Source organism: Chroicocephalus ridibundus, chromosome 4, assembly GCF_963924245.1.
Source record: "Chroicocephalus ridibundus chromosome 4, bChrRid1.1, whole genome shotgun sequence".
NCBI classification, from domain to species: Eukaryota; Metazoa; Chordata; class Aves; order Charadriiformes; family Laridae; genus Chroicocephalus; species Chroicocephalus ridibundus.
Window position 1 is genome coordinate 22,402,436 of NC_086287.1, and position 106,282 is coordinate 22,508,717.

General features: G+C 42.0%; 1 protein-coding gene across 2 annotated transcripts; it reads right to left on the bottom strand.

The window, feature by feature from the left end:
- Positions 1-18,959: 18,959 nt before the first annotated feature.
- KCNK13 (potassium two pore domain channel subfamily K member 13) lies at positions 18,960-103,420 on the bottom strand. Of its 2 annotated transcripts, XM_063332263.1 has the most exons (4): positions 102,790-103,420; positions 35,900-36,788; positions 19,378-19,451; positions 18,960-18,976 (listed from the first exon to the last, which is right to left on the bottom strand). In XM_063332263.1, exons 1-4 carry the CDS (start codon positions 103,127-103,129, stop codon positions 18,966-18,968), a joined length of 1,314 nt encoding a protein of 437 aa, XP_063188333.1. In that variant the 5' UTR covers positions 103,130-103,420; the 3' UTR covers positions 18,960-18,965. The 2 variants fall into 2 exon arrangements, with proteins under 2 accessions (XP_063188333.1, XP_063188334.1); XM_063332264.1 differs by lacking the exons at positions 18,960-18,976; positions 19,378-19,451 and having other exon boundaries at positions 33,637-36,788.
- Positions 103,421-106,282: the final 2,862 nt, after the last annotated feature.

A 106,282-nucleotide genomic window follows, 5' to 3' on the forward strand; every position in this document is an offset into this window, starting at 1 on the left:
TTGCAGTCTGCAGGCTCGGCAGCTGGAATGGAGAGCTGCATGGCTGCGTGTTCATACCCCAGCATACTCCCTGGTAATCCGCCTGCTCTGCACCGGCTGAGCTGTGAAGGAACAACTGTGACGCTCATGTCATGGGAGCAAACCTGGGAACAGACAACCAGATCTACCAAACCCTGCAACTCTCTCCTTTGGACCAAAGAAGACAGACATAAAAAGTTTTCTTCTGAGAGGATGACAAAAATGTTTTTTGCTTTGTTTGTGGGTTGTTTTTTTTCTGCCTGTAATACAAAGTTCTAACTTTTTTTCTCAGGGAAATCCTCATTCAACCTTGCCAGGAGGTTCTGTGTCAGTATAGCATTATGAAATCAGCTTGTATTTGATAAGTTGTCTCCAGTTCTTCAGACCATGGGTAAATGTCCTATCAAGAATGGAAACTGTACTTTTTTTCCCCTTCACTCATTTGTTAGTGGTATGACTTACTGTGGGTATAAAAGAAGACGACCCACTGGCACGAAGACTTATTTAAACACTTAATCTGTATCAAGATACGGGTCAGTCAGTGATTTCATCCCTGTGAATCTCAGCTTGACCTTTCTTGTGAAATTCTGTCAGCTCCAAGGATCACTGTGTGCTTTGTCTGGGAGCTTGTTGCTCCCATGTGGTGTACTTGTGCCTTGAAGATTACAGTCAGGTGCAGAAAATGCTTATTTAACATACTGTGTCCTGAGCCAGATCCTGCAAGTACACCACATGCCCCCACAGCTTGCTGAGATTCTCGTTTTGTAAATCTCTCAATGGAATCATACGACAGCTGCAAATTTAGGAAAAAAAAAGTCTGGTTATTTGTAGTCCACTGTGAGCCTTTTGCAGGTCTTGGCTTCATTGGTCTGACTTACCTCCCCTCATTTAACGAATCAGAGCATCCACTTCATAGAGGAGTCCTGGCACAGTGCCACCAAAGCTGTGAGATGTACTTGGGAATAACCGGTTGGGAGCAAAGTGCTCTGACTTCTGTTTGGTTACGGTCGACAGGTCAGTGTGCTGCTCCTGCCATTCTGAACAGCTCCAGAATGGAGGGCTTTTACTTTTGTTCAGAGACTTTCAAAACTAAACTGTTGCTAAAGTAACAGCTACTATGAGAAGAGTTTGCGCCCCCGATGCTTCAACAACTAAGCACACTGATTCCTGAGTGAAATGCACTCTCTGCTGTTGAATCACGTAGGCTGTATTACCAGGGTTTCTCCTGGATGAGGCTGCATTTCCTACTCTCTTCAGCTTTTACATTTATTAGTCTTAAGAGTCTCAAAGTCTTCAAATCATTGGACAGCACAAGAACCCACTGGAACGGAGTAGAAGTTAATATACTGTCTCAATAATTATACTTATTTGGGAAGACAATTTTTAGTTACTTTCAGGTCCATAAAGATAAATCAAAAGTACTTAATGCACAACTGCAGTGCATAAATGCTGGTTATTACCAGTGCTTTTCTTCCGTACGTCTCAGCGCATCCTACAAAAGTAAGCTACTGTAATCCATTCTACAGGTGAGGAAACTGAATTATAGAGAGCTTAAGCTACCTTTCCAAACTACTGCTCTGAACCAACATCATCCAGACAAAGGCCAGGCTTTATAATTCCATAGCTGATACACCACAGTGCATGAAGTACTAATCACATATAGAAAAGCAATAAAGTTGTGCTGCAAGCCACAGATTTCACATCTCAGTTTGGAGCCCAGCCTACCCATTTCCCAAGCCTCAGGTGCACTGGTGTGTTTGTGCGTGCAGGTATGCTGGAATTTCCCAACCAAAGGCCCCGAAATGCAAAATTCAGTGCAGCTGGGGTGCCAAGGTCTGAATTTTTCCAAGGTCCAAAGGAAAATGAGAGTGAAACGGGTAGTCTGATTTGGGTCTCCACATCTAGAAATGATCGATTAAAGCATCTAAAGACTCGAGATTCATCTGGACTGAAAGTGTGCTGGCATCAGAAGATACATCTAAGGGTGTGGTTTTGCACCTTCTCTGGCACCCACAGGGCCTTTTGGTGAGGGTCAGCTGGGATTTCTGCTGCTCTGTTGAACAGATCTTTCTCCAGTGCTTGGAGTGTGGCCAGGAGCCCTCCCTTCCTCTGGCAGCAAGCTGCTGTTCTGGTCTGAGTGGTCTTGTCAAGCTTTGTCCTGAGACAGCTTGCACTTTGACTGACGATGGTTTGAGGATCTCTAGAGCTGGCTATATTGTCTCATAATGCAGAATCAAGCATGAAGTAAATCACCAATCTGGTAAGAATTTACTCAAGTAGCTGAAGTTCCTTCAAAGTATTTTCATAAATAAATTTGCACTGGCAGGCTTGCCAACCTTGTATTTTCATCTCTGTGAAGTCATGAAGCTGGTGTAAACTCCGTATTCTGTGCTCTGGCTGATTTCATAAAAATGCAGTTGCATGTATTGTTGGTCAGTCCAGGGCTGAAGTATTATTGTGTGATATATGGTTCTGCTGTTAATGATCACAGACCATGATAGTGGGTATGATTACAAGAATGCTTCCTACAGTCTCTTACAGCTGCAAGGGTATTCAACAGCTAACCTGTTAAAATAGGAGAGCTATTACAAACTCAGATAACCACAAAAACATAACATATTGCTGCATCCTCACTGAAGAAAGAAGTCAAATAACTCACAAAAGAGAACCATGAAAAAGCCACACAGCCAAAACATGTACACTGACTTATTCATTGTACACTGGGAAGATAAACACTCATCTGCTTTTACACCTCAAGTACAACAAGCCTCATTAGAAGTCTATACACAGTTTATAGCAAGCTGTAGACTCAAAAAGAGTCAGTGTACATCAAGGGAGGTGTAAAGGCCATTGTCAGTCAGCAAAGCTATAATTAATCATGATCATATTCTCTGATGACTAATTGGGAATTAACTTATGATTTTATTATTGTTTTTCCAACAAAACGTATCACCTTTAAGTTGCTGAAGGGAAATATTAGCTGTGATCTTAAGTTATTGAAATGCTGCGATATATTCTGGTATTTGGTGCTATTATTTCTGTATTTGTTTGAAATCATTTACGGCATATGGCTCATTCCTCAACAGATGGCAGGAATTTTTGTTTCTGAATGTTGCTCTGATGGTGGAGGGTCAGGAATCCCTCAGTTACAGCAAACCATTGCAAAGGGCAACAGTGATTGGAAAGCAACTATGGTTGTTTTCCTTCCCTGCGGAGGCAACCAACCAACCAACCAACCAGCCACTCTCTGCATGAGCCAGTGATTATGGCGAGACAGCCACCCACTGCCACTGGCCATGCACCTCTCTGCTTCCCCCTGTGGTACTTGCGGGAGATGGAGGTACAGTTAACGGGATAAATATGTTTTGGCTACACAAGTAAGATGTCAATTCCAAGGTTATTGGCTTGATTAGAAACATCTTGTTGGGCAACACTTGTTTTTACAATTGAAGATTAACTGTGTCAGTCACAATAAAATCTTGACCCAGTCACAAATATGCCCAAATATAGACCCTGAGAAGAGGATTCTAAGGCTTATAAAATGGGACCCAACAGGTGACTCATTTGTGTATTTGTTAGAAAAAATCGAACATTTCTGTTTAAAGAACATCCAGTATTCTTGGTATTGTAGGAAATAATTGCCCAGACAGGCCCAGTGGTTTGGATCAATGCAACAGCCAGTATATCACTGGGTACATTCTGTAATTATTCTATATTTAAACAGTGGCTAGAGTCTCATCCCCCCCACCCCATCATCCTGATCAAAGCTACCTACATATAATGAGATCTCTCAAAGTCTCTCTTCTCCTACCATACACGCTGCCAGCAAACCCTGTTGTCCCTTTTTTCATAAGCCCAAGTATGCTTGCTTTTTGTATCAAGTTAAGGTTTCTGCCCAAACAGAACACAGCTGCTGCACTGTGGCCTCTCGCCTGAAACCGCATGAGATGCTGCTCTCACACTCCACCAGTGCTGCACCATCCCACCTGCGCAATTCAGCTCCTGCTCCTGCTGCCTCCCTCCCTGCACTGCACAAAATCTGCCCCCGTGTCGCAGACTGCCTCCGTTCCCCAGCTCGCACAGCACAGGTGTTCGTGTACTTTTTAGACCATCAGCCTTGCTTTTGTTCTCATGGTACATTTTAGGAGAGAGGTCTTCCTCAGCTAAGAGTCAAAAGGGACTGTGGGACTTGCTCATGATGCAGAGCCTGCGGCACACATAGGCTGCTTTGAGGAACTGGTTGTGCCAGGAGTAACCCGTAAAAGTGATACATTTTTCCCTCCCCACAATATGCCTTTCAGTGCAGGTCACCCTGCTCGTGTCTCACCACAAAGACTCACAGCAGAAGAGGCCACCATGCTGCTGCTGCTGCCGTCACTCACTCACCTCTCAGGACAGTGAGGGAAGAAAGTAAGAGGCAAAGCAAAGCCAGCTTTTGCTGTGTCCCAGTGAGGAAGCTGTGCCTTGCAGGGCACTGCCAGAGCAGCAGAAAGGCTACTGCAGGGAAGGGCCTGAGCGGGGAAGCGGAGGTGCACCTACAGCAAAGTCAGGGACCTGCAGCTGTTAGAGGTACTGGTCAAAGCACCTCACTGAAGGGAATGGGATCAATGCTGTCACCAGTGTAGGGCATTTCGGTGTATTTGTATAAGGACAAGACTTCCCCTTTTTCAAATTGCCATAGAACAAATTGCCCACACTAAACAAGGGGGTTTGGAGGCTTTACTCGGAAAAGGAAGACTTGCTTCTTGTCAAGCACACGTAGCTTTTACCTGCATCGCCTAATTAGTTTCCTACAATCCAGTCTGTGTTGTTTCAGAACCTGATATATCCCATATCCGACAAAGTCATTCCTGTTTCTATGTCATGCTTCAATTGCTCCAGTTTGCAGGAAGTATTTGGATGTTAAATTTGATTTAAGCCATTATGTTTCATTTTTATTGAGAATCTTTGACTCACCATTTATTTAGCTGCTTTAGTTGCTTGTATGGCAGGTTGCCCATTGCCACGGCATCTGAGCACTGCATCCCCAGTTTAAAAATCAGCAGACTGACAAGCCCCAAATCCTGAGAGATTGGGCCAGATTTTGCAGGGCGTGATTCATCTTTCAGTTGACAACTTCCAGCTGCTGATATCGGGAGGTTTAGTCTTCTATATTGACAGCACAAATGTCTCAGCCAGTCTTAGCCACTTTATGCGATATGAAGAGATATTGTCTAAACTAGCTGATCCCTGATGCGAAAGGGCCTGCCAGTGTTTATTGGTAATATCACGAAGGCTGTGTACTCTCTCTTAGCACCACTGATAGCCCTTGATGTCAGTGACACGGAGCAGAGGCAGAGGTGTCTGTGTGTGTCCTTTTCTTCATCCGTGGTATCAAGATTATGAATCAAAACTGAGCGTGAGGCGTCTTGTAATGAGGCAGCATGGCTGGGAGCCGCAAGGAGGAGCATGCATGGTGCTTTCCTTGCAGCCTCAGAGACCCCAAAATGAGCGAGTAGGTTGTGGGAGATCCTGGGATTGATTTCTAATGATCCTGATGGCAGCCTACTCTCCAAACAGTGTTGTTGAGAGGCAGAATCATTTCACCAGACTGCAAAATGCATGAACAGCAGACAAGATTTATGACACATTGTGTGTGAGCAATGAAGTTGTTTTAGTAGATACAAACATTGTCAGATACAATGAGTAACTAAGATTTTCCAAAATTTAGGGTATTTTTTAAAGTTATCCTTAGAAAGCCTCAGAACCATTAAAAAGAACTGCAAAAACAAATGAGGGACTTGAGTGTAGACTCACAAAGCATAGTTAATATTAGTTTTAGACAACTATATAAAAAATTTAGATTCTCAAAGTGAATGTTCTGTTACTAACCAGCCTTTGAGGACATATAAAACAGATCCAGTAAACACACAGCCTATGGCCACATGGACAACAACCATGGTCTGAGTGGCACCCAGCCTCTTCAAGCCTATGAACTGGTGGTACGCTGAGCACTCTCTGACTCACACCGCTTGCAGAACCTTCATCCAACAAGCTAGGAGCATTACAATGTCAAAACACCACACAAATGGGAAAAAATAGTGCCATCCTTTTTGGGCAATGCTTAGGGCAGTCTCCATAAAGATTTGCTACATCCTTTGAGAGTGTACTTACACAAGGTATAAAGCACATGGGAACATCTGCACCAAAACTGCCAAGCACTCCCAAGACATTGCCTGGTGTTTCTGGTGATTCCTGTGCTCCTCACCAGCTGCTGTGATGGCTACCCCAGAGTGTCAGCCCTGCATGGGGCCATGATCTGAACTTGGGGCTGCTCCTGTGCAGCATCCTGTCCCCACCAAATCTAACTTTTAAGACAAGGCTGACAAACAGGCATTAGGGTTGTGGATGCTGAGGGGAATTTGCAAGCTGCTATTTGCATCTGTGCCTGCCCAAATACCTTCGAGAATCGAAGTGTGAGGCTGTCCCCTGCTCACAGGGCAAGATACACCATTTCAGCCTCAAGAATCAATGTCGCAGAAGACAAAAAATCAATAGGATGACCGAATAGCAGGCTCTGGGTCCTAAGAGTTGCACAAATTTTATAGCACAAGTGACTACCGATGTAAACAGCTGCTGAGTTGTATAAATCCCTGCAAAAATGTTTTAAAGGATTGGGCCCCCAATTGCCTGCTTAGCGCCAAAAAGCTTGCTTGTCACACACTCAGACTTCTTTCCTGCACATTTTGTTAAATTTCATCACTGTATGTAAAATAAATAGGCAGAAGATGCTTTAAAACTGTTTACATTACTATTTGAAGCATAACTAATATTAAATTTGTGCAGGATGATGAAATAGAGCAGAATGTAACCCTGATTTTGGATAAATTAATTTCCTAGCACCTTCAGTTAGGGAGGGAAAAGCCAGTTTTTTTCTGTTCTACAACCTTTTATAGTGTTTTATTAAAAATCCAATTTAATCACAGCTACATCCAGGCACATAGTCTCCATAGAAGCCTGACTATTGCTAGCAAAAAGTGAAAATCCGTTTTCTGGCCCCCTCTCAGGAAGGGCTGGTATAATCAGGCTGCAGGGGAAGGGTGTGCTCTTTCTTAAATTTAGTTCTTTCACTAGTTATTCTTAGGATAGCAGTGTATTTTTTTTTAAAGTTCTAGTTCAAGGATATTAAAGTTACCACAGGGGAAAATAATTTTTATTGGGTAACTATCCAGCAAACAACTAAAGTGATTTTCTGCCTCTGGACCTGCCTACTTGCCTTCCTTAAATTAACAGCTTCTCAACTCGAATCAAAATACTTCCTAGTGTAAAAAACCACTCATCCTGTTTATTCACACCCAGCAGGGTGAATAGTTCACTTAAGTAGGCTCAAAAGGAAATAGTTGGAAGCATCATCTGCAGCTGGAGCAAGGTTGCCCCAGGGCTCTCTAAAAGTCTTTCCCGTCTATGTCTTTCTGAGTCACAATGTGCCCAACACAGCCAGAAGGTTTCTGGCAGTGGCAGAGCAGACAGGGCAGCAGTCCACGAGCCAGGAGAGCCAGGTGCTGCTTGCCGCAATTCACCTGTTGTGTGGCCCTGGCCAAGACACTTCTTGCCCTACCTCCTCCATGGGTTGTCTGCTGCTGGGACAGGGTGTGTGTGCAGCAGGGGCTGGATGCAGCCGAATGAGCAAGCCATGGAGCAGAGGAAGAGGTTTACCTTATCTGTCAGAGCTGGAGGAGGCCTTTCCACCTCTTGGAGGTGTTTACAAACCAAACAGTAGCTCATGAAGTGAGACTAGGGACAGCTTTCAATATCCCCTAAAGGCTGGGATGTTCGTCTGAGCAATTCAGAACTTCCCATCCTACAGGACACAGACGGGCAGCACTCAGTGTAACATTGTTCTCCGCAGTTTGTATGTGTTAGCAGGATTTGGCTAAATTTCGTATGGTTGGTGGTTGCCCAGCTCATGTTATAAAACACACCTGCTTTGGTATGTACAAGTGAACAGTCCCATTTTGGATTAATTTGTTAATGCTTTTACTAATGTAATCATCATCTCGCCTAGGCTGTCTGATTTACTTGTAAATAGGAAAGTCTGGGCTAATACTCTGTTCAGAGAAAATAACACAAGTGTAACTTGCAACTATTTTTATTAGGCAACCCGTGAATCATAGAATCACAGAATCATTTGGTTGGAAGAGACCTTTAAGATCATCAAGTCCAACCATTAATCTAGCACTGCCAACTCCACCACTAAACCATTTCCCTGAGCACCACATCTACACGTCTTTTAAATACCTCCAGGGATGGTGACTCCACCACTTCCCTGGGCAGCACTGGGGAAAAGAGACTGACCCCCACCTCACCACAATCTCCTTTCAGGTAGTTGTAGTGAGCAATAAGGTCTCCCCTCAGCCTCCTCTTCTCCAGGCTAAATAACTCCATTTCCTTCAGCTTCTCCTCATAAGACTTGTGCTCTAGACCCCTCACCAGCTTTGTTGCAGTTCTCTGAACATGCTCCGGCACCTCAATGTCTTTTTTTGTAGCGAGAAGCCCAAAACTGAACACAGTATTTAAGGTGCCGCCTCACCAGTGCTAAGTACAAGGGGACAATCACTTCCCTAGCCCTGCTGGCTATTCTTGATACAGGCTAAGATGCCGTGTGCCTTCTTGGCCACCTGGGCACGCTGCTGGCTCATATTCAGCCGACTGTCAACCAACACCCCCAGGTCCTTTTCCGCTGGGCACCTTTCCAGTCACTCTTCCCCAAGCCTGTAGCGCTGCATGGGGTCGTTTTGACCCAAGTGCAGGACCCGGCACTTGGCCTTGTTGAACCTCATACAATTGGCTTTGGCCCATCAATCTAGCCTGTCCAGATCCCTCTGCAAAGCCTTCCTACCCTCAAGCAGATCAACACTCCTGCCCAGCTTGGTGTCATCTGCAAACTTACTGAGGGCGCGCTCAATCCCCTCGTCTAGGTCATTGATAAAGATACTAAAGAGAACAGGCCCCAATAATGAGCCTGGGAAACACCCAGTGAAGAACTTGGAGAAGAGAACATACCTTTGTCCTAATATTCTTCTAATTTTCTTGAGACAAATTACAAAAAATCACAGAAAGGGCATTCAGATTGTAAGGGCAATCACACTGTAAATTCTAAGAAAATTTTCCCGTTTTTTGTGCCTTGGAGTATCTTTTAAAGCAGAATGTCTAATGCAAGTTCCATTTAAAAATACCTAACTGAATACCTACTGAACCTGCTAAGGCAAGCATAGAACTGTCAGAAATTCTAGGCTATCTGATCATGATTTTGTCTCCTCATTCAGGTGGATTAGGCTACAATTTTTGATTTTATATGAGTTTTGGAAGAGTTCAATAGAGCCAGTCAGAGCCCAATAAAGTCCTACCTCTGCAAATAAACATCCAAACTGTCTATAAGTACTTATAAAAACAAGCAAAGAGCAAGCCAGTCCCAGTCTCCAAGAAGATGAAGCATACCTACATGGGTATGCCAACAACTAATTAGGGCAAACCAGTGCAATTCCTTTCTACAAGAGGGGACCTTCTAGCTAAGGGAGAAGGGGTAGAGACCATACATCTTTGCAAAGCTCTGATGCCATCTTTACACAATATTTTCATAAGCAATCTAGGGAAATGTGGCCCAAATGAGACTGCTTAAAGATGAATCAGAACTGACTGAAAATTGTGTCAGAGACATGGTTCACCATCAAAATGCAGGAAAAGGGGCTTGGTATAATTCCACGTTGCCCCCAGTGAAGAGATCAGAGTTATTACTCCCTTTTCTGAGATGAGCACTACAGATGTCATGGGATGTTTCTGAATGGCAGAAGCATGGCAGAAGCAACCAGGAGCTGAGGGCAGAGGCATTGAGAGGGGTCAAACTGTGGCTCCCTCAGCCTAAATTCTCTGGAAACGGCATCATGAGGCTTTCTGTCTTATGGAGAGCAAAGGTAGCTGTTGCCCAACCAGGACAAATCTGGATTGCAGAAATAATTCTAAGACCATTATTTTATACTTTCCTTTGAATACAGGAAAAAGTACGCATCAGATGTCAGGAGTGATTACGTTAATTAGATGAATGATTAGGTCAGATCAATGATTGCAAACCCTCACAGCAGCTAACTGATTAAATGGAATAAATTTTGAACCTAATTTTCCTCCATCCGTCTTCAAAAACATAGCTAATATTCTATGTAACTGTATTCCTTAAACTTCGGGGTTTGGGACCTAGCCAAATATCTTTAAATTAGATTATATTAACTAACAGTATCCTAGTACAGTTTTGGAGTGCCAGGTTTATACTGCACAAGGAGCTGTGCAAGTAACATTAATAGTATGCAGAACATTTCACGGTGGTACATAACTTGCCCTACACTGCAGAGCTCCTGTTTGTGATGGTACATAGCTAAGACAGTTTGGGAACCCCTGGTGTAAAATTAAGGAGTTAAAGTCCAGAGTAACAGTCTGTAACACTAATGATGCTCATTAACACTTCTCACTCATCATTTTGCCTACAGTAAACTATGACATACTGCAAACATGGGATTAAATTTTAATGAACAAGTGCCAAAAACTCCCCCTTCCCACATGTTAAAACTGGAAAGCTGAAGTGGTAAGCACTGACTATATAATTGCTGGAGCTCAGGGGAAATATGCCTTTCCCAGACACTGTCACATGAGCTTAAATTCTTCTTATTCGACTTAGCATTAGTCATCTGCCAATTTCGTTACCCTTGAGGAAAACTTGGAATTGTGTGTGTAGTTAGGGCATTAATATAAGGAGACTTTATAGCATCGAACAAACAATGCAGTATTAAACTACAAGTATTTTTACCAAGAACCTTTTAGAACAAGAGCCAAAGCTGAGAAAACTTGCTTGAAACCAAGTAGTGATGGCAGACTGACCGGGGCACACCAACATTGCGAGTGTCTGTGCCAAAGCAATCTTGTGCTTCCTTGAAGTGTCTCATACTACAGCATCAGCCCTTCAGCCCCTAAATTACCCATATAGTGTGTATGTGTGTTCACATTTCTGTACTTCTTGACAGTGCTCAGAAATTACCTCTTTGGGTTTTTTACGACACCAGGGTAACACTGGGGAGGACAAAAATACAGCTTTTGTTCTGTGGCAGGTTACATATGGGTTCCTCCAGGAGCAACGGACACCTTCACATCCTGCTGAATGGGCCACCTGCACCCTTTTTGTATATGTGGAGCAGTGTCCTACTGCTACGCAATGTATGGCTTTGCTATACAGCTCTGTAATGCAAAGAACAGTTTTTAAGATGAACATTTTGCAGGTTCAAGAACTGATAGCCTCAGATCGCATGGGACCCTGGGCAGCTCATCAGTGCACTGAAGGTCCTGTTCACGGCCATAGAAGATGATGCTTCTTTCCCCTCTCAAATGCTGTGATGGCAACTGTTACCAAGAAACCAAACCGGGGGAAAGCGCATAAACATAAAAATCAGTTCCAGCTTTTCCTAGCCACTTAAAAGATTACATAAATCAGTATATTGCTGCTTCCCCTTATACTTGAATCTAATGGTTTCATGCCCACCGTACTATCAATTTTAGGCCCGCTAGCACCCCTTAATGAGCTGAGCTGTGGCAGAATGGGAACATGCAGAAGTCACTGTTTCAAAGCAATAAAACTATCCTTTGGATGAAGGACGTGCGTCTATTATACTATGAGAAATCAGAAAGCAATAACTGAAATCCACTGTACTGTCAGACACCTTAAAATGAAATGATTAATAATTTAGTCAGAGTTCATAAAATTTAGTTTTTCATATGAAGGATGTTTTATCAGAAGACAATGAAATATCTTTGTTCTTTTTACTACTGCTGCTATCACCTTATTGAAGTAGTATCATATGTCATCTTGCCTTATAAGAAAAATGAGTACTTTGCCACCAGCTTTGCAAAGTGTGTAGCTGAAAGGGATACAGGTGTTTTTGTAGGTGTAATAGAAAATGATTTATTAGAAATGAAAAATGTGTTCTACCTGGAAATTTGGATGATGGGGAAACAAGTAAATCAGTGAGACTTTTTTGGGCCAGCTACAATATCGGATAATAAGAGTGAAGATGGTTCAGTGCTTAAGGTCTTGGAGAGTTCTGATCAGGAAGTTTTTCCACAGAAACATCCCAGTTTAAGTAGCACTGGCCTTATCCTCCACTGCTTTTCTCTTATGCACTTTGTGTAGATGTTTAAAATGGTGCACTCAACCCATAGAACTCCAGCGCATGGTTTCTTTTACACGGAACAAAATAAGATAGTAACATCCATCTGAACGGGAACATTCAATATTAGACATGACAATTTGCTAAGCAATATAAACTGTACTGTTTCTGGACATAAAGCTACATTCTAAGTGAAAGGCATTAAAGACAAGTTTCCCAGATAAGCAGATTATTTCATAGTTATCCATTAATAGAATTCAGACAGTCTTCTCTAAGGCATCTTGCACTGGTTGCTGCCAGGCATAGATCTGAATACACCATTCATGTGATCCAGTATTATATTCTTCTCTCCCCATAAAGATAAATGAAAGTCCGAGATGTTTATTCTGGGATTCTTATGACGTGTGCATGTAATGAGACAAGGAGTTGGAGGATTTATGGTTTCGAAGTTTTTGCCTCAGGCTGCTCCCTACTATCTCTTAACTTCAAATGCATGACATTTATAATAGAAATAGTTTAACTGCACTTCAGGGGAAAAACAAAAGAAAATTATTACCAAATCCAAAGTATTTCAACTGTTAAAGTCATTGGAATTTGGAATTTAGGTACAGCAAAAGAAAAGAAAATTATTACATTGCAATAACATTTTACCTATGCAAGTCTTGACATTCTTTACAATATTGATTCTGAAAGGCATTATTTTAAAAGAGAGACTGACATGACAACAGATTTTGGAGCCAGACACACATATGTTGGAGTTGGATAGGATCATCATACCCAGGATGCCTTTATACAGCTTAATTGAGTAACAACAGAAGCGAAGCTATGACAGGCACCAGCAATAACTGCACAAGCCTGCCAGAAAACTTTGATATTAACTCTTGCATCTCAGGCATGCTACAATGTTTATACTGAAATTGTTTTTCAAACTCACTGGACTGAGGGGAAAAGGCGTCACTACAGTGGCTGCAATGACAGAATTGGTAGCAGACCTCAGAATCAGTGAACTACAGCCCTTTAAGCATGATCTCATCATGTCCAGCAGTGAATGAGAGAAAAAACAAAGCACAGACAAAATGTAAATCAGCCTTTTTCACCGTTCAATAACTAGCTGAAGAACAATTCAGAAAGAAGTGATGGTTCTGAAGAATCAGAGGCCTGAGATATCCCATCTGTTGGAGCGTAATCTAATTACCAGATGACAGGCTACTCTAGGGTAGGTCTTTTTCTCTCTCTCTTTTATTGCAGCTGTATTACATATTATATATATTAATATTTGTATAGAATATTTGAACAGTCACAGTGCAATAACTTGACCTTTTAGGTAACCTAGCAGATATTCAGACCCAGTTCCTGTGGAAATAAGTGTCTATATATGAAAACTGTACTGTCACAAGATACTCCTTGGGAGAAACCAGCTTGAACACTCGGGTACAGGCGCAACTTTTCTCGTCAATGTGCTGTTCTCTTAATCTCCCGTTTAATTCTCAGGTAATTAAGGAAAAAAGTGAAGTACTAAGCAATAGATCACTATGATACCAGGAGTTGGCTCTGAGCAGAGGAAGGCCTAGGAAGAGCATTCTCACCCAGTTGGAGCTGTACAGTGAGAGCACAAACACAGCTGCAGGGGTGCCCAAATGGGCAGCCAAGCTGGTAGGGTTGAAAGCTGCACATGACAAATGAGGGCAATGTAATACACTTTACTGCTGTGAACATGACATTTAAGTCTGGCTTAGCAACATCCTAGTCCAAACAAGGAGGGACAGAGAAAGGATTGGAAGTTACATGGTGAGAACAGAGCTGGACTAAAGGGCTAGTCTAGATATAGTTGTCAGGACCAGGGAAGGTTTGTTTAGTTCTGCATAATCCCTAGCTCAAAAATGTCTCACTAAGCCCAAATGTTGCAGAAGTGTTTCCACATCCATTATGAAATGTTGGCACAAGTGTAGAGCACTTGAAGGAGAGAAGGAGATGGCACATCTGTCCATTGGAGCAAAATGGAACTGAAGCAGACAGTGGCTGCTGTTTCACCACAGTTAGCAGAAAAGAGTGTCTCCAAGTGACGTCAGAGAAGAAATGTTGTTGTTCAGTAAAACAGATTTTCAAACTCACAGTTCCAAGTAGCCTGTGTTAACCATAGGCAATGTAGCACTTGCCGCTATACTTCAGCTGCCTCTATACAAATACACATTTGAAGACTCCAGTTAGTTAATGGGACATCCATAAGCAAGAGGAAGAGGGAAGCAACAGTTTCCTTCTGAAGAGTTTATCTGAGGAGCAGAGAACACAAATGAGTGATTTAGTAAGAGATGGAATTGCCTCCCTCCCCTTATGCGCCCCATTTTGTAATTGTCAGAGCCAGGCTGCTCTCTGAAGGCCTGAAGTACCATCGTGTCTTTTCCTCTAGTCTCAGATAATTTTTGCCAAGAAAATATTCCGTTGAGCCACTTGAGATTGATGAGATTTCAGAGTCGTGTCAGGAAGAGATGTAGCTTCTATAGTTGGTGAACTGAAATTGCAGGGTCTTACTTTGATAAGCAAAGACAGTCCCGGCTGCTGGGGAAAAAAATAATTTCTACAGCTCATTGTCTTCAAAATGCTTCATTAATAAATACAGTTTTGAATTTCACTTGTTTCACTTGTTTCACATTCAGAAGAGATGGCCTGGCAAAGCCTAAGGATGTCTAACCAGTCTCTGTCTTTACCACAATAAATCATTACTAGTGTAATGATTAGCACAGAGCCACTTGGCTGTTTCGAGTTCTGATCCTTGCAGACATGACCTTTACTTTTAATGTCTTAGAAGGATCTTCCTCTTCCCTCCCCACAACTCAACACCCAGAACCTTGTCTAGCATCCCTACCCATAGCCCAGTATATCTGCTAGAACTGGAGTTTGATTTAATTTCTCTTAGATGTGTCATTTTGTTGGTTTGAATGATTCCTTACCAAGTATGAACACAGGAAACTCCAGAGAAACACCAATAAGTATGATGTAAATACAGAATACTTAATATACTTTATCCAAGTATGGATGCAACCCATTATTGCACATGCTTAAATTTAATTCTCCTCCCTGAAAAGAGTGAGGTAGAGTGGCCTGAAAGGCAATGTTCTCAGAATAGATTCATCAAGATAATTGCTAGTGACAACAAAAGAGAAATGTCTTAAATACACGAGGGAACCACCCGCACTGTGGTGCGTTATTAAAGCAAGCGCTAGTAAGGTGTCTAAAACAACTTGTCAAGAAGCAGAATATCTAAAAATTACCTTGCAGCTTTGTGGCATATTCTCAGAATATCAGAGCTGTTATACATCAAAGCTATTTTAATAAAATGTGTGCTTAAAGTAGTGCTGCTTTGGGGATAATTGTGCAAGTACAATAAGTGTCTGATTATACACTTAATGGCCAGATATAGGTATTCTTTTAATATTGGAAAGTGTATTTGGCTTGCTTTTACATTTTTGCTGCAACTGGAATTGCTCGACTTTGTGCTATATTGCTAAAGCCGGAGCAAAGTTACCTGTTGTTGTGCTACATTGCTAAAGCTGCAGCAAAGTTTACTCCCATTGCTTGAATGAAAGGTAAGTGCTTTAGAAGCAGGAGGATCAGATTTTTTTCCACTGTCACTGAGAAATTTCAGATAACCATGACATGGTGCATGGTGATAACCACAAAGTGCTAGGTAGACACAGGTTTCTTGAAAGGCTTACAGTTAAATGAAATTGTCATCCTTTTTTCTACTACAGATACATCTGTTACTTCTGTCTCCAGGACATGAAACGGTAGAGTAAATAATTTTACATATTTTTACCATAAAATTTGTCTGCAGCCAAGTCATTGAGAGGCAAACAATTCTGAAAGTTTGGAGGAGAGCTACACAGAAGTAAAAACAGTGAATGCATGGAAAAGGATTATGCATGGTGAACATCTTAAGATTTGTTTAGAGCTAACATAAGGCACACGCATACATGCAAGAGATAAATCATGCAGTTTTCAAAGGAAGTTTAGCTGAATATGTCTCTGAAACGTATCATCTCAGTCCTTCTTGCACAGTCTGGGCTATGAGCTTAAACTGGGGATTTCAGTTCAGCCTCATTTCCTAGACTGCTACAGATACAATATGAAAAAAGCATTGTCTTACATAGTGCTGCCATTCAATCTATTTAGTATTAGCATTCTCTTAACTTTTGGCTACCATCCCAGGAAAAGCACACAGATAAGGGAAACATTTGCAAAATAAAAGAAGAAGAGAAGCCTTGGAGGAGTTAATTCAAATAAGCTAAACTGGATTCTTTTCTGCAGGAATCTTAGAAGATCCACTTGCATAAATTCAAGCAACTCTAACATCTAGGAATAAGCTGATGTTTTTACTGTAGGTATGACAGTACCATGTGCAAATAAACCCACTGCTAGTTTTTAAATTATCTATCTTTACAACAACGGCAACGAAAACACAACCCTTTAGCAGATTGCATGTACATACAGCAATTGCATGGGCAGAACCCCTAGGCACTTTGTGCTCTGGTTCTCGGCTCACAACAAAACCCTGCAGTCATGCCTGAAACTTCGTATCTGAACATACTGCAGATATCCTCAATGTTGTTACTTTTACAGTTACTTCTTCTTGGAGGGCAAGAAAAAATATCCATGGTGTCTGAGGCTAAAGACTTGAGGTAAAAATCACATGACTCAATATAACTTTTTCCTGTAGCTGTTCCCAGAGAAGACAGAATGAAGTATTCTGTATTTTCTACAAATAAAGAATGGAAAGGAGAAAAATGTTTCCTTGTTCTTTTTGAGGTCACGTATCCCATCACAAATTCCATTTAAACAGGCTACAATAACCCCAGTGTAATAATCAGGGACAAATGGAACCTTCAATCATCTCCTTTTCAATCAAACATTTTAATTTAGAAGCAGAAGACTTCAGTACAGAAAGATATGGAAACTCATTCTGCTCCTGTATATCAGATAATTAATTCATAAGGGTGCTACATCTGCTATATGCAGCGGGAAGAGGGAGTGCCATAAATGCAGAGGAAACTGCCAGTGTACTAAGTAGCAAATTTCCATGAGTGTCCACAGATTTCTATCAATCTGCATATGCAGATTTTCTCTGAGCACAGCTTCTGACATTCAGATCAAAAAATAATGGTCAAGAAAGGTAAATGAGACCACTTACATCTATTTTCATCAGCAACAAGTGGTTTTAAATTATCACGGTGGCACTGGCATGCTATGAAAAATCTCTGAGTCAATCAGGAAGTAACAGAAAGTAACCAGTAAATTGTGGGAGTCTTAAAAGTAAAAGAGAGGACAAGTTTAGCAGGAAGGTCCATGAAACTTGACATGAAGGACAATTCTCCTCCCAGCTGCTCTCAGCGTTGGTAAAAACAAATCCATTGTCAAAAGTTAGTTTAATCTATTTGACTACCCCTTAAAGTAAGAATAAGGCTTTCAGACGTGATTAGAGTAACCAGGCAACGTAGAAAACGTACAAACTGAAAAAAACAACATCCAAAATCTGCCTCACTGCTTCATTAAGACTATGCTAATAAGCACTAAGAGAAACCAGTCACCCAATAAATGTCAGAAGTAACACTTTTAGTTGGAAAAAAATGACAGAACTTGTGGTTATTTCATCTGAAGACTGAGATTCTTAGAACCCAAAAGACTGGGGGGGAAAAAACAACAACAAAAAAGGTTATTCACTAAAGGAAGCCAAGTTAGAATGCAAACAAATGAAGAGTACAAAAGCCATTGCATAGCCTCTTATATTATCTTCCATTATCATGCTAGTGCACTGGCCTTCGCTGAAGATCTAATATTTTGGATAGGGTTACAATTCCAACTCTAAAGTTCGCTGGAATTTATGAAGATTCAGTGTCTGTGAGGCAGGATCCTAAATTTAGTATTTGACCATACCAAAAAGAGTAAAGGGGCAGAGCATGAATCATCAATATCTAGAGCTTCCCAGAAGCTCCTCTAGTCTTATTAGCATTGATATGAGGGAAGGGTAACATCAGGTAATGACAAGCTAGTGTCATGTACTCAAAGCTATTACCATCATACAAGCCTGCTGCTCAATGTAAAGCACAACACATTCTTCAGACTACTTTTTGGTTGGTATCGATTGCACTGGAAATGAGGAACAGGGAAAGGAAGTGAAAATAATATTAAGTTCAAAGGTACTGAAAGCCAACGAATAACGAAAAACCGGATTCACACCAACATTTACAAGCATTTGTCCTGTCTCAGCACAGTAAGTATTTATCTGCTCCATCATCAGTCCATTGTGCCATAGACAATACACTACAGTCAAGATGAAAATGGTGGGGGGTTTTTTTATCATCTAGCACAGCAGAGTCTTTTGCCACTCCAGCTATTCACTAAAATAGATCACGTAGAATTTTATGCCTTAGAACAAACCATCTCTTGGTTAAAAAAAAAAAAAAAAAAAAAAAAAAAAGATAAGAAAAAGGCAGTGGAATAATGTCTCAGCTGTGACATTGCCTTTCCTCTGTATAATTGTGCTGGAAAGATAAAGAAATTGAAGGTGTGAAATATGCTAAGCAGGGGCTACAGGACAGAGCTCTTCCATGACCTATGCTATAGCTCTGGTCCCCCAGCTTTCTTTGGCCATGCATGAGTGGCACACCCAGAGACTGGGCTTGAGACCTACAGTTACCTCCAAGTTTTCTTCAATAGGAAGTGGTGGCATAAGTGAAGGGAGTGATCTGAGCTGCTCTCCAACAAGCCTCAAGGAAAGCCTGGTGTGGAGGGAAGGGCAACCTGAACTGTGGGGCATACTAGGGAGAGCTCTTGTCCCACCATGTAGACTCAGCCTCAACAATGATCACAGCAGTATCACAGAGGTTAGTTTTCAGATAAATAAGTACCTGGAAGCACCCTTAACAGACCTTTTCCCACCAGTTTGCCTAATTCTCCTTTGAAACAGTTTGAATTTTTTTGTCACTTACTAATTGGAGAACTTTTCAGGCCTGTAGTAACATTTTTCTAAGACAGATATAACCCAAAGAAAGCAGTCCATGACCCTATGACTGAGACACTAACTTGGGATACAGGAGTCTGCTCTTTAGAAGAGCAAAACTCAGGTCTTATCATTTGTTTCCAACAGGTATTTCAATCTGAATATTTGTTCTCCACTTACACGAAGCCAATGCATTTTCCTGCAGCATTTGTTGTCTTACACCAAGCAAAGCAGGAGGAGAGGCCTTCAGGAATCTGTAAAACATAAGCCTTTGGTTATGCTCTGAAAGCAACGTAGATCATTTACTTCTCATGTGGGAACTGCGTTCTCCCCTGACTCACCACTGATACTGTATTTGTCAGGAGCACAAACTAAGCCACAAGAATAACTTTTAAGAAGTAATACTGAAGAAATAAAAATTGTCTTAATTATAGCAAGTGAGTTTCAATGAACAGAAACATCTGCCTTTTGGCAAACAGCATGCACAGGAGCTGTATGTGTGGATTTGCTACATCGCATAAGAAGGGACAAGTATTTCATTTAGCTGTTTGCAGAGACCATGACAGCATTTTGACAAGCTGCGCTAACACGCTAACAGACAGGGTTAGGGACACTGTTGCACAAAACAGCCCGGGTCCGTGACAGGCAAATTAGATTAGAGTGCATTTAATTGACAGGCTCTCGTTTTGGCAGTGAGCACTGACTGTCCCTCCTGTCACAGGACATGGTGGGGCCTCACAGCGCTGCGAGGGAGCAGCCATGTCGTGCTGTGCCATGCTGAGCAAATGGCTGTCAGGGTATGGGGGGGAATCACTGGTGGGGCTTCTTCGGGGAACTGTAGCTGAGATGAAGCAAACCACGAACCTCATCATGCTCTCACTGCACCTCGAGAAGCTCCTGCCTAAAATGGTTGTTCCTCAGCTGTACTACCTGAGGGTCCCACGCCTAGGGGCAGCCCTGGCCATCTGAGCCCAAGCTCTTGCCCTTGCCAGGGCAAACCCCACACAAGTCAGGGCTCTGAGGGCCTCAGTGGCCCTGAGGGGCCTCCCCCATTCTGCCTGCGGCCCAGAACCCCATGTCAGGCCCCCACGGCCACCAGCCCCTGCCCCAGTGACACCACAGCAGGGCTGGTCTCCAGATCCCCACAGCCCTGCCCAACCATGGGCCTACATCCTGGCCCAGCTTTGGCCCAGTCCCAGCCCCACGGCCCTGCCTGGCCATTCCAGGCCTGTATCTGACCCCGGTTCCCCTCAGCAGGGGCTGATCCAGACTCACCCTCAGCAAGATGTCGGGCAGGGGTCTGTCATAGTGCCTCACAAGCCAGGTTTTCTCCCCAGCCCTCCCCGCTAAGCACAGCCCTGCAGGGCACAAACCAAAGCACACTGCTGCCCCAAGGGACCAGCTCACCGCTGGCTTTCATCCTGAGCATCACAGGGATCACCTGGTGCCTTCCCAAAATGGCTGGCAGCTGTGAGGGGGAAGAACAGGCCTGCATGTGGGGCTGAGAGCAGACCTCTCCGTGGGGGGCTGCTAGGGGGCCAGGCTGTGTCCCGTCATATGACAGGAGCAACAAAAAGCCCTCTCGCTTGAAAGGCTTGGAATCTCTGCTTATACAGCAGCCTTTTGACCTCTGCAAACGCTTCTCTTTCGTGTTGCAAAGTGCCAAATCCCAGCATCACCCCAAACCACCAGCTGTAAGTCTCTGTGCCTTGTAGCAGTGCCGCTAATCCTGTCCTCACACCCTCTGAAAAGGTGTTTAGGAAAAAACCAACATGTTTCCTAATGTCTCCTGGTTTGTAATATTAAGCAAGTAGTCATTTTGGTCAGTGTTACCTGAAAAAAATTAATCCATGCACGTACAATAACATTGCGATCTTTTATTGAATAGAAAAATACCAGTATCTTAATTTTTAAATAACTTACAAACCATTTCTGGTCACGAAAATAAATGGATTGCATGCTGTTAATACTCTGATAGCTTCTCGTTTGTGGGAGCCAAACTTCGTGACGATAGTGCTTTTACAGGGTCAGATTTTATACCTCCTTATTGCTTTCAGCATGCTGCAGCAATCTTTCTGGTCAATAACTGAATACCTCTCAATGAGAAAGTGTCATCAAATGAATAGGTAATTCAAGAAATAATAGGAAAACCACTTCAAAAGGCTTGAATTTCATAAAATGTGAGTTTTGAATGATATATTATCACAGTTGCCGATCTTCATTGAACATGAACTTAATCCCTGATGCTAAGCTTATGTACCAATTCCCAACCTCTGCAAAAAGCAAATAGATGTTAAAGTAGACTATGATAAAATAGAATATGGAATATGGCACTTAAAATGCCATCTAAAAGATGTATACAGCTACATATATAAGCCACACTAGTATTCATTTCCTTACAGGTCTTTTAACATAAATATACTTCTACACTGTACCCCTATTGTTTATTCTAATATCTAACTGCTGCAAGAATCAGAAATGTGGGCACTCCAGAAGGCTTTAGAGAGAGCAGTACATTATTTTAATGGGAAAGAACTGCCCTAATATTTAGGCACCACAGTGCTAAGGGGCAAGTCTCTCTTTGGTGTAAATCTGTTAGTTTACCCCAATCTGAAAAATCTGTTCATATAACTGCTTTGCCATTAAAGAGTTCACAGCATTTAACAAAGCTGAAAAGGAACTTGGTAGCTTGCATCCATCTGTAACAAACCTGTTGCTTTCCTGAGCATTCATCGGTGGAGAAGAAAATCTTTGTATGTATGATATGGTTGCAGTATATAAACATACATTTTGCTTTTTCAATAGATGTTCTGTTACGGGATCTCTATTGCTTTTAGCACAGATATATTTCTAAAGTAAATTTGCTTTGCTCATGTACTTCCTGAGTAGTAACATGGGAAACTGTTCAGAAGAACTGGAGAGGTTTATTGGTCTGATTACAAGTCCTTAATGCCACCTGCTAAAGAGAAAAGTGTAAAACCTTCACATGCAGTTTTTATAAAAATTTATGTTTTGCAGGAGAGGGCAATTTTTTCTTAACATTATCTGCCTGGAAGAAAAATGATTCAGAAACAATATTTTGTATCAGATAGCACAATTACTATTTAGGTAAACATCCATTTTTTAAATTCTGCTGCATTATTTACATGATTATTGTTCTGCATTAACCAAACACAATCCTGAAAGACAAAAATCTTTTTATTTGCCCTTTTTTTTTTTTTTTTTTTGGATTTTAGTCCAATTCAATCCTTTTTAATTCTTTCAGTAGAAATAACCAGATGGGTCCCAATATTTATTCTGTTCCTTTTATTCTGCAAGTGGTAACTCTGCTGGGCACCCTGGGACTGGAGCGAGACGCGTGAGCCTTGCTCCTGTTGTAGCTGCACAGGAGGGAAGAGCTGCCCTCCTGAGCACCCCGTGGAGCTTGTGCTAAGGACTGGCTTTTTTCAGTCGTGCCCTGTGCCCCTTGTGTTTCCTCTTCTTATTAGACACAGTATAAGCAAGACTCACACTTCTTTCATGACTCAGATCTGCAAATAGTCTCTCGACTTTTTGTTTTCCTATGTGCGTGCTTTGGAAGGAAGTATTTAGGGACGTCTGATTTGAATGTTTTTAATTGCTTTATCTTGGGCTTTATTTTTTTATTTTTGTAATCATCTTTTTGTTGAGCTATTACAATAGTAACCAGGATGAGGACATATATCCAATCTATACAGCACAATAATACATCTTCTTAATACAGTTTAACATGCTACTTGTTTTTCACTTGCTTTGCACCTTGAGCAGATGTCATCGTTCAGCTGCCTCTGTAGATACAGGCAATAGCTTTGCTACTTGTCTCTATAAATATCATTCAGAACCCATTTGAGGCAGTTTAATGTTTTCCCTTTAAAATGGAATATACTCAAGAGGTTTGTGGTATTACATCTGCTAATAACACAGTGTTTCTGGAGTGCCTCAGAGTTATCTCTAGCTGTATGCATGTGAAATATTATTCTTTGTTCAGATTTTTCCCCTGACCCAGAAACATTCTGATATTCTTTCCTGGAATACTCTGATTCTGATTAGTTATTAGAGTATTTGCGCTGGCAGCTGGACTGAGTCAAATGCAGATTCCTTTCCCTCCACCACAATACCTGTTTAGTGGTAGAGGTTTGTCATGGTTACAGCCTCCTGCTCAAACCTTTTGTTGGTAATGAGCTAGGAACACAACAAAGTTTGGACTCTTTGAAAGCCTTTTAACCTCTTGGTTATTTTCAATGACATTTGATGCAGGGATAGAAATATTAAATGTCTACAAATTTTGTGAATATAAGTGCCTAGGAGAGAAGTGTGCCTGAGGGAACGGTGGGGCAAGCTGTTGCCTGACCTGTTAGCAGCTTGCCCAGCCACCGCCAGTGCAGGATGGGCTGGCCAGGGGGCGATGCAGGAGGCAGGGGTAGTAAAAATGTGGAAAATAATTAGGATATCACAGTGAGCTTGCTATGGCTACAGGAATGAGCTAAGACTATCTGAATATTGGATATTGGATATCCAACAGGGGTATTGGATTAGAGTTTCATTGGGAATAGAAAGAAAGGGGCTAGATTGCTTTGCTGATCGTATAGGGAATATGTGGATGTTACAGTCATTGCAGGGAACAAGTATAGGGGACATCAGACATAAATTTGTATGCAAACAGGCATTGTTAGTTCTGCTGCTCACAGGGAAACTTGCTTATGGTGATTTTTGCTAGCTATGTTAGTAGAGAGACTTTTTAAGTAAAGGAACATCTGAGCAGAATCTTACAGTTTCATCATAAAGCTCTCCCAAAACTGCCCATCCCCTGTGAACATCTGCCCCAGCAACATGCAGCGGGTCTGGGCACCCAAACTGGTGTCTGAGCAGCGAAACCTCCTTTGGAGACCGGGCAGAGCCTGAGGCACAGCCCTTTCTGCTGCCGCCACCGTGCCTGAACATGGGGCTGTGGGTGGGCACCTGTGGACATGGTGCCTGGGTGGCCCCCAGCCAGCCTGCTCCCGGCCAGCCTGCTTCCCGGGGAAATCAAAGCTGGATAACCATGAAAACACAGCGCAAGAGCCGGGGAAATGCCTTGCTACGGGAAACACAGCAATCCTCATGGGATGGGGCTGGGTGTTTTGAACCCTCCGGGCATGGAGGGGTCCCAGCTCAACGTGCGGAGCAGGCAGCGAGTGCTGGCCATATTCATGCCGAAGGAGGCATTTTGGGCTGACATGACCACATTGACCACTCTTTGTGGAGCTGTGGTATAAGGGGACTGTCAAAGCAGGCTGGTGTTGGAAACACAGCCGCTGTTTTAAAGTGGCCTACGGAACCTGACTGAAAATAGCTCTGATTAGAGGCTCAGCCACCTAAGTCATCTAAGTCTTTTGGAAATTGTATTATTTGGTAATAGCCTTGTCCATTTAAGATACTTAAGTCCTCTTCCCTTTGGAAGACTACTACGTTCCTGTAATAATAACGCAAACATGCTTTGATTGTCATGTATTCCCCTGCTGCAGCTCACCATGGCAATAGGATTACCAGGATGCTGCATGCAGCAGGCTCTTTTGCTTACACACTTAGGGGCAACTTCTTGAAAAAGCAGCCCTAAAACTTTCCCACTTTACTATGCACCTGAGGGGAGACCAGTGCTTCCTTTCTAAAAGTCCCAACCTACATCCAGTCCTCATCAACATCTAGCGTTACTTCCTAACAGTAGTAAGAACATGGGGAGCATGTTTAGTGACTTCTGATAATTTTCCTCTCTGTGGTCCTGTTCCACATTGCCTCTGTTGTCTGCTATTATTACTAACTTATATTTGCTTCTGGAGGCCCCATTTAGCTCTGTGCTGTTCTGTGCTGGAAAGTGCTTATTGCGGTTATTACTGTTGCCAAACAGTTCTGATAAAACTCCCCTCATGAGCCCATTCAGTTTATAAAAATCAAGAGCGTGATGGCTTTACTCTATTGACCTACTTCCTACAAAGCGGATTTTATATATTTGATATGTAACTCTCCGGTGTTCAGAGAGGGAGCAGCACGACTTCCCTCCATCGAGCCTTAGCTCAAGCCAGCTTCCCTGCATGGAAGATTTCCTTACGATGGGTATCTGATGGGAACGCAGAGTACATTTTACACCTTTTTTTTTGGTCAGACAAGCATTTGCCAGCAGACCATAAGCCAAGATGCCTTAGACAAATGAATAAGGAACTCCCTCACCTGCAGCACATTCATTATAAATCCACAAGGTTTGTTTGGGGATTGAAGCAAGGAAGTTCCTATGATCTGCTGGTCACACGGCTCTATTCCTGCTCTCCTCACAGAGATCAACATTTCAGAAAGATAAGCAACAGCCTGACACATCAAAGGAAAATCATTCTTGAAAAACCTTTTTGTCACACCAAAAAAAAGTCGTTCCGTGTTTCGGTACTTTTAGCCGATCAGGTTAAATATGTCTAGCATAATTTAACCTAAACTAGGATTCGATGAGCAAACTTAAATTAAAATTGAACTCACATTTCTAGAAAAATATTCTGTGCTGATGTTTGACTTTTTTTTAATGGATTTTAATCAGTAGAACAGAAATACATGGTATGGAGGAAGAAACCAACCTAAATACTACCATGTATTGCCAAAGTACTTTTGTATTTTTCACATTGAATTTTTCCAGGTAATCTTTCAAGTAGTTTCATCTACTGATGTAGCTCTGGGAACACAATTATTTTATAAGATGTAACTGTAAAAGGATAGAGTGGAGTGTTGTGTTGGAGACTTGGTAAATCAAGAGTTCCTTTTGTTTAATTTTAAATTTTATCTACTTTTTACCCTACTAATCGGTGGTGCAAATTCACTTGGATCTGAAAGCTAATATTTTTTGGCTCATATCTCATGGCCTGGAATAAAAATAGTGCAATTGCAGCTTGTTGTCATTTCCACTTGATGAAACTAACACAAGACGAGTGCAAAATTGATTGGGAAACAGTATTCAGACAACAGCATGTACAGAGTGATAGTTTAGTTTCAAACTGGAAGAAGGGATCTACTGGTTTCTGCAAGACTGGCTCTGGGTCAATATTTTTATTAATAACTTGGATGATGCAATAGAGAACATAATTTTTAAGTCTGAAGATGATGCCAGGCAGTCAGAGGTGGCAAAGATGCTGAAGGACTAGGATTCAAACTGAAATGGATATGGGAAAGGGATCTGAAAAAATAGAAGCAATTCAACAACAATACATGTAAGAAGGTACAGGTTACAGTTTTGAAAAGAAGAATATTGGCATTAATAGCACATAACGAACTGAAGATGAATCAACGGTGTTTTAAAATAGCAAGCACTGACCTAGAACCGAAATGAACAGGATGTTGTATGTAAGATGTTGAAAATAATCATGCCGCTACGTGTTCTATTAATAAAATATTTTCTGTGTCACTGTATCTGATTTTGAGCACCACACTTCAAAGGAGAAAGAAAAATGCATCAAGCAGACAGTCTGGAGCACAGTAGAGCAACTACTGAAAATGTCACATATGGAAAAGGATTTTTCTAGTCTGGGTAGCAAAGACCAAGAGGAGATCTTGTAAAAAAATACCTTCCTTTGGAAAAGGAAGGGAATATTCTGTTCTCTGCATGGCTACAATGCAAACAATGTGCCTCGGCTGTAGCAAGGGGGAGTGAAATTAAGCATTTGGAAAAATGTTTAAAAGTAAAATTAATGATGCTCTGCGATGAGTTGCCTGGGAAAACTATGGAATCTCAGTGGAAATTCATTAAGAGCACAACAAAGTTCTCCATTTTCTTATCTTCGTAAACTCTGGTCTGCAGACACTAATTCTTGCCATTGCACAGACCTGTTAGATGGTGTTAACCAAGGACCAAATCTTTTGCAAATATGGTGAGGCATTTCTGTAGTTTCAGTTGTTCAAGCACAGGGCCTTTAAGCCTTGGGCAACCAAAGAAGGTAACAGAGCTCAGGGCAGCTAGCAAAGAAGCTGACAGAGCTATAATTAAAAAAGTTATAAACCTGGCAGATTAAAGGGATCTTTTTTTTAGCGATGCTAGAATATCGCAAAACTCTTTTTCATGCTTTGCAGGAACTGGCATTTCAGGAATTTGTAGAAAGAAGGTCAGAAGATTTTACTGCTGATACAAGAACAATTTCTCAATCAAAGGCAACTACTTTTACCAAAAGCCAGATACATTATGAGACAAAAGCATAGGTCTGTGATCACTGGAGCACATGAGCCTGTTTTCCCTTTGGATCTGTGCTGCGAGTCTGGGGAGATAAAAGCTCTGTTTGACACTTTCTCGGCTGACAAGACGTTCAGAACGTCATTCTCTCTTTGTGCCTCATTTTCTTTCCCTCTGACCTGCTTTGTGTGGCTGTTCTTGTATCTAACAAGTTGCGAGCCTGCCTCTCAGACTTTTTCTCAGGTTGGGTGCTAACATTTATCAAAAGGTGTAGGAAGTCAATTCTGTGTGAGACGTCTCCCCCTTTGGCAATTTTGTTTGAAACTGGGCAATGTTTAAAACAGAGCATAAGCACACAGACACATATGTACAGTCTGATCCCATGCACTCTGTTTCCACAAGGCATGAGGCAAAAATGCTTTAAGAACATCTTACTACTGTCTCTGGTACTGGTGGGAGAAATTCTACTCAAACGCCAGTGAAATCATGTCCAAGAAGCTGATGAGATAAAGATCTTTACATCTATGCTATGGTTGTATTTTATAGTAGCCATGAAGATTAGTCCTTATCAAAGGAAGAAACCTGAAGTCACTACTATTGTTTCCTAATGCGTGGAAATCTGGAGTGTTACTGATTGTTACTGTGCTCACAGAGCAATGCAGTATTTATAAAAAATATAGTAAGCCAAAAGCAATAAATAATGATACCATGAAGCTGATTCCACTCACCATCCTTTACTGAAGGCATCTGTAGAGAACATAAGTGTCCATGCAAGTTGCAGGCCAATTGAATGTACAAAAAGAGGCAGAATATCCCTTCCAGCTGCCGAAGAGTCAAAGACACTTCTGCTGCTCTCCATCTAAGTACCTGTATGTGACACTTTAATTCTAGCTTCCTAAAAACTGTCTCGCTACTTTTAGTGGAAGTAAGAATGAAAAATAATAAAAACACATCTTTGTCATTACATTTAATTGATGAGCTATGGCTCTGAATCCATATTGAGTAGAGAGGCGTTTGTTTTACAAGAATCCTTTCTTGACAGTGAGTCCACTTTTCAAGGACAATATTCAACAGAGGCAAACACCACAGTATATTGGACTAGGAGACAGATTTGATGAACTTAGACAAAGATGAATGGAAAGAAAAAAAAAGAGGGAAGAGAATCTTGCAGGTATGGACTGAGAGAAGAAAGTTGAGGGAAAGAACAAGCTGACACAGGCAGTCAGCACAGAGCAAAACCTGCCCTTGCAAAACTGCAGGAAGTTTCAGGGAAAATGTGGTATTTGTCGGTTTTTCAGCTGAGGAAACGAGTGACTACCAAACAATTCCTGGAGACAATAATCTGGAAACTTTCAATTTCAAATAAATCTTCCTTATAAGTAGAGTATTATTTTGTAGACCAAATAACGGTCCCTGGTGCAGAACACAGTACTGCATGAGTAGAATTAGCATTTGTACAGCTCGTGGTAAAAGCACAGCAAAAGGCTAGTCAACATTTCTTCGGATGATTTTGGGAAGTGAAAGTAAGTCTTGTGAAAAATGGCAGATAAAGAGCCCAGTAGCCAAGTCTCTGTTGATTTCAGTGAAGCAGAATCAGTTCCCGAGCCAAGAACGCAGCCAAATCCAACGTGCAGAGCCAAGCCAAGATGGAGCCTAGGCCTGACAGACTGGCTGACCTTTTCAGTTCTTGCCATCTCTAATAAGACCGCCAACAATAATGACACCTAGGGATCAAAATACCCATCTGCTATGAGAAAAGCAGACGCCTAGATGCTATTTACAAAGAAATGCGTCTAACTTAGCTCTAACTATTTGCCCAAATGCAAATGCAAAAGTGCTGTGACTTCCTCTTGGTACAGGGTGGTGGTCAGTATTTCATGAAAATGGCACTTTCAGCACACTGAGAACAGAGTGCGACACACAGAAGCTGCATCACCCAGCAAATTACAGGTATTTGCACTGAGATGGGCAGGAACTAGCTGGACCTGCTTTGGAAAAGGGTTTGGAGACTAGATGGCATCCAGAGGCCTCTTCCAGAGTAAATTATTCTGTGAATTTCTGAACCGGTGGTTCTGGACAGCTTTATCTCTCTTTACTTCTGGCTTTGTATGCTACGTGCAGTCAACATGACACCCAGAAGTTAATAGCCAGCAATTGCTGCTACTGCAGCAATATGGACTGTACTGGTCACAGAGGGTTTCCCCGACCATTGCAGAAATGAGAGCAATGGTGATTCCAGCCTTTTTAACGCTAACAGACTTAGCACGGCACCCACTCTTCAGACCATCAACTCATTTCCAGCACTTAGAACAGATAAACAAATCCAATTTTAAAGTTCTTTGATTTGAACTGTGACTATTCACTAATATGACCAAACCTCTTCGGTGAGCTGGAGAAATTAAACTCTGATGCAAACATTGAGTTAGCAAAAGGAGGAGGATTTTAGCAGCTCCAAGCAGTACGTGTAAAGATTATGTAACGTTATTTTAATTTTCCTTTGTGTGCATCTTTTTCTTGTAAAGATATCAAAAAGCAAGGTTAAGTTTTCTCAGATAAGACCACAAACAGAAAATACTGTCAGTGTTCCATTGCTTTGACAGGGGGAATAGCTTTGAAAGACATTTCAAAAGATAAAGTTTGAAAACTAGGCCATCTTGCCTCTCTCTGGGAGCTTCTGCATGGACACCTAGTAGGAAATCCATTTGGAATCCAGAAACTGGCACACTTGGTTGGAAAGAGAGCCCGTTAATTCTAATTTTAATCAAACTTTCCCTTGATAAAAAGCTAGGCAAAAAGCTGAGGAAAAAGATACTTCATTTTAAACAAATCCCGCTAGTATGCATCTCAAAATCTCTGTAAATTTATATTCTTTATTCTGTTATTGCAAATTACTTCAAATAATGAAAACTGTAGGCAAATGTTAGAGTGGAACTGTAGAAAAACAAAATATAAATTAGTCTACCTTTTCCACAAGATTGTTCTTACATTTACTAATGCTTTTGAAAGTCTGCAGTGACAGGGTTTTTCTCTGGTTTGATGTGAAGCACCTCTACAAACATGAGACATATCAAAAAGCTCTTGACTACTTGGACCTGAAGTGTCATTCTTTGTGTTCACACTGTGTTTCTCTTGAATCTGATAAAGAATAGGACTGTGTTGGTCCACTTAGATGATTGATGGCTTTAGCTTTCCTAGTGAAATGTGATCTTTTAAGCAGTAAGCACAGAGTATTGCATGGGCATTGTTGACAAAAGATGTTTGGAAAATAAGAAAGAGGGAAGGGATTGTATTCTTATTTCCTGGATTAAGCAAAACTCTACTGTGAAAGTTCTCAAATAGACAGATTGTACTGGTATATTTGGCAGTATTTTTAGCCCAGGGGAAAGACAACACTTGGTGATTCTCTGCAGCTTGTACATGAAATTGCGCGAAAGAACCGTACTACTTCTTGAAGAGTCCAAGGAATTACAGTATTAGCCAAATGTTAGTAACCTAACTCAAACCAACAGACGATGCAAGCTGTATTGATTGAAATGCTGACCCTTCTCTCAGCTAAGGTTCACTGACCTGCTCTTCCCAGAGCGGAGACATTGGCAGGTCACAGCAAACAGCTCCACTTCCACAGCTGTTGGAGAGGAGTCATCCAAACAACTGAATACCCTCCACCTCCAGAGGAACTTTATTCAAATAGAATGTTAATCAGAAAGCTTCTTCCCCCACTTGACCTCTTTCTCTTGATTAATTCAGTCTGAGAAATGGAGCTGGTTTGTTTTTCATGCCCAGCCCAACCTTCTCTTTGTTATTCAATTTATAAATGTGTCAAATATAATTAAAACTGGCAGAGGCCAAGATTAAATGAAACAAACTGTAAACATTGTTTGTGCTATTTGGTTGATGCAAAGCTTTCACTGTAAAAGGCTTTTAAATAAATGAATTCAGATTATTGTACTGCAGGACTGAAACCTTGCTCCAAGTGTTCGAACTTTTCAGGGACACTGTCAGGTCAGCTTAGATTCAAAACTTAAAACATGGCTGGGATTCTGAAATTGCCTAAGGGAATTAGGTACCTGACTTCAACTGAAAGTCAATGTATGATGGGAAGTGAATTGACTTACAGCAGGAATTAGATGCCTTTGAAAAGCCTATTCATGTCCTCACAGAGGACCATGTCCTTCATGGAGATAAATTAATGTAACTCCTCTGTCACCTACATCCCCAGCAAAGCATCTGATACACAAATTTTACAAAACCTAAGACTAGCCAAAAAAACCCTAAGAGCTACCTTTACTTATTTGATTGTATTTTGGTTAGCACTAAATATTTCCTTTCAATATGCAATAATTATGTTATACAATAATGAGATTATTAAGGGGTGGCATAATTATAAACCCAACTTCCAAGAAATTAGTCCATTAAGTGCTTTCAGTTTCAGTCTGCCAGGCTGCAACTTGCATTTTAATCCACTGATTTTAGGGGTCCTCCAGACCTGTTGAGTGCAGATTCAGAGGCTCGGTACACCCAAGGTTTTCCCCAAAACATTTTTGCATTAAAAACCCCACACCTGTATCTCATTAGCTGTCATGCAAATTCATAGCAGGCATTGGGGAAAGTCAGTAATTTTGAAAGCAAGTTTCTGTCTTGTTGACTGAGATTTTAGTGCTAAGCAATATATCATTAAAATTTAGATTACACATCTTTGAGAATAGATTCCCCGGCTATTTGACACTATTTCCTCTAATTCCTCATGACTACTTTAAGTAATACAAGGAATGTGATGTTGTCTGTATTTTTATTGTATCTTATTTTTCACACAGGATGGGCATTTTTAACTCCTATGCTAGATTCTGTTTATTTTGGCACGTGTATGTTTACATCTCCACATCTTTCATGACTTTAATAAGCTGATGCTACATTATGAACTGAACTTTTTGGGATTTCTCCGTCCAATGCCATTAGAAAAAACAACTGTAGTAGTACCATTGGACTGGAGTCAGAAATTTCCCTTTCTGATCTTAAAGGCCTTCTTATTTATCCGCAAATATTCTCTAAGAATTCTACTGGTCTCCTAGGTAAAGCTACCTCACTCAATGTTCAGCATGGCTTCCAGAGGGGGAACTCAATGACAAAGTCAGAGGTCTTTTGGGGACAGGATGACATCATGATACAAGATGGCACAGTCACAGAATGTACTGGTCCTTCATCTCTGAAAAGGCAATTCATATCTGAACAGGGATGATTAGACAAAATTAGTGCACTTATTCCCTCTTTATCTCCAGCAGATATGAAATCAGACCACAAAGCCGCTGCAGAGAGCCTTGCAACTGGCAGGCTTGGGTCATGAGTAAGCCATTGCTTGAGAGAGTAGAGGGTCAGGACTGATCAACGAAGGCAGAGCTGGTGTACACCAAAGATCTCATACAGCCTCACTCAATCTGTTTGATCAAGACTACATATTAGTCCCTTGCTTTCACAGACACGGATGTTTTCAGATCTATTGAAAGTCGCTGATAAACATTCCTCTGTCGTGATAAGTAAGTGAGGCTTGGTATAACACAGAATGGAAAGGAGCAATGTAACCGTCTCATGTCTTGGGAGCAGTTGAAAACATCCGAAGACCATCTTAAGGATCTGCTACTGGGATGTGCCATATTCTAAAAGCTAAATAATCTATGTTGAATTGACTACACAGATTGTAATGTTTTATGTATTTCCCTCAGCATATATGTTTTTCTCTCCTTCAATTTGTTTTCTCACCTGTTTGCTATGAATATTGCCCTGTGTTTAGACTTCCAGAACCAAATTTTGAAAGCTAATTAGATATGGAAGGATTTGAGTGAAAATCCTGTATGGAACCCAGATCCTTCATTAATGATGACACAGAACTATATAATAAATGAACTAAAGAAACTTGCTTACTTTGGTTATTTGCCTAAGGTGATAATGTGCACTGCCTCAATCATGTGGAAAAGGGAGCAGTGTCGAGTAACTTCTGTGTTCAGCGCTCAGCAAAATATGACATTTGCAACTAAAAGTTACTAACTGTCATAAACGGAGAAGTGAGCTGCAGTTTTCAAGATCGTGGCTGTTCTGCCCAGAATGAGAGCCCTGCTTAAGCAACAAGTCAAGTCCTAAACTCTTTCTGCTAGTTGGCAGCATGAGGAACGCTTCTGTAAGGATGAGATCTGGGGCTTACAGGCAGTGAACAGAGGCACTGCTGAACGAATTTGGAAAGAAGGCTTCACAGCAGTACTTTTCTCTTTTTATATCCAAGTATCTTTATTCAGTGAGGTTGAGACAGGGAAGGCCCTGGTAGAAAAAAACAAAGCAATGCAATGGATCTTGGGTACTATAATATCACCTAAAATAATTCAGTAGCAATTTGTGCTAATGCATAACCCCCCCTCAGAAACAAGTCAGACTGCTCTTCTCGCCAAAGCTAGGGTTTGGGAGCTGATTTGGATTTTACATGGATGCAAATTATGAAGGGATACTATTAGGGATATTCCACTGCTGCACAGCTGAGTTGATATCAAAATTTGGACTAATGGCTTCAGCTTGGAGCTCTTCTTGTAACTAAGGACAGCAGGTTTGACTTTTAATTGGGACATTTTAACTGTAACATGCCAAAGAGAGCTTGCAATACTTTTCACTAGTTAAGTAGAGTTGTTTAATCTAATATCTGGTTTTACTTTATTATATGAAAGGATTCCAAGAGGTATGTTTTTGTTTTCAAATTCAAATATTGCTTAATATGAGTATTAAAAAGTTATCCTACAGTATCAGGAACCTAAATAAAAGAACTTTTGGCCAGAATGAAAAAACAGGGTATGATATTAATTAATACAAATTATACTGAAGAGGCTATCTGTATTGTTCCAAATGAGAGAAATTAGGAACTGCATACTAGTGTTTTAAATTCCCTAAAATTGTAGTATTCTGCAGGGTTTTCTAGCTGTGAGAAGAAATTTAATCCTGATGCCTCTACTGTTCTCTTGACGGGGAATTGGATCAGGTCCTTTGTGACCAATTCTGCTTATTTACACTTTCATATATCATTTTGCTTTAATGCACTGCATGGTTGAAGGAGAATCAGGAATTAAGCCCAGTCTTCCTTCAATTCTTGCTAGACTTTATGTTAATTTAACCCCTTATTTCTCCAGTTATCTAATACAAAGTCACTGTCATTAAAGATCACCTTGTTTCCTGTTTTCATGTCTTTCTCACTGTTATTATTCTCACCGAAGTCTCCTTTCTAGTCATAATGAACACTTGGAGCATTTCATTGAGAAAAATGAGGAGTTAAACATTTTCTATTTCCCTAATCAAGACCCTGTCATTATCATCACTGAAAGCCAGAAAAACAGGTGAAGAATGACAGAATTACATGAAAGGTAAAAAGGACACTGCCGAAGTGATTTTGTGATCACAGTCACTTATAATAAATAATACACTGAATGTTGGCATGGCAATCTAATTGCATACTAAAGCCTGTTGCGTAAACTCAGTTACTAGTTGCATTACATAATGATGATGCTCAATTGCATCAGTCACAACTGAGCATAATATGAATAGAAGTTTGGAAAAGTCTCTGATTGTTATTGTGGAATAATTCATACAACTCGTCAGTAGGACAGTTTTCCATTTAATTTGATATTTTTGAAACAGAAAGCCACAGTGATTCAATTCTAGAAGAAAAAGTAACCTAGAAAAAAAATCTCACGTTTTGCAAATGAAGAGAAGAAAACAAAAGTAGGATAAATTTTTATTCTATCACTTTTGACAGTATCCTTTTAAAGGGAAGACTAAATTAAATTCTAAAGACCAAATTCTCTTCTCATTGACATCACAATAGCTCCAGAGCAGTCCTAACAACTTTCATAGAATTACTCCAGATTTACAAAATATTAATGTCAGGAGAAGCTGGTTTTCCAAGCCTAGCTGTTTCACAACAGGAATACATTTTAAGAAGTGATATATAAAAGAAAGTAGTTTGTTTTTTTAATTCCATTAAATTAGATCTGCAATATCACAGAGAAAGGCTGATTCCTCTTTTTGTCTCAGATTAGCTACTTTCAAAAAACAGGTATGAGGAGCGTAAGACAAAGCTCAGAACAATCACTGAATTAAGAATGTGTTCAGTAGACACACTTGGTTTTTTCCCATAGCACAGACTTCTTATCCTGAAATCTGTATTTCACATAAATGGAGGAGAACAGGACATGGAAAACTGATCTGAAGGCTAAATTAAATTTCTCCTGCAGTGACCTGTGTGAGGAACAGAAGGAAGGTGAAGAAGGAAGGCTGAGACTGGTGTAATTCAAAGATCAAAGACACTAACTGACAGCCCCAAAAAAGCGTCAGAGGTTTTCCAACAGGAGGCATGCCGTTCACATCCATCCTACCCTCAGGCGACACTCTCTCCCTAGCTATTTCCACTTGATTCACGTTGTTTCTCTACTTGTTGAAATGGTTCACACTGTTTCACTGTTATTACTGTTATTATTTTACCTATCCACACTTGTCTCTGCCAGTCTGTTATTCATAATTGCTAGGGCTCCAACCCCACCAGAGAATCCATTTTGCTTTGAATTAGAGCTCATTTGCCTCGGATAGCCATTAGCCGTTTCCGACAGCTGTTTCTGCATGATGGCCAGCGAGACTTTATTGGAGGCCAGGAAGTCTTTCATAGAGATCATCTCGCCTGACAGCCGGCGTCCGTCTGTGTCGCTTTCATTGACAACATCAGTCTCGATGGAGATGTTTCTCCGGCTGCGCACATTTCCCGGCATTACCACGTTCCTCCGTGAACGAAATAATTTTCTTTGGCATCTGTGGCAGCACCTGCAGTCCAGCTTCTTTAATATCCAGTTTATGGATTGTTTGATGACGATAGAGATCACGTTAAATAAGGAATAGATGCAGCACACCCCCATGAGTATGAAGACAAAATTGCCAAAGCGGTAAAGGCCTTGGCTCTCGTATTTGATGTTCTGGCTACTGACCAGATCACCAAAACCAATGGTACTGAAGGCCACGAAGCAGAAGTAAAGCGAGTCAAAGTAACTCCACCCTTCAATCGGTGTGTACATTGCAGAGGCACAGCAGGAAATTATGAGCGATGCTACACATAAAATCAGCATGACGTAGTACACGGAGGGCTTCCAGCCTGCCAGGCTATCCACCTCGGAGGTTCCCGAGCCCCGCCGGCCATTGTGAGGGAGGACCCCTTTCCTCCTCAGCTGTCTTTCGTGGCAGGACTTCATGACGTAGGCTATGACAGTGATCAAGCGCTCCAGGAACAGGTTAAAGAACAAAATGGTCCCTGCACATCCTATAAGGCCATAAAATATCAGAAAAATTTTGCCTCCAACGGTGGCTGGGGTGGTCATGCCAAACCCTGGAAGAAAAAACAGAACAGTTGAAAAAAATAAACCTGTAGCTATCGTGTCAGGAATTTTGTCACATGCAAAACTGAAGAACTGGCAGCAAATCCCTCTTGTACAGCTCAGCTCTGGGAAAAAGAGAGGACACTCCCCAGCTGTTACCCACTTGTGCCTGACCATGTCCCAGCAGTAAGGGGAAGGAAACTCATGCCAGCATTTCCTCCAGCATCAGAATGAAACAAAAAGCAGAAGAAACCACACTGGAAAGAAAAGAGAGTTTAGTGGAGGTCTGAATTTTGATCTGGTTGCTAGGCCCGCTCCATCATCCTTTGTGCCTTGGATCACTTCCAGGCTTCAGGGTTATCCCACCCCCTTCCTTCTCTCTGATGCTGTTCTGCATCATGGGTCTGCCCCAGGGGTGGCTCTTGCCTTGCAGGGTTCCGTCCCCACCAGATCTTTGTAACCCAAGGTGAAATTTTTCTGAATCTCACTTAGCTCCTGCCGTAAGCGTGAGTGGCACATCAGCCAGCACCCAGCACCCACCGCAGCCTGGCTGGGGAAGCCCAGGCTGGAAGTGCTTACCGGAGGAATCAGCCCCTCATGGGGGTCCCTAGCAGATGTTAGAGCTGCCCTGTGTCCAACCCTGATGCCTGTCACCCATTATCAGCCCTCTTTTAAATCAGCATTGCTGAAGTTTTCCTATTTCTCTGTGTCCCATTCCACAGTCTGTATGTGAGTCTTAACAAAAGTCTCCTCCAGTCTCATTCCCGCTTGTGGGATTTCTCAGGTCAGAGGTGCTTCAGTCTTCTCTCAAATCCCTCCCATCTTAAAGCCTGCAAATAGCAATTTTGTTTTGGTTAAAACTATTGATAAGACAATCTTGTTTTAATAAGATATTACTAAAGAATAAAAAGTATGTCCAGAACATCATTGAGAAAATTGCAGTAATACCCATGATAAATAACTTTGCTGCTGTTTTATTAGGATTAATAAGGGATTACATAACTGACCAATTAAGCCAGGGCAATCTTGCCAAGAGGATAGAAAAATCATGTTGTACACAAGACACTGTTATTTGTTTCCCTCTTTTTGTAATTCTGAGGTGCTAATTATGAAATAAAGGCATTAGGCTCTGTGAAATAAAGGAAATCACATGCAGTGTGATACCCTTGTGCTTGGAAGACTGCAGTGTGAAGAGACCATGTTTCCAACAGCACTGACCTGCACTCATCTTCCCTTCACTAGAAACCTGGTACCAGCACAGATTCCTCTCTAACAGTGCTCCTGCCTCTCATGGTTAAGTGACAGCTCTCACCGTCACCCCTCTGGCACAGCCCCGTCGTAGCAACAGCCCCAAGCATGGGCTTTCGAGAGTGTCCGTGTCTTCATCTGCATCCACAGCTATACCTCAGCATCCAGACGACTTACAGGAAGCTCAAACCTCCTCATCAAATTTCTGTGCTAGAGAGAGCTGGGCTGCAGCTCTGCCCTGTGCGGAACAGCACCATGAGACAAACCACACAGACAAAACGTTCTTTGTGACAAGAATGTTTTGCCATTGTTCCCCTTGGCACTCAAATGTTCCCACTCACTTTCTACCTTCCCCTTCTGCTCCATGACCTGATCCCCCTATAATCCTAGTTTTGATCCTTATTTTCTGCACAGTCTGGTTTATATGCAAGTCATGACCTCCACCCTGTGGACAGACCCGTAAAGACTGACGGGACGATGGGAACCGCTCTGCAGCTGGTGGCATCTGCCCAAAGCAGACGGTGGGGAGGGCGGTGGGGGCTGACATGTCCCTGTCCCACCCTGCGCTTTGAAGAAGAGAAGTGGCTGCAGGCTGGGCAGAGGCGGAAAGCTGGGTAAGGGCAAAGGGCATCTCTCACAGCATAAAGCAAATGCCTTGGGAAGAGAAACGTAGTTCAGGGTCACATCTCCGGTGTGGCATTATGCCTCTGGGCTGCTTCCCACAGGCCCCTCTCGGGATCCTGCTGCTGGCATCATGGCCAGAGCCTGAGCTCCTCACGTTCCTTTGTTTAGTCGACTGGATTTTGTCTTTCAGCTCAGTTGTGTGGGTAAAAACCCACTAGCAAAGCCTTTACAAAGTCACCCATTGGGGGTTGGACTAGATGATCTTTAAAGATCCCTTCCAATCCAAACTATTCTATGATTCTATGAATCTATGATTTTGAAACAGGCATGATGGGAATGCATGATGAGCTATCAATACCAAAATATGCGAAACATTGATTCAGAGAGGCAATGAGGCTCTGACTGTGTCTCCACCCCTTGTCAGCTCCTCCTCTTCAGCAGAGGCACTGTTTTGACCTCCTGGAGTAAATGTAATTTTTTGTTCATTTTTCTATTTACAAATCTCAATATGTAGTAATCAATAGTAACATTTCCAAAGAAGCACTAAAATGAAAAACCTAAAAGCAGCATAAAAATATGAATTTAACAAGTATTTTCCTTCAAAGATTACTTGTCTTAAATGAGCTATAAGCTTTTAGTTCCAGAAATAATTTAAATTCTTGAAATGCTTTGTGTTTCCACGTATTGGGCCACACTATGCCTGGTTAACTTTCATCATCACAGTATTACACCTGGGATTAATTTGGGATGCTCTGTTATAGAATAGGAGTTGTTTGACAGTAAGTACATTTTTCTCCAAATGGGCACATTTGAAATATTCATAAATCCAAGTAAATTTGGTGAATTGTTTCAGCCAAGAAACGCAGGAGGGCAAATTTGTAAAAGGCTGAAACAGTTGAAAGGAAACTAAATGTTCTCTTTTGGCATTTTTGTTATAAAACTTTTCATTTCGATTTATCAATCACCTTTTGGTTAAAAAAAAATTCAGTTGGAAGTAAAAAGAACGGAAAAAAAATGCTTTGAAAAATCTTTCAGACTTTTAAAGTTTCATAAACTTGAAGTGGAACACAACATTTCACCAATGATCAAACCAAACCTATCAAAAATTTCATTATATTTTATCCTTCTGAAAGACCTAAAACAACTCTGTTCCTATACAACTTCAAATCAAGTTTTTTTTTCTGTTTTTTCCCACCGGTCATCAAATGAGAAATGCACTGCTTGTTAATTTCTACTAAAAAGTGAATTCTTTCAAAAACCTTTTTCATACAACAGCCCTGCAAACACTAGCTGGAAGTAAATTGTTATCTTTGGTGGGATCTGCCTCTTTTTTCCCCCTAAATTTCTGTAAGGAAAAATGTGGCTTATTCATGGACAAAAAGGTAGGGCAATAGGATTTGCTCTTGTTTTAGTAAAATTACTGATGATCTTGTGCTGTGCAAACACAGAGGCTCTGTAAGCCAATTCTTCCATGAGGTCAGTGAAAGCTCTCATACCAAAACTCTCCTGTGTAACCTAAGGACCCCAAAATAAGCCTGTTTTCTCCGTGCTGGGATCACACACATTACTCGAGCATCAGAGGAGCCGTAGCTGTTCTCTCTGAGAGCAAAGACAACCCTTAGCACAGCAATGTCTGTCCTAGGGGCAGGTATCTCCGTAAGTCCTGGAGGTATGGACATATCTCCCCATGTCCCCTCTGTGTCCTGGACCTGGTCAGGGCTTGCGGTTGCTCCTTTGCGCGGAATGACGTGAACGAAGGCTGGTGCAGAGCTGGGTGACATCTCCACATGAACCTGAGACATGCACCCAGAGCTGGTAGCTGCAAAGTGCACCTGTGTTCCCCCCGCAAGACACAGCATTAGTGCCTCACCATGTATTTTCCAGAAGATTGATGAGACACTATCAAAAGCTGTATTTATCCCCTCTCTTCCGTTTCAGATACTCTACAGGGCAAGGGACTAAAAAAAGTCAATTCCCTACTTTGCTTGTAAAATGCCTTTTTTTCCTTCCACTATAGAAAGGGAGAATGGAGTCTGGGGTGCCACTACAGCATTTGAAAACTGAAGTATTGCAGCATTTAAATTTTTTTTTTTTTTTTTTAAATGTAATGTGAAAAAATGCCTGGCAGGTCTCTCCGTAGCAGCTGAGAGTTCCTCTGACATGCCACATGAGATGCTGCCTACCCAACAAACTGAACCAGAGAGCAACAGGCCACGAGGTACCTGAATTACTGTTGATATGCTTGATTGAGGATGCATTTTTAATCCAAAATATTTAAATTTGCAGCTCAAATATGTCAGTTGAAGTCTCGGCACTATGGTAGGACACCTATTGCTCTTTCTATTGGTGTCTTTCTCCAGTCCCTGCACCATCCCAGGAGAATCGCGCTTCCCCTGCCTCCTGTTGGGGTACCTCAGAACCGGAGCAGCAGCCCCCATTTCCACGCCCGTGACCTGTACAGTGCATACTGCAGTTGTGTAGCTAAGCCTTCCTAGTTGCTTGGCTTTTCTTACCACAAAAATGATGGGTTTAGAAGCAATTGCCATCTTTTTGCTTTCCACCTACTGCAGACGTGGTCATCCCGGTTCTATCTGCCAGCTGAAGGGTGTCAGCTGCCCTGGGATTAGAGACCTCGGGCGAGCAGGACCAAGCTGCAAGGACACAGCATCGCCGTACTGGGTCAGACCGCTGTCTTTGACAGTGAAAGAATATGCGAAAATGTGAATAGGGAAGAAAATACAAACAGAGTGATCTTTCCCTGGGGTATCCTCCCAGCTCACAGAAACCACCAGTTTAGATGCGTTGAGGACATGACGTTTAACAATTTGATCATCAATCTTGTCAAATCATTTTTCAAATCATTTATACTCTTGGTATCCATTAAAGCTGAGGCAGTAAATTCCACAATGTAATTATGCTTTGTGAAAAAGAAGCCTTTGTCTAACCTGCTGCCTGACAATTCATTTCAGACTTCTCACTTTTTGCAGTTAGCTGTAGCAATCATCATTCTCCACGCACATTCTCCCTTTACCTTCCCCCTTCTGATTTTACAGACTTGTATTATTTCCTTCTCTTTCATTTCTTCCCCAGTCTGAGGAAGTCTATCACATTCATTCTCTGGTTTTCAGCTTGCTAAGACATACTTCTAACCAGCCCTATTACCTTTTTTGTTTCTTTTCTACCTTAATAGTCTTTCAAAGATAAAGGAGCAGGACCAGAACCATATACAGTATTCACAATGAAAAAGTACTTGGAATTTATGCAGGGCATACTGACGTGTTGTGCTTTGCTCTCTTTTTCATAGGAATTGCTATTGACCACTGAACTGATATTTTCAGCAACCTATCCACAGCCGGTCCGAGCTCCCTTGATGGCTGTCTTGGAGCCCTTCAACGTCTGACCGTAGTTACATCTGTCTTTTTCCGTGTACATTACTTTGCGTTTGTTACCACTGAATTTCATCGCATTTTTTTACTTAATTATTCAGTAAGATGAGATCCTTCTACAGTTCATTATAGTCCTGAATACTTCTCTGTCCTAAGGAAATGTTGTTATCTATTTATTTAGCTCTTTTCTGACATTGTTTGTGACTGCTGAAATGTGCAGGTGTCAGCAAAGAGCCTCAGAGGCCCTGTTGCTAATCTGCTTCCATTTTGAAAACCCGATATTGATACCTAGACTTTTCTTCTATTCTTGTTAAACAGTTATTTATCAACAATAGGACTCCACTTTTCATCCCATTAGAGTTTTATTTCTTTAGAGGCTTTGATGAAGATATTTGTGAGAAAGCTTTTTGAATGTGCAGGTACGCTGTCATTTTGTGAGACGTGACTTCCTTCTACAAAGGCTGTATCACTTTTTTGAGCATCCCGACTAATTGTATTCTTGTTTACACTTTCCTAATGTGCCTCTGTGGAAAACAGACTTACTGGCCTATTGCTTCTAGGAACATATTTGCAGCCTTTTATAGAAATTGTTGCTACATTTGCTATCTTTCCTTCTCCTTGCACCAAACCCTATTTTAGGCTATAAACCACACTAAGTTAAGCAGCCGTTTCATGTTTGACTTCTTTTATAAGTCCTTGAAAGCACAAAAAACTTCAGTCCTGGCAGTTGGGAAGAGATTACTCAGATATGAGAAATAGAGAAGAAACCAACAGTCAAATATACAGAAGGGAAATGACTTAGCGAGCAATTAGCGCAGCAGTCTGATCCATACAGCGTAACAGTGAAAGAGAAACAAGTTCAACTGGCAGCCCGGGAATCAAACACAGAATGAAATTATGAAATCGTACAAAAGAGGAAATAAAAGCAGTGGCTGACACTTGGAGATTATTTGAAAATACAAGATCTCTTCTTGTGATGCAGAAATAAAAACAGGAAACAACTGCAGGGGAAAAAAAAGCTAGCGGGTTTTTTTTTTATGGTATTAGAGAATGCTGATGAAATTTAGTCAACTTTATTTTACAAGTTGGGTGACATTTCCGGAAAAAGCCTAATTTCAAGTAAAAATTGAGATTATAGTTAATCAAGTGGGAATCACATCATTCTGAGTTGGGAAAATTGAATGTTTTTAAGGTACTGAAACATGTTTCAATTGATTTGTTAGACATGTCTGCAGATATGGCACTATATTATCACCACTGATAGATACGCATGACAAATTCTAATTCACCAGCCCAGCAATGAAGAAAGCCTTTTTGGTAAAAATTTCAGATTTCTACTCTGAAATCAGTATGATACAATTTGCCTGTGTCGCATGATCCATTGACTACTATAAACTGGTGTTACCTTTCCTAACATTCAGCTGAACTGAGCAACTACATTCCTTGTAGCTTCAATTTTTCCTTCGACTATTGTGGTTTGGTTTTTTTCATATATAGCTCAAGCAAGAATTCAGATTTGTTTGCTGAATATTCATCCTAACTCTGAATTTCTCTGTAGCAGAGCTACATTTTCAGACGTTGCAAGGAATTTAAACTCCAAATAGAGTCAATAAAAGTTTTCTAAAGCGCTGCACACCTCCTACGCAACACAATTTTGCAGATTTTGTCTTGGCAGCAACACTTCTAATATGAAGAGTCTCACCACAAAGTGCTCTAAAATCCACCTGTGTGTTCAGGTTATATTGTGTGCATATTCCAAGAGCATACAGGTTACTTATACAAAGGAACAATTAAAAAGTGCAAACACATTGATAGTATAATATAACCATGCTTCATGATTTCCTGAAGCAAGCACTGGGTGTAATCAAAGAAAAGCAAGCAGCTGTTAATTCTTATCAATAGCCAGTTTCATAAGAACTGATGTTCAACAGGAAGTTCTCCTAAAGCAGAAGGTAAATATTGACTAACATTAAGCAAATATTGGTCTCAATCTACCAGTAGCATGCTTATATTGAAATCTAACAAGAGGAAACAGGCATCAATTTTCTATAATTAAGCAACTCTACAATCTAGTCTCTCTATTTTCTTTTCTCAATACCTTGATGTATCAGCCTCTGAAAATCCAGAAAAGCTGAATTAAAATGAGCACCAGCCTCCAAAAGCCAGACCCCTGGGACTTGGCTATGCAGCCGTCCCACCCAGCCCTTCTCACTCTGCCCAGGTCCCCCAGCCCCGTCACATCCCCGTTCCCCAGACACGTCCAAGGGGGCACGGCCCAGGGGACTCCTGGCATGTCACAGACACAACACGCAGCCTCAGGGAATCCAGCTGCCTACTCCAGGCTGGTTTTAGATAATTTCATCTTTTCTATTGTAAACTACTCCAGCACTACCAATTGCTGTAAGTGTTTCTCCTGGATCTTTACCCACGCTGATCTCCCTTTGCCTGGTGGCACACGGCTCAGAGTGTTTTAATTCTAGATGTCCTGACATTCACAGATTACATTAATTAAAGCTTCATTTTTCATTTCCTAGTACACTTGATGCCGTGAATGAGTGTGAGAAACAGTTCATCAATCCTAATCCATCATGAATGAAGCCTGGCGCACCAAGTGTAATATGTCTGTAGGAAGACTAGGACCAGACATATATATTTTACAGTTAATTTTGGATCATGAGATTGGATCTTTCTATTGTTCTGCAAAACATCTCTCTTTTCTGAGAGGTTTTGTTTCCTTTTTCAATGTCTGCAGTTTGCTGCTTCTGCTTTTCCCACAACGAGGAAGTGGGTAGAAAGAGGGGGAAACACTATAGCAACAATAATGAATCATTGTGATGTTAGAAATATAAATATCACCGTGAAACAGCTTTGCAGTTTAACCTACGATCAGAGCTCTTTGTCTGTGATGTTGTGGCTGTATTCCTAATGCATTTTCTATTTATTTGATTAACTCTTTTCCTTGTTTTTCTCTCTCAGCTCTACTTTGGTCATGACTCACTGGGGAAATGATGAATTTCACCAGTGGAACAATCACTAGAAAATGATTGAGAATAATGACAGGTGTGAACCAAGCTAAACAGGACCGAGACTTTCAACTGCAGTGTAAAAGATCATCAAGAAAATAGTAATTAGGAAAGAGAAATACAGAAAGACTTAGATACCTGCAAAGATGCTGACCCTCCTTCCCTCAGACACATTCTGCACTGAACTACCCACATACGCATATTTTGTGCTTCTAAAAGAGAAGCAGAAGAAACAACTCTAAGAGAAGCTGTACTTCAAAGTCTTACTGAAAAAATGTGCTGTACTGCGTACTGTTCCTACAGTGTGCAGACATCAATAATTTGGCAAAATTCACTTCTGCCACAATAGACTATGCTGGTGCTGTTGGAGCGCAACAAGTAGTCCTAGGAAAATTCTAGCTCTGCTGGAGTAATTGTTACCCATAGGAACTCTTGTAGGAAGAGCTAAAGCTCTCTCAAATCATCTCACATCACTCCCCTTATGACACTGCTGTGTCAGCAAGCTTATAACAGAGTCCTGTCCAGGAAAGGAATGGGAACATTAAGTCCTTCCCAGGAAGAGAAGAAAAGACACATTTATGTGAAGACGACTTTCACTGTGTGAGAGCAGATGTCCATGGAAGCAGACACGGTGCTGTCACAGCTACCTGACAGCAGTAAACTTGGCCTTGGGTCGAATTTCTGATATGAAAAAAAATGTCCAGTGTGGTTCGTTTTGCTAAGTGCATGCAGTCATCACACACACACATGCACGCACACCCCTCTGTGATTTCCCATCAGTGGAAGCTCAGCATCTGAACTGCGTGGCTGCCTGGTGAGACAAACTTACATTCGTGGAAGTGGTCAGAACCATTCCTTTCAACGTCTCGACCCTCTCTCTGACTACGAGGGCAGAATGAGCTAGCTGCCTCCTGAAACTCTCCTTTACTGCAACAATTATTTGACAAAATTATATTTTATCAGGGACAGCCTGGTGCGTGGCAGCATTTACTTCATTGGCAATGCTGTTTTCTCATGCAGATGGCTACATGGTGGCAAAGGGCTCAGCCTGCCCAGGAAGGCAGGGGATGCGGGGCTGTAACAGTGCTCCTTTGTGCAATACACTCTTCTGTTTCCAGATCTCCTTGCCCAACCAAGCTCTGTGCCTCCCGCCCGGCCGTCCCGAGCACTCGGTGGAGCTGTAAAACCTAGAAATGTCTCCAGGGCTATTAGAGCTGAGTCACTGCCACAGATACACTGCTTCGCTGAGTGACCGGCTGCTTGGTGACCTGGGACCCTGCCTTGAGCAGCATTGCTGCTGCTTCCTTCTGCGCCCGTCTGCACCCGCAATGTCGTGTTCCGCCAGGCTGAGAGAGATGTAACCTGCAGAGCTCCTGGCAGGGTTAAGTCCATTCCTAAAGGGCAATACTGATGTTGAAACTAATGATATTAGATGTTCTGGTGAAAAAATAAGTATAGTTACCCAAGTACATTCTACACTTTCTTGTATATATTGAGATTTTTTTTCCCTCTCTAACTTGTTTGGAGAGTTCTCAAACCTGGCAGACAGCACTCTCGCCACTGTTTCACTGAGGCTGAAGGACAGGAGGGAGATGCTGCTTTGAGGACTGCACCAGTCCCGTGCACAGTCTGTGCCACCGTGGGGATATAAAAGACCCGTGTAAGAGATTGTGCGTAAAAGTGTAGAGTAGAGATGATGTAGAGTGGAGATGATCGTTGGACTCAATGATCCCAAGGGTCTTTTCCAACCTAAATGATTCTATGATTCTATGATTGCTTTGCCCCTGAGAAAAGCCTTCTGAGAACCCAATCGTGTAACACAGACGTAGGTTAGTGCCATGCCGAGTGTGTGAACGGGACTTTGAGGGTAGAAATAGCAAAATCTCAGGGCTTTCACCAATTTGTTTTTTGGAGAGCGTAAGAAAAGCTGGTTTTGTGTTAGTGTATGATGTGAGGCAACGTCTGTATTTAGCACAGCGAAGTTCAGCTCACAGTGAGTCACTGTTAAAACCAGAGTGGAGAGCTGGATACCTGGTACTGCCCTTCTCTTGTTTCAAGTATACAAACCGTTATGTTGTGGCTTGAACAGAAACCTAGCTTAAGAAAAGCTTCCAGTGTTAATAAATCTCGAAGACGAAAGTAAAAAAAATGCTAAAGGGACAAGACTGGATGAAAAATATAATAAAAATTCAATTTTAATAGACAACATTTTTATGGGTCTGTTGATACCTCTGTTATAAAGTCTGTATAGCCCTTAAATAATACATAACTCTTTGTGAGAGAGAGCCTCTATAATTTTCATTACTGTAAGTTTCTTGTATAAGATAATTTATGAGAACCCTGCCATTCTGCTTTATATAATTAAGGTCATATTTTATTTAAAGTTCATTCAAGGTCTTGTGTAAGAAATGTACACAGCCTTGCTACAGCTCCTGTGCTATCATAAATTCAGTGTATAAATATTTTACACCTACATTCTGGTTTCCCTTTGTAATTTTTATGTTGTTTTTGAAGCCTGAGGTGCTATGCCCGGTGCCTTTCCGTCATCCCTAGATAGATCTGCAAGTCTGTACACCTTTTGTGGTACTATAGGGATAGAACAGGGCTCAGTTTTGAAAACACCTTATTATTGTTTTCAAACTTTTTTGTGACTTGTTGAACAGTCATTTAAAGGTTTGTGTAGTTTTGATTTAGTCTTAAAACATCAAATTTTTTATCTATCTAATGAAATAACCTAAATTTTAATGACACATTTGTATTGAATATTTAATTAAGTATGAATATTAATATTTCGTATGAAAAGGTACTTGAGCCTTATACAGGGGTGCAACACCACATCTGGTCCAGCCTTACCACTCATCAGAGCCAGACATCAATAGTCTGGCAGGCTCTAAATGGCAGAATAATATCGATAACTCCACTGGGGCTACAAAAGTGTTTGAGAGCTCAGTTACATCTACACCGCTACTTCCCAGCCCCGGGGAAGGCAGCCCAGGTTCAGCCCCCGCAGCTGTTTGCAAGCGCGCTGCAGAGGCCGGCTTCCCCCTCTCTCCTCCATAGACACCTCTGGCCACCATGGTGACACCAAGCCACCATCCCCTTTTGGGTGCAAACCTGCACGTGTGCCACCCCAAGACGACCTGAAACCCCACGTGGAAATGTGTTTAGCAGCTCATACCTTGGTACGGGTACGGTAATAACGGCGAGTGTTAGTTCTGCGTAAAGTGGCGGAGAGCGCTAACAGACAAGTAGCACCAACTACAATTCAGCGAGCAAAGTTGTTAGTGCCCCTGTCCCCCTGCTCAGGCCTCTGGTGGAGGATGCAGCCCTAAGGACAGTCTCTGAGCCTGTTGGGAACCAGCTTTTCCTCTTGGGAAACAGGTTTATGCTATTTCTTTTTAGAGGAATGAAAGCCCTGCATTTTACAATTTAAAAAAATAAAGTTCTATTTGATGCCTTGATCAAAGAAGGATGCTAAAGCAGTAGTGTTTCTCTTGTTCAAAGTAAATAAATTAAAAATAATTAGATTACTATGTGCTGGAGGGATCACAGAATCGCAGAATGGCAGGGGGTTAGAGATGATCAGAGGGCTGGGGCACCTCTCCTGTGAAGACAGGCTGAGTGTTGGGGTTGTTCAGCCTGGAGAAGGCAAGGCTCCGGGGAGACCTTATAGCAGCCTTCCAGTACCTGAAGGAGGCCTACAAGAAAGCTGGAGAGGGACTTTTTACAAGGGCATGTAGTGATAGGACAAGGGGTGGACAAGAATCTCAACATGAGCCGGCAATGTGCCCTTGCAGCCCAGAATGCCAACCGCATCCTGGGCTGCATCAAAAGAAGCGAGGCCAGCAGGGCGAGGGAGGTGATTCTACCCCTGTACTCCACTCTGGTGAGACCCCACCTGGAGTCCTCAGCACAAGAAGGACAGGGACAAGTCCAGCAGAGGGCCACAAAGATGTTCAGAGGGCTGGAGCACCTCTGCTCTGAGGACAGGCTGAGAGAGTTGGGGTTGTTCAGCCTGGAGAAGAGAAGGCTCCGCGGAGACCTTATAGCAGCCTTCCAGTACCTAAAGGGGGCCTACAGGAAGGATGGGAGGGACTCTTTATCACGGAGTGTAGTGATAGGACACAGGGTAACGGTTTCAAACTGAAGGAGGGTAGATTCAGGTTGGATATTAGGCAGCAATTCTTTACTGTGAGGATGGTGAGGCAGTGGAACAGGTTGCCCAGGGAGGCTGTGGGTGCCCCATCCCTGGAAGTGTTCAAGGCCAGGCTGGATGGGGCTTTGATCAGCCTGGTCTAGCGGTAGGTGTCCCTGCCCAGGGTAGGGGGGTTGGAACTAGATGATCTTTAAGGTCTCTTCCAACCCAAACCATTCTATGATCCTATGATTCTATATATATACACAAAAATGAAGACAAAAATATCTGCATCAGATAAGCATTTGTATGTATGATGAATACATATATGCGTATATAAACCTTTTTTTCTGTTGAACAGTCTAGTTTGCTAACAATAAGCAGTAACTTCAAGCCATAATTCACCTTGTCAGGGTAATACTTTGTCTGAATTGTGAATGTAATTAACAGTGTTTCAAGGGCTTGTTTTCAGTCAATCAGTCTGCGTAAACATCATTACTTCGGCTATTGAGGAATAGGAACATAATGTTGTGTACTAATTAAGCTATAGGGGAAGGGAAGGGAAGGGAAGGGAAGGGAAGGGAAGGGAAGGGAAGGGAAGGGAAGGGAAGGGAAGGGAAGGGAAGGGAAGGGAAGGGAAGGGAAGGGAAGGGAAGGGAAGGGAAGGGAAGGGAAGGGAAGGGAAGGGAAGGGAAGGGAAGGGAGGGGAGGGGAAGGGAAGGGAAGGGAAGGGAAGGGAAGGGAAGGGAAGGGAAGGGAAGGGAAGGGAAGGGAAGGGAAGGGAAGGGAAGGGAAGGGAAGGGAAGGGAAGGGAAGGGAAGGGAAGGGAAGGGAAGGGAAGGGAAGGGAAGGGAAGGGAAGGGAAGGGAAGGGAAGGGAAGGGAAGGGAAGGGAAGGGAAGGGAAGGGAAGGGAAGGGAAGGGAAGGGAAGGGAAGGGGAAGCTGGACACAGATAAGGAAAGCTAATTTTTGGTAACATGAAAAAACAGTATGTGTGTGTGTGTTGGTGTGTGATTACATTTTCCTAAGGAATTTTGAGCCTTATCTTGATGGCAGAGAGGAAGGTTGGGAGCCAAGTGCCTCAGCATTGCGACCTCCAAGGAACAGAAAACCTCACCCAGAAAATGAGGTTAGCCTGATGCTTGGGTACATCAAACTGAAGGACAGATCAAAGGAGCATAGCACATAAGACAGCACAAACACTGCTTTAGTTCCTTGGAGACTGGCAGACAGCCCCCAAAAAAGCTAAGAATAAGGACAAAACATTCACAGTTCCCAAGCAGGTGCTGCAGGGACTGCAAATGCAAAGCAAGGACCATAAGCTCACATCATATAGAAAAGGCTTTTGGTATGGTATGTAGTAAGGCTTTTGAAATATTCTGCATAAAAGCAGAAGCAAATATTAATATTTTGATTAAAATTACAAAAACTGGTAGACAATGCTGATGGCAAACATTATCAGAGATTTCAGTAAATATCTATCATTGGAGAACTGGTGGCAGAACTGACAATTCGGTGAGCGCTTGTGATGAGTGTATGATGATGAACTTTGAATTTCTTGTGCATTAATCTGTGTCTCAAAAGCTAGGCGTTATGAAGGGGACAAAGGGTATTTCTCACCCTTTTTGACATTTCGAAAGCAAAAACTTATGCTGGGGGGTGCTGAAAGATGGACAGTTGGGAATAAAACCTGAATTTGTGAAGTAATCAGAGAATCACAGAATAGTCTGGGTTAGAAGGGACCTTTAAAGATCATCTTGTCCGATCCCCCTGCCATGGGCAAGGACATCTTTCACTAGATCAGGTTGCTCAACCTGAATAATGTCAGGCTACACCGAAGAATACATCACCTACACAAGAAGCGTTATTGCTAGCAGGTGCAAAAATACCCAAACTTAGGACAACACCATAGAGGAGGAAAAAAAAAATAATCAATGAAATGTGACAGCAACAGAGCGCACAGTGAAGTTTGGCGTGGAGAAAAGAGTAAGTCCTTGCTGAAACAGTGTGCTGGCTTCTATCCGCATGACAACAAGGTGTATAGTTTTGTTTTAAAGAATGTCTTGCTTTTTCAAGATGCAAGGACTTGCTAAGTCCCTGGCTCGTGGATATTCTAAATGTAACGCCTGTGTCCCTTCCTGTGACGCCAGAGACGCTCTTTGAGTGACAGGTCTAGTGGCGTATGTCTGTAAGACAAGCCTAAGATCTGTGGCCCAGCCTACTCGTATGATTTTACAGATCCAAACATTTATGTAAACAAAAGGACCTCTACGTAAACTAGGACAGGGAGGTTCACACTGCGCTACTCCAAATCCTCCATAGCAACTTTAGCTCACTGTCAAAGTATTGTGCCATTGAAAATGTTAAAAAAAAGCCCAACACAATACCTACTGGAAGGACTGATTCTCTGCTTACCTATCTGGATGATGACCCATCCTGCTCTCAGGCACACTCAAAATCTCAGCCTCAGCTGCCTTACCCACACAATTAAACAAGAACAAGACAAGCACGCAGAGGAGGGTAGAATTGAATGAGATTATAACACGATGATAAAGAATGGTCAAAAGCTACAAAGCTGGGCGTTTTCAGATATAACTGGACAAGTTCCCGTGCAACCTGCTCTACGTGAACCTGCTCTGGGTTGGACTGGATTGGTTGGACTAGATTATCTCCAGAGGTCCCTTCCAACCCCTACCATTCTGTGATTCTGTGACTCTGTGTGATCCTGTGAAGTGATGTAGGAAGGATGTCCCAGAATCAGGCGGAGGGCCTCCGGAGACTGGCCAGGCCAGTCCCCCAGCTCAGAGCAGGGTCTCCCAGGCACAGCAGCTGTCCAGTCAGATGGGACTTCATCTAGAGAATAAAAGGGATGCCAGGCTTTCCAGTCAGATATTTATAGATTTGTGGAAATAAAATCATACTTTAATGACGTTTGGAAACGGAGACATTCATATATGCAAAGATAAAGCTGAAGTGAATCCTTTCAGAAGTAAAACTGTGAAACCGTTTTTGAAACACTTTTGATTAAACACCCAACCGTAGCCTTTGAGAGACCCATAAAAACTCGTTTATTTGCTTTCTCTCTGCTTTATGAGGTTTCTTTCTGCAAGTTTGTTAACTAAATTAACAGCTTTTGTTTGTGAGCGAACACTGCGCTGCCGTTGGGAATGTGAGCTGTTTCAGAGGTGGTCTCACCTCTGCCCACAGGTACCTGCAGCTGCCAGGCCCAACAAAGGAGGTTCCTACCAGAGCTCAGTTGTTTGTGAGCTTCCAGGAGACACGAGCTCTTCTCTGAGCGGTTACTTGAAGACAATCACTGAGCTGAAATCGTAAGGCTGAAAAATGTAAGAGTAAAAAAAAACTTTGGGGGGAAATGCCTGGCTGAACTTTATAGAGATGACATGGACTTGGGAGTGCAAGGCACCACCTCACCGTCTGGAAGTCTGAAAGCTCTAACCCAGGGCTGCGTCCTGGCCTCTGCGCTAAGAAACAGTCACTTAAGAAAGGCCCACCGTTTCAAACATTGGTGTTAAATGAAGGAAAGATTTAAAAAAGCACAGAGAGAAAGTTATCACAAGAATCGCCCTAGAGATTTCAGATTATTTTGGAAGATAGCTTTTCCCAGGCTTTCAGAAGCTGTTAAGCCTGGAAGCAGGGAGGTTCGGCTGTTGGCAGCCTGTGTATGAGGCCCTGCTTTGTGAACACCTTTTTTAAAGATGTGCCGTGCCTTACTTGGTACTGTTAATGCTGATCAGTTGAATGCCTACATATAATGAAAATTATTTTTCACATTCTGCTTACGAAAATGGTGAAGCTGAGAAAACTTTTAGTACATATGTTTATCCCAGGAACTGAAGTATCAGCCATTTAGTTCATGATGTATTCTGCCAGGGGAAGAAGAAATGCCCGAATAACTCCAAATACAATAAACTTGGTTCATTTTAAAACCCTTGAAAAAATGACAAAGTAGTCTTGGCTCTTTCTAGGAGTTTTGAAGACGTCACCTGTACTAGTATTAGGTTTAAATGCTTCTAACCTCATCATGCACAGTGCTTATTCCCCAGCTGAACAGCATGTTTTACTTTGGAAAAGCACATCACTAAATAATAGGATTTCTCAGGATTTTGAAGTGACCAGTGCCATGGCTAACTGTGTGAAAATAAATCCAAAGGGTTTGAGGCCATTTATCAAGTGCTTTCTGCACTAAAAGAACTCCGTACAGTCTTTTGTCTCTCTATAATGGCCTCCTGGAAGCCACGTCCAAACCAGTTTGCCATACACGAAAAGGAAATAGTGCTTTGATGCAGTATATAATGCACATGCTGGAAAACAGGTGCAAAAGCCTGTGTCACAAAGGAATCTCTTTTAAAAGAAAAAGCCTGTCAGTGAAGTAGTTGAAGAGAAGGAGTGTACCAGAGTTCCATTAGAGGCTCATTTTCTTCTGAAAACAAGGCTTGTGAACTACATAGAAAAAAAAAAATATTTTTTTTCACCCAGCGAGCAGCTGAAGAAATTAATGGTTTCAAAGTCACAGCAACTTTCTTAACAGGTAGAGAAATAAATTACATTCTCCAAAGGACAGTTTTAAATGAACGGGAAAAAATTTATGTTTTTTGTGTTGTTGTGTTTTCAAAAAATTCTAACGTGTATGATGCAGAATGATATAGACAGAGAAAAGTCACCACATTTCAACAGAAAAGGCAAACCATAACTGACAAACTCCCACAAATGCAAAAGAAGAAAAAAAAACCAAAACCACCACCATGCTGTTGTTGGGAGTACAGCACGGTTTGAATACGTACTAACATGAAAATGCTGCAAGACCAAGGTAGCTGGTCCAGTATGAAAATATTTTCTGAAATAAAAAAAGGGAGCTGTGGACCAAAACTTGGTTAGCAATTATTCCAACGCAGTCAACTTCATGAAGGCTATTAGAGCTCCCGGGGTGCTGATGCTTTAATGAAAACTATGGCTGACCTAGTGATGCCATATTTTGCTGAGTGTTGCCGCCTTCCAGGATCTCTGGGAACACCTGAAAATCTGTATCACACACACTGGATTTGAAAAAAAAAAAAACATCACTATCCCTTCCTCTCTGGCCTTCTAGAAAGTGAAAATTGGCTAAAATATTTTTTGCTCAGTATATAATTTTTTTTTATATTTTAAAGTTGGCTTTGAAGAAAATTTTACTTTAAAAAATGTTACAATGAATGTTTTCTTAGAGACGGTTAAAGCAAAGCTAACAAAAAATAAAACCAGCCACCAGCTGTCTTGCAGTCCCAAGAGTGATGTTTTACTTAAAAACATGACAATTACGATCTTTACCAGATGCATGTCTGGCCTTGCTAAAACATGTTTTTAGCTAATCTTGACATGTTTGTGGCTTTATGATTTATCTTTTACAAAATGCACCACTAAAAGTCCTTTTTAACAGAAGCACTGAAATAACAAGCTTTAAATGTATTCAAATGATAAATCCTTCTGGTTGAGGTAAGAAAAAAACATCCAATGCTGTCCATGAGTTAAGAGGTGTTTTAAGTATCCAGTGCGAAACACAACATAAAATCATAGAATCACAGAATGGTTTGGGTTGGAAGGGACCTTAAAGGTCATCTAACATCTTACTTGAACATTTATTGACTATTCTGGAACAGCAGGTACTCTTCGGGGAGAGAGGAATGAAGATGTCCTGACAAGTGAATAGCAAACTAAGCCCCATCCATCTCTGCGAACGTGCACTGATGGATGAGTCCAAGGACATTAAGAGAACTTGCCACCCCAAGGAAATTTCTTCTGTGTAACATCTGTTAGTCACCCATGTAACAGCGATGGTGAGGGCAAGGCATAATCAGACAGATGATCTGCACACATTCAGATAGCCATTGGCTAGTAATGGCAGCTGTTTCATAGGCCCGTTATAGCTTATTCATGTGCTCTTCCTTCTATCTTCTGACCTCGAATTGTGGTTTTGAGTATCAGGATCTTTTCAACATCCACTTACAAGCCTCACAACTGACAGCACAACTGAAGTTGTTCTGGCAGATTTTGGTCCCGAAGATGTAATCTCCCAAAACCTGACACCTAGCTTAAACAACTACATCAAGAATTGCACTGCTGGTAACTGGTCCAGCTGCTTGAACATCTGCCTGTCATTGCCATATATCCCATGCAGTATTTATCAGTGAGGAAGGCCTAAGCAATGTCTTCATCTCCTTCCCAAATCCTGGTCTGGATCCAGCCTGTTGTTTACCACATTTGGTTAGATCTTCACTAAGATGAGCTTATTGCAAGTCATTCTAATTTCCACTCCCATATCATTTAGTAAATTTGTGATCAAAAAGACCTGGTTGCTCAGGTAACCCAGAAACTATTTTTTTTTTCTGTGGCAATGAGTCTTACTTATTTCTTAAATCCTGTTTCCTACCGTCCACTTCTGCTCTTTTGTGTCCCCAGATATATTTCTAAAATAAGCCAGGAGAAAATTGATAGGTGAAATACTGTTGCTTAAGTTAATCATCAGTCTTAGAAAGACACTGCATGAGCAGTAGAGGCCACAGAAGAATCCAGAAAAGGAAGAATGGCAACATTCTGTTTAAAACCATATAATTTATGCAATTCCCAGGAAAAAGAAAAAAAAAAGTCAAACAGGTGGAGGATGTGCCCAGCCTTTACTCTACAGTAGGTTTCCACGCAGTATAATCCCTATAGATTTTTAGGAGCGCAAGTCTTTGGGTTTTAAAATCCAAAAATTTGCTAAAGCAAATGTGCCTGTCCTGCTCTTTTCCGAATGGTGATTGTGTCAGGCTCCTGTCTACTTACAGACACAATGCAGTTTGCCATAAGGGTTTACCATGCAGTCTAGCAACGTACTTCGTGTTTATCCTTTAGATGGGGAGGCAATGCAGTAGGATACAGAAAATAATCCTCTATAAGTGGTTGTTACTTGATTATGTACAGACACAACCAGTTTAAATCTGCGTTCATTTTTACTGAAGATGTTGGATAATCCCTATGAATAAAATCCACGGACAATACTAAACTGTTAGCTAACAACCCGTTGTATAAAAAGCGTCACAGGATTGAAGTCTAACCTCATGATCTCTGTGTTTTCTTTCATAGATATAATAATGCAGAGTTGAAAGGCTTCCCCACAACTGTTGTATCTATTGGATCATCCAAAGTAATTAATTAAGAAGCGCTTTTAAATGGTCTTTCCTTCTCAGCTGGAACATTAGAATCCCTGTCCTATTTGGAGCTAAGTAGTTCTTCAGTCAGAAACAAGGTATGTTTTATAATCATTATACCTGTATTCAGGACTCAATCTCTTGCTTAAGATACCGTTCATGATGAACACTTCAGCAGTAAACATTTGTTCACAAACCTTTCAAATACGCCTTTGATTGCAGGAAGAAGCCTCAAATGATCTGCCTTTGAAAATGGTTACAGACAGGGCAAACCGCCCCCACAGACTCTTTCCTTTCTACCAGAAAATTTGTAGGGAAATGTCAGTCCATATATGACAGACATTTGACAAATTTTGTATTAAAAATCTTCAAACTCCAAACTCCAAAATACTTCCTAGCAAAAGGTGCTGTGGATCAGAAAATGCATCTAAATCCTAGAAGTTCAGCTTTGTTTTTTCTGTGACTGATGAAGCAAAAGCTTTAAAAATTTGCTTCACAAGTTATTAAAAATGTTCTCTCTCTGTTTAAAATTTTTTGCATCTGTGTCTTCTTCTATAAGGGCTTTGAAGAAATTGGGTTCGTCAGCAACTCTTTCGTCTTTAAGACGTAAGGACTGAGTTACTTAGAGAAAACATGTAAAATTTCACCCAACATTTCAGACTGTGTTAGGTGAGCTGCCACCATAGCTGCCTGTCGCTGAACATCCTTGTCTGAAACACTCTTCCTTTCAAGTGTATTTGTGTTGGTGCTTACAGTGGAAGCCTCCTGGCTCGGAAACTGAGTTGTTACCTGCCTACTGTTACAGTAAGTGCTTTTTGGCTGCTTGTAAAGAAACCAAAACATTCACTACTTCAAAACTTCCACTTCATCTGAGAAATGGTAAATTTTCTTTAAAAATGCTTTCTATATGAATGTATCTGGATCTGAAATGTTGTCGGCTAGTGAATACATATTGGTTATATAGATTATAAAAATATTAAATAATACAAAAAAATTATTAAATGAGGAGATAATATATAGTGTTTTACAGCTGTTTGTTAAAAGCAACTCCCTTCCAAGCCATGGTAATATAGTGTTTGAGATGATTTTTATATCATTTATTTCATACTCTTGAGTGTCCTTTTAAACATGGCATGACCAACGATGGAGGGTGAGCAATACATTCGCCTCTGCAGGACTGCCAGTGTGTAGTTTCTGAAAGGCCTTAAAAGTCATCCTCCAGCTACTGAGAATGAAGAGAAGAAATAAGAATATATCACAGCTGCTGCTTTGCATGCAATTGATCAGTTGTTCTCCCAGCTGCACACTTTCACTTTTATCCCCTTTTGTTGTTTGTTATCTATTTGCCCGTGCCTTTGTTCCTTGGTTCAAACCATTATATGGATTCACCGATACGTTTCTCCAACAAGGGTTCAGACCAAGAGCGATCTTTCCCCTTGCTGTCTGGGTAGCCATCACTGACTCATTGGGGTAAAGTGATGAATTGTTTTTAGCAACTGCTTTCTAGACATCCACGTTTCCACATTACATTCCAGCTCCTGGGGAGGATCCTTCTGTTTGAAAATGGCTGCTTTTGAGTACAGCCCCAGCCTGAGCAGCCCGCTGCTGTCTTCTCTTCCAAGTAAACACACAAGGAAGGGAAAGTTTGCCAACTTCAAAATATGTTCTTTTCCAGAACTTACAAAAATTGATTTTCTCATCTCCTATAAACCAAACCTAATCCTTATTCCTACCTAAAAGACTGTCTGAAGACAGAACAATGCATTTGGCATTCCTACCTCATTTCCAATCACTGCACATAAGGTCTCACACCCAAAGAGTTCTTATATTCTAGATAAAGAATGTAATGTGATAGATACACGCTTCCCAGATTTAATTTAATAGAAATGTCAATGTCATGGGGAAGGTAAGTGAATTAAATAGGAAGACAGAGCACGGGTCAATACAACTATATGCATATGCAAACCTTTCCCCAGAAACTTACTGGCAGTAAGTAAGAGAAAAAGCGAGTTAAATTTTTCAATTCAACAAGACGCTTTGGCATTAGCAAATATTTGTTCTGTGTTAATCTGAACACCAAGGAGAATTCTGAATTATTAGTAGTTCCTTTCACATTTGCAGCCCCTTCGGTATTGAAGCGCTTCCATATAAATTGCCCTTGCCATCTCCTCCCCATCCTTACAAGAAACACCCTTCCGTTTCAGTAGGATGAAAGTCAGAGGGAGTTAATCAAATTGGATCTAATCAGTTTGGGCCGAAAATATGTTAAATGCTTGAACTTAGCTGCTCGTTACTTGAATTTCCAGTAGGCAGGAAAATCCAGTTGACCAAGCAGCAATTATACAGTAGTTTTAGCCAGATTTCTGTACCCTATGTACATGACATCATATCAGAGAAATTCACTGGGCAATCAGATTTTGGCCTTGATACAAACCATATTCTACAAATTAGACGTAAATCTATTACGATAAATGGAATTATATTGGTTTTGCAGCACTAAGAGTAGGGTAAAATTTGATCCACACCACTGGGATTCATTGGGAGCTACCTATTTATAATAAAAATATTTTAGTAGAGGGAAGCATAAATGCTAAAAATATAACGGTTACTTTTTCCAGCATTTTATCTTGTCTAGAAATTGGGGCTTGCCTGCTGCTATTGATGTGAAATTGCTGGAAACTGCTCCTAACATCTTATGAAGTGAAGTTTTGTCATTAATTTTTGTGATGACAGCAGATATCATATCGCAGAAACAAACTATGGAAAGCAAAGGAAGAACGTAGACCGAGAACCATACATACTGATGTTACACGCTACTCTTGTCTTTCCCTAGGTTCGTATAACCTTGCCAAGATCATTCAGCTTCTTAAAACCTGACAGCTGATTCTGAGGAATGAATGGAAAAGCTACATGGCACCCGATGATGATTTGAGGACTCTGTGTAAAGCAAGATAAGTAAGTTCAAAGGTAAGTTTGCAATTGTATAAAATTGTCTGTCTCGATATGTAAGAACTCAGCTTTGGGTCGACACGTACCAAGTTCCTCTCTGGAGTAAATAAGGAAACAGAATAAAACAAAGAACTTGACTTCAATAACCAAATTCTGGGTAGCTGATGAAGATGCCAAGCAGGGTCTAAAGCTAGAAAATAATGTTTAATTCCTTCCCTGAGAACAATGTGTAATGGCAGGTCCTGCAAAGGAACAAACAGAACTGTTTTAAAGAGAAAAAGACAAAGGCCGTCAGAAGAAGAAAGGTCTTCAAGTCCCCAGAGAACGGGCATTTCTGGGGAGCAGAAGAAGACATGTTTCTCTGTAGGAGAAGCCACGATGAGGAAAGAAGTCTAAATTAAAAGATGAAGGATATTGGAAAGATAGTCCACCTTAGCAAACAGACATTTCAGCTCAGTTTGAATATTTCTTCTGCTCTTCAGAGAGAGCTGTGGTTGATTTTGAATATTTGAAGAGTTTATGAGGGATGTGGAGGTCACCATGTGGTCCTGGAGAGGTAAACCACATGTCAGAGCTCCCTGGGCTCGGAGCTCTGGGAAGGGCGATGCTTACACTGACAAGGTGTCTTATGGGATTGGTACCCGTCCTGGAAACCATGGAAGCCAAACAGTGAGATCCATGAAATGGGAAAAATCAGTCCTCTCCTAGAAACATGCTACAAAGACCAAAAAGGTTTCAAACTCAGGAAGCTAAAGCACAATTCCCAGGAAGTTGGGTGCAAGCACAGAAATTTGGTGAGAATGCAAAGGAGATCATGCAAAGAGGGACTACACATGCTGATGATTTTTCTTGGTAAAAAAAATAAAAAGAAAGAAAAAAGCACATAACCTTTTCATTAACATCCTCTGGAGATAAACACAGCTGGGAATCCACTTGCTGAAGTAAAAACTCCTGTGCTGTGAAGGGCACACAGCAGTTGGGTGTATGTCAAAGGAAGAAGACAAAAGGATATATTGATTGTAAAGTAAATCTTTAAATACTTACCAAGAACCAAAACAAAAATAGTACATCAGCACCTAAAGCGGTCTTCATGAAAAATTTAGCTGACAAAGTCTAAGAAAGAACTGCATAAAACTCCAGGTACTGGAAAGTCTGTGGGTAATTATGTTCCCTCTCCTGTCGCTTCTCTAGACGCTTAATTTTGCTCGTGTGTGCCTACTGGTGCTGCTACCTCCACTGGCCTGAGCGTTTCTGGGATGCAGAGGTGAGGCATCTCTGCCGACGTCCCCGCAGTGCTTGGATCGCTGGCTGTACTCTAACCATGGCTAACGCGCGGCAGCAGGGCTGCGTTTAGCACGAACCACAACAGCTACTGCCGCTTCCCCTTAGCCCAGCAGGCGATGGCTGCCTCTTACGGGAAGCTGGATTGGGATTCAGTCCTCTTGACATCGCTCCCTCCTGCAGAGCACCGGGGTGGAAGCAGCGTACACGGACCTTGTGTAAAGCCTGGCATGGGATTCCCCTCCATGCTGAGAGGAGCGAAGCTGGTGTTGGGAGGCACGGCATCCCAGCCCAGCTGCTTTCCAGCACTCCCTGCCCCAGCACAGCTACTTAGAAGCTTGCAGCTGAAGCCGTGAACGCTGTAATTGCCCAGCTGTGGCTCCTTCTTCCTCTGCCTGGCACATAGTCTCGGAGCACACCCTGACAGGGAGCCCCTACTGATGCTGCTCAAAAGGATTTACGGGGTGGCTGCTGCAGGCAAACCCACACGTGCCTCCTGTGCGTTACCGGCACCCATATCTTAGAAAATAGCTACTATGAACATCTCAGAAACATCTAATTAATCAGCTTCCAGCATTTCATAGACAACAAATGTGATATACTTACTGACACAATAAAAAACAACACTGAGATGAGGGAGGCTGGGCTGACTGACATCATGCACGTGATTAAATTTTGGGCACCTCCTCCCAAACAAGTTTTAATGTGAGAACTAATCTGTTTTCATAAAACTATTAAGGGATATTAGCAAACCAGGATTACTTTACTGCATGTCAATTTAAATTTGAGTACAAAATTCTATGGCTAAAAATATATAGTTTGAATTGCAAATCACTGTAGTGTTTCCATACATTATTAAGGTACGTATTTCCCTTCGATGCAGAATAATCATGACTACATGTGTTCCGGCTTTTGTTCACAACTCAATTACGAAAATACAGAGTGCTGTGCAGATGACCTCCTATGTCTCTTGCCACAGTCGAGGCCTTGGAGCTTGTGAGGAAGAGGATGCGCAGTTCTTGCACTCTTATCTTTTCGCAGAACATTCACAGTTTCAGTTGAAGACTTTGCTATTTTTACCTTGGAACAATTGAGTCTGAGATCTCTGATGATTCAGGCAAAGACACCATTTGCTTTGCAGCCCGTTCAGCGTGAGGAACAGTAACTGCTTTTCTCAGGGACTTTGCTCACTGCAGGTTTATTGAAAGCATCGATGCCTACAGTGTTCTCTAACTTTGGTACCTGACAAAATGCAAATTAAAAAAAAAACAAACTTCCACCTTTTATATATCCCCATAAAGAGCAAATGATAAAAACCTGAGTTCATCCTTTTAGGGAGACTGTACAGTTGTACTTCTTACACTACAAATGAATATTGCTTCACTTGTTCTACTCAGATTAGTAAATTCTGAGTCTTTATTATGGCATCCTCCAATTAATTCTATTTTAAATAGGCTGAAGTGACTGTTTATAAACTCAGTGGTGTGAGGGCAGCAATTCAGCACAGTCACAACTTAACGCTGTGAGCAGTACGTGGAAACGACAGGTTTATTCCAGTGCTGTAGGAGTAGGCACATGCTAAAGCAGCCTGCTCAAGGATCAAGTCTTCCACAACGTAACGATACCGACTGGTAGAGCATAGATGTCTTTAAAATGAAACATCCTTCACTGCTTTGGCTTGTAACATGTTAGTACATCATTTAAAACCTTCTGAATCCCCCATTTTACACAAGCTTTTGTTGCAGCAATACTGTCTTTGGAGTGAGGCAAAGCATTACAGCACTGCCTGTACTGATCCCCGGAGGGCTGGATCAGGCACACAAACAATTTTGCTGGCTGAACTAATTAAAAAACTTAAAACATGGGTTGACGGCTTTGAGTAGGAGGGTGTCTGTGAGTATCTGAGCTTTTCTACCCACCGCACTGGCTAAGGAAAATCTAGGTTCCCACTACCGTTTCCATAAGCTTCTCCTCCGGGATCTACATACCTACTATGTATTTTCCAAGTGCCTCTAAAACACATGCTTTACATAATAAATAGAAATCCACTTTCAGTTTGAAAATCTGTAATGTACTTCTGTATACCATGTTCATTGCAGATCTGCCACATCCACTTCTTTTCTAAGTTGTATTCGGACATGAGAATAGCCATCGCTGTAAGAACAGAAATAAAAAACTCCCTTCTGTTAAGATAAATTCAGCCTAATGCACACCAAATAAGAAAAGGAAGGCATTATTAGCACTGGTGAGGGGCAGGCTCCAGGACTTTGAAGCTTCAATGCCCAGTTTTGAGCTGCACCACTGTTCCGAGTTACACAAACCAACTTCAGCAGCTCTTGCTCGGAGACCTCACTGCATCGAGCCTTGCTAAATGCTGTTGCAGTTTTGCTACTTGAGTAAATGGAATTTGTGTCATCCGATGGATTAAAAGCTACAGAGCCATGGTTTCACATAACTGGCAAGTGGTGGCATGTGTTGGGGAAGCAGGAAAGAAAGAGGAAGCAGAAGGAGCTTGGCATGAGGATAAATGACCTGATGTAGAGAGCTCAGCTCTGAGCCCAAACATCCCAACGTTAAGGCTGAAAAAGACTGGGACTTGGACCTCCAGAACACAGACTTGAGAGATTCTGGCTCTATATCAGCATTGGCAGCTTTTACCAAATCCTTTATACTTTCAGGTGATGGCAAATTTGAGTGCAGGACTCCAGGGCAAGTGGGTCCCACTTACCAAGTTCTGTCTGAGTCCTGTTGCTGCAGCTACACCAGCATTGCCAGCAGAAATACAGAAGTTGTCAGCTAAACTGACAAAAAACGTAGCTTTCTCAATTTACGCTGAAATTTGATAAGCATTTATCTCAGTGGCAATGGCAGCAGAAGCAGCTTTTGCCCACTTAACCCTGGTGTTGGCTTTCTTATCGTGCCAGTGCAATTGTCTGTGGCTGCACGTTGATCCAGAGGAGAGGTTAAAAATAACCCTTTTGTCAGAGTTGTTTTTTTTTTTAACCAGCTGAGTTCCCTTATCCAGCTAATTGCACAGCCCCCCAAGGAGCAGGCAGGTGGGCGAGACGTGGTGGTGCTGGGCGTTGGATGTGGAAGGGATTTGGGGCTGTGGGGTGCAGCGCTGCCTCTGAAGAAAGATGGGCAACGTTAGGGATGTGGTGTTTCCACCAGAGCAGCTCCTCAGTAAGTAAGTGATTCATCAGATGCTTTTGGTTTTGGATATGCTGTCTTCTCATTCCTGGAAACTGTTGTTTTCTGAAGGTATGTTTCCTCTGGTCCCTGCTCACCAGCAGAGGCACAGGTTGCTGAGCTCTTCCAGTGCTGCTGCTGGCGCTGGCAGAGCTCCCCTCCGGAGGACCAGAGAGATAACACCAGGGGCCTTTTCAAATGGGTGTTGCTATGGGCAACTGTATATGGAAGAACGTAGGCAGAGGCACAGAAAGCCAGGGGGATGAAGCAGAAACACCAGCCCAGCAGGAACAACTCTCAGAATGGGTATAAAACCTGATACAACAGCAACTCAAGCGGTCTGCCAGCGATTGCAAAAAATCCCAACCAATACACCACTGGGCTAAAAGTTATCACTCCTGGCAGAGGATGTGAGCTTTTATGCTTCCTAAAATGAGGGTGCAGAGATGCCTGTTCCTCTGAGGACAGGGAGCAGATGGCGAGGTGCAGAGTCACAGCAAAGCAGGCAGCTCTGCACCTTCCGCTGCTCTCTTCTCTCCTCTCCTGAAAGATGAGGAGGAGCTGACGCCTGCGGGAGGAGAGTTGTCCATTGTGATCAGTTTACCACCTCCCTCACACCTTGCTAGCCACAAATTTTTTAAACTTTTTTTATTTATTTCGGAACCATGAGGGAAATTCCTGTTGAGTTTCTCTAAAGGCACTTGCAGAGTGTCTGACAGGCACTTGTACACTCCAGCTTCATCTGAGCAGTTTAGCTGCCCAGGAAAAGAGCTGGTAACCTTCTGTGCAACCCTTCATTGAAAAAAAAGCATTAGTTCTTTCCATTAACACAGAAAGTATCAGAAACAGCTACTGTACACCTGAGTTTAAAAGCTGATTTTCACCTCCAGTTGCTTCGCAATTGCATTTAGGAGTCTAAGATGGACAACTCCATGCATGCCGCCGTGCCTCACCTTTCGTAACCTTCCCATGCCTGTATAGCAGCAAGCCAGAAAGCTCCGTGAAAAAAGATATCAGGTACGTCAATGCTACTGCTGGAAACCCATGCCAGAACTGGTTTTCCTCTGCGTCCTCCAGTTTGCCGTCCCCTGCTGCCCTGGTCCCACCCTCGGCCACTGGCGCAGCGGAGTCGGGAGTGCAGTTCTGCCGCTTCCATCTCAGAGGCCACCCGGACAACCAGGTAATTGTTTTTTCTTAATTTAATATTCCATCCTGTTGCTGTTGTCTTTCTCTCCCCAGGTCCAAGATAAAGTACTACCTTGCTTGCCTGTTTTACTTTTCCTTAGGCACTTCGCTGATGGAGGACCAGCCAGCCCAGGAGGAAGGGGCTGAACCAGGACGTGACACAGCTAGGCTCCTTTGGGACACACCTGGCCAGATGAGACTCCCTCCACCTCTGTTTTATACGAAGGCAGTTTGGCTAGACCAACCTTTTTTTCAAATATGGCAAATTACTCACTTTTTAACACAAACTCAAATGAGACTGAAGTCTCCTGGGATCTCATTCAGCCAAACGCTATTCATGCGCAGCTTTGAGTTTCACACGTTATGACATTTGTTTCTCAGGCAAGAAATCAATTGCAAAGTTATACAAGAACTTACCCTGAAATTTGCAAGCAGCTTTTAAATTTCCTATCATTTATTTCAGTATTCTATTTTGCGGAGGATAGAAGCAAGCTCTATGAAGAAGTCAGAGTGAAATAGTCCTTGCCAGGTTATATTTCATTACCATTTTTTTCAATGAAGGATGATTTTATCCAACTTTAATAAATTGAACTAAATCATATCAGGAACTGTTACATCCTCAGGTCTCCAATTATTTTCTAGTATCATTAAACAGGTACGGTAAGAAGTCTGCTAGCACCTCATGGAAAAACCTGAGACATCTTCCAATTAGGTGTGATTCCACCTGAAGAAAACATCCAGCTTTCATGCCCCTATTTTCTTCTCTTCTCACCTTTGATACAGGCCTAGTCTGCTAGAAATGAATAATCTCACCTTCTTAAGATTTCAAGCTTCTCTTCCCTGCTATTTCTGTGCACGTTAAACTAACTGGAATGTTGCAAGAAAGAATTCTAGCTTTATACAGGAAATAGAGAACGGGACAAGATTTCACTTTAAAGCAGAGGTACGGCACAGGCGCATCCACAGATGAAGCACTGTTTTTCAGCACACTGGATAAGATGCAATTGTTGACACCAATAATTACGAAGGAATTGCTAGCATTTCCCACTGTAGAACAAGCGAACGACTCCATTAATACAAGATGGGTCTTGCCAATTTAAAGTAAAAAGATGCAGGAAACTGCCGTATTTGCTCTGCATGGAAAGTCAAGATATCTCCATAGACGATGGACAATTTTGAGTCTTATTCCCACACCTTAAAATTTCTCTTTTTCTGACAAAGTTTTTTCCTTCCAGCCTCCCAGGATGAATTCCAGTGAATGTCAGTGGGCAATACTGAGGAGCTACGAAAAGATGCTTCCTTTTAGCTCAACAGATAGAGCTGTGCAATGAAATGTGCACAGCGGGTGGTGGGGCTTATGCCTTGAAAAAAGTGAAGTGGTGACAGGAAACAGGAACTTCAATTATTTTAAAAAGAAAAACAGTTGTTGATGGCACATGCAGATAAGAAGTGAGTGTGCAATGTGTGCAGTGAGGCTGAGTCTCAAACACAGACTTCCCCTTGGGCTTCTCAACAAAAGGTGAATGACTAAAAATATTATCACTGCTTTCAAAAACTTACACATTTGCTTAGTTATCCTATGGTGGGAAATTACTGGCTTGAAGCCACGAGAAATTGAAGTACATGGGTCTGTATGAATAGATCGGTGGATGGCCATTCAATCCCACTGATTTTTTAGCGCACTGTCAGTTACAAAATGGATGAATCTGAAATTTTCTTTCAGCGATACCAATATCTGATGCTCTGTGCTTTTTCTTTTTAATGGTTTAAGGTGATCCTGATAAAATCACGATTGGTTCTCCCAGAGATAATTTTGTCTCTAAAATTCAAATCAAGACCAACTCAAAAATCAAGTATTTCTTTTTCTTCTTCAATGTTAATAACACGGTCTTCAAACCAGGACAACACTGAAAGTGAGAAAAAACAACAACAAAGCATTTCCGTAATTGCCATCTGAGGCCCTTCTGAGGGGGTTTTCAATTATTTCGCAGTTAGTGCAAACAGGTATGAGTTCTGCTCTTATATCTGGGCAGACAGATTCTCAGGCAGCGGTATATAATGCCATAGTATTTTGCCTGCAAACACTGCAGAAAAATGATTTTAAAATATTTCCATTAAATAATCACCATGCCTGCCACAATAATTTGTTCACCAGCATATGGAACTGTAATTAAAGGCTAGAAGAAAACATTAAATTAACTTTCTTTCTATGATTTAGACTGTCCCTGGAGACAAATACCTTCCATAGAGCATCTTCTCATGTATTTCAATGCCTAGAATGCAGAGAAATATGGGAGGAGTCACTATTTTTCCCATGTATCACATTAAGTTGAGAAACCATGGCAAATAAAAAAAGGAAAAACTATTCATGTCTAAAAGGGAACATATTATGTAAGATAGATAGAAAATTATGTTTAAAGCAATATAATTATTTAGATTAAGAAAAATAATACATAGTTGTTTACTTCCACTTATATCAACATTCTTGCTGTGAATTCTTCTTGACATGGGAAGGTAATGAAATCTTCAGCAGGCAAAAAAAAAAAATCCTTCTTCATAAATCCTGAATGAAAGAAACCCTAACTGTAAATGCTGATGGACAAATTCTGCCTTAACTCCAACAGATAAAATGAAACATTGAAAGCCTGAGCTGGCCAAACCATACAAACCAATCTGCTAGACTGGCTACCTCTAAAATCAGCTTTCTGTTCCTCACGCAGTCACAAAAGCATCACACACCCTACTTACTCTCGAACCAGGTGAGGCAACAGGCACAGAATTTACAAAATGTTTCGCTGTAAATGTGCATCTGTACAGGGTAAGCTAAAGAAACCATTCCGTTGGGTTAAATGTACAAAAAACCCTGCACTTGGAATAAAATCACAGCTTGGCTGAAATCAACGGTAAAGCATCGCCTTGAAAACCGAGGAAGTTAATGAAAATGATGATTAACAAGGCTTCAACGCCGGTATTTATTTGTACTTTTCATAACTCATAAAGTCAAATACTACATTCCATTAAGTGTGTGATTAAACTGAATCTCGCTGCAGTTGTATTAGATAATTAAGCATTTTTGCCTAATTTGGCAGGTGTTTAAGCTGAGGCACAGGAGAGGCAAAGCCTGTCTATCAGTTTAGTGGCAAAACCTCAAATAGATGCTAAAAGTTTTTGACTCCCGTTTCTTTAAACAACTTACAGCACTCACTCCTTGACTAAGCAGCTGCCCCACAAGTATAAAATGAATGCTTATCAGGAAAACATATTAAAGTACTATATGCAACGAAAAAACTTTGCAATTCATATCACCTAAGAGATGAACCACATTGGCATAAGGCACCTCATGGTAGCGCACGGCTGACTGCTAACTCACTTCCCATGGACAATTTATTCTATGTTTGTCTCCGCGTACACTCCCATTGCTAAAGCTTCCGCACACTGTGGCTGTGGCAGAAAGGATGAACTGCAAAAGGCCACAAAGCGCAGTGGCCTCGCATCTTTCTGGTCTCTACACCGTGATATTCCCACGTTTCCAGCCTCCCTGGCAAGGCAGCACGTTAACCCTGCAGCACAGTTAATATTTCCACCTATTCAGGTCTGGAGGCCAGTTTTGGTGTCTGCCCTCACCCTTGTGTGCCGTTCCCTGTGTTAGCATCACCTAATTCCACCTGTGGTTTTAACAGAGACCCAGGCACTGATGTTCAAATATTCTGCCTGTTACACAGTAGGAGGCAATACGCTTGGCATGGGAGCTCTGCACTGGCTCACCAGCTGGAAAAGACTGTAAATTGCATTAAACGAAGGCGAGAGCATGTTTTTAAAATTGCGTTCGTTTCACCGCTCTTGTGCTACTGTTTGGTTTCCTGAGGAATGTCCCATATGGCATTATAGTCTCTGAAAATAGCCAGATAACTAGTCTTCTTCAGAAAGAGAAAGGCTGCTGCTGACTGACTATAAGACAAATTGTTCACGGAAAGTTTCCTTCTGTCTATGTCAGTCAGAGAGCAGTTTAGACCCCAAAGTGTAACTATTTGCACAGCTTATTAAAAAACAAACTCAAAAAAATTGTCTCTATTTGTGTTTATTCTTATTAGCCATGCACAGATATTCACAAAGGAAAACTTTACACTAGCAAAAGAGTTTGGTCTAGTGCTGTGTTACTCCTGTCTTACGCCTTTGTAACTCCATTACAAATAATCTGTTTGCGCTGGGGAAACACAATGATGAGTCAGACACCAAGATGGCAAATTCAGTGACATATAAATGCGCTGTAAACAACAGATGTAAAACTTTGCACAAATGACTCAGTACCTAGCAAACAAAATAAGTATTATCTGATAGGGATGACAAAAACTGGGGGGGGAAACCATCAAAACCCCCAAATAATTTTAATAGCCTAGTTGAGTAATAAGCCACATAATATTTCATCTGCATTTCTTTTACGTTGCATAGAAAAAAATCCAAAGAGTTGGTATTCTGAAAGCTACCTGTTGGGCATAGCTTTTCCATTACAATAAAGTTATACGGTATTCCAGAATTTAAAGTGGGATCCTTATCAAATCAAGACTTCTAACCCACTGAAGTTATTAAATTGGCTAAAATATATCATGTAGTAGGATCTACATAACCTCTAATAAAATATTCCTCATAGAGTCAGAACAGATTCAAAAATCTTTTCCTGTGCAAGAACCACATCTTACTAGAAGGGATGTTTCATAGGTGCCTCTTCTACTCGTGACTGAGCACATCAGTTCCCTCAGCATCTGCAGTCGTAGTCCATCCCCATGCCCAGCTTGGCACAATTGCAAACTTCGAAGGAAATAATAGGAAGAGATTTACAGGGCTTTTAATTGCCTTGAACACAATGTAACAGATCAAAGTAGCTAGAACACTTAACAGCAAGCATCATCTAGACCACTGCGGATTCAAAACCACAATCTGACAGCTAATGGTTAATAAAATTTCCCATTTCTTTCCCTGATACGCATCTGAAACTTTTTCTTACTCAATTTTAGCCCATTACTATTAATCATACTCTTCTCCATGCTAAGTAAATCCACTCCTCCCATGTGTTTATATTGTCAAATATTTATAGATTGTCACCAGTTTATCCTGTACTATCAAATATTTACAGGCTGTTACTTAACTGCCTCTTATCTTGCGATTAATACATACCTTATTTACGCTCTCTCATCCATCTGTACCTTGACCCCCTGGAAATTTGTGTGGCTCTCCCCTGAACTCCCTTTAGTGGGTAAAAATTTTGAGTTTCTAGGCTTCAAGAGGCTTGAGGGTTTACTGGAGAGGCTCCGTCCTAAAGAGGCAGCACGAGAGCTGGTGCTACCTTGCTACTGAAATAACGGAGGGTAAGAGGTGCTCTAGGCAGACATCTGCAGAGCAAGGAGAAGGACATCTCTCATTTACTCATCATCTCCACAAAACTCAATGAACTGACCAAGCAATAACCGAGTTTTCTGATTTCTAGAAGTACAATGGAAATACATAACCTGACTTGCAAAAAACAATTGTATTTTCCTTGCCAACAAAGCATTTATCATGAGGCCACGCTATTACTGCTTTCGGTGTCCATGACTCAGAAAGGGAAGGGAACTGTTGAGTTGTTCTTTAAAGAAAATACTTGCTGAAATACTCTCTTAGAAAAGGGAGGGTTTATTTTAAAAAGTCTGCAAAAGTCACTTAAATTCCTCACAGTTCTTTCAAAATTACTGAAATGTGAGATATCTTCATACCTACAATGTCATGACTATGTTTATTAGGAAACTCATGCTGTCTGCAACCTAATACCATCATTTGCTCTAAAACTCGGTTTCCACTGATGTACATGTTCTGAACAATGAACTATTAGCAGAGTTAACTCTGGGCAGCTCTAACGAGCACTTAGGAGACAAGTTTGTGTGTTAAAGCTGTTAAAGCTTGTGGTGACTCTCCAAAATCCAAACACAGCCTCCACAATAAAATGCACAGTTAACAGTAAATTTATCCCTCAAGGTGGCCTGTGTTTTAGATTAAACAGCATTTTTTCAGGTTTTCTCTGATGAAGACAGGTTCTGAATTAAAACTTTATTTCCAAGTATTGATTTTAAACCACCATTCACACGGATGCGCTACAACCACTGACAAGGGCTACTTTAATAGACTGTAGCCTTTCTGATTTCATTAAATAGCCTACCATGGGCAAAGTTAAAAGGCATACCAAGTGCTAAAACAGCAATAATATGAAATATACAGAGCCTAAGTTAATTTTACCACTAGCAATTTTGCTGTTACTATGGCAAGTGTGAAAGCATTTAAGGCAGGATTTTGCAGTGCTGTTAAGTCCTCATGCTGCTATCCTCCCAGTTCTGTAAGAAGACACCAACCCACAGATACTTAAACCCCTTTTTCATATACGAATCACTTCTACATCCAACTCTGGCTTCTCTCTTGTGGAAAAGCATTGCCAGCCCATGTTCCCTCACATCGGTAGCAGCTCTGAGGCTTTCGTGGCAGCTTCAGCACAACCCCTGGCTCTGGTCCTGTCTAAAACTGCGCGCACGCACTGGTTCTCCTCCTGATTTCATCCTCGGCCAGGAAGACCACAATTGGGCCTTGAATTTTACCGAGGGAGGAGTTCAGTAAAAAATCCTCCTGAAGAAACAGAAAAAGTCATCAGACTGCGGAAAAAAAATAGGAAAATATATATAGAAGAAGAGGCATAAACTAAAATAAGAAAAGAATGGCTAATGAACTAAATTAGTCTAATACAAACCTGCCTAATACTAGTCAAATACACGCCTCTGGAAGGAATGATGAGAGAGGACACAGCCTTCCACAATAAAAAGAGATCCTGATTTTCCACACCAAACTATATTATCATTAAAAAGGAGTAGATCTGAGCGATAATCAAAATAGCTAACAAATGCTAGAACATAAAGAACAGGAGATAAGATTCACCTAAAATGCAGTACAGGCTAAGGCACTATATATATAATTAAAGTTAAGCACTTAGGTAAATTGCTGGAGTTGGGGGTCCGAGTGTGCAGCACTGCAAAGCCCTAGTCCACATCACTGGTGTGATCTCATCGCCGTTATTATCCTCAGCTCGGGCTTCTCTCAGTGTACAAGAGGACTTGGGGTAATAACAATAACAATAATGATGAAAAGCACGGGAAACCTGCTGATTGAAGAGAGATTGAAAAGGCTCTGGCTATTAAATTTAAAGGGAAGATATAGTATGACAAAATGAAAAAAAAATTCTTAATGGTATAAAGAAAGTGAAGCATTCTTCCTTATGTTTTCTTCTAACCCAAGAACAAGAGAGTGTTTATTTAAATGCAAATACTGATGAAGAGGAGAAAATATTTTCACGCTACATGTATCACCTGAGACAGGGGCTGTCCTTTACCACACACTTGCATAAAGCAACCCAGAAGTGGGTACATCCTCTGGATGTAAAAACTCTACACACGACTGCAATTTAAATATGAATAAACCTAATCAGCAATAATATATTACAGAGCAATACCATTAAAATAAATAAGTCACTCTGGTAAGACTGCTGCAATACTCACTGCTTTATGATAACATCAGGTCAGCAAGAAACCAAAAATTACGTTTTTACTGAAACAAATACACCGTCTTATGAAAATGTTTGTAAAAAAATGTGAAGGGCACATGAATTCCGATGCTTTGAGGAACAAGCAAAATCATAGACCCATTGAAGAGGAGAAAATAAGACTGGAAGGACCCAAAGGATCATCTCATCTATTACTCCACCCAGAGCAAGGCTGAGTAAGGTTGTCTGGTTGCTTGGTAAGATCCAAAAGGCACTGAAATAACGTTTCTCCCGACATCCAGCCTGAACCTTTCTCAGTCCCCCTAACACACCTCGCCTTGCTCACCGGACAGAGAGCAGGCTGCTCCCTCTGCCTTTGCAGGTTCCTTTCATGTAGCAGACGATTCTCGTCCCACTTTCCTGCCTCTTTCTTTCTTCAGCACCATCTTAAATCTCCAGGGTTTGCTAACAGATGATGTTTTAAGGCTCCGATCATTCTCAGCCACCTCCTCTGGACTCTCTCCCATTTATTTCCACTTCTTCCTCGAGACGCAATGCCCAGCACTGAGGAGTGCACCAGTAACTGCAAGCAGGCTCTGAACACACGGCAGTGGTTGCTTTGCACAACTTCCAAGCAATATTCTTGCTTATATGCCACAGAGAGGGATCTTCCTTTTTTTTTTCCCCAGCTTTTCATGTTCAGTTCATTAATCCTCTATAATGCGCAGGTGTTGTTACTGAAGAAATTCTATGTCACGTGTTGTCCAGCTTCTGTACTTGTGTCTGGCTCTGTACTTGCACACTTGGCCATTCTCCAGAGCAGGATTTTGCATTCCTGTGTATTAGATTTTACCCCATTCTTGCAGATCTTCCCTCCAATTTGAGTTCTCACCCTGCCATTCAAAAGGCTTGCACCCCTCCCACCACTATGACAGCTCTGAGTTCAATAACTAAATTACCTCCTTTTTTGTTGCAAGAATTCCAAAACTGCACTGGGACCAGGTCCCCCTGCCTTAGGAGCAGCACCTGGTATACGTACGCACACTCACAGCGATGACTTCCATCTGAACAGAGTTTTGCAACCAGTTTATACCCACTCGACAGTAACTTAACCTAGACCATGTTTATGCAGGATGCGCACCAACAGCCATGGGAGACCATCTCAAAATTTATGCTAAAATGTCGACACCTCTCTGTTTGCCCACTGAAAAGGCCCGTTACTTTGTCATGGAAAGAAATGAATTCCCGCAGGCCACCCCTCATACACCAGCTCTCACGTTTTTGCCCCTCATTTCCTTCCTACTCAGTTTTTCTCAGCGTATAGGAAAGAAAATGATTTTCTTTCTTTTCCATTTACTGCCAGTGTATCAGCATATATACACACACACATATATATATTTTGTCTGAAATGTGTTTCTGCTGTTCCATATTACAAAAAGAGGAAGAAAGAAAACATCCAGTGCATAGAGAAAAGATTCTGGCTGTCCTGTAGTCCCTGTTGATGCAGGGATCCAAACGTCAGGCTGCCCTTTCCCCTGACTTCATAATTACAGCGGACTAGGAACTGGCAACACACCTGACGTAATCTGTTTTTTCTTGAAATGGTCTAAAATTGGCATCATCTAAACCTAAAAATACTGAAGGGTGACCAGGCAGGGATTTCCGGGGGGGAGGGGGCAGAAGAGGGGGAAGTTCAGAGAAGCAAAATAGTTATTCACAGAACGCAAATGATAAAACAAATAACGGCTAACTAGATGAACTGCCACCTAGCATGCCCCCCTCACCTGTCTGATTCTCAGACCTGTTCTTTCTTCTTCCTACCTGAGATTCATTGTTCTTAAAAAAAAAAAAACAAAAACACAGCAATTTTTTTTCTACAGAAGCAGCTTATTTTTTAAAAGGATATTTTCTAATTATTTCAATGGAACATTTTCCTTCGAAAAAATCTAATACCAGCAATAAAGAGCTGTAACATTTCAATAGCTGTAACCAAGCCATTTGAATCAATGACCATGCTCCAATTTGTTCCAGATATCTTTTCAATCAATTAAAAAATGTTCCTGAAAATTTGGGACTTTTTATTGAAATGGCTCATTTTTGTTTACTTTTTGGTTGTTAACTGGAAAATGTACTTTTTACTGAATTTGTTTCTTTTTATTCCAAAGGGGCAATAAAAATTTGAGCTTTTTTTTTTTTTTCCAAATTAAATAATCCATATCTGGCAAAATTATCAAATATATTAACAGTATACAGTCTTATCTACAGGTTACATACTATGAAAGAGTACACAGTATAGCAGAGCACAGTATATAACATCTCCTGAACTAGGCGCTTAATGATCTGTTTTATAAAATAATCCTAATTTAATTAAGAACATTTTATTTTCATAGAAGTCGGTCAATTGAAGTCCACTTGTATTTGTCACAGCTTAACTTGCCAATCTCTTGCATAGTTGTTTCTGGTATCTTCCTTTTTAGTGAAGTTACCATCTGATCCGTAACCGCTTGCCGTATTTCAGATAACAGTAACTCTCCGGCTGTCTGTCACTACAGCAGTCACTGGTCCACTTCAAACCTGTCTTTGAAGCTGTTACTAATATTCTGGTATTTTCTTTCTTTATAACTGCCACTGTGTATTTACCTAAGCTGCTCATTGTATGTCTCTTAACTAGCTCATGATTCCTTCCACAAACTATGCCCAGCTGTTCCCTGCCAATTTCTTAAGTCAAACTCCATCCTTCCTCTTCCAGGAAAGCAATTGTAAAATATTCTTTCCGTAGTTCCCTGGTGTTCTTCTAAACTTCTCCCTGATCATTTTCAGTGGATAACTTCACGGTCTTTTATTGTCTTTCTATTGTCTTTAGGTTCCAAGCAAACGCGTGGTTATTTCATACAAAGCAAGCAGCAAAGCTTTCACAAGAGGTAAGAAATATTGGTGAGTCGCAAACCTCCAAATCTCCCGTTTTGTTTGCCTACCTGTCCTTTATGGGTATACCGCGAAGCAAAATGCTTCATCGCTGCATGGGAAGATGTGTGATGGCAACCGCATGAAGGTGAGCGTTTTTCGCCTGATTCCTTTTTACCCTGGCAGAATATCATGAGTCATTTCTTTTTGGTTAGAGAGCTTCTTAGGGAAGCAGGGAAAGATAATGCCAGCAGATGATTATTCCTATTGCAGTAAAAGCCTAGCAGCTCAAATCAACAGCATTTATGCATGGTGCAAAACAACATGAAGAAGGCGTGTCTAACACCAATGTGTTCACCCTCACAAATACTTCATAAACACCATATATAGATATATACACACATATACATGTATACGTATCTTACATATGTCTTACAATATATATATACATATATTATACCTTAAAAGCACGTAAGCATTTTTTTCTTTCTATTTGCATTATGTACTTGGCCGATTCATAAAATACATTCTCTGACAATCCCTGGGCACTTGGCGTAACATCTCAGGTGTGCTCAGGTCTTGCCCCAGCGCAGAGCTGGACCTGCACCCGCGGGTGGGAATCACTGCCCGGCCTGCGGCTCAGCCACAGCCCTCCCGTCTCCTCCAGGCGACCAGCGCAACTCCCCCAGTCCACACCGTGGTGATGGTGGGGCATGTCAAGACCATAAACACAACTACTGTCTTCATTTTTAGCAGAGATATGGGGCAAAAAAATAAAAATAAAAACAACAACAACAAAAAACAAAACAAAAAAAAACAAAAAAAAAAACAAAAACAAAAACAAAAAAAACTGTTCCTGCTTTTCACTTCTAGCAAAACAGCCTGTCTGCTTAAATTTCTATGGCATCTTCTTTTGCATACTCATCTTTGCCTCCTACTGACAGTGGACTTTGTACTTTCTTCTCCTTAGTTTATTTAACCCTTTGGGATCCCACGCTAGCCAAATTTTGCATTGAAAATTTAGTTTCAGTGGTATTAACAGGCTATAATTACTGAACATGCTGGCTCTGTCATCATTTGTAATTGAAGGATTGTTTTGCTAATAAACTCAGATTTATTCAGCTGCATGTCAGCCCACAAAAGATGAGCTAAACTTAGCCCTTTTCGTTTCAACAATATTATTGCATGAACAAACTCAATTTTCTTTCCTTTTCCTGCTCACATTGGTAGGGACAGGTTGTATAGTGCAGCATGCAAGACCTCTATGGTATGGCCAGCTGACATTATACAGTAGCAAAGACAGAAATTTCTGAGCTGGAACTGTATGACAGGCTCTCCTTTTTATGCAATACAGTTAACAACAACTTCCTATTGAAATAACACCAAATACATATACTCTTATTAACGAGGGCATAATCTGGCAAGCTTTAAATGAGGCAGCGATGCAAAGTATGGTGTAGTGTGGTATCTGTGACAGCGAGTACAGGTTTCTCTTGCAGGATTTAACCGCGCTGTTCAGCTGATGAATATGAAGAAAAAGATGTCAGAAAATCTTGGGTTCAAGTGTCACTAGCACAACTTTCCTACGTGATGCAGGTATTCACAGGCTTTGGTTCTTTACAAAGAAATCTTTAGGGAAACAAGATGTTCTTCCACTGAAGTCGATCTGCCTCCGTTCCTATTTTGAATTACTCCTGCAAGGAAAACTGAGCAGAGCTTATGTAAGGCCAAAAGGCAACAAATGCTGCTCCTCACGCTGAGACGTTAAGCCAGTGTTTCTTTTATGCATGCATGGTTGCTGTGGAGGAGGGATGCAAAGATCCCACACCATCGAAAAACCGTGGGGAAGTCCTGCCATCCTGATCACATTCCCACCTTCCCATCTGCCGAGGCACGGATCCCTTTCACTCTGAGAAGAGGAAGCCCCGAATATCACTGCAATACAAGATCAAATTCAGAAAGACAGAAAAATCTGCAGGAAGACATCACTTCAGAGCTAACTGAACATTAACTTTCAGTACCTTGCAAATCATCCTTGAATTTATACAAATGGGAACTCTGAGCTGTCTGAAACACAGATCACAGCAGTGCCCACTTCAATTTTAATGTTCAAGACCACCTGTAACAAATCGACAGCAACACCTTGGCTGCTACATCTGTCCAAGTGTGAAAACTAGTTTCAGAGTCTAGCCTTTCATACCAAGCCCATATAGTCTAAAAAGGACAAATTTATTCTAATTTTCAACTTAAAATACCTTGTCAAGGGAGGCACTTTTGCAAGATGACACTGCAGTATCGTAAAGATCTCAGTTGTAAAGTATTGTAAAGTATCGTAAAGATCTTTCCACACTACCTGGCAAGCACAGCTTGCTGATTTTTCCCATTCCAAAGCACTGATCCAATCTTACGATATTACGGGATTAAATACCGTTCACTACGACTAACCCAACTGGATGCATCACCACGAAAACATTAAATCATCCATCACTTAAAGCCATTTTTTCCTTCCAGATCACACATTTATTTTTAAGAACAAAACACCGCTTCTCGAGGAACAGATCTAGTAGTAGAAAATTTAGAGGTATCCAGTAAAAGTGAAAAAATACGTAATCCAGACTTGTGTAGGTGATAAACCGTGATAACATTTCCTTTTCCTTTCTTCCTTCCCTATTACGAATTGACTACCAAGAAATAAAAGTGTTGCTGAGTTTCCAAATTCAGGACTTTCTGGACTTAGATAATTACCACCAGGCTCTAATCTAAGACAGCAAACCCGTGGCTCAAAGCACATTCAGCTCCCAGCAATAATCAGTGGTGCTGCCTCTGTCAGCGAGGAACTAAAATCAACAGTAACAGCTAGTTTCACATCCCAATGTGCTAAGCAAGAACATTAGCATTGTAAAATGTGCAATCACCATTTTTTTTCCTAATGGCAGAGCTACTACTTTCATTGCTATACGCCGCCTGAAGTGAGGACAGAAGTCAGCGTGATTTGCATTTCAATATGGAAACCAGAAGAACCTGAGAGCTGCAAACTCAGTTTCATAAACTCATACTGCCATGGGTACAGGACTGCATTAGCAGTCATATGTTCCTAGCAACTAACAGACATTATCAGGACAGCGGGCTTTCTTGCCTGTGCCTGCGATACTGCTCTTTCTAGTTGGCGCTATATGTTGGTTCTAAACGATGGTTCCGCATTTTTAAAGTTATAAACACCTGAGTGAATCAGCGGATGGTTTCCATTATTTGTGTTTCAAGGCTGGTTATTTGTCCTGGATTTTCCTTACTGGGTATTGAAAGTTCTGATAATTTATGAGCCCCAGGATTATATTGGAGGATGGAAGAGTGAGAATCTCCCCTGCAGAATTTTCTTCAACTGACTCAAAGGCTGCTTTCTCCAGTAACTTCTTGTCTTAGGCTGCTGAGGAACATCCATCATGCTCCTGATTTTCATTAAATGTCATCATAAGCAATGTGTAAGAGTCAAAGATGATTCACTGGATTTTAGGGGCGGGGGGGAGGAAACATGGCTGTTCCATTTTTGCCCAGCAAGTTCTTTCATTGCCACAGCAATGAGGAGAAAAGGAATTTTTCAGCAGAAAAAAACGGTGGATGTAACAATAATGATGTCAGATTATAGTGTTTGAAAGATGAAAGTAAGGCTTTGTCTTACTCATTTTCATAAAAGATTTCAGTTTTGCCTTACTCATTTTCATATGCTGCTCGGAAGTTGCTTAAGTTTTAATCCAAGTGTGTGAACGTCCATGGTCTGTATCCTTCCAGCTCATCCTTTATATTCTAGTTTATTTAGGGATTATTTACAAAGCAAAAACATTTTTAGGCAAAGACTTTATTTTGTAAAGATCCAGGACTGCCTAATTCTGCTATGAGAAGCCCTCTGTACTTCTGTTGAACCTAGGTATGCACACATAAAACATGCAAACGCAAAAACATTCTTACCGTGCCTAGCCAGGAATTAACTGCAAAGCAATTACACCCACAGACATGTTGTGAAGCTCAAAGCTTCCAGAAATCTAAAGGAAGGCTTGACATAAGAAAGTCTAGTAGTGATAGCAACTGAAGAAATAAGCACATATATATAGTTTTGAGTTGGGCTCTGCAATGAAATGGAGCTTATGTGCCCACCTGCCCATCTCTCTGATTGTCTGTCAGTCATATTCTGCTTGAGTAATTTTTGGAACTGTTCATCAGTCTCTGTCATATCTGAAACAGAGTTAGAACTCTCTCTGAGATAATTATGACCCTACAGATTTTCTGACAAAAAGAGTCTGGGTAGCAGAGAGAGATGCTAATTCATGTTATTCTAAAACAAGAGCAGCGTGAAAAAACTTCTAAACGTTTTGTTTGACAGCGATCAGCACATACACATTGCCCAGCATTTAGCAATGTAGCTCCTGATAAGACACAGCATGTGGTGACTTTTGTGAGATTAAGGGGATCAGAAGACACCCGACGGTTACCGTAGAGCGAGGTGGCTGAGGGAATAAAAGGACCAAAGTCAAGGAAACTGAGTTAAAGTAAAAAAAATCAAATAAATAAAAAATCAAATATAATGGATACAATTTTAATAAAGTGTCAATAGATCCTCACAAACTTCTAGGCCAGTTGGGAAGTTACACGCTCACAGTTCAGCTGAAACCCGTTATAACCTCAGCTTTGTTTCTGGAGGTTACTACCAGATGCGTGAGTGCACCAGCTACAGACAGAACCATCTCCAAAACCATCCCTAGACTCATTTCCTCTACTTGGACTTCACAGTCATCACTGGTCTCCTCTATGACTTTGGTTAGATACACAAATTTTGATCATAGAATCATAGAATCATAGGATGGTTGAGTTGAAAGGGACCCTAAAGACCATCTAGTTCCAACCCCCCTGCCATGGGCATGGACACCTCCCACTAGACCAGGCTGATCAAAGCCCCATCCAATCTGGCCTTGAACACTTCCAGGGATGGGGCAGCCACAACTTCCCTGGGCAACCTGTTCCAGTGTCTCCCCACCCTCACAGTAAAGAATTTCTTCCTAATAGCTAATCTAAATTTCCCCTCTTTCAGTTTAAAACCATTACCCCTTGTCCTATTGCTACACTCCCTGGTACAAAGTCCCTCTCCATCCTTCCTGTAGACCATCTTTAAGTACTGGAAGGCTGCTATAAGGTCTCTCCGGAGCCCTATGCTCATTACAAGAGTAATGAACAGTCAGCTAAATTATATGTGGTTTCTACTGGTGTGAAAAGATGAAAATCCCAAACCAAACACTTGCGAAAAACTCTGCGGATGTGTTTAACTTCTGTTTATTATTTCACATGCTTGTGTGTAAGTGTGCAAATGAATGCAGGTCTTCCATGACACGTTCCGCACCAGACAGAGATGTTCACATAGAGATGTCCCAGTAGCCTGGACAGCCCTTCTCTGTACCTTTTAAAGGAAGCATTCTGTAAGATTAGAAACCTTTGTTTCTAAGTGCCGTCGCACTGCAAAAAAAGTAATTTCTACCCAAGTCTAAGGTAATATCACAGCCCTGCACTCGCGGATTAGCACAGTTCGTAGGCACGATGGCCCTGGCAGTCAGGTTCCTGGCGGCACGTCAAGGCAGCCCTTGGCAGCGCAGCATCTTGTGCCCAGACCTTGTGATTTAAGGGCAAAAAACCACGCAGTTTAGGTTTCACACTTCAAGCATACAGTGGACTAACGACCACGAAACTGGTATTGTCATGGTTCAGTACGTTATGTCAAAGGGGACCAAGATTGCTTTCCCAACAAAGCGCTCTTAACTTAGTGAAACTAAACTGGTATCAATTACAGTCCAGAGAGGTTCAAAGGAGATAATAATCTCTAAAATGCTGCAGGGTTGCTGTTTTTTTATTGCTAATTTGTGCAAGTTTTGACAGTAATCGCTGAACCCTTTGATGTTTTCAGAGGTTCCCATGGTGCTGTTATGAGAAGTTTTGGCAGATTCTGCAGTCCTCGGATCAATAGCAGGAGGATTTATTCAACAGCAACTATTGGGTTTATTCTTTTACTTCAAACATCAGAGCTTCAAGCCTACATATTTTTGTCATAATACCTTAAAAAGAAAATTTAAAATGTAAAATTAAATGGATACTAAAAACTTGAGATCTAATTAATCTAAAAAATAGCTCCCTTTTGCCCTTCTGAGAATTGTTTGTGGTTTTACAGACGACTTCACTTGCTCTTGTTTCACCTTGCTGTAACAAATGCCAGTACAAAGAAAACTAGCTATACTTCACTGTCCTGTGGGATCAAAAGGCAAAAAAGGAATTTCCCATACCTTCATTAGATGTTTTATGTGTAATTGCAGAAGAAAAATCTAAAACTCATATCTGCAAGTTTATATGTATTACTTGCCCAGAATAAGAAAGTAAGTAGTTCCATTACTTCAGGGTGATTACTGAGGATGTGTAAGATAAAGCATCAGCATAAATCTGGATTGTATGTCAGACACCTGTCTACAGCACCATCTATTTTAGGCATATTTTCAACACAAAAGTTCAAGAGCGCTATTCAGACTCTCTCCCCTTTGCAGATACCTGACTTACAAAATTGAAGTCAGCAACCTCGTCGTTGCTCCACAAAGTACCCGAAGCACCTCAATATGACTTGCCATGAGCACTCTACAGCAACTCAGCCTGATCAGCCAACACTTGCGTTCCAGGAGTCATGCAAAGACATGTCTGAACTCTCTTTACATCTCTCAACTTACATTTGCTGACTTTAATAGGCACTGGCAATTATGAATTATGTTCAAAATCACTAGTGGCGGTGCCTAATTCTATTGCATATGACTGAAGTAGCCTATCACCTGGGAAGTCAGAAGCTTCAACACTAAGTCCTCCTTGGCCACAGGGAGGTTTCATGCCTTGCTCTCATTCCCCAGAGCAGTATCTGAGCCACCACCTTGAACACAAGGCCGAGACAGAGCCTTTTCTCTCCCTTCTTAGGGAACCTGGGTCACGGCGTAGAGCCGTGGACATAGACGCTGCCAGGGAAGATAATGACTGTGTCACCTCTACTTTTTTTATTTTACCAGTGTAGCAAAGTCCTGACGCTGATTGTCACCACTTATGAATGCTGTTAAGGGCTCACCTTTCATATCTGCCCTATGAAAATGAGATTCTTCAGACGAATCTGCTGCCAGAAAAACTGCTCCTGTCAGCCCCTTAGCTTATCGCATTGGACAGTTGGCTCAGGTAAAGGCCCCTGGGGGCTTCTCCAGGGCTCTGTCCTAGAAGAGCACTCTTCAGAAAAGACAAGATCCATCCCAACGCAGCCTGAAAGCCTCAGTCACGCCTGTGTTGTCATCAGGGACAAGGTAATGGTCAGGAACGAATGAACAAGTAGACAATAGGGAAAGAAACGGGGGAAAACACGAAAGTTCAGGTGCAAAGTCTGTGGCAGTTGGAAGCGATTTTATATAAAGTGGAAAAAGCATCCAAATGAAACTGGTATCTGTTGGACTCTTGCTGTCATCAGACCCTACAGCTTTACGGAGTCCTGAAACAGAAAACAAGACCCAGAGAGGCTCTGAGGGAGATACACTTCTCTGAATGGACAAGTTGTAAACACCACATTCTCCACTTTAGAAATAAACTGCTGAACTTAAAAACGGTACTGCTACTGCTTCTATTTGGCCAAAACTGAATTAATGATTTTAGAAAACAAAACCTAACCACTTCAAGGTATTTCAGGGCCTGACCCACCTTATAGCACTAATTGTGCAGTGTTTAATTATCCATCTATTCTGTTGAGTATCTTTTTTCTATTACATTGCTTAGCTTTGTGGGATCTTGCATAGATTTACTTTTTTGGATGTGTTCTGAAAGGGCAAGCGCTAAAGACAGTAAATCACCAGAAAATCAATAGTCACATGGTTCAAAACTCTTTGCCTATTCTAAGTACTACAAAGTGGTATTTTATGTAATTGAGGCTTTTGCTTCTCTCTAAGTCTTTTGATCACTTCCTAATTAATGAAGTAATGACAACCAATTGTATTTACATCTGACACAAAGCATATTGTTAAAGGCTGTCATACCCACTTAACTTTTCTTGCATGTTAACACAATGTTGTAACCTTACCATTTTCTGCCTTTCTGCCTTACTGCTGCTGGGAGCATTAATCAGTAAAGTTATTCCATTTTAACGTTTTAATTAAGCGGCAATTAAATTGGAAGAACTGAAATGTCTGCGTAACTCAAGTCTCTCAGGATGCTTCTTCCAATTGAAGTCTACAAAAGACTGAAAACGCATTAGGATTCTGTTTTGCTATGGACAAAGCCTCATTAAAGCCACGAAAGGGAGCTACACACCTCTCTGCAGGGCTAAATCCACGTTTTCTCACTGATTTGAGTTATCTGTTCTCTGAGTCAGAGCCCTGCAAGAGCACAAGCCTCGGAAATGGTGGAGAAGGCCCACTTCACTTTCTTATGTTCACATCAATCGGCACTGTCAGATTTTTTGCCAACGAGAATTTGAATTTGGCTCTGTGGTTAGGGCAGAGGTTTCTGACATCCTCTATGGAACAAAAAAGTTTGCTTGTTTTCTCTGGATTCAAGTAAGATTCTGTTGGCCACCGCAGATGAACTTCACCAGGCAGAACAAACTGACTGCTCACCAAGTCCCATAATAGTTACTTGACATGAAGAAAAGCCCATGTTGCCAGATGCTTGATTCTTTTCTAATTTTAAAAATAGAATATCTTTTTAAAAAATGAAGAACAATAAGGGAACAAAGAAAGAAAATTACTTATATTCTAATTGTTTCTGTGTAGTTGAATTAAATAGGAATTTTCTAACAAAACATTTTTTCACAGGGAAATAACAAAGCATCAAACCCAAGCGCTCCACAGAAACATTATGGTTTTTACATATTTTTCCCAAAACAGAAACAGGATTCTGGCAATTGAGAAGCCATCTTCCTCAGTGGTCTGCTAAAGAGCCCTGGTTTCCTTGCATGTGGCTGAGAGACAGCCCCACGCTGTGGGTTGTCTGGTGCCAAGGGACCTGTAACCCCAAAACAACCTGTTGTGGAGCCAGAGGTTGAGGACAGCCTGGCTGTACTGGCGGCTCTTGGGCTCCCTTCCGCATGGGGATGAACTGCCCTTATTCTGGGAAAAGGTCTCCAACTGTCCCAAGGACAGAAGCTTTCCAGAAACCACTCTCCTTTTCAGATTCAGCGAGCGGAGTCCTTGGTGCACTTGGCAGGGTGTGAAATCCCTGACATTACATATCTGGCTGCTCCATGTTGCTTTGAAAAACGAGAGGGGAAAAAAAATATTCCTGCAGACAGCTTTTTGTATATGATCTGCAGAAACTTTTGGAGTCTCTGTGCAAATGGTCTCTCGAGCCTGAACCAGCTGCACCGGGTCACCTGCTGCCCCTATTTTGAACATGCTGCTATTGCGAACCATCCTCTAGCACTCTTAATCGAGCACTAACACTGTGTCCTGCGACAGTTCCAGAGTTCCAGCATTTATTCAGTGGGCCAATCACCAATTACTATCTAGTTTCTTCCTTAATAAAGTCGAGCGTCTGTTTTGTAAACAGTTCTGCTAAGAAACACATTCTCATTTTATAACTGGGTCTGTAATTCTGAATTACGCAGTAACGCTGCAGAAACGAAGTCACAGATATCCTACAGACCAATTTATCTTTTAAGGGTAGATAAAATGATGACCAAATGTTTGGATTTACATTATTCCTGGTCAGAAGCTGAAGTTCAGCTGGATTCAGGAGGAGACTGCCCCCTTAATATCCACCTCTTTGTAGCTGGTTATCTGCACTCCATGATTTTGGCATTACAGCAGGATACAGGGCTAGGGCTCACTAGGCATTACATGGAAAATAAGACTAGCAGAACAAAATGGAAGAATGAGGGATAAAATATTTTTGCAGAAAGCAAGTCCTTCCACGGGCCAAAAGGCGCAATCCCCTGGCAGTGGCAGAATAGTGGGCTCGATACTGTGGGACAGCAAGACAGATCCCACATCCCTGGTTACCGGAGACTCTTACGGCAGCCAGTATTAGATAAACGCTTCTACCTACTGCTTTGCTGAGAGCATCTTCCTTCTCACAAATTGTAGGCACCAATCAAGGCACAAAGGTTCAGTTTTTCCAGTTACAGAATTTGGGCAGGGTTCTGGTTAATTAAGGGTAATTGTCAAAACAGCACAGGGAGAGAAAAGGGGATGGCATTTCCAACCAAGACGCTGTTTAAGATGAAAGGGAAATAAATGATCTGATTTTAACGTTTCAGTCCAATCAGATGAGACTCCCCTGCTGTGGATACTTACTGTTTTCCTGTAAATTCATACCCCTTTACATTTATATTCCTTTCTTCCATAGCTATTTTAACATACAGCTTAGTCACCCAACCTTTCTAATACCACAACAAGGCAAAAAGCCGGCTTCTGATGCCCACTGCCTCCTCACTGCAGACAGTCGTACCACGGACCACTGGCCTGCACTGGGAGCACATGCTGGAAAATGCTTGACAAAGTTATAGAATCACAGAATGGCTGAGTTGGAAGGGACCTTCAAGATCGCCTAGTTCCAACCCCCTGCCCTGGCCAGGGACACCCCCCACTAGACCAGGCTGATCAAAGCCCCATCCAGCCTGGCCTTGAACACTGTGGGGCATCCACAACTTCTCTAGGCAACAAGTCAGAGCAGCTCTTCTTCTCACCCAGATTTCTTGCTTTGATTTTTCTCTATGCTGATCAGGTGCTGATTCTCTGTCAACTCTAAGATATCTCAAACTAATACTTAAAAGTGTTTTGTGCTTTTTTTTTTATTATTATTATTACTCATTATGTCAGGAGTTGACGTGATTTTGTCAGGATTGCAAACACTTGCCAATGCTCCCCCTTCAATCTGCCGGGGAGGCAATTCTAGGTATGAGACTGTTGTATCTCACAGCTCTAGCAGCAAATAAACACATCAGAAACTGAGCCGATATTTTTGTATGCTTCTGAGCTGCTCATTTTCATGCTAGATTTGGGCTACTCCCTATTACACTCTTCTTGTGCAACATGTTCTGTCATGGAAAAAATGATCCGTGTGCAACTGAAAGTGCTGATATAATGCATTGCTCTAAGAAAAAAAAAAACCAAAACCAACCAAACATAGATTGAGAAACACTACTTTATTCTAGCCAGCACTTGATTTACCCTAGTATGGACAGTTATACCCCAGATGATAGTTAAAGACCTTGCTTTACTGCAAGGGAACATTCTCCTGAGCGACCGGGTGGGGGGAGTTGTGTGTGAACGGCAGCAGGATCACCCCAGGGACCCCATCGAATTAGAGCAGTTTTGAATTCCAGCTAGGATTGCACAAGAGACTATGAGAAAGGATGCCGCAAAAGTATGCCGAATCAGTGGCAGTTAACACGCTTGTTCTGCCCTTTCCTCAGCCAGCTTTGGTGACTGCTTAATCACCAACCTGACTCTCTTGGAGCAACGTGGCTCCTTATCCTGCAGGAGAATTTTCTGCCACCAAGGTAGGTCCTGTCGGCGGCACTCACGGCGCAGCTATAGAGATGTGATCTAGGTCTCTGCAGCAAGGATTCTGCAGAAATCTGCGTAACTTTTTAAATCCTTGGGGAGGTTCCTGGCATGCTGGGACAGCGTGGGAGAAGGTTCTGAGCAGGACTGCCAGGCTGAAGCTGAGACAGAGGGAAGCAATGTATATAGAGAGATCATTTTTACTCTAACTAGGTTCCTGGTTCACGTTAGTTCCTTATTCAGGGAATTCTTACAATGGTCATAGGATGGGTCCCATCCCTATCCATACACACAGATGAAGTTTTAACTTCTGTGCGCTTGATCAGGATGAGACTATGCAAATTTTAAGCCTTTGCCACAGGCAAAAGAACACACCAACCGTGCCCACTCCAGGTGACTATATTTTCTACAAATGCTCAAAGTGATTAAAATGCTTTCCACCGAGGCGGTGAGAAGAAAAACAGGCATTCCCTGTGTGAAATAAACAGACAGACAGCATTAATGAATGGACCCTTTCATTACACTAAAGGTCTTTCCTCTTCAGGAACTACAAATATGCCAGTTATCAACAAAGGCTCAAGCTCTAAGTCCTTAATGAAGAAATGAAATGGCGTAGGAATGAGCAGCTGTGTGATGCCATAATTGTCATGTGCAAGGGGCGAAATCTACCTTAGGACTCATTAAAGCAGCCAGTCCAGGAACAAGCAAGCCAAAAGACTTTGGAGCATAGCTTCATTGTTGACAGTCAAGTGTCTACATTTAACATGCTCTTTAGCCAGATGGATGTCTTCAAAGTATCTGGAATGCCTGCAAATAAGGGACAAAGGCATTTAGCCTGAATAATAGTCGGTGGCACTAGTAGACAGCTAGATTGCTTCAGTTTGAGCAAGGGGCAGTGATACCTGTGCTGCTGCTCGTGACTCTAAGCCTGTGACCCTCATCCTCAACGCCTGCCAGCCCACTAGCCCCTTACGGGGAGGTCCTTTTTCTCTGCAGTTGCCTTGATCACTTCTGCTGGTCACCTCCCCCTCATCTCTGCCTTCTTGCTGCCCAGGCACCTGCTCTGAAGAGTGGTGATACCCAGCTGACTGCAGCTCTGCCTTTCAGCATGGAGGGAAGATTAAATGTAGGACCTTCCATCTTCTTTTCTGATGGGGGATGTAGGTTAATGAGACTCGGAAGTAACGGAAAAGAACTTTAGGAAGAGCAAATACATAAACTAGTATGAATGGATGATATTTTATGCATTTTATTCAATGGGAGCAAAACTTGATTTTTAAAGTGCAAGTCTACTCTGAAACATGACTTTGAAATCCCCTGGTAAACAGAGCAGATCTGTTCTGTGTGTATTTTGAGTTGTGCCAGTGTTTTCTTTAGGGTGAGAATGCTCTGTGGACAGGTGGTATAAAACATTGAATTCAGCCCCTTGAATGCTGGTAAGACAAAAAATTAACCTTAAAATTATCCGCCCTTCAGTGCAGCAGCCTCTTCAAGTTATGACATAGACTTGTAGACTAAATAAAATGTTATTTCACAAAACAGTATTTTGTCCTTGATTTGAGTAGCCAAACACTTTACAATCCACAGAGAAATGCACTGCAAAAGACGGCTTTTAAACTGATTGCAAACTCACCCACCTTGTTATTTCCATGCTCAACTTCAAATACAGCAAGAAAGCAGTTCCAAAGTTTCTGCAATAAAACCTCACCCAGTTAATTTCTTTTTCCAATACCCTCCTGAATCAGTTCTCTAAGCTGCAGACAATTCTTTCGGGGGGAGCGACAGAGAAAAAATACTGCTAACAAACAGGAGCGGGTCTTCTTGTAAAAGGACAATTTGCAAAGCAGTAACCCAGCTCTTGCTCCATAAATTACAAAGTATTTAGTATCTAGTTATGACAAGACTGTTACACGCTACCTCCTATTCCTCTGCTCTTTTAGATTCCAAAGAAAGAAACTGGAAGGAGCAAATGTGGGGAAACTTGAAATTGTCACCAATGGCCCTCAAGAGCAAATGAGCCTCAAGAGTAAATGTTTCATTTCTTTGCAGTACTTTAATACTAATAACTTCTGAAACACATTTCCTTCCAAAATTATTATTTTTTTTAGACTATCTAGGATATTGTCGCCAGCACTGAACTATTGCAGTCCTACCATAAAACAAGGCTGTAATGCAACAGTGAACAAAAACCCATGAGGTATCAGAGAATGGCATCAGAATACAGGGTCCAGCTGCAAATGCGGGGAGAATTCCTTATACGTACCTGTACTGGGGAGCATCCAAATTAGAATATGGGCAAGCCTAAAGTCTTACTCTTACAGAGGGTGCCGGGGCGGTTCCAATAACACGAGGCTTTGGTTTACAGCCCACCTGGCGGCATCCCTTTCAGCAGAAGGGTGTTTGAATTTGTGGTGAGGCAGCACTTCAGAGGAAGGAACGGCCAGTACTGCTCCCTGGAGCACGCAGGACAGTCTTAAGAACCTTCTCATTAAGCTACAGACCAGGCTTGCACCTGTTTACTCTATGAACGAGGAATATTACAGCCTCAGACGGACAATGCACACTGTAGTTCTTTGGGCAGATGAAAATTCCTATTTAAAGCATTATACATAAAAGATGAAAGGAAGAAGGGCAGCCTGTATAACAAAATTAACTCCTACTTAGAAAAAGAGAGAAACTGGCCATTACAAAATATAATTTTTCTTACAAGAAACAGCACCACAGTGCCACTGCACAGCATACAGGGAATGGAAAAAGAGATGTGATGTAGGGAGAATACAAAAGAAAGGAACAGAAAAAAAAAAAAGGAAGGAATTAATCCGCAATATGAAAGAAAAGTTGCATTTAAAGAGAAGAGTCAACCCTAACAGCACTATCCCGTTTATATTTTTACAGAAATAACTTCAGAAAAAAAATCAGTTTCTGCTTCTAACTGAACTAGAACATCTCCTTATTTTCCAAGCAATTCACGGAACATGCCAGTTTTGCCCTAACTACCTTTAAGATTTTTGAGATTGACTATACAAGTAACTTTATGTGTGTGCTTAAGAACACGGAATTCAGTTATCATGCCTGTTTGGTGGTAAGTATGATCCTCTACCAGAGAGGATGGGCAAAGCTCAGCTGTCTGTACAGGCTCCACATAAACTGCTGGCATAAATAAGAGAACCATGAGTACGGATGTACACAAGGAACAGCCTATTTTAGCAAGAAGGCTGGACAGCTGTTGCTGTGAAGTTCTGACTAATTACGGCAAAAGAGTGTTGCAGAAAAGTACAAAATGGATGCAAATACAGGCTTAAAATAGAAAACTTTTTTAGTCTGCATCTTTAGTACATTTAAATGTAATGTTTTGCTACTTGTTTTGCTTTTTTATGATGTTACAGTTTTACACTGAAGCAATACATACTTTCCACTTCTTTAGTTTTCTAATAACTAAAGACTATCAGATTTTCAGCAGAACTACTTTTTATTAAAAAGTGTCACACTTAAAATAGTCGTCATTTCTTTTGTGTGAATAAAATCACATCGGGGGTCTTATTAACATTCTTACTGCAAGAACAAAATCACCTCAAACTCAAAATTGGTTTGAGGTTGCATGAAGCCTGGGCTATATTTGCAATCGACAGCGCCTTCTGATATATTGAATTTTCACAAGTCAAGAAGACCGAAACACTTCCACAGGCTATATTCTTCCTTCAGGGATGGCAGTGTGAATCAATGGAACACTTACGCCACATGAACTCTCTAAAAATCCCAGTCTTATAATCCTAAATATTTTTTTTCTGTCTATCTAAATAATACAATAATATTTCAAAGAATACTGTTCATATATAAAAGTTTTTTTTTTACTTTTAATATTGAAACAATTCTGTTTTGAAGTATCTTTTACTGTGCTGAAAAAGCTCTAATATATTAACTGATGGTGCATCAATCCCCTGAACAAGTGCTTCACTTTATCAGCTGTAATAATTCCACTGAATAAATACTCTTATCCATATGAGCAAACATAAACAGTAATCGAAGCCTTTATTTTCAGTATTTTATATCTTGACTACAATATTCTAAAATCCAGTTAAGACAGTCAGCTAATACTGGGATTTAAGTTTGCAGCCCTTCGTCCCAGTGTTTATGATTTAATTAGCAAAACTTTCACATTCTTTTTACGTAAGTGGGCCAATCCAAGTTAAAATAATTATTGTATATGAATAACTATAATATAAATCATTAGTTGAACCAACTAGCTTTTAATCACTTAAGTCAACATAGTCTGTCTCTTTTTTTTTTTTTGAACAATCTCACGATTTGGTATACCTGGACCCTCTTTACTTCTGCCATTCATCCACTGGACAAACTAACACTGCTCCCATAATCAGCAACTAATTTGTTTAAATTAGTGTTTTCCTTTTCTCCATCCAACTTACCACAGAATCATAGAATAGTCTGGGGTTGGAAGGGACCTTTAAACGTCACCTAGCCTAACCGCCCCCAACTTATCCCACTTCATGGCACGTCTAATGTTCTCAGCCCTGATAATGCTTTTGCTTTCAATTAAAAAAAGTAATTTTCCCTCCAGGAAATAGGAAATCTTAGTACTGCATGTGTCACCAGTCAGAAAACCCTCGTTTGCTCTGTGCTCTAACATACAGAATTAATCTCCAGCTCAGCCTGTGGCACGCTCCTCAGGAAACTTCTGGCTTGGAAAATTAGAGATGATCAGAGGGCTGGGGCACCTCTCCTATGAGGACAGGCTGAGAGAGCTGGGGTTGTTCAGCCTGGAGAAGAGAAGGCTCCAGGGAGACCTTATTGTGGCCTTCCAGTATGTGAAGGGGGCTACAAGAAAGCTGGAGAGGGACTTTTTACAAGGGCATGTAGTGATAGGATGAGGGGTAATGGTTTCAAACTGAAAGAAGGCAGAGTTAGATTAGGTATTAGGAAGAAATTCTGTACTGTGAGGGTGGTGAGACACTGGAACAGGTTGCCCAGAGATGCTGTGGATGCCCCATCCCTGGAAGTGTTCAAAGCCAGGTTGATGGGGCTTTGAGCAACCTGACCTAGTGGGAGGTGTCCCTGCCCATGGTAGGGGCGTTGGAACTAGATGATCTTTAAGGTCCCTTCCAACCCAAACCATTCTATGAGAAGTACGTATTAGGCAGAAGTACCTAGTACCTATACCAAGGAGGAGATCTTTTCACAAGGTGAGCAGACTGGAGAGTGGCCTATCTGGAAAACAGACACATTCGCCAATCGTCCCATTGGGAGAAAGCCAACATCTACCAGAGCTTTCCTTTGCCTGGTATTTGTACGCTCAGTCTTTGCCAGGGAGCTGCAAAAGCAGCCATGAGCATGGTGCATTTCCTCATCTACTCGCCTTTCTGCAAAGGGCTGCAGTGTAAATAGCTTGGGGATGGATGCTGGGCAGTCCAGCACTGCCTGCGATGTTCCTTCCAATGTTCACCTAGTGATCTCAAAATATCTCCTTTGGACACACAGATCTCCTGCAAAGGTCCCTGCTGCATGCCCACTTGAAGGACTATGCTCCATTTTCAGCCATGCTTTGTGCAAAAAATGCCTTGGCTTGGGAGTGTATGGACTTTTAGAAAGTTTGTGCTAACTCACTCCTGAATATAGGATTTGGCCATCCAAATAATTTAGGCCTTTCAATAATTTCAAATTTTGAGACTTATCTGTGTCTGAAAGGTGGGATTTCACAGCAGTGGTCTCAGACACGTCCCGCTCTTATGAAGGCAAGGTCTGGGCATGCCTGGACACCTTCTTCCCTTTATTTCCCCCCATGGTTTCCCCTTGTTTTTTCAGGAAAACAATGCCAAGTGTAGAGCCCCGAAGTGAGCAGTGGTTTATTTTGTGAAGCCTCTCTTTTGACCAAGTGTCAGATGAAGGGAGGACTGGAGGACACAGTGGACAATATCCACTGCCCAGTTTAAATGGAATTTCATTGCCTCAATTCTTCATCTGCTGAGGACGGATAACAGTACTTCCCTCCTGCTCTTTGTGTCTAAGTCACACTGGTATATATGACACTAGCAGAAGGAGGTACGATTAATTACAACTGCCAAACTAGACACTTCCAGCAAAGTACTTAGCTCCTTACTTATCTCCGTACAGTTCTTCAAAGTAAAGATCTGTTTATTTTTAGCTATGGTTTTGATGGATCTTTTGGCACCCAGTTGTTCGTTGTATTTTTTCATTCCAGCGGCAGTAAAGATATTGTTATATCTGATTTCACTGCTTTAATTGCTTCTCAGTGCACGATCATTTCTATTTCAGGCTGTTTAAAAGTTTATTTAATTTGAGATGTATACTAAGCAGGGCAACATAATTGCACACGTCAAAGCCTGTTTCATCCTAATATTAAAATGTTGCTTTGATTTTCTGATGGTTTAAAAAAAATAAAATCTATGAAGTTACCCGTAAATTTGTCACAATTTTTGTTATCTGTTTTCTAAAAATACAAGTGAAAAATTGCCAAAGAACAAGACTCTATATGCAGTGTGCTGAAGGGTTATTATTTTTTTTGAGGATAACAGGGATAATGAATACATACTACCATAGAGCCTGGGGGAAAAAAGCTCTGACAGAGGCATAAAAAATGTCGTCTTGTCCATTCACTGCCCAGTGATGGAACTAAAGATTCTAGCGTCATTCTTGCGGGGGGTCTGGTTAACCTGGGTGTAAAAGACGCTGATGATAAAGTCTCTACAGCATTCCTCGGGAGACTGCACAACTGCTTCACTTTACTTAGTGTTAGGAAACTTCTTCTAATGTACAACCTGAATCTTCTTTGTTGCAATTTAAGCCAAATAACCTATGTCCTAGCTGTCATGCACTTAGAGAATAGTGTATTCAATCCCTCCTGCGTCGTATTTTCATATATTATGTTCTCCCTCACTGATGCCCTTCTTTGAGCTGTGCAAGTTCCTTGATTTTTTTTCCAATTTCTGCGTAAGTTCTGTTTTCTAGATGTCTGATGATACCAGTCATTTCCTTCTAGACCCCATTTCTACAAGTGAAGCAGCCCAAATCTGAAAACTGTATTCCAGACAATGCTTCCCAGTACAGCATACAGTGGAAATACTAAGCTGCAATCTTCCTCATACATTTCAATGTGGGTTTTTTTTAATTTTTTTACGAAGGCATAGCAACAGTTATGGACCAGACACAGGCGGCAGGTCCCTGCAGGACCCCATGAGACATCCTTCTATTCTGACAGAGATCCAGTGAAAACTAGCCAATGAATACCATTCCCAGCTGGTTCCATTGCTAATTCATCACAACCGCATCTCCTCAGGTTGCTTATCAAATGTGAGGCAATGTCAAAAGTTAGGCTAAAATCAAGATATCTGATATCAGTTGCTTATTTCTTATCCACAGGGCTAGTTACCTTGTCATACAATGAAATAAACTAAATTTGGCAAGATCTACTTTTGGTAATTTCATGTTGATCATTACTTGACTCCTTGTTTCCATTTTTATGTTTACAAATAGTTGATCTGATTACCCATTCAAGTAATTTTCAGTGAATTGAGGTTAAGTTGTTTGAGCTAGAGTTTTCTTTTTAAATTCCTTCTGTCATCATGCCTTTTTGAAAAACTGGCAAAACAGTTGCCATTGTAAGTTGCCTGGAATTTCAGCCCCTTCTATGAGTTGCCAAAGAGCTCCTTATCGCTTTAGTTATTTCTTTGAATATTTTAGAATGCAATTGAGTTGGCTTAAATGATTTGAAACGATCTGACAGATTTAGGGATTCTAACCCCCTCTTTTACTTTCCCCTTTATCACAAGTGTTAATTGTACCACGCCTCAGTTCAGAGTTGACCTTCTCAAGGAGACTGATGCAGAAAAAGGCATTAAACATTTTAGCCTTCTTGGAATCAGGAGTTGAGAGCTCTTCCTCTTTTCTATACAGCAGACCAATATTTTTCTTAGTCTTTCTCATCAGTATTATGCTGATGAATGAGTGAGTTCACATCACCCTTGAAACCCCTTGCTAATAGCATCACGTTTTGAGAGGCTGTTCCTGCATTTCCATATTATTCCTTTCACTTGTCTTCACCAATCTCATTTTCTATCCACTTCCTATATGCTTCCTTCTTGTGACTCAAATCAAGAACACTTAAAATTTAGACATGTTCGTCTTTTATTACAGTTCCTGTCCTCCTTCTACATTTGGATCACTTGAGCCAGCATCATTCATATCTTTTGTCCAGAAAACTGCTAGCCTGCCTTTACTAATTTTTTCTTTAGCTTTGCTTCCTCTGAGATTGCACACTGCAGATCTCCAAGTTGATTAAAAGTTTTGCTCTTGAAATCCCCTGGTTTTCCTCCTCCTCTTCTAAAGAATAATGAACTCTGCCACTCTCTGGTCACAGAAGTTGCCTTCTGCACTTCCACTGAAACTAGGATAGAGTCAAATCCAGAAAGGTTTCCTTTTAAGTAAGTTGCTTTTATTTTTCAAAAACTCCCAGTGCTCCTCTCCCAGTGCATACACCTGTAAATAGATAAACCCCCTATTATGTTCAAGTCATGCCCTGGACAATCTTGCCAGCTCTTCACAAAAAACCTAATCCAAATCTTCTTGAGAGGGTGTAACTGTTAAAATAATTTCCTTTACAGACTTCAGAGTGCTTTTAACTACTTACTGACCTCATTTAAGAGAGAGAGAACCTGTGGCAGAGAAGTTATCGTCAGTGTTGCGAAGTGCTGTGCTGACTTGGTTCTGCTACTGCCTGGGTGCCCACCTCCAGATTTCTAGGGTGGGATTTATTTCACCTAAATTTTGACACCAGCAGTATAACTATCTACCTTTGCACTTGGCACCTCAGCTTTTTTTTTTCTGGTCAGGGCAGGGGAACAGACACATTAGGATGTATGAATTCATCTGACCTGGTTTAGATATCTTCTGTAAAATTGGATGTGAAGACTCTTGCACTAACAGAAGTAATAAAATTTACATGGGAGAACTGACTTGGCCTTTCCCCTAACCTGGTGGGTTACAACCATGTGGTTTAACCTTGTGTTTTAACCACTGTCCAAGAGAGAACATGCTAGGCTATCACTCCTGTACCTTTTCTAGATCTTGCTTGTAAAAGGATTTCCAGGTTGATTTAATTCTGTACTTCCTTTTTATTATTACATGGCTTACTTTGAAGATTTCTACTTCATTCTGCGTATAGCAGAGACTGGTGGCCATCTGGTCATTATAACCGCCGTTCTCCTTTTCGCATTTTTTCCTACATTTTTGCTTTATACAGATCTGTCATATATTACAGAAACCTTTCAGTAAAGTTTATAGTGAACCTGCAACTTCCCTAAAGCATCAGCCTAAGCACCCCTTATTGGCAAACACAGTATCAAAGTATCAAAATGAGAGAGGAAACATGCTTCCGTTTTTTCCTTTTTTCACTGTGCCAACTCCCTGCAGGTCAAATAAACCTCCTTGTTCTTCGCTGCCTCTAATTTCATTGTTTCTGGCTGCTGTCTGTTTCCTCTTGTTGGCACGGGGCAAGCCTTGTTGTTCCTCTTTCTTTTCTAGCTCCACTTTTAAGACATCTATTTCTCCTATTGTGGGAGAACATCAGACAGACGTCCTAAGACATCTATTCCTCCTCTCCTATAAGACATATTTTTTTCATCTTTAATTAAAATCCTCTGTGCAGTCCTCTTAAGGCAAACGCTACATTATTTGGAAAAAAAATTAAACCCTGTTCTGTTCTATTTACACAACGAAGGACAGCAGGATTGTTTCAATACCTTCTGAAAAAAAGCCTCCAAAGCAATCAGGGTAACATACTTTTTTTTCATTTTGTTTCTTGCATATCTGTGAAATATTTCAAAGCACAATGTTCCCTTCTAAATTTCATCTCCTTGCTCAACGTTGCTTACTCAGCCAGATGCACTTTTCACTTTTAAGTTACCACAGTTGTCGATACATCATTACTGCAATGACATTTTTATGAAGTTTTCTTGTATACTATTTCTGCCCATCAGAATTCCTAGTCTTCTGCACTGAAACTAGAGATCTCTGAATATTTTGTCATCGTGGAAACTAATTATCATTTTTAAGGTATCCCAAAAGCAGACATGACATTCAGTAACCTGTATTTCACTTTTTCAGGCTACAAGTAGAATATGCTTGTCAAGTCAGAGATTGCAGGATGTGGTACATTAAAGGGAAAGAGAGAGTGGGTGTCACACTAACTCAAGGAGTCATGACCTGCATTGATATTTGGGGTATTCCTATACTTTTGGCCACTTTACAATAGAAGAAAACATGGAAACCATCAATACGTTACCTCCAACAGAGCTTGCTGGAACTAAATGTTTTCTTCCTAATTGTTTATCTGAAAGAGAATCTGAACATCCTGGTGCAATCTTTGCTCTTCTGCTGATGAGTATGGCAAGACAACAAAATGGACTTTATATCCAGGAAAGGACTCAAGAGGCTTAGTGGCTCCAGGAATGTGATCCAGTCCTTGCGTGCTCTGATTCCGTACATCATACCAGGGAGAAGGGAGGCACCTCAGAAGGAGCTCTTCACAGGAATGTCTCCATCACTGAGAGTAGCCTTGGTGACAAGCATCTTGGCATAAGGAAAGGATCCATAAAACTGAACATTATGTACACATTGCCCTCCACTAAATGCAGCCTTCATCAAGAACCAGCAGAATGTGAGAGCCGTGGTCACTACAGGGAATCAAAACCCAAACTCCCCTTCTTGTGGCAGAACTGCAATCACTATGCTTTTATTCAACAGCTGCACACCACTGTTTTTAAGGAAAAGAGGGATCTCTTTAAAACAAATGTACAGGGGGTTGCATCTGGGACAGGATTCAGGGTTTGATGGTGTCTTCTGAAGTTTACGATTAGGCAACTGACAGGGACAAGAACGACAATACATTTTATGGGCATAAAAATGAGCTTAACCTCTCTGAGTCAAAGAACAGTTTTATTCTCACTGTTGGGCTGGATAAAGTAAAGCAGAGAGATGACACTTACACTTTATTAATGAATGAGGGGCACAGCTAGAAGCATTACTAAAAGCACTGACTTGTATTGCTTTCCTCTAAATGGCAGGACACGCTTGCCGCATATGTACAACCTTCTTGAAGTGTCAGCTCACCAAGAGGAAAGAGAAGACCAGAATCTATGATTAGAAAAAAACAGCAACTGAATGAATCCATGAAAAAGAAAATGCTAGCTCCTGGGAGCTTATCTCATTGTCCCACCTGGGATTACAGAGGCCTGGTTATGGCTCAGTGGCTAAAGCAGGTCGTTTTGAATTATTAGGGCTGCTTGCAGCATAAATAATATTTAAAGAAGAAAAATGTTAGCTAGGACAACAACGCAGTTTGTGCTGTACAAGTTCAAATAATTCAGGCATGGTACGGTTAGGTAATGGCTCATCCTTTGGTCTCTGTGACACCAGGAGTAAGCCAGGCCCTTGGCCCCGGGTGGAACATTCAGCACAGCTGCCACCCTTTGTTCACTCCATGTATGGTGAAGACGAGGTGAGATGAAGGCTACAAGCAGTAGGCCAGCTCCCTGGTGGTTTGCTGGGCATTGTTCCACACAAGCCGTAACTCCACTCCGTAGCAGGTACTGCATTTACACAGGTGAAAATGAGGGAAACCGGCCCTTTCTCCGGCACTGATCAGCGCTCCCTCCTTCGCTCCGCGCCAGACCGCTGTAACGTGGGCAGTGCGGCTGCCTCACCCTGTGAAGAATTCCCTGTAAGCAAACGACGCGCCCCTCAGCAACCCTCTCCAGGCTGCTTAAAGGAGATGCTGCAACTCCTTCTGCCCCTTCTGCACAATACGCCGTGTGGCTGCTTGTCACGCTCTACAGTAAAAATCTCACCCTTCACTCCAGGAAATTTTACCTCTTGGGCCTCAGATTTGTCCATCGGTGGACAAATCTCTTTTCTCACCTTTCACCAAGACTTTATAGCCCCAGCCCAACATGCTGCAGCTTCCCGCAGAGAAGAAGGATGCAAATTTTGATAATTTCTCCAGAAAATGTACCTCGTTTTGCAAAGATGGCAGAATTTCCTCCTTTGCCTCACTGCTTATAAACAGCTCACACAGAAAACACAAGAGGCAATGAGCACATTTCTACGCAAAAGGGACACCATATTATGTGACGAAGGGCTAATCGGAAACCAAAGTGGGCTTACAGAGGAGCCCGCTTACACCCATCGAGATCCTCCCTGCGGGTTAGAGTTAGGCATCTGCCTCCATGGGATGAAGAGGCTTCAACCCTGTCTTCTTCCTTTGGTTCACTACCTAGTCAAGGTAGTCTCCCGGTTGGGCAGGCAGTATTTGTGGCTACCTTCTTACATTCCTGATGTTTCCAGTTATTGTAGGTAAACTTAGTGCTTACTGCTGGATCACACCAAGCAAACGGCACATCTAAATTCGGACGTACAGACTGAGCAGTGATAGGAATAAACACTTTTATGGAACAAAATCTAAATTACTGAACTGAAAAAAAGACAAGTTATGTCTTTTTTGTTAGTTGAGCTCTGTTTAGCTTTGTATTCTCTTCACAAATGAAAATAGGCTGGTTATATATAGTTTTGACTTCTTGACTTGATGCACTCATATCATGCTCTGATATCTAGGTGACAAACATTTTACGTGAATCCTGATTAAAAAGACAGTATTATTCCCTTAGGTATTGCAAAGCTCTCTTCTTTCCTCCCAAAGCCAAAAATACGTGATAGTATTTCTCACTAGCTAGAGTACAGAAGGCAATTGATGCTACAGGTAATGTCTGAGTAATGCTTTAGCAGTATATCGGAGTGGTTAAGTTCACCTTATTTACTGCAGGAAAAAAAAATACTCTGGTAGAGTAGCAAAATAATTTCCACTATGTAAAAGAGAAAAAAAAATATAAATTTTACAGAAGAAATAAAAGATGACTGCTTTTACAACAGTTTAGCTGCTAGATCAAAAGCTTCTATACCAATATATAGTACTGAGAGTGGAAGGTTAGATTATATTAGGAATATGTCATAAAAGTACGTATTCCTGAACAAGTGCTTTGAATTGAAGGCACCAAATTTTCTTTAGCTGTAGAAATGTATATAGACACCAGAAGTACTGACTAAATAACACATGAAATAATCCTTCCACTTTCCTCAGGACTAGCAAGGTCGCAACTGGAGTAATACATTAATTTTGGGGCACTGTACTGGGACACGAAAGAAGATGTGGACCATTCGGAAAGGGGCCAAGAAGAGAGCAAAAATATTGATTTGAGATGTGTAAAACAAAATCTATTCTTAGGACCTCAGAATGGTTGATAAAAACGAGTGTGTGTTTGCAGAGCCTGCAGAACACCCCTGCCTGGCACAGCTGAGGGGACGTGGCCAAAGAACAGCAGTTTTGTGAATGTCCGGAGGGCCCAGCCCGCCAAGATAAAGACCCGAAATGCACAATCAGTCCCACAAAGCAGCAACGCTACTGAGACTAAGGAAGAGGGATGCCGCGATTGAAAATGTGCAATGCCACCGACGGGATTAAGAAAGCACGATGGAATTGATAAAAGACACTGAGAAAGTGACACCATTGATAAGGCCAAGAAAGAGCAAGGCCAGGTCAAAAGAAGGGACAAGATGTAAATCCCCAAAGTCTCCAGACCATACACAAACTGAAGGGAAAAGGGTTCTTGAAAACATTTTCTGCAGAAACATTGATGAAGCTCTAAATTGTGGGCAACGGAAATCAGTAAAACCAGAGAAATTACCAGAAAGTGTGCGTGGGTAAGTGGATTGCTTGTGTTTGCAAGCAGATACGGTTAATAAGACCACAGATACTCTTCTCCCCTTAACAATCTCACGTATATAAGATAAATATTAATGCTAAGAACTACTGATACCAGTTAACACATGTGAGAAGTACCGCAAAGGGAGGTTACAACATTGTGGCTTTCTGAATCGAAAGAAGCCTGAAGGGACACAGGACAATGGCCTTTGAGTACCTAAGAGGCCCTTCTCTAGGTATGAAGGATCGTAAGACAAAAAAAAAGCAAGCCACTGAACTGCAGTAAGGTAGTGTCCTGGTTTGAGGACAATAAAAACGATGACAAACCAGGACAGGTAGACGGCAGGAAAGCCTTTTTTTCTGGTGAGGATAATAATGCACAAGGCTGGATTCCTTGTGGAAGTTGTGGGATCTCCGACAGTGCAGGTTCAAAGTGGCAGCTTGGGCAAACATCTATCAGGAAAAAAAAAAAAAGTCACATATAATTGACCTCCTCTAAGAACAGAGGTGGACCACGTAGACTTTGGAGATCTGGTCCCAGCTCTCTTTACTACGATTTTATGGCTGTAGCAAATGTCAGCATCAACGCTGTATTTTGATCATACAAGAAGGACACCATGTTACAATGGCAAACAAACTACAGCTGTTCGCAAAAATGAGCTCAACAAAGTTATAAGTTACTTTAAATTACCAGATCAGCAGAACATTTAAGCATAGTTCTTAAGTCTGACAGACTTAAGGTGTAAGGACGTAAAAACACCCAAATCTTGATGCCCCGAGGAAATAAAAAAGCAGCCTGATGACACCTTTCACAAGAAAATTAACTCCAGACCTAAGAAACTCAGTATTGGGGAGAGGTTGAGCAGAACGAACGGAAAGCATCAGGTATTCTACAAACTGCAGGACAGCACAAACTCTCACACGTCCCACATACAGCCAGGCATCTCAAACCTCCTCTTTAGGCAACAAGCCTCAACGGAGATTTCCCGAAGAACTGCACTTGGTAATTAGTTTCACACGTCGAGGGAGACTGATGTGAATTGGAGATACCATCACTAAGACTTAGTGACCCCATTTGTCACAGTGGTAAATGCACAGAAGATTGCCTGTCTTTTAAAGAAAGCAATCTCCGTTTCTCCGGGGCTTTTAGCTGTCCGCGGCCGCCTCAACGAAGCCTGTCTGTTGACACCCCCGGGCTCCCTGGGGTGCTTATGTCAGTTCCTGCTGCTTGTCCCTTTTCATCTCCATGTACTCTCGTCCACTCCCCCCCTCCCGGAATGCCTATTCAATATCACCTTCCCCTGAGGGCTCCTTCAACCTGAACAAACTTGGGTTTTTTTTTTTCAGAACCGAAATAAGCAGCGCCCGCCGACTTGTTGATTCTGCCTCAGAAAGCCAGAAGAGCGAGAAGGTGAGTGGTTTGAAACGCAGCCTTTCCAAGTTCTACACTTTGCAGCTGGACGCTACAAAATCTATTTTACAGTTCTTGTTAAGACCAGACTAGATCCTCAGAAAGGTCCCTTCTGAGCTTACAGCCTTATGAAGCCACCTACCTCCAGATCTAAGGGACTTCCCAGAATTTAAAGACATAGGGCGTTTGTTTAAAGCTTTCGGCTTTGGGTGCGACTGTTCTCTCACAAAGTCTGCCACCGCACGCCGAAGCCAGGTTCCTCCGCTCAGGCAGGCGAAACTCCCGGGGAAAAGCCTGTCAGCCGCTGCCCTGCCCTCCCGGAGGGCGACCATCCCGCCGGGCTACCAGCCCTCGGGCTTCCAAGCGCTTCTGGGGCGCTGAACAGGGGAGCGCTTTCACAAGCGTAGCGCTTCCCTCTTGGACGGGAGGAAGGGGGGAAAAAGGAGCAGCGAGGAGACAGGACCGTGCCCGGCACCGGCACGAAGCCCTCTGCCAACGCGGGGAGCCGGGCAGGAGGGAAGGGGCTGCGCACCCCCGGCCGCCCTCGCCCCGCCGCCGCCGCCCCGACCCCCGCCCGCCCCTCCGCGGCCGCCGGCGCGTCCCGCCGCTCACCGATCGTGGAAACGACGGTGCCCACGAAGTAGAAAGCGCCGGTGAAATCCCACCGGGGTCGGATGTCATCGACGCGGATGCCGGCCACGCTGGCCTCCTCGTACTCCCGGAGGAAGCGGCGGAGCTCGGCGCGGCTGAGGTTGTGGCGGCGGGTGAAGTTCTCCAGCCGCTCCTCCCAGCGCTCCTTGGCCTCCCGCTCCGTGGGCAGCTCGATGGCCGAGAAGACGGCGGCGCCGCACAGCATGTAGAGCACGATCAGCACCGCCAGCAGGAGGAACCGCGCGTTGTCCGCGTTCAGGCGACCCGCGCTGGAGCAGCAGCAGCCGCCGCCACACGCCATCCTCCGCCCCGCGGGACCGCGACGCCGCGCCGCCACCCTACGTCGGGGCCCTCCCGCCGCCGCCGGGCATCACGGCGCCGCCCGCCAGGCGTGCGCGGGGCCGCGGGCGCTGAGCTCAGGGTGCCGCCGAGACCGGCGGCGGCGAGCGGCGCTCCAGGGAGCCGGCCGGTACCTCCGCCCCGGGGGCTGGGCGCTGCCCCGCCGCGCCCGCCACGGCCCCGCGGCGGAGGGACTGCGGCTCATCCTGCGGGCGAGGGAACAGCCCGTCCCGTCCCGCAGAGCCCCCTCAGCCCCGCCGTCTCCGCCGGTTTCATATCCCCCTTCCTTCCCCCGCCCCGAGCACGTCGGAGCGGGGCGCAGGGACAGGCACCGCCAGGCGCCTCCTGCCTGCCGGGGGGGGAGAGGGGGGCGAGGCGGGACCGGCGGCAGCTCGCCCCGCCGCAGCTCGTCCCGCCGCCCTCCTCTCGCCCCGGGCCGGCCGCGCCATGGCCACCCGAGGGCAGCTCGGCTCGAGGCGCGGCCGCGGCCCCCGAGGGTCCTCCCGGGGCTCCGGGCGGGGCGGGACGGCGGAGGGCGGCTGCCCCGCGGCTTCCACCCCTCAGAGGGCCGGCCCGAGGCCCGACCGCCCGCGGGGGGCTGCCGTCCGCCCCCGGCCCCCTCCGCCCAAGGTGACGGGGCGTCTGGCAGCCACCAGCAGTCAACGAGTCAAAATCTACAGGTGGTGACATGCCCCTGCTGGCGAAGCAAGAAAAACTACCCCCTTTGGCCAAAAGAGGGCACCTCTCTCTCTACAGGTCCGGTTGCTGATCGCCGCCTCGACCATCTCCACCCTCCAAGTCTGGGGAGTCGAAGGGGAATTGTGTGTGGAAGACAGCGGCAGCTCTCCGGCTGCAATGGGGTGGAAAAACGCGTTGTTTTCAGGGTCGAGGAGCTCTCGATCCAAACCTTCTGGAAAAATCATTGTTACTATAAAAAGAAAAAGCTAAACTCAACAATATCTGGCAATCGCTGCAGTGCTGAATTCTATTTTAAAATGATTGGGAGCTAGAAATCAGCTCTGTAAAACATATTAGTGTATAAACATTCTTTCCAGTGAAAGACAACCTACATGTATTTTGTTTTAGAAAGCAGGTTAATGAGGTACTACTACAACATTTACTTCCCCTCCCCCCATTTTCTATTAATTATGTTGCAGTTAAAATGCAATGGGAACTAACAGTAATATCTTAGTAATTACAAATCTCCCTTAACTGTAGATAATCGTATACTTAGTGTAAGGGCAACTGATGGTCTCACAGCCTGGGGTGTGTTTGTATTTTGGGTATTGGTCTGACTCCTGGGGGTGGCCTGTGGGCAATTCTGCGCTGATGTTCAAGAGATGACCCCCAACGACACGGCAGCGAATCTGCACGGCACAGAGAGAAGCCAAGTCCTTTTCCCGTGTTACACAGTACACCAACAGCCGAGGATGAACGGGACTCACGCTTCCTCTTTGTTTTTTCCTATTTGTTGTTGTTGTTCACAGGTGATAGGCAACGCACCGTGTTGCAGCATTTTATTCCCTCCTCATTAGTCTTCAGCATAGACTGACATACGGCAATTAAAATTAGCAGCAATGCTGGGAAACAAACAGCCAAAAGAAGAGGAAGACGAGACGCCAGTCAAACTAACCAGACTTTGTGCCAAGTGCTAAAGGTAAGCACACGCTTCCGTAAAAAAATGCTGGTGTATCTTTAAAATTATTGATAGTTCCTCTTAGAGGAAGAAAACCCCTGTCTTTCCCTGCTTTGCCAGTCTTTGCCAGCCAGAAAGAAGGTGAATCTAAATCAGCGCTCTCCCAGCCAGCAGAGGCAGCAGAACGGACTGAGCCCCCTCAGTCCCCAGTGACGTCTCCATCCATCAAAGTTGTTCTTGGGTGGCTTGGATTGGCACCGTGGGAACGGGAGCCTTTAGCTGCTTGCAGCCATGGCATCGATGTGATTCCCCAAAGGACTGTGAAGAACAATCACGTTATCCAAAGAATTATCCAAGGAAAATTATTCAAAGATACTGAGTCCCTCTTTTTATTTACATATTATTTTGTTAGTGATGAGTAGTTATTTTTGTGTTGGTCTTTGGTGTTGAGGGAGCATTACATTAATGCAGGTAGGAACATCTGGTATGGTTTTGAAAGGTAATGAAATATACTGCTGTCACTGGGCATCAAAAATTGCAAGTTCCCTTAGTCTGTCAAATCTGATCTTCACCAAACTAAAACACTATAAAGGACGTGCAGTGATTTAATCTCTTGAGAAAGCGGCTTTTAAAGGAGATGCTCCCTTTTAAGGGATAGAGCAAGTGTGAGTTCAAAATGAGAAGATGGCTGACAAATTATCACAGGTGTGGCACCTTTTATTGTTTTAAGCTCCTTTTCTCCCTTTACTTCCCCTGTTTTAATTAAGGTTCTTATCCTAAAGAATACTTTCTGTAAAAGAGGTCACTGTTCCCATTGCTCTTGGGTAGATAGCTGGACAAACCTGAGCGTGTGGAGAGCACGAACAGCGTAATGATGCAGTTGCCCATTCAGAGCATTTCAGCTTGAAGAAATGAATGAAGAATGAATTGAATGAAGAAACGCAACATGCTCGCTGGCATAAGGAAAAAAAAAAGTTATCTTTTAGTTTCGGGTAAAAAACCATAAATGGTTAAACATGTTGCTGATATTTAAATTAACCCCAAATCGAAGTTAACATCTTGTGAGCCCGAACACTGAATGCGTTGCCATTAAGCTCAGTGCGGTCACTTGGGGCATCACCATCAGGAAACCTGCCACGTTTGCCCTGCCCCTCTGCACCGCAAGCACGCAGCTCCCTAGTGCAGGTAGTTAGTGACAAAAAGATTGGTGCTGGTGAGGCTTAGCATGGTTGTAAGTAATAGAAAAAAGTCGATGTATTTACTAGTTCTGTTGATAACGTTACATGATAACCCTGTAATTAAGAAAGCTAAAGTCACTGAGTACCCTAGTAACGATTACCAACAAACGTCTGGTGAGAACAGAGCTATTATTAATGCATCAGCAAATTACTTGGAGGACTCATGCAGAGATTTAGTTACACTCATTGATAGCGTCAGTACTTTTTAATTAAACACCTCCTTTGGAAGTGATAAGCTGGT

Excerpts from the sequence above, each read along its gene's own strand:
- KCNK13 (XM_063332263.1), bottom strand. The coding sequence starts at position 103,129 with ATGGCGTGTGGCGGCGGCTGCTGCTGCTCCAGCGCGGGTCGCCTGAAC. Across the intron at positions 36,789-102,789 it reads CACCGTCGTTTCCACGATCG|GGTTTGGCATGACCACCCCA; the intron begins GTGAGCGGCGGG and ends TTTTTCTTCCAG. Across the intron at positions 19,452-35,899 it reads GCAGAGACAAGTGTGGATAG|ATTCCTGAAGGCCTCTCCTC; the intron begins GTAAAATAATAA and ends TATGTTTTACAG.